This window comes from Castanea sativa, chromosome 11 (assembly GCF_040712315.1).
Source record: "Castanea sativa cultivar Marrone di Chiusa Pesio chromosome 11, ASM4071231v1".
NCBI classification, from domain to species: domain Eukaryota; kingdom Viridiplantae; phylum Streptophyta; class Magnoliopsida; order Fagales; family Fagaceae; genus Castanea; species Castanea sativa.
In genome coordinates this window covers 68,611,803-68,755,981 of record NC_134023.1, presented here as the reverse complement: position 1 = coordinate 68,755,981, position 144,179 = coordinate 68,611,803, and the positions used below count along the sequence as shown (strand labels likewise).

At 35.9% G+C, this 144,179-nt stretch overlaps 4 protein-coding genes and 3 pseudogenes across 4 annotated transcripts; 6 read left to right on the top strand and 1 right to left on the bottom strand.

The window, feature by feature from the left end:
* The window catches only part of LOC142615383 (cytochrome P450 705A1-like), a 4,311-nt pseudogene extending 3,619 nt beyond the window's left edge, over nt 1-692 (top strand).
* A 25,901-nt stretch (nt 693-26,593) lies between these two features.
* On the bottom strand, nt 26,594-28,593 carry LOC142617035 (protein FAR1-RELATED SEQUENCE 5-like; annotated as a pseudogene).
* Nucleotides 28,594-45,489: 16,896 nt separating this feature from the next.
* Nucleotides 45,490-55,985, top strand: LOC142615466 (cytochrome P450 705A22-like). Its single transcript, XM_075788205.1, has 2 exons — nt 45,490-46,525; nt 55,067-55,985. Exons 1-2 carry the CDS (start codon nt 45,602-45,604, stop codon nt 55,721-55,723), a joined length of 1,581 nt encoding a protein of 526 aa, XP_075644320.1. The 5' UTR covers nt 45,490-45,601; the 3' UTR covers nt 55,724-55,985.
* Nucleotides 55,986-63,191: 7,206 nt separating this feature from the next.
* On the top strand, nt 63,192-66,851 carry LOC142615545 (cytochrome P450 705A22-like). The gene is made up of 2 exons (XM_075788285.1): nt 63,192-64,108; nt 66,043-66,851. Exons 1-2 carry the CDS (start codon nt 63,218-63,220, stop codon nt 66,691-66,693), a joined length of 1,542 nt encoding a protein of 513 aa, XP_075644400.1. The 5' UTR covers nt 63,192-63,217; the 3' UTR covers nt 66,694-66,851.
* Nucleotides 66,852-71,984: 5,133 nt separating this feature from the next.
* LOC142617034 (cytochrome P450 705A22-like) lies at nt 71,985-76,244 on the top strand (annotated as a pseudogene).
* A 39,069-nt stretch (nt 76,245-115,313) lies between these two features.
* LOC142617033 (uncharacterized) lies at nt 115,314-116,144 on the top strand. The gene has a single exon (XM_075789736.1). It carries the CDS (start codon nt 115,314-115,316, stop codon nt 116,142-116,144), a length of 831 nt encoding a protein of 276 aa, XP_075645851.1.
* Nucleotides 116,145-116,389: 245 nt separating this feature from the next.
* Nucleotides 116,390-120,928, top strand: LOC142617032 (uncharacterized). The gene is made up of 5 exons (XM_075789735.1): nt 116,390-116,784; nt 116,906-118,170; nt 118,450-118,826; nt 118,998-120,396; nt 120,486-120,928. Exons 1-5 carry the CDS (start codon nt 116,390-116,392, stop codon nt 120,926-120,928), a joined length of 3,879 nt encoding a protein of 1,292 aa, XP_075645850.1.
* The last annotated feature ends 23,251 nt before the right edge of the window (nt 120,929-144,179 follow it).

The window sequence follows — 144,179 nt, the reverse complement described above, 5'->3', positions numbered from 1 at the left end:
AAATTAGTGATTTATCTGCAATAGGTTCAACTCTTATTATGTATCTCTCATCTGCTTACATGTTGCACTTTTACTGGGATCTTTTTGTCGCAAGTACTGGTACCTCATCGAAGGTCATTCTGTATTCAACAAGGTTAGAGAGGAAATAAATTTGATCTATGGTAGTACTAGACTAGTCAAGGAATCAGATGTTGAGAATCTCCCCTACTTGCAAGCAGTTGTAAAAGAAACACTACGACTATATCCACCATTGCCTATGACAACAAGAAAAAGCCGTCAAAGTTGCAAACAAGGAGGCTTTGAAATACCCCAAGAAACCATGGTGTTAATCAATCTATATGCCATAAATAGAGATCCAGATTTATGGAACAATCCAAATGAGTTCCAGCCAGAGAGGTTTTTGGTTTCCTCAGAAAAACAAGAAAGTATGAAATATAAACAAGATGAAACTTTTAGTTTTCTTTCTTTTGGAGCAGGGAGGAGAGCTTGCCCTGGTTCAAAGTTAGGGTTGAGTAGCACAAATAGCAGTTGCAACCATGGTTCAATGTTTCGATTGGAAAGTGGTTGGAGATGGAGAAGCGGCTGAGGCTAAGGTTAATACTGAAGTTAAAAAAGGCGCTTTTATTCATATGGCTCATCCACTTAAATGCCTTCCGGTTGTTAAGTTCAATACATTTGATTGTGTGATGTGAGATTGTTTACTTCTAAAATAATGCATTACGCATGTATTTCATTTTACACTATTTGCTACTTGTACAAGCACTGAAGCACATGCAATAATATATATATATATATATATATATATATATATATATATATATATATTTTAATGTAATTCTCTGATCAATATTGTACGACTGGTGGAAAATAAACTTTGTTTTTATTCGATATAGTTTATGGAATATTACAATACTTAGAAATTTTTTAGTTGGATGAGAATTTTGACAAATCAATCTTTGAATTATATTATTTTTGAATATTCTCCATGCTAGGCAAAATTTTATGGCAATCAAATTTCAATAGCCTTTTCATCAATTATTTGTTTAAATTATATTTTATGTAGTTAAAAATAATACATAAATTAAAGATGAGTTAATTGATCGAATGATAAATAATATCTTATTAGCATGCATGTTAAAATCATATAGAACATGAAATATTTAACAATGAGTTTTCTAGAATATAAATTCAAGATCAGTAGAAATGTGTTCATAAAAAAATGATGTACTTATATATATATATAGTCATTTACCTCTAACAAGTAGCAAGAAGTGAGATAGGAGTTGTTGCTATGAGTAGAATTTATTTGTATATATACTTGGTTTCCTATGCTTTACCTATTAATATATATATATATATATATATATATATATATATATATATATATATAGATGACTTATAAATTTGAACTTTTTTAGTTATATGATTATGTCTTTTATGATTTATTATATTGGACTCTTTGTTTTCTACAATAAATTAACTCATTTGGCACAAAAATTTAAAAATTTAGATTACATAGGACACATAACACAAAATTAAACTCTAATTGAAATTTAATTTTTATACTAAATTAACTCACTTGACACAAAAATTTAAAGTTTAGATTAGATGAGACATATGACGCAAAATTAGACTTTAATTGAATTCCAATTTGAAATTTAATTGAACTTTCTCTCTACTTTACCTATTATTATATATATAAATTAATTTACTTGACACAAAGATTAAAAAATTTAAGTAGACACATGGCACAAGCTTAAGTGAATAATTATGGTGTAGTTCCAACATAAATTTAGACACATGACGCAAAATTGGATTATAATTTCAAATTCTAATTCAATTTTCTCTAAGATTTGCCTATTAATATATATATATATATATATATATATATATATATATATATATATATAGATATATAGATATATAGATGACTATAAATTTGAATTTTTATTAGTTATATGATTATGTCTTTTATGGTTTATTATATTAGACTTCTCATTTTCTACACTAAATTAACTAATTTGATACAAAAATTTAAAAATTTAGATTAAATAGGACACGTGGCACAAAATTAAACTCTAATTGAAATTCAATTTTTACACTAAATTAACTCATTTGGCACAAAAATCTAAAGTTTAAATTAGATAAGATACATGGTGCAAAATTAGATTTTAATTTAATTCTAATTTGAAATTTAATTAGACTTCCTCTCTGCTTTACCTATTATAATATATATAGATTTAAAGTTAGGACATCAAGCCCTATAAGTTAGGGTGTTAGATGGATTTTTTTTTTTTTTTTCTGCATAGGTTAAAAGTGTTACATGTTAAAACTATAATTAGATTATTTTTTTTCCTAGAAACCATAGCGTTACTATACTTAGTTATTAATTTAAAGTTTTTTTTTTGTTTCGTTTATATGGGTATAGCCGAATGGACATGCTAACTGAGAGTGAGAGATACAACATTTGAATTAAATCAACACTGAAAAAATGATTTAGATATGAAAGTAACATTCACAAAAATATTGGATGTACTAAATATCAAGTCAAAGAGTGGTCTTATTATATATGTAGATTTGGTGTTACTTGATAAGAATGTAAGTTTTAATGCAATTGACGTTTATGTTTGTGGATAGGGTCCCTTGATCCCGTAGGCTCGGGCTCAGCAGGTAAAGTGTCATTATGGTTACATCCAGGTCGAAAACGCCAACTCAGGTCACTCCTTTCTACCCATTTTTTCATTCATCAAAACAATGTTTGTGGATACGGTTTTGTCTCTTGTCTTATTTTATTTTCTTAGTTTTTTTTTTTCTAAAATTAATATTAAATTATGAAAAATAACTTTATTCATGCAAGTATTAGAAAAAAAATTATTGATAATTTATAGATATTAGTCAAGAATGGTAAATAAATAAAATCCTCAAGTTTCTAAGAGCATCTCCGGATAGGCTTTTTAAAGCCAATTATACAGAGTAAACACACAAAAAAAAAAAACCCTCCAACAGCCTCTCCATCTCCAAATCCTTTTCCTCTATTAAAAAAAATACTTGGAGTAAAATATTATTTATTTCTCTCTCTTCCTTTTCTCTTTTTTCTATTTCTTTGCTCTTTCCCGCCTCTCTTCCCTTTCTCTTTTCTCTGTTTCATTGCTCTCTCTCGCTTCTCATCAGAGAACAAATGGAAGCAGCCCTCCTCTCACAAAAGCAACATAGCTCTCTCTCACAAAACCCCTAAACCGTGGTTTGCTCAACCACTTGTGAGGAAGAATAGAGATTGAGAACATCAACTCAACAACGAAAATCAATACGTACACAAAATTTTATTTTATGGGTTTTTCTTAGTGTTTGAATTTATTGGTTCTATGAGTTGAAGATTTGGAGGTTTTGAATGATTAGCTATTTTCCTCACTGCTATCTGGGTTAAGGTTTAGGGTTAGGGTTTCTAGGTTCTTTATCTCTCTATCAAATTGTTTAAAACAATGATTGAATAAATTGTTTTGTCGTTCAATCCCTTGATCATTAATAGAAAAATGAATTTTTCTTTAACTATGATTCTAACTAGATTATTTTGAATCTATGTCATAAACAAATGTTGATCTAGAGTGATTAGAGTTGTTCTTTTCTAGAAAACTCCAATGGAGAAGAAAATTTTTCCATTGGGAATATGGTTGTGTATGGGAAGATGGTAGAGGAAAAGCTAGATGAGGAGGAGTGGGAAATGATGGAAGAGGAAATTTTAGAAGACAGTGGTGGAATTGGAAATGAAAAACAGATCTATGTACGTATGTGTTGAAGCTATCTGGGAATTTGCGTATTACTTGATGCACTCCATGAAGTTGAGCGATCTCTTATCATGCTCGTGCATTTGCAGTGCTAATCTGACTAACGAATTTACCAACACTACTACTAGGTGCTCCAATTGCCTTTCCAAAGGAGAATTAGAATATAAGACAGAATTGAAGCAAGTGGAGATTCTGACTGGTGACAGTATCCCAATTTTCATTGGTTGGGTTGCAGGGCATTCGACTCCAAAATCATTCTTGCCGGTGGTTGTAAACACATGGCAGGTATACATGGGCCAGTTCCTAGCCGAAGCCTTTATGTTTATGAGACAGATTCAAATATCAATTCTGAACCATGATTTAAAGACCAAGGAGACTCCAATGGGTTTTTCAAGTATTTTCAACAAGCAAAGGTGGACCCAATCTTGGTCAAGGCAAATGGAAAGCTCTATGCACTTGCTGGAGCTCCCTTACATGAGTAGGAAGGACTATCTTTCGAGGTGTTCAACCCCGAGACCATGGCATGGTGATCCTTAGACTCCCCTCACTACAACGGAAACATTGACCCTTTTCTCTTTTGGAGCAATAAGCTCACCCCATTTATCTCTCATGCATTTTCAAGCAGTAACAATAGGATTTTCATTTCAAACTTTGACACTGCTCTGCTTTGCTTTGACTTCAATACCCATGAATGGAAGAGGTCTAATTTGTTAGTTGAATTGCCAAATGAAGATGAAGAAGTTCCTAACTTGAACAGTTCTGTACCTCTTCCCTTCTTTGGCAAAGCTGAAGTTCTTGAGGTGTCTCCTTTTGAGACCGTACTTCAAGGAATGAATATAGAAGGTACTTTAATTGCCAAATGGGTTAATTCTTTTACTTGCACCTACTGTCTTAGTAAGAGTTGTCGTTCCATGTGTCTCCTGAATTTTGTGGTAGCCGTCCTAATCTGGTCCATTTAGGGAACTAGCTAAATTCCCACATTATTAGTTTTCTCCAATATTTCAATAATTTTTATAAAGAATATTGTAGTTTAATTGGTTGGCATTCAATTTCTAATAGAGACATTTATAATTCAGTTCCCTCAACTATTGATGTTTAAAATAAATTTCAATAAATTTCCTTGTAAAAATTATAAGCTTTAGTTATTTTATAAACAAAATAGAAAGACACTAAGAGTAGTGTAGTGATTTGATCACACTATATATATGTGTTCACTAATTGAAAATTACCTGATATAATGGTTAATATAGATAAGCATGATTCATGCTTACTAAAAAAATGCATATATACTTGTAACATTCTTATAAAGAATATTGTAGTTTAATTTGTTGGCATTCAACTTTCAATAGAGACATTTATAATTCAGATTCCTCAACTATTGATGGGTAAAATAATTTCAATAAATTTCCTTGTAAAAATTATAAGCTTTAGTTATTTTATGGCCAAAATAGAAAGACACTAAGAGTAGTGTAGTGATTTTATCACACTATATATATGTGTTCACTAATTGAAAATTACATGATATAATGGTTAATATAGATAAGCATGATTCATGCCTACTAAAAAATGCATATATACTTTTTTTTTGTAACATTCTTGATTGTGTGTTACTAATTTTCCCCCTTTTTGTTGGGCATCACATCAATTGTTGCATAATACAATGTTTCACTTGTTTCTCACATTTAAAAAAAAAAAAAAATCTTTCTCAGATGATTCTAAGAAAAAATGATACTCCCTCCGTCCCAATTTGTTTGTCCTCGATTTTATTTTAGGATGTCCCAAAATATTGTCCAGTTTTCAAAAATAAAAGTCATTAATGAACTAAAGTTCCTATTATACACCTACTTTATTTTCAAAATTATTTGAAAAGAAACTTAACAAATATTTAAAAAATCAATCTAATTGGGACACCTTTTTAGTTGCCTTCTTAAGAATAACTCTTTTTTTAAAAAAAAAAACTAATAAATTTATTTAAGGAAATGATATTCCCTTAAAAAGTTTGACTTTTCAAATAGGACAAACAAATTAAAAGGAAGTATTAAAATTTCATTATGCTATAACAAAATAAGTATATTTATTCTATTACACACACTTATGTGTGTGTGTGTGTGTGTGTGTGTGTGTGAGAGAGAGAGAGAGAGAGAGAGGAGTTAGGAAGTTTAAAGGATTAGCAACTTGTTTTTCTTTTGAGGATCAAAAGGATTAGCAACTAAACATAAGTAAGAAATGTCATATTCTAAATTTATTATTATTATTTCAACTAATAATTATCTCTTTTATAAATTTTATAAAAAATAATCATATAAATTCATTTAATATATATAATTAATACACAGTTATAGATAATTAATATATGCATTTAGATATTTATGGAAGATGGTTTTGGATAATTTTGTACATATATTATAAAGAAAAAGTAAACTAAATTAGAGTAAATAAACATATACATTTTGAGATATTAAAAATTAATTTAGTAGTTTCACTAGATATTTGTAGCCTTCTCAAAGTAAGATTAATTTTTTTTAAAACCATGAAACCAAAGATAAATGCAAAAAAGTAACGGGACCATGAAAATCAATTGATTTTTGTTGTGTTCACATATTTCATATCATAAAATCACTACAAGAAAAAATACATAATACAACAAGTATTATGGCAACGAAAAAAATAATAGAGGTAATATATATACTATTGCATCTCTAGGCTGTTTTTTGTTGTAATAGTAACTTAAATTTATTACATCAATATGAGATTGTAGCAATAGTTATTATATTACATCGAAATGTGTTGTTGTAATATGTAACTCTTATTATGCATTAAGATATGTTGTTGCAATTTCTCAAAAATAGAAGAAGAAGAAGATATGTTGTTGCAATTTGTAATCTTTTATTTCACATCGAACTATATTGTTAGTATAGTTCCTAGATATGATTTTTGAATTGCAAAACAGTTTAATGAAAAAATTATTATTTAAGAAAATGATTTATTTATTTTTAAATTTTTTGATAAAAAAATCAACTTATTGCAATGAGATTTTTTCAACCTATTGCCTCAGAGTTTATTACAATGGATTGCATCGACTTTTTTGTCATTGCTATAACATCTATTGCGACAAAATTTTCAAAATAAATCATTGCAATACGTGGAACTTATTGCAACGAAAATCTAGTGTTGCATAAACCTATTGCCTCAAAGTTTATTACAATGGATTGCATCGACTTTTTTTTCATTGCAATAACACCTATTGCGACGAGATTTTCAAAATAAATCATTGCAATATGTGGAACTTATTGCAACGAAAATCTAGTGTTGCAAAAACCTATTGCCTCAGAATTTATTACAACAGCTTGCATCGACCTTTTTATCATTGTAATAACACCTATTACAATGACATTAGTGGTTATTGCAACGACTTATTTTGTTGTATTTAATCTTTTTTCTTGTGGGGAATGAAAGTATGTCCAACTCTCTCACTGTCTTCTACTCATCAATAATGTAACATTAAGACATGATGTGGGCAAGTGTATATGCATGCATTTTATAGACGATTTAAAATTAAATTATGGTAGAATATGACTTTGCATTACGCACCAAATATTTTCTCTCCTTGTACACCCAAAGTAAAAACCATCCAGCTAAATTACCCAAACCTAAATCACATTTATGCCCTTAATTAAAAAAAAAATTATAACCGTAGGGGTTTCAGTGTCTTGATGGTAGTGGGCAGCTAGTATAACAGAGGTAGTGACCTCTTAGATTCCTCTTTCTCTCCCTTTCAAATATTTTGTCAGTCTCAGGTCTTTTATTTTGGTAATATATAGTGAAACAATGCGTTTTATTTAACAAACCATAACATTTTGTGTCTTTCTATCTCTTTTCAAGGCCTTATCTGGCTAGTTATTACTATTAGTCATTAATTATTATTTTAAATACTAAAACAATGGGTATGCTAAAAGACATGAAAAATAGAAAAATGTGTGGTGTAAGTTTAATTAACTAATTGATTCTCAAAAAAAAAAGTTTAATCAATTAATGAGACATTAATGAGATAACAGTAAAGTAAGTTGATGTGGACTTTTGGATAACACTAAAAAAATCTTAATGAAAGAGGTAAAACAAAAAGAAAAAAAAAGAAGCTAAATGGAAAATTAGAGCTTCACTTGGCAGGACTTCATGCACTCTCGCATGAGTTCTCTGCTTTATATATATATATATATATATATATATATATATTGAATATTGATTGGAAATTCTTTCTTGTTATGGTTCCTTTCATCCTATGCAATTTTGATAAGGATACTGTTGAGACTCAGGATGACAGTATGATTACTACCAAGGGGAAGATGCTTATTTTTGTAGCCACCTTTCAGCTTTCATGGAAAGAACAAAAGAAGTCTATTGTCAAACACATTGTAAACGATCCTAATTCACGGTCGTTTTGTGATGCATTAGAGGTGTTGTTGGGGTTTGAGTTGGAGTTGGATATTAAAACTGAATTAAAATGCTGTGAAGTTAAAGAATTTGCATTTAGTTTCAAACTTCTTTCAACTCGGATATTTGAGTGTGATAGGTCAGCACCCAACGTTGAGACTAAGGGGGACGCCATCAGTTGTTTTGTGCTATAGTAACTATAAGTATAATAGAATCCTGCCCTAGGTTCCATTGCATAATTTGATTTGATTTTGCATAAAAGGAATTCTTCCTAATGTTAAATAGTACAATGAAGTTACAATGTTTCTGCTATGTTTAAAAAATGACACTGTTTCTATTAAATGTGGACGGTTTCCAATCAAGATACTAAAAGCTGTTGTTTTTAGCCCATCAAACTTTGCTTAATAAAATATTTCAACTACCCTTGCACTTTAATTCTATGTTCCTCTTCATCTTAATTACTTTATAATCCATTGCTTATCTCCATTTGTGCTGCAGAGAACATACAAAGGCTAGTTTCGCATAAAAGTTGAAGAGCAGCAGTATTGCCACCTACCATAGTTGCTATTAGCTAGAATACTTTCTGGACTCAAACTTGAAGTTTCATCATGGTGAAATACTTTCAGAGGAAGATATTTTCTTGAACCTTTTAAAGCTTTTAGCCTGAATAACTAGGCATCTGAGCTACTTAGCACGTACTTCTGATCCATGTGGGAAGTTAAGCTTTAGCTGTAAACTTTACTATGATTAGTTGATTACCACTACCAGTTATAATTGAATATTTCACAGGGATGATGAACACTCTTGGTTGTCATGTGCTTGCAATCTTGGAAATACAATGGCCTAGATTCCTCGACTAAACTTGGATGATTAATGCACGAATGCAATTCTTCTTGGATATCTTCAATCTTTGATTTTCGTTCTTTGTCTTTGGTTTTTTGAAATGTGACAAAAACATGTGAGATTTTGCAAAGCAAAGGCGGTGTGCCATGCCAAATTTTTGGGTTTGAAATGTGAGAAACAGTGCTCTATTTACTTATCAAAAAGAAATAGGCAAGAGTTCTCTTCCATAATATTCTGCTTTCATAGATGCTACTTTTTTTCTTCCTTTCTTAAATTGTAGTTGTAAAGACACAATTCAAATTCCCAATCTACAACTGAAAGGAAAAGGGGCTTGAAAGGCCTTTTTACAATAAATTTGTACAGAGTGGGCTTGTAATCTAGATTTCAAGGATGGTTTAAATAACAAAGAAAAGAAACGGGCTCTGGTCACAATGGCACGAAATAAAGAGTTATTTGTAAGAGAATGAATGAAAGCTTTTCCTCGGACACAATCCGAGGATAGTTTATAATATTGCTTCCTAAGGTTGATTACAACTATAGATCGTTAGATTATCATATACTATTGTCTTTTTTTTCAAAAGAAAAAGCCTCTCTTCTCCCGAAGGTCTTTCCCCTTATTTATACTTCCTCTTCTTCTCTTTATCATCTTCCACCTCATGGTTGTAACATTGGCTTTGGATACTTGTCCCATCCATTTTTCCCTGAAGTCCGTTGGGGTCGGGGACCAAGTTCCAAACCTCATGATCAGGTCCCATCTTTCCATTAATGCGGTCAAGATATCAATTACGTAGTTTTTAATGGGTGGGCGATGGTAGCAGCCTTTACCTTAGATATTCTACCGCTCTTTCTATTGTCCTCCACGTGTGCCGTGTCTTCTCGTAGTCATAGGATTTTTGATAACATAGCCCGGGGACATTAACCTCTCTTCCTATGACCTCGACTTAAATAGCCGAGGACAAATCCATTCCTCGGACATAATTGGTCACTCGTTTATCACCTCTTCACCTGGTATTTTCTTTATGAGATACATTCACGTACTCCTAGATCATTTGATGTCCTCAGATTTGGGTTTTTAGCCCAAAAGACTTTGTTGGGCCATCCTTTGTAAATTACTGGGCCCAATGTCCCTACAGTAGTGATTCAATGCATAGCCAGATTTTATATTCAGAAATCAAGATAATATACATGATAATTTCTCCTCTTTTTTTTTTTTTTTACTGGAATGGTGAACAATAATTTCAATAACTTTAATACTACAAAAAAGTATTTAGTTTTAATTTTATTAATTTATTTATTTATTTTTGTAGTGTGTGCCAAATTGCATGTATAATTTCTCAATGTTTGTAATACGCTGGGGGTATATTAGGTCTTGCTTTAAGGAATTGAGGTTGATGTCAACTGTCAAATGAGCATGAAGAGATGTCTCATTGGTAGAATCTCTGCATACATCTACGCCAACTAAAATTTTATTATTTGCTCAGTATTTTTAGTATTTGTCTACTTTTAAATTTTGAATACAACTATTTGGATGCAACTTCTTATTGGTGTTGATTATAGCTTTATAATTCCCTTCATAGATGTAAATGATCATATGTCCTTTTACTCGATTCTCAAAAAAAAAAAAAAAAACCTTTTACTCTTTTGTAGCATTTCATGTATAACTTTCTTAGTCTTTTCTTTTTCTTCTATTAAATTTGTTTTATGCTACAAAAGAATTTATACATTTTTCAATGTGTTAGAAATACTGAATTTAATAGTATTGTATTTTTCACTGAAACAATATACATGAGTGCTTTTATATAGGACGCATATGAGTGCAGTACAAGTAAGAGTGTAGTACAATGTGTGCTATACAAGTAAGTAATTTAGTTGAGGCCAAGCCCACAATACTAAACACATATTAACACAATTTATAAGCAAATTCTTCCTTTAGTTAATTTTTTTTTTCAAATTTGAATAAATGCATGCCCTGTTATTTCAAATTCGTAAGAAGTTTCCTTCTAATCCTACACATTTATAAATAAATTGAAAAAAATAGTTTAGAATTCTATTATTAGGTAACATGAATCAAAGCTATCTTAGCTTACACAAAGCATATAACTCAGACAATAAATCAACTACTAGAGCTTCTAGCTTCTTTCAAAGAATGAACAAACTATTAACACATGGCAGTGTGGCTTGATAGGTCCATGCCTTTAAGGAGTTTCGTTCTAATGCAGCACATGTATAAAGTAAAACACAGGTAGATTGGCTTTGATTTTCTTTCAAGTTCAAGAAGCATTATGTGTCACTTAAAAAGTTGCTAAACAATCAACTCATAGGAAGACAATGACTACAGTCTATATGGGTGTGGGTGAATGTGGGCGTAAAAATAAATATACATCAAGAGATAATTTCATATCAGCATAGCCCAATAATTTCACTTTAGAGAGTTATGATGGCATCAGCAGCCTTGATCTACTTTTCACAAACCTATATTAGAATCATCAAAATTTATTTTTCTTTGTTCTCTTATTGCTATGCCCTTTTGCCGGAGCAATTTGGTGGGTTTTCTGAGCTTAGATTTATGAAAAGTAGCTAATGTGAGAGATGCAACAGTTTCAAGTCTCAACCAACACTTAATTTTTAAATAATTAGGCCAGATCTACTCACCTTGGTCCTCTTCATGCTAGAAAAGCAAAGCAAATATGAAAAGTTCATTACCACTGACAAGTATGCAGTCAGCAAGATATACAGGAATAGAGATTACATACACTTTGACCAGTGGACGGGATATAATAACAAGCATTTGCAAATCTTCATCTTCATTTGTATTCCATACTTGCAATGATGATTGTAAATAAAGTAGTAGTAGTAATAGTGATAACATGTCACAGGATGATCTTCAAAAAATGTCAACAGCACTATGAGTCTATGACCTATCCTGGTATCCATAATAGCACTCATTAAATTGCAGTTTAATAGCTGCACCGAGGCATCCCACAAGCAATAAAGCACAATAGATAGCATCTATTTAATACAGGGATTCAGAGCATCCTCCAAATTGTTCTTTGAACCCCACATTAACTAACATCTTCTGAATTATATTATTAGATAGCATCTTCTAATGCCAGTAGAAAACATAAAACATAGAATTGTTTACCTAGTGAGCATCGTTAACAAGGATAATGTGCTATTAGAATATATTTTAAACTCTTGACGCTTCCAGGGCACTTCTCATGTAAACCTAATGCAAGATACAGAGTGCCATTTCCCTTTAGGATAATAAGAACATCTTCGCAGGAATGCCTGTGAGACATGATCCTGGTGCAAATGTTTGAAGCCATACCTCAACCTGCGAGAACCCAAAACTTGCATTAGATAATGCAAGAAAACAGATGTGTGACATATTTACCTTGCCTTTTACAAAGATTATTGCCAAAGCTAATTCAAGCCAAAGCAAGGGATACACATAATCTAGAAAATGTTTTTTTTGGGGGGGGGGGGGGGGGCTTCAAAAAAACAAAAAAGACGGGGGTTATTATTATATAAAATTCAATATTATTACTTTAAGATGATTAGGATGCAAAGCACATTATGTCAGTCCAGCAATAAAATTTTCTCTGGAATTTTGTTGAGAAAAATCCAATGGGAAATATGAAAGAAAACAAACAAAAACAAAGAGATGGATTCAATGATGGGTGGAAGAAACAGAATGATATATACCTCAATGACAAATTTTAACACTCTTAGAGCATCTCCAGTAGACTCTCCAAATTTTTGTACTGTTTGGAGAATGAACAGTGACATTTAGCTATTACCTATTCACTTTTTCAAATACACTTTTCAACAGATTATCTATCACATTCTCTATCTCATTTAAATATTATTTCTTTATTCATTCTTTATTCTTTTATTAACAACTACACATCTTCCAACATTTTTTTTATCCAATATCTAATTATTATAATAGAAAAAAACATTTGAAGAATGAATAGTAGCCCATCAGATTTGATGAGCTACTATTCATTAGCAAAAAAAAAAAAAAAAATTCATGTACAGAGAATCCATTGGAGACCATTTTTATGGTCTCATTCTCCATTGCCTAGAAATACTACAAATTTCATTATACAAGTCTTACAATTTGATGGGTTAATGGCAAGAAGCAATTTAAATGCCCATTTATTATCTTATTATAGTGCCATCTGATTGTTGCTAGTGTAAGTAGTTTTTGTAGTAAAATTTGTGATTTCCAAAGAAATTACCTTTTAAGTGAATGGATAATGCTAGCAGAAAAACTTGTAGTAATCTTATTATTGCTCAAATGATTTTTTTTTTTTTTTTGAGAATCTTCTCAAATGAATTAATCATATGAAAAGGTACACACAGCCCTTAGTTCCTACCATTATCTTTAAGTACAGGCAAATGAAGGCTGGTGTGGACTCTTTTTATAAAGGATGAGGCAACCTGTGGTGAAGATAGAGCCAAAACTCACAATAAATTCAAATGAAATGGTGTAAATGCCCCACTTAGAACTAAAAAAAAAAAAAAAAAAAACTTAGTTTTGATAATAAAATATATGAAGTAAACAATGTTCTATTAAATTGTGAACTCACATTACAAATATCACATGGCATATTGCAAAAGAGAGTACAAAAACATAATTCAGTAATTAAATGCAATGCTTATTGTGCAATTTTTAAATAACTTGCAATTGTACAAAATAATTTGAATATATTCAACAGCTTAAGTCCTACTACCTATTCAATCTAACACGTCTCTATGCCGTTGAAATTGTTGAGCTGCAAATCACTTTATGTCTCCATGTTGTATAAATCTTTTTTCCAAACAATGCATAGATTTTTGGATATTATAATTGTTTCTTTCAATTCTCCTACTGGGCTTAACACTGATGCATCTTGATACTGAGATGTTCTTTCCAATCAGTGAAGAGATATAACAAGATCAGTCTGATTAATGAACTCGATCAACTCATTCTGATGAATGAGAATAGATTTTTTGGATAGGCTTTAATAGACTAGGAATGAATGGTCAATCCTTGAGATGCATCCCTCAAAAATCCTGAAGTGGCAAACTTTGCCAATCTGTTCGCCTATGCACAAGTCAGAACCAAGGCAAAATGAGAAATATTAACAAGAATAGTCAAAAGATGATAAAATTTCATTTCTAAATAATCAAACAAAGTGAACAACTATACACACAATATTTCAAGAATAATAAGTGCCAACAAAAATTTTGAACCATGTTATGAACTTTAGCTTGTAAACAATTAAACCTCCAGTTGGAAAAGAACATTTAATTGTGAATCTTGAGATTTATTGTCATTCTTTAATCTTTGGTCAGAAGATGAATTAGATTTATTCAGCCAACTCAATTTGGCTTCACCAGTAAAATATAAAAGTTATATATGAAAGAATAAGTGCATACCCTAAATCAGTAATGACAATGCAGACATTATCTTTTGATCATCGGTCCTACAGGGCATATGCATTTTTAGGTCATTATAACTTCCCAAGTAAAATACCTAACCAATCTGTGTAAATTAAAAAAAAATGATCATTTAATTTATTACCAGAACTAGTTGAGCCAGTGCTTCACAAATCACAAGCTAGCTAAAATCAGAAAAAGAGGAAAGTTAACACTACCCATATGTTTAAAATATAAATGAAAAGAAAAGAATATGCAATTTATACTGGCTTTAAGGTTATATGGGACCAATTTACTAAGTACTAACACTACACCTGAACAACTCCATGCCATCGAAGTTGAATTCTAACAAAAGCAACAGCATCTAAGTTGAAAAGCAACAGCAAAAATGTTAAGCAACTGCAAACCAGCCAAGAAAGACCACAATTTAAAGGATTGTCAAATTCATTATCGATAAGAGAGACTACAATTCAAAAATATAATCTTTTAAGTCTTGAAGACATCAATGGGATTGAGCCATCTGTGACCACTTTCCTTAGAGATCAAAGATAGAATCAAAGCCATGGAAAAGATGTTAGCAACTGCTATAACTTGTAGGTCATACATATTAATAGAACTTCGACATGTTTGATCTCCCACATTCTCATAGAAATAGGGTATTTAAATGAAGCACAAGGAAACTTATGCCTTTATTTTCAGCACACATTTATTTCTATAATCATCAAGGAAACATTCTTCTCATTATCTTGGTGATCAATCTGGAAAATTACTTTAAGTTGTAATTTATGCTCCCTTTTGATCTATACAAATATCCTGTGTAATATATATTACTTGGTGAAGCCAGATGACATTTTACATTGTTCCATCTTACCCCAAGAAAAGATTAAATTGTTCTTCTAAAAGGCATCAACAGTTACCAGGAATGAGCTATTGAGTGGATGTGATTTTATCACCATAGAATAAAATGTCATAACAAAACAAGATATCCAAACTTCACCACTCAAAATTATTTTTTCTAGTAACATTGAACACCATTTTAATTATTTGGGGAGTTTTTCACATCTGATAGGGATAACTATAATTTTTATTTTTGCATTGAACATAAAATATGTAACCACTTTAATAATCAAATCACTAAGATTTTAAAAGGAGTTAATACAAACAATTGAAATTAACAGCAAGGCTTTTGTCTTGTTCCTAAAATACATCACACCAAGCACAAAATACGTGATGTTGTTGGTAGACAATCCTAGTCCCTTCATATCAGATAGAACTTCCATAGCCTTTTGCAATTGATCCCCATCACCTGCAATGAAGTTTCACTATGTGATTTCTAGAAAATCCTCACCATACTCACAATTTGAATATCACAAACCCAGCAACTAGAATTGAAAACCCAAATCAAAACAAACCAAAGCAGTAATAACACAGACTCAATAACAAAAATTGATACCCAAATCATAATCAACAAAGAAAAACTCTACCAAACCTCAAAATAACACAAACCCAGCAACTAAAATTGAAAACCTATAATGAGATTTAGCCAATACATACCAATGAATTTTCTTAGTGCTAGCCAATCTACGAAAAGTTGAAAACAGAGTGTGTCTGTTGATTCAGAGAGTTGGATTCATCTATTTGATCCAATTTGAGTGAGAGAGAAGGAAAGAAAGAGCGAATGAGAAGAACAAATAGGGAGAGAGAGAATAATAGGAGTGTATGAGAAAGATAGAAACAAGGGAAAGAAAAAGAAAGAACGGAGCATTAAATGGCAGTTTCACTGTTAAGTAAGTGGACATGTGTTTAAATTTTAAAAGGAGTACCTAAAATACTGTACTTAAGATACTATATCTAAGTTTTGCCCATAAGTTATATATGAGTGATGTGGTTTAATATATAAGAATGATATTATGAATCACTACATAATAAGTTGAATCAGGAAAGTTTGTTTAACATAAATGTTATTTCTCCCTCCCATCTTTTGGTAGTAATTTCTTGAGCATCAATTTTTAGGAGCGAGCCTCTCATAGGTTTGTAAGTTTTGGAGGCACTTCTTACTGACAATATGTAAGAAGCACATTTTTATCAAATTGGCATAAGGGATACATTTTACTCTTAAGAAAAAAAAAAAAAATTTATCTGTTGAGGTTTCATATCATTGAGTTTCCGTGTGCTTATAAATGGAGTGAATTATATTTTTACTGATGCCACCTTCTTGTTTCAAATTATGTGTAAGCTAAGTTGGTGTTCCCAGTAAAAATGATGCAAATTGAGGAAACTCTAGAGATTTTTTCCGACCTTTATGGCTATGATGTCATCATTTCCCACGTGCTACGTGACAACGAAATTCGCAGATATCATGAACTTAGTTTATGCATTACGTAATCTCTTCCAATAATAGTAGACCTTGTTTGGTTTATTGTTGTGGCTAAAATGGAATTTCCTCGTGTATATAATAGTATGAGATTAAATTTAATAAGGATGGGGTGTAACCCTTTGGTTTACACTAGCCAATAAGTACATGCCACATCAGATTTTTACTTAAACTCATAGTAAAATCAATACATCCTACTTCATCTAATAATATCTCAACAAACAAATAATCAAAACCTATTTCACGTTTCCCTAAAATCTCATATCACTTTTCAGCTCATGCGCCTCTAGCCCATCCTCGCTCGGACCAACGTTTGCTGCCACACTACCTCATCGGACCTCCGTTTGTCGCTGCTCTATCTCACCGGACCTCCGTCCGCCGCCGTATTACCTCGTCGGACCTAGGTGATTTGTTCTTATTCTCAAAATTTTTTGGGTTTTGCAATATGTAGATTGATTTGGCCGTTGCTAGATTTTGATATCTTTGCAGTTTGGGTATGTTGCTCTTTGGAAATAAGGACAGATATGGGTTTGATCCTAGCAGGGACAATTTTTATTTTTATTTTTGGTTCATGCTATTTTGGTTTTCCAACTTCATTATTTGAGTTCTTCCATTCTTTGGTTGCATTGAGGCATATATGGAAATTCAAATTGATAGACATAGGTTAAGGATTGACCTCTTGAGAAACTGCTTACAAGTTGTTTGTCAAACTGCCTGACAGAAATATTTTTGTGACACGAAGACTTTGAAAGTGTATTTTTGGGATTAAACCTACAATATATTTTCTGGTTTAATATCAGTAAAAAAATAGGCTAGTAAAGAAACCAAATTTCTTAAATTATTAAGATGACAATGAGCATGCCTATTACCACACTTGTCTAGCTAGTTGAGCAGCTTATCCTATTGTGAGTCTTTTATGGAGCTTAGTTTAAGAGTATTTAGGACAAGGACTCAATATAGTTGGCCACGACTGGCCTCAAGTTTATTGATTAATTGGAGCTGTTGGTTAGGATCCAAAGTTGAAGGATTGGCCATATAATCTTTCCAAACTCATTGAAAAGTTGTACTAGCATTTTTAGCATGTGCAATGATCTCTTTGTTAATTATAACATCATGTTTATTGTGGGTAATGCAATAGAGTTATATGTTGATAACTAACAGAGGTTGAAAATTCTAGAAAATTTTCCTTTCATCCCTTGTCCTTGGAAACCCAAATTCTATGGATAAGTAATATAGAATACATTATTTTTTATTTTCCCACTCAACAATATGTGGCTCATTCTGTTTTAATTTTTTGGTAATTCAGGTAATTTTATGAAAAACACACAAAGAGTCTAAAGATTCATGTCAGGACATTACACTCTTTGTTACAACTCACCAACCAATCTAATGAACACGACTCAAAGGAGGCAATACCAAACAAGGGAGAGACTACAAGCAGAGACAAACTTGATCACTACTTAGATTAAGACAAAACAGTTGTGGTTGAGCAGGGTGTTCAAATGAACCTTGCCATTGTTGTTTGTTCTGAACATCCAAGAAGAAGAATGCAATTAAGAACAGCCCTTTGAATGAGAATCTTGATACTATTAAAGGCGGTGTCAATAGTGTTAAGGATCTACGTTTATTACAATCTTGTGTGGCCTCCTTGTTGTATATTTCATTTTAGATTGCTCCCTTGTATGAGTAATGAAAAATTATGTTGCTAAAAAAATCAATGAAAATTTCTACTGAATTGTTGAAAAATTATGTTGGAAATTTCCAGTGAAACTAAATTGTTGACTATGTCGGAATGCTTAAACCAATAAGACAGTCTACTGAATTTTCAATCTTAAAGGCGCTACATATGCTAAGATCTTGTCTTGCATTTTGTGATTCTTCCCTTGGGAAATCAGCATATACATTAATTAGCATTCTGGCAAAGTAAAGAAATTAATGTTTGGTTGTGTTTCCATTTCAGTTTTCACACCAGCGGTTGGCGAGAGAAGTATAGCAACACTACATTCCTTCTTTACCGTTTGGTTTTGATCTTAGTTGTTGCCTTAATTTTCAGGAAGGTGTAATATAAAATCTGTCACAATTGAATACAATGCAACTTTAGAACTTTGAATACATCTCAAAAAGCTTTTAATACATGTCTTCCATGTAATATAAAACCTATCACAATTTTTCTAAAAGTTTCGATCTAAAATGCATTCATGTGAAATAAAACCAATCAAATTCAAAATATCGGAAGCCGATTCTCTCCACCACAATCAAAACAATATGTAACCAAAAACCGTTGTTAGGTAATCCATTTTCTTTGAACAAAATCTTGTCTATACTTCACTTCTCTTGGAATTGTTGGTGAGAAGATCTTCGTAATCAGTTTCTTTGTATACAATACTATTGTATTAGGACTACTTTAACTTTTTTCTCACGCAAGGTGAGTTTTTTCTCTCACGCAAGGTGAGCTTTCTCTTACTCCGCCGTCCGATACAAGACACGGTAGTTTTCTCTTCGAGATTATTTTCTCGAGTGGGAGGACGGGCCCATATGGATTCTCGATTTCATAGAACAACCGCAATGGATCAAACTAACAATAGAGGAAGGTGAAATCATCAAGGTCGACCGAACCAAAGGGAAAAAATCATTGAGGAATGTTCACTCGCCTTTTTGGGAGGTTCCTAACTACAAAACCAATCAATTGGAGAGTGTCAAAAAATCTACTACGGAATACTTGGAAGTTTGGTTCGGACCTAAGGATTATTGATGTTGGCGATGACCTTGTCCAATTCAAGTTTACTATGGAAAGCCAAGTGCAGTGGGTATTAAACAATGGGCCATGGAGTTTCGATAACTCGCTTCTATTACCGAGGCGATGGGAGCGAGGAATGACAGCAAACAAGGTTACTTTCACTCACCGCCCTTTGTAGGTGCAGGTGTGGGGACCGCCTTTTGATCTTTTCGGCGAGGATGTAGGGCAAGAGATTAGTAGGGGTCTCGGGAAGGGTAGTGGAAGTTGACCGGAAGGGTTCTAACTCCGATCAAGCTCGGTTCCTTCGAATTCGAGTGGAGATCCCTTTGGATAAACCGCTTCGGCGTGGTAGTCGATTATGAACCCAAAAGGAGATGTCATGTGGGTGGCTTTTAGGTATGAACGGATGGTGAGTTTCTGTTTCAAGTGTGGAAGGATTAGACATGAAGCTAAACATTGTGAGAAGCCGTGTGATGAAGAGGAGCAAGAGTATCGGTATGGGGAGTGGTTAAGGGCCGGGTTTCGGAAGCCGAACAACCACAAAGAAACAGATACAACCAGCAACCGGGGAGGGAGGAGGCGCACAAAGCACGCCATGAAAGTAGGAAAACACCGCAATCAATGTGACAACCAAGGGACTCGGGTAGCAGGTGTCCGGGGATCCCGAAATTGAAGGAACTGATATGGAAATAATTAATGCGAATGAAGGGGGAAAGGCGTTACGTATGGACACGTTTCTTGCTCTATGATAACCGAAACTTAGCAAACGTATATGGAATTAAGTAAGGAGACAAATAAGGAAGGGGAGGTAATTCAAATAGGAATAAATGACAAAAAATCCAAGATTTTGGGGTAGCAATTATTTTGTGTGCCGATCATTGAAGTGGGGACCAGCCAACATCCAAAAACACAGGAGTTACATCTCACTAATCGTGCACGTGATGCAAGAATCGGGGACAAAGGAAAAGCAAAGAGCAGAAACAAAACCTAATGCAGCAAGGTGGAAAAGATTGGAAAGGAAGAAGGCAGGTACGAAAAAAGGGAGGAGAGGGTGGTAGCAAAAGTGGGAAGGAAGAGGGAGTATCTAAACCATAACCAAGACACAGAAGCAATGGGGAAAAGTGAAAATAAGAAGAAAAAATTCAGGATGCCATTCCAAACATGGTTTCAACGGCGGAGGCTACTTCCCAGCCCCGCCAAGAACAATGATTATCATAAGCTAGAACTGCCGGGGGCTTGGGAACCAACGTGCAGTGAATGCCCTCTCTCACTTGGTGGGGGAAAAAGCTCCCAAAGTTTTGTTTCTTATGGAGACAAAACAAACCGTTGAGGAAATGAGACGTTTTCAGAATGACTTACACTTTGATTCTATGCTGGTTGTTCCATGTCTGGGGAGAAAGGGTGGCTTGGCAATGTTATGGAAGGCGGATGTGGAATTGCATATACAAACATACACCCAGAATCACATTGATGCTCTAATCCTCACAAATCCAACATCTCCATGGCACATCACGGGGTTTTATGGGAAACCAGAAGAACATCTCAAGCATGAAACGTGGACTTCATTAAAACATCTAAGCACACAAAATTCAGCACCATGGTTGTGTATCGGAGATTATAATGAGATTTTTTCATCTAAGGAAAAAGAAGGCCGCCTACCTAGACTAGAGCATCTTATGCAAAATTTTAGAAGTACGTTGTTGTATTGTGGTTTAATTGATATGGGTTTTACAGGAAATATGTTCACATGGGAAAATGGATGAGAGGGAGAAGAGTTTGTGCAAGAAATACTTGATCGAGCATGTGCAACATTGGAGTGGCGTGAACTTTTCCCTCATAGCAGGGTAACACACCTCACCGCCTCATATTCAGACCATGTGCCAATCTTGCTCAACACCCAGGTGGAGAGACACACAAGGCAGCCTAGAAAGATCCCAAAGCGATTTGAAGAGAAGTGGGTGACCCACCCACAATGTGAGGAAATAGTCCAACAAGCTTGGAAAAATATGCAAGCCATGGGTAGCCCCATGTATGTCCTTTTTGAAAAAATCAAGCATTGCCGAAGGTCTTGGTTGATTGGAGCAGAATTGCATTTGGTTACTCCAAAAATATAATAAGGGAGAAACACCAATTATTACAAGAGCTTGCAAGAAATAATGTGGCCAAAAATTTGCATGAGATCCGAAGAGTGAAGGAGGAGATAAATTCCATGCTATACAATGAGGAATTGCATTGGTGCCAACGATCAAGATCCATATGGTTGAAGGCGGGGGACAAAAACACTAAGTTCTTTCACCAAAGAGCTAGCCAAAGGAGAAGAAAAAAAAATAATATTTTGGGTGTGTTTGATGGAGGAGGGCAGTGGCATGAAACTGAGGAGGGTACATCAAGAGTGGCTGAGGAATATTTCCAAGAACTATTCACAACATCAAACCCATCCACAATTGAACCAGTGGTGGAGAAGGTGGATAGGGTGGTCACACCATTGATGAACCAGCATTTGCTCCAACCTTATACAGCAGAAGAGGTAAAGCAAGCACTATTTCAGATGCACCCTTCAAAGTCCCCGGGACCTGATGGTATGTCCCCCTTTTTTTTCTAAAAATTTTGGCATGTGGTAAGGGGTGATGTTACAAATGCAGTGTTGTCTTTTTTACATTCAGGTCATTTGTTGCATAAAATCAATTATACCCATATTGTTCTAATCCCAAAAAAGAATGAACCCATGTATATGGCTGATTTTCGCCCTATAAGCTTGGAGAATGTAATTTCTAGGATTGTTTCAAAGGTTATGGCGAATAGGTTAAAATTTATTTTGCCTAATGTAATATATGATAATCAAAGTGCCTTTGTGCCTGGAAGGCAAATCATTGATAACACATCTGTAGCTTTTGAGATTCTACACAAGATGCGAAATAAAAGAACTGGAAAAAAGGGGTAGATGGCGGTGAAGCTAGACATTAATAAAGCTTATGACTAGGTGGAGTGGAATTTTCTTCGTCAAATGATGATTAGGTTGGGATTTGATGAAAGGTGGGTCGAACTGGCCATGGAAATAGTGAGAACAGCCACGTACTCAATTTTGATTAATGGGGAGCCGAAGGATTTTGTCTAGCCATCAAGAGGTATAAACCAAGGAGATCCGCTCTCACCATACCTATTCCTATTGTGTGCAGAAGGGTTATCAGGAATGATGAAGAAGGCATCAGAAACTAGGCAATTACATGGAGTGTTATCTTGTACAGGAGGGTTTGTGTATCTCATCTCCTCTTTGCAGACGACTGCTTGTTATTCTATGAAGCATCAATGGAGGAGTGTCATCGATTCCTAGACATATTGGGTAGATATGAGGCTGCCTCAGGTTAAGTAATTAATAGACAAAAGACATCACTATTTTTTAGTAGAAATACTAAACCGGAGGTGAAAGATGCTATAAAGAATTTTTTGGGTGCAAAGATTATGAATGACTGTGAGAAATATCTTGGGCTACCAATGATGGGGGCGGGGGGAAATCAAAGGTAGCTACTTTTAAAGAGCTGCAGGAACGAATAACCAAGAGAGTTATGAGGTGGAAGGAAAAATTCATATCAAAAGCCGGGAGGGAGATTTTGATCAAGACAATTGCCCAAGCCATTCCTACCTACTCAATGAGTATTTTCAAGATTCCAAAAGTAGTGGGGGACTCAATAAACTCAACCTTGGCAAAATATTATTGGGGACAAACAAAGGACGAAAGGAAAATACACTGGATAAATTGGAAGAAGTTGTGTACACAAAAAGAAAAGGGAGGTATGGGGTTCTGAGATATACATGCTTTTAACTTAGCTATGCTAGCAAAGCAAGCATGGCGTTTGCTGCACCACACGCACTCCCTATTTTACCGTGTTTATAAGGCAAGGTATTTTCCAAACTGCTCTTTTTTGGAGGTTGAATTGGGTCATAAACCATCTTTTGTTTGGAGGAGTCTCATTGCTGCTAGGGAAGTTGTTGTAAGAGGATCAAGGTGGAAAGTAGGTGATGGAAGCCAGATTTTGGTTTCATCTTCAAACTGGCTACCACACAGACCCGTTTTCAGTGGGGATGTGGACCACACGCTAAGGGTGGCTGACCTTATTAACAGGGATACTTGGTAGTGGGATAGGAGGAAGATAGAGGACAATTTTGCACCAAGGACTACACTGGATATCCTGGCAATCCCTCCTTGTCGCAACCGAACCAGGGACAGCCTCGTGTGGAAGGAAAACAGCAAGCACGAATTCATGGTGAAAACAGCGTACAAGGTGGCTATGCGACTTCAACAACAAATAGATATTGAGCACTCACAGGCACAAGAAGATAGAAAATGGTGGAAGATGATTTGGGCAATGAATGTACCACCAAAGGTGAAATCTTTCATGTGGAGGGCGTGCTCAAATATACTACCTACACGGGTAAATCTTCGGCGAAGGAAGGTACATGTGGATGAGAGATGTGAGCTGTGTTGTCAACAACCAGAAACATGCGCCCACTTGTTGTGGGAATGTCCATTTGCTAGAAATGTATGGGCAATGGTGAGGGGAAGAGTGCAAAAGAGCAGCAATGAGGTTCAGGATTTCTTCCATCTGTTTCGAATGCTGGGGAGGAAACTAACAAAAGAAGAAATGGAGAAATGGGCGACCCTGTCGTGGGCAATTTAGAATGCAAGAAACAAGCTATACTTTGAGAAAATTCAGACACACCCCAAGGTAATCATGGAGGGAGCGCTAGCGATATTAGAGAATTACCAAAGGCTATCTGCTATTCAAGATGTGGTCTGATACACAAGGTTCGGCCTGACCGTGCCAACCTCTGTTTGTATTATGGGAAAACAGGGGAGCTTCTTTTGAGGTTATGGCATATTGTGGGGAAGAAGTTTTTAGTTTGTGTGTTCCCTGTTAGTATTTGTGCCCTTAAATCCTATTGTATGATGCTATGTATGATATTATGTATGACATGATGTATGACATGATGTATGACTTAATATTGTGTTTGATAAAATTATTTTATTATTATCCAAAATAATGGTAACATGAATATGGGACATTATCATATAGTCTATGAGATGCATTGTATGTGATTTATGTGAATAGTCACAGAAGATGTAAATCACAAGTTCTTTGTAAACTCAGAATTTATAGTTCGTAGTCGGTGATGAAATTGGGCATTTCATCTGCGAAGACTATAACGTGTCAACTAAGATGATTTGTCTTGATCATGGAAGTGGAAACTTCTAGTTGATATGTTGATATGTTTTAAGAGTTAAGACATATTGAACAGGACCGCTGTGAGATTTATTATTCTCCTAACGACTGTCAAATGAATAATAAATCTCACGACTTCTATTTGCATGAACTCTCAATCCTGAGAGAATAATGGACATGATCATGAAGTGTAGGTTGCTTTGATATATCAGAAGTGAGATCTGAAGTGACAGTCAAAACCTCAGTATGTTGGGCAGCCACATTTAGTGTTGATGGAACATATATTCTCAAGATGGAATTCATAGTCTCTTGATAGAAATATAAAATATTCCCTTGAGATAAGTTTAATGGTTTCAGTTATTCAGAGAGTTAGGCCTAACCACTTTAGTAAGAAATTACTAAAGTATATATATTTATGAAATTGGATTTCATAAATATATAATGAATAACTTTAAAGAATTAAACCGGGTACTCAAGGATAAGATATAGTAATTTACAAAGTGGCAGTCTACATTTATGACTTTGTGTTACTACGAATATTTTATAAAGGGGTTACGTGTATAATAAAGTCTTGGGATATAATTTATTAATAAGGCCTAGAGTGCAATTATATTTATATAGTGGTATTAAATATAATTAATGGTAACTTTGGACTTGTCAAGAGTTGACGGAAAAGCCCAAGGCCCATTGGAGCTAGTGTCTTATTGGTCCCTTTTGGTCCCACTCCAAGCCACACACTAAAGCCCAATTGGAAAGGCCCAATAGGCCAACCCAATTAGATAATCAGTTAGTTATAAAGGAAGAAACATACATAATTTTTCTTAGAAGAGATTAGAAAAGAAAAAGAAACGGTGTGTGAGAGAGTGTGTGACACACTTTCATTCTCCCTTGAAAACTGATTGAGAGACCACACATCTTGGGCGTAAAGTGGAATTGGAGTGAAGATTAAAAGTGTTCCCAAGTGCTTCTAATCTTTGTTTTGAATTTCTCCACACCAAGGTATGCTATCTTGTTCTTAAATTCTGAAATTCATGTAGTGCACGTTATCAATCATGAATGAAATAGATCCTAGTTCGTTGCTTCCGCTGTGGGTTTTGTATGAGATACAAAACCAGAATTTTTCCTTCATTCCCTACTCTCTTTTTGTATACATGATTTATTCTATCAATCAATAAAATTCTATCGGTTTATCTAGAAAAAAAAAAAGGAATTGTTGGTGAGTGACATCTAACAATCCTGTGTAAAAGAAAGTATAACCAAATTAAAAACATATTAGAATGAACACAATTAAAAAGAAAAAGAAGAAAAGAAGAAGATAATCTATACTTTTGTGATAATCAAACAATAAATGGTTATACCATAAAAGATGAAGAGTGGGCACCTTGAGGCATAGAAGTTGACGTTGTAGGAGGATACCGCATAGATGGCAAAGAGTCCTAAGGATGTTTAACAAATAAAAGGAATGAATAAATATTGATTATAAAATCCAGTTGAAAAAATATATTAATAATAAAATCAAATACATTTTGTACATGTACAGAACTGATGGATGGATAAGTTCTTCTAACATGGCCCGTTTCCTTGCAAATGCTGCATTTTCTTTTCTTTGTTGGTTGGTTTTCTTTTGTTTTAAAGATTTAGGTCTTCCCTTAGATAGAACATACAGAGGGTCTTGTAAAGCACCTGGAAGATTTGATAATACTTGGTTGTTTAGTATAGTATAATCAGAACTTACTAAATCATCAACATTATGCATGGCTAGAAGCTCCACATGAACCTTTCATAGAGCTAGGTCAAGATGTTCATATTTCTTCATTGACTATGACCTTACTTCTGCAACTTCCAAAAAATGAAGCAATAAACTATTTCTCATCAAAGCGGAAGAAATTCATGGCTCCACCTATATGACATCACCAGATATGTCATGTATAATATTATTCTTGGCCTTGATTGTCCATCTTTCTAAAATATAATATGGAGGAAGAAAGTCCACAAGAGATTTTTTCACAAAAACGGTTAGGATGTGCCTACAAAGAATTCCAACAAATTCAAACATATGGCATGTACAAATAGTTTTTTTCTTAGAAATTTCAAATAACACTTCATAAATTGGACTTTCTTTCCCATGAGGTGCCACTTTATATATTTTCTTCACTCCTTCTTCACGATATTTGGATGCCTTGTATTTTTTACTACAAAATAACTCTTCTTGAAATTTTATAAACATCTTTCTTGTATAAACTTTTGCCGCCTCTCCTTCCATCTTGTAACATGTTTTCAAAATTGGCATTGAAGTTTTTGTCTTTACATCTAGCTGTTTCTCTTTTAGATAACGCGCATTTAAGGATTTCTCATATTGACGCACAAAGTCACTTATCATTGTACTTGAACAAACATAACCTTTAAAGAATTTATTCATGCTTTCACTCCTTTAAGTTGTAGACATCCCAGCACAAAATCTCCTACGTAAATAAGCTGGAATCCATTTTTCACGCCGCATATAATGATTTATCAGCCAATCGTTATCCCCCAACCCATACTTCTCTACAAGCTCACTCCATTCTAACTCAAACACTTCAATAGTGATTGTATCATGAATGCAATGGTGAAATTCTCCTTGAAAAAGTGGATATTTATTATAGATATGAGCCAATTTTTCTGGAACTTTCTGTAAAATATACCACATACATAATCTATGAATTGTATTCGATAATATCTCTGCAATTGCCTTGCCGATAGCCTTGTCATCATCTATGATAATTGTAGAAGGAGCACATCCAAGCATTGCCTCAAGCCAATTCTTCAACAACCATGTATAAGATTCTTCTATTTCATTCACAAGCAGAGCACATCCAAACATGACAGATTGGAGATGGTGGTTAACCCCAATAAAAGGAACAAAAGGCATCCTATAGCAAATTTTTAAGTAAGTAGCATCAAAAGTAATGACATCTCCAAAATGTTTGTATGCAATGCTTGACCTAGCATTTGCCCAAAAGCAATTTCCCATGCGCCCTTGTTCATCAACTTGAATTGCATATACAAAACCTAGATTTTTTAATTGACACTCAGTAAAATGGCTATACATTCTTTGTGCATCTCCATCTTGAAGTAATTTTCTTCTTTACTGCCTAAATAATTTTGAACATCAACTGCAAGACAACCAACATTATAGTCACTACAAGATTCGTTACTCAACACTGACATTATCTTCCTCATAGGTACACTTGACTCATTGAGTGTATCTATAAAAAAAATTTGGGCACGCGATATCACTCTATGTCCACGAAGCAAACTTGTACTCTTAGGAGTAAGAAGTTCATGATTATGATTGTCCAGAAACTTAGTTACAATCCGTGCTTCTTCTTATTTCTTTGAACTCATCATTGCTTTGCATCCCACTCTAGTTTTTGCAGGTTTTGGACCTTTTCTTTATTTATTTTCATGACTTTTATGACGAAATCCTTCCCTCCAACAAACATATTCCACTCCAACCAATGATTTATCTTCTTTGGATGACCGTTTATGATTTATTCGAATGCTAAAACCCTTTCGCCTTGCATATGCTTTATAACATGCATGAGCATCTTCTGAGTCATCGAATACCATATCAAGACATGGTTCCAAAGGCCATGTAGATGCAAAAGATTGATTCAAATCATTTGTAGGCAAGTATACATCATTTTGATCTTCTACTATTTCCGGTTCAATAGGCACCAAGTCTTCTACCAAATCATCACAAAGAGAGATTATTTCAGGTTCTTCATTGCTCACACTCATATTTTCAATTTGGGTAAATATTTATTTTCAATGTAACCTAGGAAAAAATAAAAGAGAAGAAAAATTCATAAGAACAATTGAAGAGACATTCAAGATTTGTTCAATTACAAAATGAAAATCTAAAACATAATAAACTTTCCCAATTTCGGCAACCAGTTTTATTACAAAACCAGAATCTAATTGGAAACTTTTAGGCTCATAATAAAATTATCAAAGCTGACTTGGTCCCTTACAAGAGGCACTCTTATTCAATGTACATATCAAAACTAACTTAATCCCTTACAAACTGATTAATGCTACTGGACACTTACTTGTTTCTGATTCATTTGTTACTTTACATGGTTGTAACTAATACTATTTCTTGGTACAAACTGATACTAATTGAATTACATCATTAAGCCTATTCAATTACACATTGGAAATTCATATTGATGAAGCTAGACACTTAAATGCTGTTGATGCATTTGTTACTTCATCAGATACTTTCTACGTTAAAGAGACAAATAACAAAAAGAGAATAAAATAAGGATGGGTCCACATCGTGGCCAACTATCTTGAGTCCATGTTTTAAATACTTTTAATCTAAGCTCCATAAAAGACTCATGGGAGGATAAGCTGCTCAACTAGGTAGACAAGTTTGGTAAGAGGCATGCTCATTGTCATCTCCACAATTTAAGAAATTTGGCTTCTTTACTAGCCTTTTTTTTTTACTGATATTAAACCAGAAAATATATTGCAGGTTTAATCCTTAACCTATGTCTATCAATTTGAATTTCCGTATATGCCTCAACGCAGCCAAAGAATGGAAGAACTCAAATAATGAAGTTGGAAAACCAAAATAGCATGAACCAATATATATATATATATATCGTCCCTACTAGGATCAAATCCATATCTGTCTTTATTTCAAAAGAGCAACATACCCAAACCGCAAAGATATCAAAATATAGCAACGGCCAAATCAATCTAAATATTGCAAAACCCAAAAAAATTTGAGAATAAGAACAAATCACCTAGGTCCACGCGAGGTAGTGTGGCGGCGGACAGAGGTCCGGCGAGATAGCGCAACGACAAACGGAGGTTCGGTGAGGTAGTGTGGCGGCAAACGTTGGTCAAGGCAAGGATGGGCTGGAGACGCATGAGCTGAAAAGTGATATAAGATTTTAGGGAAACATGAAATAGGTTTTGAGTATTTGTTTGTTGAGATGTTATTAGGTGAAGTAGGATGTATTGATTTTACTATGAGTTTAAGTAAAAATCTGATGTGGTATGTACTTATTGGCTAGTGTAAACCAAAGGGTTTACACCCCTTCCTTATTAAATTTAATCTCATAATAATATTAGCCTCATCACACACGCTTCGTGCATGCAATGAGACTTTGATGTAAGATGAAATCAACTATTTAATTTTGGTGTTTTTATTAAAATTCATTATTTTAGGTTCAGGTTATTTATTTCCTTACTTTTAGGTGCTTTTAAAGCTTTTTAGGTAAATTTTGGTTCTTGTTATGGTTAGGTGTTAATTAAATAGGCATCTAAGTTTGTAAACATTTTTTAAAAAACAATTATTGATATTAATAAAAATTCATACTTTTGTCTATTGTTTTTCTAGTGGATTACAGAACTCTTTTTCCTTGTGGATTCAAGGAATCCTCGTAGATTTGAGGTTATTTTCAAAAGCAAATGTGTTTTATTTCTTAACGTTTTTGCATCCCGCATCAAACTTTTTTTTTTTATAGGTTTAGTATCGCATTTCTATTCAATCATCTCTTTTAGTGCACTAAAAATTTGTTGTAAATTTGATAATAGTATATAGATAATAAAGCATGTATGTGCTAGTGCTTCATTTTATTTTACTATTATTTTTTAATATATTTGGATTTAAATCTATAATATATGCTTTTATTATGATGGTTCTTTATCATCATCTCAAAACATCAATTGATTTTTTGTGAAAGTAAGATTGGAAATGAAGGTCTTAGAGGATTCATGTTAGCCATAGTGCAGTCTTAGCCAAATTTGACTTAAAAATCTCAATTTTATTAGTTTAACAAACACACATCAATGTCAGCTTCAATACTTACTTCTCTGTTTTATTAAATCACTATTTTTTTTCTCTCCCATATATATAATTTTGGGTAAATTTCACAAACACACCTTAAGGTTTGGGTTAATACTTAGACGGTGTTGTGAGCCGTTAGTTACTTTTTACCTTTCTTCTCTGTCTCACCTCTCATCTCTCTTTTTTTCTCTTCTCTTCCAATGACTCTCTCACATTTCTCTCTAATTTCTACTTTCTTTCTTTCTTTCTCCTACACGATGGCGTCTTGGTGTGGGTATCATGATTTCTCCTCTCTCCCTTCGTGTTTGTAGTGGTGTTTTCATGGTGGGTTCACTTTGCAGATTTCTCTTCTCTCTTCGCCTTTGCAGTGATGATGTAGTAGTGTATTCGCAGTGGTTTGAGTTTTAGTTAGGATTAGTGTTAGAGGATTTCGGATTTGTTGTGCGTTGGCTTTGGAGGTTTATGGGGTTTTGGTTCTGTGGGTTTTATTTTGAATACTAGTTCTAGATTTGGTTTTGGTTTGAATCATTTATTCTGGGTTTTGGTCTGAATCATTAGGGGTTTTGGTTTGAATCACTGATTATGAGTTTATTGGTGGTGGATGGTTACAAAGTTCTGGGTTTGTGTACTGATGTCGATGCCACTGTTTTGTTGATGGGTTTGTGGCTTTTGCTGATGGTCTGTGGTCAGTCTGTGGATTGTGGTTCTGGGTTCGTGGATTTTACTGATGGTTGGTCGTCGGTGGTCGTTGATTGTTGGGTTTCATTCAATTTTTTTTTCTTTTTTTTTTGTTCTATTAGAAAAGCCGTGTTCTTCATTTTTTTTTTTGTTAATCTTCTTCTAATTTGAATCAGAGAAAGCTAGAAAAGGAAGAGAGATGGTCAGGGAAAAGGATGAGAGAGTAGAATATCTAACGGCGTTACAAGCCATTTGGGGTTAGGGACTGAGATAGTTATGTCTAATTGTTTAATTGGGCCTAGAAGAGGGCAATGGCGATGGGGAAAATGAGAAGTTATGTCTTGCACCAATAATATGTTTCCTCTCTCTCATAATTGGTGGAGAGTGGGACTCACCAATTATGAGAGAGAAAAAATATATACCTAGTGAAGGGTATTTTTTTTTTTGTGGAGGAAAGAGTTTCATGAATCGTTGTTAGGACATGCAAGTCACATCAAACCATTCCAAAGCATTGAAGAAAGAGTTTGACTAGGGACAACAAAATTTACACAAAAAATTGTAAACCACTCTCACATTTCATTTTATATGAAATACACTACAATACAAAAGCTAGCTGTGAGAGTGCACAGACTACTGTGTAATTTTGGTTGCAATGCATGAAATTATTTATATTGTGAGTGTATACATCCACAAATAATGAAGGCCAAAAATTGTTAGAGACCTTGTCATTGTTAATCTAGCACTTTACACACCATACAAATACTTTGCTTTATCATAAACATCCATGTCCAGACTTTCCTCATGCTCACACTTACCTATCTAAAAAGAAAAATATGTTGGAGAACTTCAAATAGGACTATGCTTCAATCAAAATGTGACAAGTTTTTCATAGTAATACCTGACAAATAGCTACATAAGCTTCAGTTAACCTTGAGTTCAATATGAATAAATTAATTGCTAGACAAAATTTTGACAAGTTCAAGCATGCAAATTAGTGATTAATCTGCAATTTGTTCAACTCTTATTATATGTCTCCCTCATCAACTCAAATGTTGCACTTTTACCAGGATATTTTTGTCCGAAATACTAGTACCTTATCGGAGATCATTCTATGGACAAACTGTATGCCACAATGAGAGATCCAGATTTATGGAGCAATCCAAATGAGTTCCAGCCAGAGAGGTTTTTGGTTTCCTCTGAAAAAGAATAAAGTTGAAATATAAACAAGATGAAACATTTAGTATTCTTTCTTTTGGGGCAGGAAGGAGAGCTTGCCCCGGTTCAAATTTAGGGTTGAGTATGGCACATATAGCAGTTGCAACATTGGTTTAAGGTTTCGATTGGAAGGTAGTTGGTGATGGAGAAGAGGCTAAGGCTATGGTTAATACTGAAGTTACAAAAGGCGCTTTTATTCACATGGCTAGCTCATCCACTTAAATGCCTTCCGATTGTTAAATTCAACCCATTTGATTCTGCGATGTGTGTTTGTTTACTTCAAAAATATTTTCTAATTCAAAAAAAAAAGTACAAGCATATGCAGTAATATATATATATATATATATATATATATATATATATATATATATATATATATATATATATTCTTTTTATGTAATTTTATGTTCAGTATTGTACTCCTGGTGGAAAATAAACCTTGTCTTTATTAGATCAAGTTTATTTGTAAAGGCAAGTTAGTTTTAGGGAATTTAATGTGTGTGAAGAAAATGTAAGGAGTCGAACAAATTTAATTTAATTTAATCAATAAATTAAAAATAAAAAGTGTTAATATATATTGAATTCCATGACAAGGGTCTCTTCTCTTGTTACCTTTCAAGTTTCAACAGCTTCCTGAGTTTCAGTTAGCTCAACTAGTAATGTCTCTGATAATTGAATAAGAGATTTAGGATTTAATTCCTATCTACACTGAAAACTAATTAATGTCTTGGTTTGAATTTTGATAATAAAGAACTATTATCAAGAGTACCATAGGTTCAAACTCTCTTAAAAAAAGTTTCAACAGCTACGTTGAGCTTAATATCAACTTTAGTCGTGTTTTATTTTATATTGTATATTTAAAAAAAAAAATTTAACAGTTTTAACGCATATAACACGTGTCAAAACAAATATAGCACACGTGCATAACTTGTTAGAAAGTTCAATTTATTAGTTGCTAAGGCCTCTAACGGCTAGTTGGTTATCTCTCTCTAACTACTATAAAGAGAGCTCCCATACTATATCTCATTTAAGTTGCTAGCTGTGTTAATCAATTACATACTAGTGATTTTTATTCTCTGTTTTCTTATTGAAATTTTTCATGGTATCAGAGCCTACGATCATGGCTCCCACAACCACAAAATCTGAATCAACCACCACTAACTCTTACCCCTCTGTGTTCTCTATGATTGTTGGAATCAATAATGCTTGAGAGGTCTGGAATACTCTAGAGCAATGATTCACATTAGCATCAAGAGCAAACATATTGAATATGAAATTGGAGTTTCAAAGTATCAGGTAAGGATATGATACAATCAATGGCTTTCTATAGCGAATCAAAACAGCAAGAGATCGTCTATTTGCTGTTGGAGTAGCAATTGATAATGAAGAATTGCTATGCATTATACTCAAGAGGGTTGCCCAACTAGTATGCCCAAAAGTGGACATTAATTGCATGAAATCATTGAAATATCACTGGGATAAGATTTCAATGAGATCTGGTTAGGTTGGGATAACCCAACTAGGTCCATCATATCTATTATAGAAATGGCCACAACTCGGCCCAATTTCTTTAAAACGACCTAGGAGTTTATTTCTCTAACAAGCTTAAGGCCTGCCTCACTATAAATCTATGTCCAATCACAAACACAACTAAACCCATCAGAATTCTTAAGCCCAACCCAGTTACACTAACCTAAACTAAGCCCACATACCAACTTTCCATATTAACATTGACAAACCCTAACTTCCAACAACTACATGAACACCGCTTTCAACTTCAAACAATTACATAACATCCCTAAAACTTCCAACAATAGCACAAATCCCCCATAATTTTCTAAAATTACCATAAGAACTGCCATAACTTACCAAAATACCCCTATAAACCCTCATAAATTATTAAGATACCCCAAAATACACAGGAATTACCAAAATACTTTCGAAGTAGGAAACAAAAAAAGAGATAATTAGTCTATCTATATAAGAGGAGATTATATGAAAAATCTAGCCGATTCTTTCCTTTCCTTGGGTTTATGGTCATTCATCGGGAGGTTTGAGTTTAATCCAAGAAAGAAGGTTCAATATTCATAAATCAAGCACCTCTTTTACATAAGAAAATGGAGGCGGGCTTGGGTATAATCTTACTAAACCAATTCCACATGAAAAGAGGACTGGACAATTGCCCTCTTGAGTAATGGGAAGCGGGCTAATCCCCGAAAATGCTCATTCCTTTGTTGTTGGGGCTTACAATTCACCTTCTGACACAACTTTTTGATGATCGCCAAAGTTATGTCATCTTGATTCCGACTTCCTTTATGTTGTCAAGGATCTACACACGCACAATGTCATAGCTATAGGGCGCTGCCCGTAGCCTATCCATATATGCTTTAGACCTTGATTTTCCTCTGATTTATTTGTGTGGCTTCCTCATAACAAAGAGCTCCTTGATCTTGGGCACCTAAGGGCTTTTATAGGTCTTCTTGTTGGCTTTTACATGTATTTTGCATAAACAAAGAGAGAATATTAAATTGCTGTTTGGATTACCAAATTATTTGGATTGAAGTTTTTTTTTTATTTCTTTTTTTTCTTGGTCTCCGTGACATTATAATATATAGTACAATATTACTATTCTAATAGTTTACAACAAAAGTTACAGAACTGATACTATAACAATATATATATATATATATATATATATATATATATATATATATATATATATGAAGTTAAAAATGCATGATTTAAAAAAAAAAAAAAAAAAAAAAAACCAAAACTTCACAAGGCCCAAAAGTAAAGTAAGCCCACAGCCACAAGTCATATGTCCACCCACGATAAAACAAAAACCACGCATCACATCTTCACAGTTTGCATTAGGAGGAAAAACAGATAGGAAAGAGTGAAAGACTGAAACTACCTCAGGTCCTCAGACGTGATCAGATAGGAGGAGAAGTAAAGCCACCAACAGAAGGGATTTTAGAGTAGTGAACAGTCCACAGTGGAGTGCAAGAGAGAGAAAGAGAAAGTATGGGCAAATTTTAGATTTCATATTTTTTATTTGTTTTTATTTATGATTATTTTGTGAGTAATATTTTTAGAATAGATTTGTATTTTATCTGGTTAAATTTTGGTTTGTCTAGAGGTCAATGATATTATTTTTTAGACAACTGATTTTGCTTAAACAAAAGAATTTCCTCCTTATTTTTTGGTCAAAAGAAGGTAAAATTTTTTGGGGTTTCATTTAGAGCCGATTTTTTTTTTCCTGATTAGCCCTTTTTTTTCAAAACTTTGGGCCCCCCTTTCACTCGGAGGCTTTAGAAAATTGCCTAATTAGCTTAGTAGAACGTAGGGGTGGCAAAATTTGACACGACCCGCAAACCCGACACGACACGACACGAAATTAGCAGGTTATGGGTTGAGGCTTAACGGGTTCGTGTCATATTCGGGTTGACACGACTAACCCATTTAATAAATGGGTTGGGTTAGTGTTGAACACATAGAACCTGTTTGACTCGTCTGACCCGTTTAATTAAATGATATTTTACCAATATACCCTTCAAACTCTAGGTATATAAACTTATTAGTTGTTGTGATTTATTTTCTTTGACATATTGGGATTGATTATTTGTGATATTGGGATATGCTTTAATTTTGAATGATTATTTGTGATGCAGTTACTCGTTAGTTCTGAATTTTATATTAAAAATATTTATTTGTTTGTTTTTTCATTAATTTTTATTTTTCATTTTGATAAAATCTGATAAACAGGTCGACACGACTGACCCGTTTAATAAATGGGTCGTGTTAGGGTTGAGAAATCTTGACCCGTTTAATAAACAGGTCGGGTTAGTGTTGACCTATGTAGTCGAATACTCATGACTTGACACGACACGAACCCGACACGCGAACACGAATTGCCACCCCTAAGTAGAAGGGCCTACCTGGTTCACACACGGCCACGAAAACACATGAATAAAAGAAAGAAAGAAATAAATAAATAAAAAATCTCAAGCGAGCTATGGTAAGGGGACCTCAAACAGTTTTGTATTTCAATACATGCAGAGGACAAGATACTACTTAATTTCCTCACACACAGCTAAGGTATAATCAAAACACTTTTGTTAAACATTCTGGTTAATTAACATGTTCTTTAAAATTTAACATTTCCAATTTTACGTACATCTCATATTCAAGACAATTTTGGCTGAATAAATATAACACTCCTTATTAAGTGACAAAGACAAATGACCCTGTTCCTGTGGGTTGGGACTTGGGACCAAACCATCTCACTTTTTACGGCAATATTGAAAATGTTGATTGCAATGCAACAGTTAGAAAAATCCAAGACAATTCGATCTGGAAGGTACTACTATATTTTGTCTGAGATTCGACCCTACTTAAAAGCACGCAAGAGTCCAACTATCATGTGAAGCAATTAAAGAAAGTAGTGCGAATATGAGACAAACCCAAACCAATCATCCATGTACTTTTAAGGAAAAAATTTTATGCCTAATAAAATTTTTTCAATTTTTCAATTTTCAATAATTTTTTTTAAAAATAATTTAGAGCATTCGTATCAAAGATGTAAAAAATTATTTTAAGCACCAAACCACAAAAAACCCTCTGCATCAATGATGCTAAATCTAAAATTTATTAGCACCTTGCTATAGTAAGTGCTACTACTAGCAGCTAGGGATGGACTCAGATGGGTCCAAGGGGGCCCGAGCCCCCTACCTCAACAAAAAAAAAAAAAAAAAAAAATATATATATATATATATATATATATATATATATATATATATATATATATATATATATATATATAGTAGGTAAATTTTCAGTATAAAAAAAAAAAAATTATACTTGGCCCTCTTTACTTTGTAGCGTAGGTCCCCTTCAAAATTATGTACCATTAACCAAGCCCATGTAAATTTTTAAAAAAATAAATGCAAATCCAAATTTTATTAAGAAAAAAGAAAAAAAAAACAAATGAAAAAAGAAAAAGAAAAATAGAGAGTAGTCAAGACAGAAACTAAAGATCTGTTTGGATACTGCTTATTTTGTTGAAAACTGAAAACTTATTGCTGAAAACACTGTAGCAAAATAGTTTTTATTGTTGAAAATATTGTTCAAGCGTTTTTCATCACTTAGTTGGTCTATGAACAGTGCCATAGGACCAGCCAAGTGAAATGCAAACGCATGCAAAATGCCACTCTGCCGCTACGCAAACGCACACTAAGTTTGCCCAAGTTTCGACTCATTCAAGAAGGCAAAATACAATTACGTGAAAAAAATGAAGAAATTGACCAGAACGAACAAAGCAGGTCGAGATGGGTCTCGCGTGGTGGAGTGAACTGTGGAGGCTGGAGCAACAAAGTTGGGTTAAGCAGATTGAGCAATTGGCAGGAAGATGGGTCTCGCGTGGTAGTGTGGGCGTGAGTGCCTCTCAGTCTATCTTGCAGGAATTAATTTAGTGTACATTTGCATAGCGGTAGAGTGGCGTTTTGCGTGCGTTTGCATGTCACTTGGCTGGTCTCATGGCACTGTTCATGGCCAGCCAAGTGATGAAAAATGTGTGAATAGTATTTTTAGGAATAAAAAATAATTTGCTACAGTGTTTTCAGCAAAATAAGTGGTATCCAAACAAACCTTTACTATTTACTTATGGCATTCTTTGATCTTTGTCTTACTGTAGCACGGAGGACGTGAAGAAGAAGATGCTGAGAAGGAGAACAGAGGAGTGCTCAGATTCACGGTCGAATGATGAAGACTAAAAGTAGAGAAAAGAGACTATGAGGAAGAATTAATTTGAGATCCTGACATTGCTTCCTTGGTGAGAGACAGTGAGGAAGAAATTTGGTTGTGAAAATAGAAAAAAGAGATCTGATGGTAAAAGTAAAACACGTGTTAAGCAATGGAGAGATGAAGGAAACTTCATACTTAAGAAATAATCCTATATTCTTCTTTATTTACAAGATTGACATGAGCAAATAGTAAATTAAAAATCTTATATAAAATGTGTATAAGATTATAAATAAATATTTTTTTAAATCCCACCTTATTTAAGATTTTTTTTTTTAAATGAAATGAAATTCATTATTTTATATAAAAGTAACAATTATTTTATATATATATATATATATATATATACACACACTTGAGAATCTCCAAACACCCATGCAATAATAGAGACAAGTAATAGAAAGAGGAACATTGATTCAACTTTCAAGGAATAAAAATGGTAAAGTTAGGAAAATTGCTTATTGGTAGTGCATAATAAATTCATAGTGTCAAGTTTTATTTTCATAGATAATGTATTAAAAAACAAAAGTGTTTTATGTTTTTTTTTTTTTGATAGATAATTACATTTTAATATATTAAGAAAAAATAATTTTGTATATTTCTTTTAGTTAATAATTTGTTAATAATATATGGATGCGCATTTGAAGTTTTTTTTTTTTGGCGCTTATCTCCACCTCTCCTAATTGAAATCTTGGTCCGTCCTTGCTAGCAGCTTACAATAGCAAGGTGCTAATATTTTTTATTAATTTCTTTCATTTTCTCTCTCTGACCGTCCCTCTCATCACTTCTCTATTCTCTGTCCTCTCTCACCACTCTCTTCTCTCATCTCCTTCTCTCATGGCTGAAGAAGCCAAAGCCGCCAACGACACTGAAGCCAAAAGCTGCCAAATCTTTCATCTCTCTCCTGATCTGCCTCCATGATTTGTGGTGGTTGTGGGTTTTGTGGGTTTGGTGGGTATGTGATGGAGGTTGTGGGTTTTGTGGGATGTGATGTGGGTGTTATTCTAGTAATGTTGTTTAAATGTTGAGAAAATACGTATTGTGTTGTTTAAACAACAAAAACTGTTATTCAAACAACATAAAACCTCTATATATATTGTAATTTTAGAAAATATAGACACGAGTGAACTTCGACACGATAATTATTAAGAACAAAACAATTTCCTCTTGATTGAAATCCAATGCTACTCCTTCCTCTTCTTTGTATATCTCTTCACAGCCCTCTCAATAAGATGCATTCTCAACAAACCCACCAAGCCAACTACGAGTCTTCACCTTCCTCTTCTTTGTATCTCTTATCACAACCCTTCTAATCCGATCCATTCTTAACAAACTCTCTGTTGCATTTGAAATATTCAAATCCCGTGACCTTGCCTTTGCTTCTAGGCCTATTGTTATTTTTATTTTTTTTTTGTTAATTTTATTTTTTCATATGTGAAAAAATTTGGGTCATATTTATTTGAACTGTCAAAAACTAAACTAGTAAGACTAGGCTTCATAGTTGTAGTCAAACCTATATTTTACTCAACCATATTTGAAGAAATACTATATCCATAGCACCTCTCAACCACATTTAACCCAAATTCCTGTGTACTAGTACAACATGAATCTGATCTTGGAAGTTTTTCAGTACTCTTGTCACTTGGACTTTGACACATTATGCTCCTTTTTTTAATGTATTTTTTTTTTTTAAATCTAAAATCTTAACTCACTTAAATCAGAATTTGACATGGCACAAGATCACCTCAAAAATAATAAAACAAGCCACTACTCAAACTCACAATCTCAGAATCACAAGATAACATGACACAAAGACTTCATACCAAAAAGTCCTCTTGAATGATGAGTTATCCACCATCTTTTTATGCGCAACAACTGCTTGGTGCAAATATTTTAATGGTAAAGGAACCTTACCTCACAAAACAACAACAATATGATCAGAAAATATTTCAATGATAAGCCTCACCTCACATTTCACAAAGTCGATACTGAATAAAACAAGTAAACAACAACGTAAACAAATATTTTGATCATAGACGATACTTCATAAGCCAATAAGCCACTACTATAATTTGAAGAAAAAAAAAAATAAAAAAAAAAAATCCTATGTACTAGTACAACACAAATTTGATCATGAAGGATTTTTAGTACCCTAGAGTCTAGACATGTATGGACTTTGGCACGTTATCCTCTTATCTTTTATTTTTTTAATATATTTTTTTTAAGTCTCGATCCCGATTCATTTAAACCCGAATTTGGCATGGTACAAGATCACCTAAAAAATAATAGAACAAACCATTACTCAACCCACAATCTCAAACTCACGAGATAATGGGATACAAAGACTTCTAATAATTAAACTCCTAAATAGGAGATAATATCTTATATGTCCACTGCATATAAGATTTTTGCCGTGGATAGTAAGTTATTATCCATCCTTTTATGGACAAAAATTAGGTGCAAATATTTTAATGGTAAAGTAATCTTACCTCACAAAACAACAATGTGCACAGAAAATAATTCAATGATAAGCCTCACCTACATTTCATAAAGTCAATACCAAACAAAACAAGTAAACAACAAATATTTTAATCATAAAAGATACCTCATAAGCTAAAAAGCCACTACTATAGTTTGCAAACAAAACAATAAAAACAAAATTCTTGTGTACTAGTACAACTCAAATCTGATATAGGAAGATTTTTTTTTTTTTTTACAAGATAGAATTCTACTCTAACCTAATGTAATGGACTTTAATACATTATCCTCTCATTTTTTAATATTTTTTTTAAGTCACAATTCTAGGACTTACTTAAATCCAAATTTGACATAGTCCAGGTCAACCAAAAAATAATGGAACAAGCTACTACTCAAACTTACAATCTCATATTCACATGATAATGGGACACGAAGACTTTCTATTAACAATTAACTCCCTGAATAGTATGGTTTTGAAACCCAGACCGTTTAATAAGAGATTCAAAGTTTTTAAGATTAGACCAGAGTTAAACTGAAGTCGAACCATAATGACGTCATAATTAATTTAATAATTATTTAAATTATAAATAAATATATTAAATTAGTAAAAATTGAAAAATTTCCTTATTTCAATTCAAATTTTTGTTTGGTTCAAGTTTTCGGGTGCATATCTTATTTCTTAAAGCCAAATTTTCAATGACATGGTGGTGCCCACGCACAATCCCTTTTAGAATGCCATTTTTCTTCCCTGCCTATGATTTCTCTCTCCTCATTCCGTTTCATTTTTTGTCCCTTGCTTCTTCACTTTTGTCCCTTGTTCTCTTTCATTTTGTTAGGCAACTTTTTGTAAAAATTTCAAGTTCACTGATGATAAAATTTTTTGATTTTGGGATCCCATTTTAAGCTTTTTTTGGTCCATTTTTCAATTTGGATTTTATATGGCCATGGGTTTTGCCTATTTTGGGATTAATGTGATTATGGGTTTTATTTTTTCTTGGTGTGGGTCATTGGTATTGTGGTAGGTGTTGGGATGTTCTTTTCATGGAGAGGGAGAGAGAGGCTACTGTGATTGAGAGTTATTTCAACTGGAGGTTGAGAAGGGTACCAAGATATAGCACTAGTGTGGGTTTATGAATTTTTTTTTTACTTTTTTGTAAGGAAGGGATAATTAGGGATGGCAATGGGGTGGGGCGGGGCCAAAGGATGGGGTCTTCATCCCCGCCCCGCAAGGTTTTGTCTTGCCCCATCCCCGCCCCGCCCCGCATAACAGGGAAAACTTTCTCACCCCATCCCCGCCCCTTAGGGCCCTGCGAAGCCCCGCCCCACCCTGTAAAACTTTACTTTTTGTTAATTTTTCCTACAACTAGTATAATTTTTTTGATGAAACTTATTTCATTAATAAAAATATGGTTGAAATTACAACTAAATTTATCCCATCAAATCAATTTTTAGAAAAAATTGAATAATATATCCAATTGTATAACAAGACAATCATAAATAAAAAATTAAAAAAATCTCATAGTATAATACATAACAAAATAAAAGCAGAGAACCACATTGAGTAGAATAAAATAAGCTAATATTGATATGTTTGTTTAATATAGAGGGTTTTAGAGTATAAAAAATTTATAATTATAACACTTAGCAACATGGGGCGGGGCGGGGATGTGGAGGGGTGGGGCGGGTCTAAAGAGTCTAAACCCATCCCCGCCTCGCCCCGTGGCACAGGGCTAAAATCTTGCCCCATCCCCGCCCCACCACCTTTGCGGGGTGGGAAAAACCGGCACGGGATAAACCGGGGAGGGGTGGGTGAAGCGGGGTGGGGAAAAATTGTCATCCCTAGGAAGGGTGGTCTAAGTGGACATAAGCATATATATTGGAATGTGATTTCGCAAGATTTGAGGGGCTATTTCATTTTCATTCTTTTAACTGGTAGGCATGTTTGCATTTATTAGTAATTTGGATGGTGAATGTATACTGCTAGACCAATTTTTTTTAACTTCTCCACTGATTATTAGCTTCGGCTGTGCAGTTGTTGTTCTTCAAATGCAGAGGAGGAAAAAATGTAGAGGGTGAGAGAGAGGATGAAGGTGAAAAAAAGGTTTATGTTAAAGACTGGGTGTGGTTTCAAATTTTGGAGTAATGAGAATGAGAAGGAAGAAAAAGAGAGGGAGCCATTGGGAGATGTGGTTGTGGTTCTGACTAGATGGAGATAGGTCCTGATGTGGGTCCCACACAAATGCAAATATTTACAAGAATACTACACTAACTCAATTTTCATAACTTGAAAACTTCAAACAGTTTTTCCCAATTTCAGTGAATCAAACTCAAAATTTTGAGTTTTAAGAGCATCCATAGCAGTCGAGTTATAAATTTAGCTTTTTAGCTCTACAAAAAGTTACTTTATCTATTTTACCTACTCACTTTACAAAATATGCTGCAAGAGTGGATCTATTTTCGCTTTCAACACAATAAAATAATATATCTACTACAATAAAAAAAAAATATTAACTACAATAAAATAATATATCTATTATAATAAACAACAATCACAACCACCTGTAACTGTTACCGCCGCCACCACCGACTCTTCCACCACCACCGCAATCACTACCGCCACCACTGCCACTGCCGCTGCCGCAATTGCTACTGTAGCTCAAACCTAAACTCAAATACTACTTTTTTTTTTATTCCCACTCTCATTAAAATAATATATATTTCTTTCTTTTTTTTTTTTTTTCTTTTTACTCAGCCCCCAGCCATTTCTGTTTCACCCTTATTCTCTCCTTCTCAAAGCTCTCACACTCTCACCTCTCGCTCATCCTCAAACTCACCGATTCATCCATCATCCTCACCAATCATCCTCCTTATCCATCATCCTCACCGATTCATCATCCTCCTCACCGCCGCCACCAAAGCTCACACACCATCGTCGCTACTCATGCACCATCACATAAAAGCTCACACATCATTGCCGACCCACACACCATTGCCGACCCGATTCATCCTCCTCCTCACCTATCTTCGAAGCCCAGCTCCTTTCATCCATCATCCTTCGTCGATGGATTTTTCATTTGGGTTTGTGTGTGTTTGCATATGGGTCTCAATTTGATTTCTTTACTGATGTGTGTGTGTTTGCATATGATCATGTAAATCAAAATTATAATTAATTGTTTAGCTGTTTTGTGTTGCTTTGGTTTGAGTGTTGTGAAATTTCTGTTTGAGAGAGTGGGTCAGTGACGTTGAGAGAGTTTGAGAGCTTGGGACGGTGTGGGTCTGAAGCTGAGAGAGTTGATCGGCTGGTGGATCGGTGACGTCGAGCTTCGGTGGCGGCGATGTTGATGACGAGTCAATCTGGAGGCGGTAAACAGAGGGAGGAGACCGGAGTTGAGAGAATGAGCTTGAGCTTTAGATGATGAGATGAGAGTGAATGAGAGAGAGAGAGACATGGTGATAAAAGAACGAAAAAAAAAGGAGCAAGTGGTATTATTTTAATCTTAAGCTGGAATAATTTTTTTTTTTTTTTTTTTTTTTTTTTTTTTTTTTTATAGCTTTGAGCTACAGTGCACATGTATAGATACATGTGCACTATAACTCAAAGCTAAAAAAAAAATACCTATACATCCACTGCTGGAAGGTAATTTCTTATGTTTTGGTGGAGCTAAAATAGCTATATAACTATTTAGCTCCACTGCTGCAAATGCTCTAAGTTATGAAAATTGAAAACAAAACCTTAGCCAAACATAATTTCTTGATGAGATGGGGGCCCACTGATTTTGAGAATTAAGTGATGAAAATTAAGATTGAGCTAGAGTCTGTTTGGGATCCGTTTATTTTACTGAAAACTAAAAACACTATAGCAAAATAATTTTTAAATGTGTGAATAGTGCCGTGGGACCTATTTTTAATGAAAAAGTTGCTGAAAAAAGAGGTTTGTAGATCCCGTGAATAGTACACAGGACCCACTGATGTGACACATTCAGTGCAAACTTTGTTGGTCAAAGAGGTAGTGGGTCCCCACTGACAAACAACACTCATGTTCAAAAACCGTTCTCAACAAAAATAAAAAAAGGAAAACACACAAAATTAATCCAAATGCAAAAACGTAGGGAGAAAAAACGCATGCCAAATGCACATCGGCAAAAACATCCTCTAAATACTTCAAGGGGCCAAAAATGCAGAAACAACATTGGCAAAAATGAAAAATGCAAAGAGAGAAAGAGAGCAAGCGAGACAGAGAATAAAAATAGAAAGATGGCTGTGTGATCTCATCTAATAGCATCTCACGTGGTTTAAGTTTCAATTTTCAATTTTCAGTTTTTAGCAAAATAAACAATATCTCTAAGTGTCCGTTTGAGAACAACTTATTTATTTGAAACTAAAAACTATTTGTTGAAAATACTAGAGATAAAGTTAAAAGATAGCTAAAATAGTGAGATCCATAAACAGTACTAAAAAGTGCAATGTGACTCATAAATAATAGTAAAAATAAGTTGAATATTAACCAAACGCAACCTAAGTGCAAATATTTTAATAGTATAGTGACGTAACCTCACAAAACAACGACAATGTGCAGAGCAAAAAATTCAATGATAAGCCTCAGCTCACATTTCACAATGTCAATACCTACCAAAACAAGTAAACAACAATCAACACTGTAAACAATTAATATTTTAATAATAAAAGATAACTCATATGCTAAAAAGCCACTGCTGTAATTTTTAAAAAATAAAAATAAACAATAACGTATTCAAAAGTGTTCAAAATAATCTAGCCATGGTTACCACCATTTGTGATATCCAATGCTATTCCTTCCTCTTCTTTGTATCTCTCATCACAACCTTCCTAATCCGAACCATTCTCAGCAAACCCACCAAGGTAACCACGAATTCTCACCTTCTTCCTAGCCCACCAGCCCTCCCAATCATTGGTCATCTCCACCTTCTTGGTCCATCCTTATACAAATCCCTCCACAACCTATCTACCAAATATGGCCCTCTTCTCTATCTCCGCTTTGGTGCATCACACTGCCTAGTTGTTTCTTCAGCCTCTGTTGCTTCTGAAATATTCAAATCCCAAGACCTTGCCTTTGCTTCTAGGCCTAGATTTGCCTTTTCTGACAAGTTACCCTATGGAACTTCAGGGTTTGTCACTGCTCCATATGGTGATTACTGGAGGTTCATGAAGAAACTTTGTGTGACTGAACTTCTTGGCACAAAACAGCTTGAGCGTTCCCTCTTTGTTCGGCGTGAAGAAAAAGAGAGGTTGTTGAAGAGAATGTTGGAGAGTGCAAGGAAGAAAGAGGATGTTAATGTGGGTGTTGAGGTGATGAAGTTCACAAACACTGTGACTTGCAGGATAGCGATGAGTACTAGTTGTTTGGAGCAAGAAGGAGAGGCAGAAAAGATTAGAGATCTAGTGATGGAGTCCTTTAAGCTGGCTGCAAAGATATGCTTTGGGGATGTGTTGGGGCCTTTCAAGAAATTGGGGTTTTGGGTGTTTGGGAAACAGGCTTTGGATTTGACTAGGAGGTATGATGAGTTATTGGAGAGGGTGTTGAAGGATCATGAAGTGAGAAGGTGCAAAAATGAAGGCGAGAGAGAAGATAAAAAGGATTTGATGGATATACTCTTGGATATTTTTCATGATGAGAAGGCTGACGTTAAGATTACAAGAACCCATATCAAGGCCTTCTTTGCGGTAAAGTTTCTCCTTCTTACTTCTCAATCTCTTTATTTTACATTATTTGAATATTTTTTTTAATATGAGATATAAATTTTACTAGCTTAATTTAAGAGTCTAAGTGAGTAATGAAGACTTGAATTTTGATTCTTGCTCTCCCCTCGTCCCATCATCTTTCAAGATAGACTAAAAGTGCATTTGTATTGGCTTAATTAATTTTATCCCTCACTTTTTCTAATTACAACTGTATTCTTAATTTTTATCCCTCACTTTTTCCATACCAACTTATTTTTTGCTTGCCGTTTCAGTGGTTCCAGGCTTAACATTCACACATATATTATACTACTAGCATACTGCTACTATTAATTGGGTGCTTTTTTTTCTTTTTTCTTTTTTTAATCAAGGTGCAGTGCCATTTTTAACTTCTTAAATGTTTTTCTTTTTTTGGGACACAATAAGTTCTTAACTGTTAGCTCATCTTAATAGGGTTTTTATTTTATACAAGATATAATTTTTACTCTAGTCTAATCTAAGTGTATGTGTGTAAAACTCTTTCTTAGAGACTTGGACCCCGGTCATTGTTCCCTACACCGTGCAAGCACTTATACTTGTAGAGTGACCACCGTACTAAAGGTGCGCGGTGGTGCTCATCTTAATAGGTTTTGATTAGGGGTCTTGTGGCACTATTTGCAATAAAGGCCAAAAACGTGGCACTCCCACTCTGTGGCTTTGTGCTGCAAAATGCAAATATGGGAAGGTTGAAGTATCACGAGCAATCCACCTCAAGCTGAAAGAATCATCAATAGTCACCTTCAGTTTTTTAAGTCTCTCTTTCTCTCCGTGTTCATAGTTGTAAAATCATCAAATTCAACTCAACAAAGTTGTGCCCTACCTTCTTTAATTACACTAAAATTATTTATAATTAATTTGAAATTCAATTTTTTTTTAGTAATTTCGTATTTCACATAAATAATTAAATAATTATTGAAAAAGTCATTTTCCATCTTGTACAAAAGTTTTATTCTGACAAGCTATATTGTTCAAAATGCACGTTTCATCATGTTCTACCCTTTTATAAAAAAAATTAAAAATTAAAAATGCAAGTATCATATTACTACCTTTTATAATTAAAAATAAATAAAAATTTCATAAATACTAAGTTGTATCCAGTCAAATAACACAAGAAAAAAACAATTAAGTATTGTCATCAAATATATATAACTATATATGTGACAATACCTTAATTGCTTAAACTATTAGCCCAGTATCAAATCGAAATATAATAATATGGGTTCCAGCTAATTCAACTAGTAACAAGATAGTTGAATAAGAGATTTAGGATTCAATTCCCGCCTATACCAAAAATTGATTGGTGTCTTGATTTAATGATAAAAAACTATTATCAGGAACAGAAGTCGTAGTTATAGGTTGAAACGATTTTTTTTTTTTTTTAAATCTAAATATAATAATATAATAATATAAATTGAAGTGCTGGAAAGTGGAAAGTAGAAACCACTGTTACCACTCAAATCACAACCACATTTATGTGAAGAAAATCATAACCACTCATTTATGTAAAAGAAACCCACACTGATTGGTAAAATAATATTATTTAAAACTAGATATATTTTATAAAACATTCAAAAAGACCATAGGAAGACCAAATGAGATATTACGGTGGGGGCTCATTGTTTACTAGTGGCAAATTTCAATTTTTCACGGGAGTTTGTTGTAGGCTTGCAGCTAAAAGCCTGATCATTCGTTGGAGTTCTTTGCATCAAAATTATCCTTAATTGGTTTTCATGATCATGAACCACAATTGTAAGATTTGAGGAGGCCAAAATTGTAAGATTCAATGGGTTTTGCCCTCCCTGGCTCTACCCCTGGCTGCATGTAGTGGTAAAAGAGAACAAAATTCACTCCAGCCAAAAATTGCATTTTGGCCAAAATTACCTAAAATTGACTTGAATGCTCGAAACAGGCTGAAATGAACTAGAATTTGAGCTAAGGTGGGAAAGAGTGTATTCCTGTTCTAGTTTGCATACTAGTACTAGAAATTCCATCTGTGGCTAGAATGGAACAAAATTAATAGCATTTTTAAAAAACTTTTAGGAATTTAGTAAATCAATAAACATTAAATGTCATTGTAACTTTTTTTCATTTGTGATAAAAAAAGAAAAATCTATATAATATTTAAAAGATAAAGTGTAACATTTATTATTTCTATACTCATGTTAAGTCACATCAGCATAGCATTTCAATCCATTTTTGTCTATTTCAGTTTGTTTGGTCCATTTAGTTCACATTGACCATTTTTGTGCACTTATTTAAGAATGAAAAAAGACAAGTTTAAATTAAGAAAATCCAAATTTATTAAAAAAAATATATATAGATTTCAAACTCATTCTAAATTTTATTAAATTTTGCAATTGACAAAACTTAGATACAATTCTTTATTTACTGTTCATTAGCTAGGTTTCCTCTTAAAAATCTGCCATTTGTCTGAGTGAATAACTAAACAAACGGTGTTTTAGCACCGTTCTTTTCTTTTCTTCTTTATTTTCTTGAGCCTATGAGAAAAGTTAGATGACTTGACTGCAGATCTCTCAAACTTCTCCCAAGCAACATCAAAAAATAAAACCTGGCTTTAAAAGGACAAGGCTGTATTGATCTTCTCCATAACTCCCATTATTTTTATTAGAAGACTAGTTGATCTGTTCATACTTTGTATGTTAGATAGATGGCCTTTTAAATAATAAAAAGATAGCAACAGAAAAGGTTTATCTCTAAGCTAGTTTGAAGCGAAACCCTTCAAATTCTTCTTATTTCTTTTTATTGGATGCAAATTTTGAAAATGTAACTGTTGAATTGCATGTTCTTTATGTTTTTAATATGCATGTCACAGGTTTTTCAAATTAAATGTTATTTACTATTCAATCAACAAAATTATTTTTTTTGCATAATTTTAGACTCTAAAAACTTGAAATTTAAACATATGATTGATGAGATAGATATTGGTCTTTGATCTTTTTGAAATTTTGCAAGTATAGAGGATATAATAAGAATATTCAATCTAACGGTTATATTTTTAAAATTCACACCTAATGAAAAGATATAGTAAAACTGTGAAAATTTGTCTGCAAATTAGTTTGGAGAAATCCTCGTAAGTTTGGAACAAATAGCCATTAGAATAGTAATAGCAGCTCCATTGCACTAATTCCCAATAACACAAATTAGATAAAGAGAAGGGCAAAACTACCCCCTCGCCCCCCCCCCCCCCCCCCCAATCAAAACCTGCTACTAGTCTACTACAAGCCTACAACTCAACCCAAACCCAATCCTCTACATGCTACAACCACGTCTATAATCTCCTTCGCCTCATTGTTCTCTCCTGGTTAGACCCAAGCGATTGTGTGAAAGAAATCAGATATGAAGCCAATGGATTTTCTCAGAGAGCAAAGAAAAAAAATACAACAATAGGAAGTTACAGTACTTTAATGGTTTTTCTTTAGTTATTCAATTAGACAGATGTCAGATTTTTAAAAGGGAAAGCTATGGAACAATGTATAAGGAACTGTATCTAAGTTTTACCCTTTTGCAATTTTAATTTCAATTTTGTTCGGCATATATTTAATGAATCTGAACTTATTTCAAATTCATCTATTTATTTATTTTATTTTGCTTAAAAAGAGACAACTTAACATTACTTATTATTAAGTTCTAAAACACTCTTAAATCATATTCAAACCTTAAAGCCACTATATTTAGGGTGTGTCTGGATACTGCTTATTTTGCTGAAAACTAAAAACATTATAACAAAATAATTTTTAAATGTGTAAATAGTATCGTGAGACCCATTTTTGATGAAAAAGTTGTTGAAAAAAGAAGTTTGTGGGTCTCGTGAATAGTGCACGAGACCTACTGACAACACATTCTTGTGAAATATTTGTTGGTCAAAAAGGTAGTAGATCCCGTGCACAATGCACAGGACCCACTGACAGTACCATGTCCCATGTGAAACATAGGTCTCAATAAAAAAAATAAAAATAAAAGGAAAACGCAAACGCAACATGGAGAAACGTAATCCAAACGCATACTTAGTCCTGATGCTTGACATATATTAACTAATGTTAATTTATAAATACTTGTTGAACATTGTATAATTATGTCTACCAATCACTATTACTCAATGTTATGATTTTCATTTTAGAGGCCATTTCATATTGGTTACTAAAACATAATTTTTCAGTACAAATTAATACTTGTGTGTGTGTTTGTCTATATATACATATATCTGAAACGAAAATCATAACATTGATTAATAGTGATTGGTAGACATAATTATACAATGTTCAACAAACATTTATAAATTATTAGTTAATATATGTTAAGCATCAGGGCTAAATATGCGTTTGGATTGCGTTTCTCCATGTTGCGTTTGCGTTTTTCCTTTATTTTTTTATTTTTTTATTGAGATCCGAGTTTCATGTGGGACACGGCACTATTAGTGGGTCTTGTGCATTGTGCATGAGACCCACTACCTTTTTGACCTGCAAATATTTCAAAGGAATGTGTCTGTTAGTGGGTCCCGTGCAATGTTTACGGGACCCACAACCCTCTTTTTTCAACAATTTTTTCATTAAATCATAACATTGTGTAATAGTGATTGGTAGACATAATTATACAATGTTCAACAAACATTTATAAATTATTAGTTAATATATGTTAAGCATCAGGACTAAATATGCGTTTGGATTGCGTTTCTCCATGTTGCGTTTGCGTTTTTCCTTTATTTTTTAATTTTTTATTGAGATCCGTGTTTCACGTGGGACACGGTACTATTAGTTGGTCCTATGCATTGTGCATGAGACCCACTACATTTTTGACCTGCAAATATTTCAAAGACATGTGTTTGTCAGTGGGTCCCGTGCAATGTTTACGGGACCCAAAAATCTCTTTTTTCAACAATTTTTTCATTAAATCATAACATTGTGTAATAGTGATTGGTAGACATAATTATACAATGTTCAACAAATATTTATAAAATTATTAGTTAATCTATGTCAAGCATAAGGACTAAGTATGCATTTGGATTGCGTTTCTCCATGTTGCGTTTGCGTTTTCCCTTTATTTATTTTTTATTGAGACCCATGTTTCACGTGGGACATGATACTATTAGTGGGTTCTGTGCACTGTGCACGAGACCCACTACCTTTTTTACTTGCAAATATTTCACAGGAATGTGTTTGTCAGTGGGTCCCATGCAATGTTCATGGGACCCACAAACTTCTTTTTTCAACAATTTTTTCATTAAATCATAACATTGTGTAATAGTGATTGGTAGACATAATTATACAATGTTCAACAAACATTTATAAATTATTAGTTAATATATGTTAAGCATCAAGACTAAATATGCGTTTGGATTGTGTTTCTCCATGTTGCGTTTGCATTTTTCCTTTTTTTTTTTTTTTTTATTGAGATCCGAGTTTCACGTGGGACACGGTACTATTAGTGGGTCCTGTGCACTGTGCATGAGACCCACTACCGTTTTGACCTGCAAATATTTCATAAGAATGTGTTTGTCAGTGGGTCCCGTGCATTGTTCACGGGACTTACAAACCTCTTTTTTCAACAACTTTTTCATTAAATCATAACATTGTGTAATAGTGATTGGTAAACATAATTATACAATGTTAAACAAATATTTATAAATTATTAGTTAATCTATGTCAAGCATCAGGACTAAGTATGCATTTGGATTGCGTTTCTCCATATTACGTTTGCGTTTTCCCTTTATTTATTTTTTATTGAGACCCGCGTTTCACGTGGGACACGATACTATTAGTGGGTCCTGTGCACTGTGCACGAGACCCACTACCTTTTTGACCTGCAAATAGTTCACAGGAATGTGTTTGTCAATGGGTCCCATGCACTCTTCACGAGACCTACAAACCTCTTTTTTCAATAACTTTTTCATTAAAAATGGGTCCCACGACACTATTCACACATTTGAAAATTATTTTGCTACAATGCCTTTAGTTTTTAGCAATAAATAAATGTTTTTAAACGAGACCCATAAACCTCTTTTTTCAACAACTTTTTCATTAAAAATAGGTCTCACGATACTATTCACACATTTAAAAATTATTTTGCTATAATATCTTTAGTTTTCAGCAATAAATAAATATATATATATATATATATATATATATATATATAATAAGCACGTAAAGAGAGGGACTGATTTGGTAGATAGTTACTTAGCATTTATATAATATTTCAAAATTTAAAAGTGTTTTAGGCCTAATGTGATTTTTTTTTTTTTAAGTTCGCAACCACAAGTCGACAGGTACCCAAGTGAATGACCTTTCAAATCGCACATTTTCTATTTAGTTTTATCTTTTCTCTCATCAGACATCAATCTTCTCAAATCTCACATGTTCTATTCAGTTCAAATCTCACAATTTCAGTATTTCACAGTCATTTGGTTGCAATCAACAGTCACTAAGGGATCTTAGCAAAACCACAGTACTCTTCTCCTCTTTTAATCTCTGTTCTTGTTGTCATCTTCATCTAAGTAAAAATGCCTAATAATATATTATATTCAACCTTTAAATAATTATACCGACCCAATAAAAAAAAGTGAAAAATTGCAATACTTGTATGTATTTGCTAAGTATTAGTCAAAACCAAGATCATTTTGCAAGCTTGATGCATATGGTGTTTGAATATTTTCTCAGATTAATAATTTATCCTAAATTATCAATATAAAATCAACGAAAACTCAATATTTTTTTTAGTCAAATGCAATAATTTTCTTAGCATAATATGCTTGAACTTAAAACTGAGCAATTTTGAGTTGCTAGATTGTGAAAAGCAATTTAATTTATTTTTTTAAATCTCCAATACTAACGCAATTGAAATTATGAACAATTTCCAAAGTGCAATTGACCTACCAACTTCCAATCTAATAATTGAAAATATGTTCAAGTAAAATGGTTTTTACTAATTTAGCTAATTTGAATCCATACAATACTCCAAATTTAAGTTGTATAAATAATATTATTAATTTTTCCTTTCTCATAGTCCATTAAAGGTTGATTTTTTTTTTATTTTTTTATTATTCAATAGTTGGGTGAGGGGGAGGGGGTATTTGAACTTTGAATGTCTTTGTTAAAAATATTAAGAAATGCAAACTAGTTGGAGTAATTAATTTAAGATGTATAAATAAGAGTAATAGACTAGCCCTTGTATGGAATTTTCCTTCAAAGATTGTTTTACATTTAATTAGAGATGTAGTAGGAATGGAAAATGTAAACAAGGGCAGACCAAGGGATTTTGGGGTCTGAGGAGATTTTTAAATTGAGGCTTTTTATATACTTAAATTTAATTAAATAATATTCTTTTCTGTTCTATCTAAGTTGTTTAGATTAAAAAAATTTTATTTTTTTAATGAATTTCTTCTTCATATGTGAGTTGTTCATCTAAAACCTTTATAACTCCTTTTTTGAAAATTATTTTATCTATTATTGAGATTCTCAATTTTTTTTATTATATTGTGTACATTGTTAATAACAAATTATTTAAAGAACCCTTTTGAGACTTGATTAATTTTTCACAAATTTTTTTTTTGTTAACAACTAATATATATATATATATATATATATATATATATATATGAAGCTATAAAGATTATAAATAAAAAATAAAAAAAACAAAGAAATGAGTGGACAATGGTCCACCTATACTTTGCTAATTCCACCCTCCTCTCTTTTGTCTTTGATAAGCAATTGAATAATGTTATATCCACAATAATTTCACAACAAATATTAGGTAGTAATTTGTTATTGGTTATATAATTTAGGTCCACCACTAACATTACTTTTTTTATTCCTATAAATAACATATTATCACATAAGATTTTCTTTTGTGAAAATGTTGAATATTAGGTAGTAATCTGTTATTGGTTATATAATTTGAGCTCACCACTAACATCATTTTTTTTTTCTTTTTTTCTTTTCCTATAGATAACATATTATCACCTAAGAAGTTTTTTTTTTTTTTTTTTATGAAAATGTTGTGGATGTAACGTTACTCTAAAAAATTTCTTTTGAATAATGCTAGAGATACAAAAATTTCATACTATTCCTAAATTAACGTAGCAAAAAATTTAAATTAGAGATTGTAGTGAGCTCATGTGTGAGTTGACTTGTTAATTTAGGAATGCTGTGAAGTTATTGTAACATTTTGTTGTGTCTATTTCATTACTATTTTTTTTTTATTACTAATATTTGGGGCCTAATAATACTTTTATAGATATAGAAATATCACTATATATTAGTTAGAATTTCGAGGCTTTGTTGCACTTGGATAAGTATATAAAACTTATGCTTATTAGCGAAAGTTCAGTTAAAAACAAGTTTAACTTCTAATAGAGTGGCTGGTTAGAGATGCCACAGTTATTGAAAAATATACATAAAGTCAAATCAATTTCAGAATAAATGATTTCTTCAAGACTCCCAATTTGACCATAATTGAATTTTGCTGTTATGCCAGGATCTCTTCATTGCAGGCACTGGCACCTCAGCAGAGTCAATGCAGTGGGCAATAGCTTTGCTCATTAATCATCCTAGTGTCTTCAACAAGGTTAGAGAGGAAATAGAATCAATTGTGGGAAAGACTAGACTAGTTGAAGAGTCAGATATCCCAAATCTCCCTTACTTGCAAGCAGTTGTAAAGGAAACACTAAGACTATACCCACCAGGCCCTGTCATTACAAGAGAATGCCGCCAAAATTGCAAAATCAATGGCTATGATATACCAGAAAAAACTACAGTGGCAATCAATGTTTATGCCATTATGAGGGATCCAGACTCATGGGATGATCCTAACGAGTTCCACCCGGAAAGGTTTTTGGCTTCACTCGATGAGCAAGAGAAATTAGACCAATGTCAAATTGAAGGAAAGGGACAAACCTTCAACTTTGTACCATTTGGGGCAGGAAGGAGAGGGTGTCCAGGAACAGCATTGGCATTTAGTATGATACATACCGCAGTTGCTGCATTGGTTCAATGCTTTGATTTGAAGGTTAGTGGAGAAGAATATGGAACTAAGGTTGATATGCAACCTGGACCAGGCATGTCTTTGAGCATGGCTCGCCGACTTATAGTTCGTCCTATTGTTCGCTTCAATCCATTTACTGCTTCTATATAATCAAATAAGCATAAGCAATTGCCCATGTTATGGTATGTATGTCCAATAAACTAGGCATTTGGTTCTTTGCTCAACATCGTATCTGCAACTATCTTTCTATGTCAAGCACCAGTTGGTGATGTAGGTCATTAAATTTGTATAATGTGATGCTTTAATATTATGATGTGTTTCTAAATAACATGTTTCCTCGTGGAACGTTGTTCTGGACATGGAGAGGTTGATGTTCATCATGATATAGAATTATTATCAACTCTTTAGATTCTCAATAACATTAATATATACCTACTTTGGCTTCGCTACTCAAAGTGAAACAAAAAGAATTCTTTGTGTCTTGACTTTATGGTAAAGAGAAAATTATATGGGTTGTATGACATAGATTTCAAATCTTATTAAATTTGTAGTCTCAAGTGATGAAAACATTTTACTTTCTCATTTTGCAAGTTGACATTCTTTATGTAGCATGCACATAAATAATATAATTCATTAATCCAAATGACTAACCCATAAATCAAAATTTTAAATTGTTAAACAGTGGTAAGCTTAATCATTTAATCAATACTGTATTAATTGATGTCAACCGTCCAGCACTACAACTAACAAAATCTTATATTTTGCATGGACAATTTAGTACAACTTATTTGGCCAAACTTCCATCATAGAGAAGCAAATGAAAGACTTTCATTAAAATAACCTGAGTTAAAAAGTACACTCAAATTAATTTTATTAAGAAAATTGACATCCCATTGATAACTTTGCTTCCAGCCCAAAGTCCCAAGGATATCTTCTTTTTTTTTTTTTTATATTAAAAAATAATAAATCTTTTTAGTTGAATAAGATACAAACGAGAGAGAGAAGAGCTACAAAAGGCTTCCTGGGTCCAGTTAATTTACATGTATCAGGAAGAAAACTCATGTTGGGATTGAAGAGATGGATTTGGGCCCAGAAGCAACTTTCAAAGTAACCCAGACAAGCCCATGGGCCAAACCATTGGCCTGGCTAGAAGTGTTGAAAACAATCCAAATTACAAAAAAAATTCAGCTTCTCATTAATTTAAAAAAAAAGATACCAAAAGTTTTCAATCAACTTCCTGGCATTATTTTCTCAAAAAAACTTCCTGGCATTATTGAGAGAAACGTATCAATTGCTAACTATTTAATGGTCAAATTTTCAAATTGTTGTATTTTACCCAGAACACATGAACCCAATTTTTTTTTTTATATATGTAAATTATCATTTTGATCATTAACTTTTACATTGTATGGCAATTTAGTTCCTAACGTTTTAAATGTATTATAAAAAATGTTAATGTAACTAACAGCCAAAATAAAAATTATTTTTATGCCATAGTACTATCACATCAGCAAAAATGCATGAAATTTAAAATAAATAAAAAGTGACACTAAAAGAAATAACACAAATTTTTATTTGTTAGGTAGAAGAAAAGAATGTTGTTTTATTTATTAGTTTTTTGTGGGAAGAAATAAGAGACAAAATATTGCATTTCTAATTTAAGATATGTTAATATATATATATATATATATATATATATATATATATATATATATATTTATAGACACACACACATACACACTCACACCAAAAGGTTCCTATTGAAATGTCATAACCCTTCATATTGGATATACCAAAAAGTGTCTATTAACCGAAAAATTGTCTATTGAATGAAATGCGCCTATTGACTGAAAAGTGTTTATTGACCGAAAATGTGCCTATTGAATGAAAATGTATTTATTGGTCGAAAATGTGCCTATTGAATGAAAAGTATTTATTGACCAAAAACATGCATATTGAAAAATGAAAAGGCACAACTGTTCGGCGATTTTAAATGTATTCGTGGCATTAATTTATACAGCCATGTGGCGTGATGAGCAGTGGAATGGTTTTTAAATGTATACATGGCATTAACTAGTCGCTAACCCGTGCAATGCACATGAATAGTTACTGGATGGTTTCAGGAAAAAAAAAACAATGTTTTATTTATTAGTTTTTTGTGAAAAGAAATAAGAGACTTAATGTTTCTAGAGCCGACTCAACTATAGATGCAACTGATGCAATTACCTAAGGCTCCTAAATAAAAGAAGTCCTCCACTTGTGAAAATGAAGAATTATATATATATATATATATATATATATATATATATATAATATTTATCTATATATTTTACTTAAAAAAAAATTTTAATCATTTTATTAGTCAATAGAATGCATTAAAAGCCCCATTGTATCTTAAAATAGAAAAGATTAAAAAGGCCCATTGTATTACTGTTTCAAATTTATTTTTTAATTTGCACACTACCACTATACACATAGTTGACATCAATGACAGGATATCACACTAGCGCACAGGTACTGCACAAAGGCCATAGCCACACCACAGCTCATAGCTGGCTAGCTGGCCCCACACACACTTACCCACGGCCCACACTAAATCTCAATGTATACTTATAGCATAGGCACACACCCACTACATTTTACACCTATCTTTTATACTATTACTTTTTACATTATCAATTATTATAAGTCATCACATCAATTAATCATTCGATGCATATTATATCAACCTATTTATATTATAGTGATACTAATTTATTGTACTTAATTATGTAAATAGATAAAAAATACTCTAATTAATGTACTTAATTATTTAAAAAGGCTAGATTCTTTCCAAATGCATGTATTGCTTAAAGAATATTACTAGCAATACCTGTTACGATTGCATCTACAGAAAGCAGTTTTTCAAAACTAAAATTAATAAAATCTTATTTAAAATTTACTATGTCACAAGAAAAATTAATTAGATTAGTCATATTATTAATTGAAAAAAAAAATTAAAGGCTTAAATACAAAAACTTAATTAGTAATTTTCCATGTCAAAAAGCAAGAAAAATAGATTTTAAATAAAAAAATCAATAAATATTATTTAACTAATATCTAAATATATAAAAAGGCACGCTTAAATTTTTGCCTAAAGCCCCCAAAGTTGTTGAGTCGAGCCTGAATGTTGCGCCTTAAGTTTAGTTTGTATTGTATGTGTGTGTGTGTGTGTGTATATATATATATATATATATATATATATATATATAAAAGATTGGTTGTAATATACATACATACATACATACAAGTGCCTATTGAAAGAAAATGTGTTTATCAACCGAAAATATGCCTATTGAACGAAAAATGTGCCTATTGATTGCAAATGTGCCTATATATAACAAAAATGTGCTTATTGAATGAAAAAGTGCCTATTGACAAAAAATGTGTCTATTGAATTAAAAGGTGTTTATTGACCAAAAAAAGTGCCTATTGAATGAAAAAGGTGTCTGTTTAACGGTCATAGTCCTTTGGGTATAAATAAGGATTCATATTAATTTGGTAACTTCTTCTCTTTCATCTTTTTTAGAAACACATGAAATTTGTGGATTTTCTCAAAAATTGCTATTTGTAAGTCGTTTTTATTTATTTTTTGTTAAATAGTGAAAAGGTCCAGGAATCAAGCTACATCAACAATAGCAACAATTATATAGAACAAATTCTTCATTTGGTAACTTCTTCTCAGTTTGTTTCTCTGTCATATTTCTTGAAAACACAAGAAACCTGGGGATTTTCTCCAAAATTACTATTTGTTAGTCTTTTTTTTTTCGTTAAATAGTGAAAAGGTCCAAGAATCAAGCCACACCAATGATAGCAACAATAATACTGAACGGTTTCTTTACATGCCTTACAAATGCTATTTTTCTCAGATTTCTTATTCTCTTCGCTATGCCTTACCAATGTTTTTCTTCTCAATGACTTTTTTTTTTAATATATACATCTTATGTGAAACAGTAAGTAGATATTGAAACTTAACTGGCAAAATGAGAAGATACAATTGTTCGGTATTTTTAAATGTACGCGTGACATAATTATAATCACATAGCGCAATAGGGAATGATCAACAAAAAGCCATACATTTTGCTTTTACATTATATAAAAATATAGATATAGATGTCTAATCGTACAAATATGTTTCTACAAGATAAAGATAAAATGGAATATGGAATCAAGCCTAAGCTACAATAGCAATGATAAGAGTTACCCTCTTGGGCTCTTTAGATGGTGATGGGCTACTTCCCTCCGGTCCTCTTTCTATTTCAGTAAAATTATCCTTATTTACCCTTTTTTTTATTATAACAAAAAGTTGTATAAGAGTTATCCATAAGTTAAGGAAAATGTCATGTACACAATATTTTCACAACAATTTTTATGTGGCGGGTTGTTATTGGTGGGTAAAAAAGTAATTATAGTGGTGAGTTTAAATTAGAACTTGTAATAACTTATCACATAAGATTTGTTATGAAATTATTGTAAACATAGCATTTCACCTTACTCATGGAAATTCCTAGCCCACTTCTAGCTGACTTAAAAATTAATTAAGAATTAATTTCCAGTACTTTACTTTATCTCCAAAATAAGTTAAGAATTAATTAAGAGGCTTACATACTCCAAATTAGCATTAGTTAGAGCACTAGCATCTAGGGATGCAAAACAAACCTATTTTACATCCTCAAATACAACTTTATCTATGTTAACAACTCATTTTACAATACATCCAACATCCTAGTTCTTACTTTTATATACAACCCAGTAAAATAATACAAACTATCAACTAAAATAATATAAACACTACTTTATCTAATGAGAGAAGGAGAGAGGGAAAAGTGACAAGAAAAATAATAATAGAAAAGCCAAGTGATTGTTGTAGTGAGGTTGTATGTATACATTCTTACTCTAGCTGGGTTGCAAATATTTTTAAATATAGCAACCCTACTAGAGCTTGTTTTTATGGAATTGGTGGGTAAAATAGCAACGTGGGGGGTTTTATACCATCGAATGCTAATGCTCAATGAGGAGTGGGCTACGACTGTGAATTTATTGTCCCTCGCCATAGTTTTTTTTAGATGAAGTATCTGTTTGTATTCAGATTATTGCGTTCACATTTTGTTGAAAATGCGTTTCAGCCTTTTTTTTTTTTTCCTTGGACAGTGCCTCTTGCACTGTTAATTGTCCATGAATAGTGTATTTAGGCTTATGAACAGTGCAAAGCTGGCGTTTCACGCCTTTTTTTTTTAGCCATGATATTTTACTTTTGAGCATACCAGTGGGTCATGTGCACTGTTCACGGACCCACAAACTTCATTTTTAGCAACTTTTTCATTAAAAATGGGTCACACAATACTATTCACACATTTAAAAATTATTTTGCTATAGTGTTTATAGTTTTCAATTTTCATCTGTACCCAAACGAACCCGAAAGGAAAAAAAATTAGAGTAATTATCAATATGATATAAGAAAAATATACATGTGTGGAAAATCCCTGCCAAAACACAGACTAATTCAATATCCATGATCTAAAACTTCAGCAAAACACAAAGTAATCCAATACCCATGTCCTAAAACTTCAGCAAACTAGCTTTTTCATATAAGAATTATTGAGAGAGAAGTACAGGGTACTCGTAGTGATTAGATCAGAAGAAGGAAAATAAGACTTTGAGAGAGAGAGAGAGAGAGAGATTTGTTGGTGGCTTTTATTTGAGTTTTTTGTTGTTGTTGTTGTTGGTTTTTTTTTTTTTTTTTTTTTTTTTTAATGAACGAAAAAGGATAAGGGTGATTAATGTGACAATCCTACTTGGGCGTAACCATCGTAGCACCCTACCCACTGGGTTTAGAGCTATGCTGAGGTGCAGGAAGACCACGGTGAGTCATAGCTTCCGAACCCCCACAAAGCACACTAGTAGGTTTTATTTGAGTTTGTTGATAGTTGCCAGCAATAGCGCATGGTACATCGCATAGCAATAATAAATGATGGCTAGGTAATATGGTTTGTGGATGAGAGTTCCCACTCTACATGTTTTATTGGGTTTGAACTCCTATAGTTATTACTAATGGTTTAGGGGGGGGGGGGATAAATTATAAATTGTGCATTTGCATAGTTTATGGGTTAAGCGTAAAATAGTCATAATTTAAGGAGTAAAATATAATTTTTCCTGAAATTTTAAATTAATATAAAATAGACAATAATGATGATGTTTTTTATTATGTAATATCCTTAACTGACTGTATAGGAGGATTAGTTGAATTTATATAACTCTAAGGTTGATAGAGAATACTACAAGCTATGGTCACCATGACTAATAACCAATACTACACGGTTTGCTTCCTCCGCTTGTTCCTCACAACTCTTTTGTTTCAATTTATTTTTAACAAGCTTCTTAAGCTTAAAACCCGCTGGATTTGGAGCCATGCTAGCGTGCAGGGAGACCACAGTTAGTCATAGCTTCCCAGCCCTACAAAAGATAATAGTAGGTTTTATTTGAGTTTGTTGATAGTTGCAAGCAATAGCACATGGTACATGGCATATCAATAATATATGATGGCTATGTAATATGGTTTGTGGATGGGAGTTCCCATTCTACATGTTTTAGATATAATTTTTCCTGAAATGTTTAATTAATATAAAATAGACAAACTAAAATTAAATAAAAATTTATTATAATAATGATGTTTTTTATTATGTAATATCCTTAACTGACTGTATAGGAGGAATAGTTGAATTATATATAGGGCAAAACTTAGATACAGTATCTTAGGTGCAGTACCTTAGGTTTCCCTCTTAAATTTAAGTCATGTGTATAAAATCTACAGCTCAGCAAACGGTGTTACAAGGAATTGCTGTCGCTTTTTTTTTCTTTTCTTTTCTTGTACTTTTTCTCATATTTTCCCTCACATGCGTGAAAACCAAATAACTTCAAACATTTTCACCCTTATTTTTCCAAGAAACAAATAGATTTCAAACAAAATTTTTGGCTAAAACTCAACAAATTTCTAGCAAAACCCTTCACAACCATGCCTTGCATTGATTCCGGCCACCATGTGTGGAGGCAGAGTGATTTCCGTTGATCTGGGTTCACTTTATCAATCCATGGCCTGAATTTTTTGTTAATGGTCTCGCCCCTTATTTCCTATGATTAGTTAATCAATAATGAGAAGAAACTTTGTTGAGAGAGGAACTGTGGATTGCCACTGCTGGGTAAGTAATAAAGAGGCGAGGGTTTGAATAAAAAGCCAAAGAAATATTAATCTTCAATTGGTGGGGCAAATCTGAAATCTTAAAATACCAAAGAATAAAAAGCCAAAGAAATGTTAAAAACCTGATCATGTGTTTGAAGGAGGAGACTTAGTTGAAGAAGTTTGGTGGGGGCAGATCTGAAATCTGAAATCTGAAACTGATGTTCTCCACTTCTCCGTAGCAGGCCAGTCAAAAAAAAAAAAAAAAAAAGCAAACAGAGCATTATGTTTTAATGCCGGTTTGCTGAGCTGTAGTTTTTATACAAATGGCATAAATTTAAGAGAGGAACTTAAAGTACTGCACTTAAGGTACTGTACTTAAGTTTTATCCTTATATATAACTGTAAGGTTGATAGAGAATACTACAAGCTATGGTCACCATGACTGATAACCAATACTACTTGGTTTGCTTCCTCCTCTTGTTCCTCACAACTCTTTTGTATCAATTTATTTTCAACAAGCCTCTCAAGAAACTCCCTCCAAGCCCACCAACTTTACCAGTTATTGGTCATCTCCACCTCATTGGGCCATCAATTCACAGATCCTTGCAAAAGCTCTCCACCCAATATGGCCCTATTTTCAATCTCCGCATTGGTTTCGCTCAATTCATTGTGGTTTCATCGGCCTCAGTGAGCACTGAAATATTTAAAACTCATGATCTTTCTTTCGCGGATCACCAAGAGTTTGCTTTCTCAGAGAAGATACCGTACGGAAACTCTGGATTTTTCACTGCACCATATGGTGATTATTGGCGGTTCGTCAAGAAATTGTGCAACACGGAACTTCTTTCAACTGGTCATCTTGAAAGGTCTCGGGCGGTTCGTGAGAAAGAACTTGCACGTTTTTTGCAAAACGTTTTTGAGAGTGCCAAGCGGAAAGAGGTTGTTGATTTGGGTGTTGAGCTTATGAAGCTAACAAATAATATGTTGTGTACGATGACGGCAAGCACAAGTTGTTCAGAGAAAGGTGATGAAGCTGAAAGGATTAGAAAGATAATGAAAGACATCTTTACGGTTGGTTCAAAGGTATTTTTTGGAAATATTTTGGGACCCTTTGGTATATTGGGTTTCTGGTTGTTTGGAAAGCAAGCCATAACAGAACAGTTAAAGATTGATGAGATCTTGGAAGGGATGTTGAAGGAGCATGAAGATCAGATTGGGAAGAAAGACACTCAAGATTTTATTGATATATTATTGAAGGTGTATCGAGATGGCAAGGCTGAGGTCAAAATGACCAGAAGCAATATCAAGGCTTTTTTATCGGTAAGTTTTTTCTTATTTTTATTTTTTCTTTAGGCCTTCAATTAACGGCTGGTTCCCTTTCTTAGTTTATAGAAACAACAAATTGAAAGGTAAAAAAATTCTATTAGGCCGTGCTTTAATTTACACTGTTTTAATTCAATCCATTAACCTTGGAAATTGTCAAATTGGCCTAAAAAGGAGAAAAAAAATAGAGTTCCAAAACCATGACTCATTGGAGATAGCGCGCGCGCGCGCACACACACATATATATATATATATATATATATATATAGATATAGACACGTGTGACATTGAAGAAATGTAGTTTTACTAAGGACACCAAGTTTTACAAAAAAAAAAAAAAAAAAAATTGCACACCACTCATATTTCAGTTTACTTGAAATACGCTATAATATAAAACTTGTGAGAGGGCGTGGAGTTTTTTTGTGCAATTTGAGTGTGTTTGTGTGTGTATATTGTGAGTAAATGTGTCAAATTTTACCCAAATCCATTAACTCAACTATGACCCACCTTATTTGCGTATGTCTTGACCCCTAATTAAACACTTGGGTTAAATGGGTTTTAATAGATAAATCCACTAAGTACCCACTAAACCATGTAAAATTTCATACGTTAAAAAGAAAATAAAAGATAAATCCCTAAGTTAACCCAGCAACCAAGTGAACCAACCTAGTTGCTAGACATCCTCTGTTCTTTTTTCTCATTGATTTTCTTGGGGCTTCTTTTTCACATTTCCTTAGCTGAATTTCATGGAAATTTTTTGATTACCCCTTGATTCAGTTGAGAAAGAAGAGAAAAATTAGTTTAGAAAATTTTGGTTAAGTTAAGAGATAGAGGATTCTCTAGAAGAAGAGCACATTTTGCTCAACAATTGGTTGATATTTTCTTGTAATTGGTTCATGGGCGAAGCCTTCTCAATCTTTTCAAGAGGTTCTGAATTTTTTATATTCTTTTATTTTATTTTATTATTGACATGTTTTGTTTTAGAGAAAATGTGGTGAGAAAATTGTGAAACTTTGTCAGATCTGAGAAAACATATCAAAATAAAGCCTACTCTAAATTTAACTTGAGTATTTGAGTGATTTTCACTCTTAAATTGGAATTGTGTGTAAGATTGAAGTCAAAAAGTGAATTTTATTTTGTTTTTTTATCAGTTTTCTTAGAAACCCATCTGTGTGTGAAGTTTACTTTTGTTTTATAGTGGATATATCAGTTTTCTCAAAAACAACTGTGGGTATTTTGGAATTTTTTTTTTCTCAGGTTTTTTGGAAACCAAAACATGTGCGTGTTTAGGTAATAATTCTTTCTAGTGAAATATGTTTTGGTAATTTAGAAGTTTTTGTTATTTGTAAGTAAATATATAAATCTAATAATGAGTTATATGGGTGGGTTGAGTCCCGCCCAAATTATAATGGGTTAGTTGGGTAATGAATATTTAATTTATATTTATATGAGTTACAAATGGATAAATGGGTGATTGAGTACTTGACTTATTTATGACCCAACCCAAAAGCTACCTAACATGCCCAAATATTGACACCCCTAATTGTGAGTGTGTACATCCACAGATAATGAAGGCCAAAAATTGTTAGAGACCCTGTACTTGTTAATCCAACACCTTGCATACCATATAAGTACTTTCCTTTATCACAAACATCCATATCAAGACTTTCCTTATGCCTGCACTTACCTATCTAAAAAGAAAAATATGTTAGAGAACTTCTAGTAGGACTATGCTTCAAAGAAACTGTGACAAATTTTTCATAGTAATACATGACAAACAGTTTATATAAGTAATCTCTAGTTCAGTATGAATTAAATTAATTGCAAGAAAAAATTTTAACAACTTCAAGCATACAAATTAGTGATTTATCTACATTGGGTTCAAATCTTACTATGTTCTCTCATCTACTCAAATGTTGCACTTTTACTAGGATCTTTTTATTGGAAGTACTGGTACCACATCGGAGGTCATTCTGTGGACAATAACTGAGCTAATCAACCATCCTTCTGTATTCAACAAGGTTGAAGAGGAGATAAATTCAGTGGTTGGTAGTACTAGACTAGTTGACGAATCAAATGTTGAGAATCTCCCCTACTTGCAAGCAGTTGTGAAAGAAACACTACGACTATATCCACCATTGCCTGTGACAACAAGAAAATGTCGTCAAAATTGCGAAATTGGAGGCTTTGAAATACCCCAAGAAACCGTGGTGTTAATCAATCTGTATGTCATAATGAGAGATCCAGAATTATGGGACAATCCAAATGAGTTCCAACCAGAGAGATTTTTGGTTTCCTCTGAAAAACAAGAGAGTATGAAATATAAACACAATGAAACCTTTTCTTTTCTTCCTTTTGGGGCAGGGAGGAGAGCTTGCCCTGGTTCAAAGTTAGGATTGAGTATGGTACATATGGCAGTTGCAACCATGGTTCAATGTTTCAATTGGGAAGTGGTTGGAGATGGAGGAGAGAATAAGGCTAAGGTTAATACTGAAGTTTCAAAAGGCGCTTTTATTCACAAGGCTCATCCACTTAAGTGCCTTCCAATTGTTAAATTCAACCCATTTGATTGTGTGATGTGAGTTCGTTTACTTCTAAAGTAGTGCATGTACTTCCCTTCACACAATCTGCTACTTAAAAATAAGTGCAAGCACATGCAGTAAAATAAATGCTTTTTATGTAAGTCTATGATCAATATTGTACTACTGGTTGAAAATAAACCTTGCTTTTATTAGATAAAGTCTATTTGTAAAGGGAAGTTATTTTTTAACAGTTTAATGTGTGTGAAGAACGTATAGAAATGCAACCATGACATACATGTTAAGAACATATAGAACATATAATTCAATTATATGATTTTTAAAATATAAATTCAATAAAAAGTTATTGAGTGATGTAATATTTATTAGAGTTATATCAAGTGTAACTTGAATCCAATTTATATATATATATATATATATATATATATATATATATATATATACATAGAGAGAGAGAGAGAGAGAGAGAGAGAGAGAGAGAGAGAGAGAGAGAGAGAGAGAGAGAGTGTAATTTAGGTGACTCATGCAGGGTTGCCTTGAAGGCTGGTCTATAAATTGAAGACTAGCACAAAGTGCAAATGCATTAATAGAAAAATGGTGTACTTATATATATAGTCATTTTTCACTTTTTGTAGCGTTTTAATACTTAGTAATATATTAAAATAAATAAATTTGACAATATAAATGTAAAGGCATGTGAGTTAATATGGAAGATACGAAGTTTTTTTTAGAAGAAGAAGATAAGTCAACAACTAATTCAGCCTTTTCCTTATGTCTTTTTGATATCTAATAATAACAACATGGGAAAAGTCAAGAAAAACCCCATTTTGTGTGCTCACTAAAACCTTTAAAAATGTTAGGATCATATTCTTTTATAGTTAGCATATTCTGTGACAAAACACACTTTACTTGTTGTTAGGTTCTAAAAGTTTAGAACAATTGGTAAATCGTTAGCACAAACTTGTCTAAATATGTTCAAGTTGATATAGGTCAAGATTGAAGAACATACAAACTGCAGAAAGAAGAATTCAAAATCTGCCTAGTTCAACCGATTGAGAAAAAGACTCGAGAATTTTAAGTTCGGCCCATTAGCCCAAACCTATCCATTTGAAGCTCAAAATGTGATCTGCTTGCTATACTATTTAAAGGACATTATAAGCTAACCTTAGTTTGGTTTTTGGAGAGAGAAGAGTGCATCTTGTGCCTCAAATTGTAGATTTAGGGTTTTTGTACCCAAAGCTCTCTCATAACTTTTACCAGTAACATTCCTGAAAGAAACTCAAGATTTAGTGTCGTAGAAGTTGCTGTCATCACTAGTCATCAAAGGTGCTAGAGATCTAAACCTGCAAGGGTGGTCTTGGAGTCACAAAATGAAGAGTTTGTGTTGCAAAACCTTTGAGTGGAGTCTCAAAGTCATAAGCGTGGGAGCTTGTGCTTCAGCAAGTTCATGAGAGAAGAGTTTGTGGATTTGGAGCTGCACGTGGTCGTGTGAGAAAGCTACTACTGAAGGTAGCAATAGATTTATGGTTAAATCTATTGTAAAAACTTCAATTCTCTATTAGTGAATTTGTTTACCTTGAAGATAACTAGGTCAAATCCTTCATTGGTTTTTACCTTGAGATAGTTCATTTCATTGTTTTCCTGAGTGATCATATCATTGTGTTTTTTATTTTTTTGCGTGGCATGATATGATATTTTACTATTTAACCTAGATCTCATAATTAATCTAAGTAACTACTTGGCTAATTCACTAGGGTTAAGCAATCTTTTTGAAGGGGTCTAAACAAACAAACATTTGTATTTGGGTAGATCTAAGTGGATTCAAGAATATCATAAAGTATTTTAAAGAAGTTTTTCAAGTGGTAGTATTAAAGACATAAAGACATGAATACTATACAAAGAAACAAGTGGTAAAAGCTGAAAACAGGTATCTCGACACTTGACTCGATACACCTATCTATTGAGAATTAATGAGGCATGACACCTCTTAATACCTCTCGATCTATTGAGCATAGTAGATCTTGAATTCTCAAATTTGATATTCGGCCCAAGATGACTTGGCTTTTCTAGGGTTTTGTTATCTAACCTAGTAGATGATATAAAAACTTTACTTTACTATTGTCATTAAACATAGAGACTCACACAGAGAATCTACGTACTTCCTATGAAGTTACTGCACTCTTATGCACCTTATGGTTTTGTAATTAAGTTGACTTCAATTTTACAAGTGTGTGAAGAAATTTGCATCCAACAATAAACTTCAAGTTGTTGGGAGTGAGATATGGATTGGAGATTCGTGCAAAGGAGTTAGTCATAGATTGAAAATTTGAGCAATTGAAGAAGTCTCTCCAAGATCAAGTTTAATTGGAAATTAACGCAAGGGTTCAATTGTAGATTAGTATTTTTGGATAGTCAGGATAGTGGTAAGATTTTTTATATATACTTATAACTACTTATTCTTGATTAGTGGATTCTTTGAAGTGGTGACCTAAACTTCACCTAGTGTGGTTATTGCATTGTGAGGGTTTTCCCTATTAGTCAACAAATCACTGTGTCAAATTTAATTTATGCTGCACTCTCTATTAGATTTGTGATTTGTTTGTGCATTCATGTTATTTGCATAAAATTTGAATAATTAATCAACTTAGTAATTAAATTAATTAACTGGGGTCAATCTATAGCCCAACCAAAAAGTTTTATTGATTAATTAAGGAGAAGGTAGAATGAGATTAGAAAATAAGAAAACACACAAAAATGTGACTTACTAGTAGGGCTATAAATGAACCAAGCTATTCCTAAACAACTCGGGCTTGATTTGATAAAAAGCTCGTTCATGTTTTTTTGTTTATAAACAAGCCAAGCTTAAGCTTTCGTTTTAGGCTTGTTTAATAAACGAGTCAAGCCCGAGTAAAAAATATTGTTAACGAACAGGCTTGTGAACACCAAGACTCGATACAAAAGTAACAAAATAAGTTGAGCATAGACTTATTTATGAGTTTGGTAATAAAATTAATATGAGCTTGACAAGTAAACTCATATCCTTCTAACATTTTAATTAATTATAAGTTGAGACCATTCATCCAAACCAAATAGGTTAGATAATAAACTTGATATAGGCTTGATAATATACTTGTGTTGGATCTCAAGCTCAAAAACATGATATTGAGCTTAAGTTTTGGCTTAATATAGAGCTCGAGCTTGGCTTGGCTTGACTAATGGCCCCAACATATCCCCAATGCATACCTTTTCAAGAATCTCAAAGGCCTCCTTTACTAACTCTCTAATCCTCACAGCTTCATCACTTTCATCTGAACATCTCATGCTCATCATCATGCACGTAATATTGTTTGTAAGCTTCATTGGCTCAGCACCCATATCAACAACCTGTTTTTTCTTAGCACATTCAAACACTACGTAGAAACAATGCAATTTCTTCTTGTCGTACACCATGTGACTCTTCAATCTTTTGGATTGAGAGAAGTTCGGTCATCCAAAGTTTTCTGACGAATCGCCAATAATCAACATAGGGTGCCATGAAAAATCCATAGTTTCCGTATGGTAATTTATCAACGAAAGTGAAATGCGGCTGATATGCAAAAGCGAGGTCATTGGTTTTAAATATTTTGGTGGCCATGGAAGATGTTGAAACAAGAAGGCACCTAGAAGCACCAATGCAGAGATATAGGAGAGGGCCATATTTGGTCGAGAGGTTGTGCAAGGATTTGTACAAGGTTGGACCAAGAAGGTGAAGATGACCAATGATTGGGAGAGATGGTGGGCTTGGAGGGAGGTTGAGAGGGTTCTTTCTGGTGAGGGGTTTCTTGAATAAGGACTTGACTAGGAGAGTCAAGAAGAACCAAAGGACCAAGCACATGGCATAGTATTGGTTATTAGTAATGATAATATGTTTCTCAGTTTATTGCTATACAAGTAACATGTGTATAATTGAATAGAGTTTACTGCTAAATCAGTTTGGAAAATATCTTCTCCCACCCATTACGTGTCAACTCAATTGAATATCGATATGTACTTTTAGTCATATAACTTATTTAATAATCGTAGGTTCCAATTAACTTGACTCGTAAAATCTTTTATAGTTAAATAAGAGATTTGAGATTCAATTACTGTCTACACCAAAAATTAAATTGATGTTTTGATTTAATGATAAAGAGTAAAATTACAAAAGCGGATGACATAAATTAACTCTATAAATAAAAAAAAAAAATAGTAATATAACTTGTTTAAATGATTTAATGAATCATATTATTTAATATACCTAAATCCGGAGAAATAATTAGCTTTATCCCCACTCTATCAAAAACATTAGCTTTATCCCCACTATATACCTTGAAATGGTTGACTTACGTATCTTCCAAATGAATTTATGTAAGCTGGGTTGATACCTGGACACTAATTATATGCACGTTTCAAAAGCTTCTTGTAATTGTATACTTAAATAGTTTGGTGGAAAGCCTCCAAAATTAAATTTCACTAAATGATAAAAGAACTTTATTATTCAATGTCTAATCGTACAAATATGTCTTTACAAAACAAAGATAAAATGGAATAAAAAATCGATCCTAATAAGCTACAATATTGAATAGCTATTATAAGAGTTACCCTCTTGGGCTCTTTGGATATATGGTGATGAGCTAGTTTTCTCAACAAAATTATTCTTATTTACCCAAAAAAAAACTATATAAGAGTTATACAGAAGCTAAGAGAAAAATCATGTACACAACATTTTTATAACAAATTTTAATTGACAGATTGTTACTAATGGGCAAAAAATTAATTTTAGTGGTTTATTTAAATTACCAATTACAACTTATTACCTAGAATTTGTTATATAAATATTGTAAACGTAACAGTTCGATCATTGTACACATGGAAATTCCTAGCTCACTTCTAGCTGACTTAAGAATTAATTAATTCCTAGCACTTCACCTTACCTCCAAAATAATTTAAGAATTAATTAATACGCTTACGTACTCCAAATTAGCACTAGTTAGCCCACTAACGAGAAGTGGTCTAGGACTGAATTTATTGGCACTTGGTGTGTTATGGCCATAGTTATTATTAATATGATATGTGGTATGGATATGTACGAGAAAACAATGTATTTACTCAAAAAAAGAAAAGAAAAAAGAAAGCAACGTATTTACTCCGTACCATATTTTTGGTTCAAACTATTGAAGTCCTTTGTAATGATATATTAGTTTGAGGTAAAAAATAAGTTGGGCTTCTAAAATTGTAATGATTGGCCCATCCAAATAATTTAAGCCCAACTTCACTGTTGGTTTGTATTTTTTTTTTTCGTTTGAAATCTTGCAATGTACGGTCAATCCTACCAGGCGTGCTCCCTCCTCTTGTTCCTCTCAACTACTTTGTTTTACTATATTTTCAACAAGCATAAAACCCATCCCAAACTCCCTCCAAGCCCACCAAGTTTACCAGTTATTGGTCATCTCCACTTTGTTTGGCCATCATTATACAAATCCTTGCAAAACCTCTCCACCCAATATAGCCTTATTTTCAATTTCCGCCTTGGTTTCTCTCAGTGCACTGTGGTTACATCAGCCTCAGTGGGCACTGAATTTAAAACTCATGATCTTTCTTTCGCAGAACATTCAAGGACAGGTTTCTCAGAGAAAACTCCGTATGGAGGCTCTGGATTTTTCAGTGTCCCATATGGTGATTATTGGCGGTTCATCAAGAAATTGTGCTTGACGGAACTTCTTTCACCTAAACAGCTTGAAAGGTCCTGGGCGGCTCGAGATAAAGAACTTGCACGTTTTTCGCAAAATGTTCTCGAGAGTGCTAAGCGGAAAGAGTTTGTTGATTTGGGTGTTGAGCTTATGAAGCTAACAAATAATATGCTGTGTAAGATGGCGGCAAGCACAAGTTGTTCAGAGAAAGGTGATGAAGCTGAAAGGATTAGAGAGATGATGAAAGACATCTCTAGTGTTGGTTCAAAGACATTTTTTGGAAATATGTTGGGACGCTTTGGTTTTTTGGCTTTCTGGTTGTTTGGAAAGCAAGTCATAAGTATAGAACTAAGGATTGATGAGCTCTTGGAAAGGATGTTGAAGGAGCATGAAGATCAGATTGGGAAGAAAGACACTCAAGATTTTATGGATATATTATTGAAGGTGTATCAAGATGACAAGGCTGAGGTCAAAATGACTAGAATCAATCTCAAGGCTTTATTAACTGTAAGTGTTTTTTTTTTTTTTTTGGCTTCCTGCTTTAGGCCTTCAATTAATTATCGGCTGGTTTCCTTTCTTGGCTTATAGAAACAACAAACATTGAAAGTCCAGATAGGTATGAAACAATTTTTTTTTTTTTTTTTTCATTCATTGTCTTGATCAATTACCATCAATATAATACATCTCTTTATATACTTTAAAAAAAAAAAACCCTTTTCTTGTGTGGACTTAAACTTCCCATTAATGAGTGAATTCAATGCACAAAATTTTAACTTGAAGGCAAAGAGGAACATAGTTTGAACTGCTATTTTAAAAACAGACTGGACCGGTCTGTTCAACCTGTTCAATCGAGAATCAAACACCAATTTGGTCTGACAAAATCTCCCAAAACCAATATAAAACTGGTCAAAACTGAAAACCAAAACTAAAACCAATTCTTTGACCATACCAGTGTTAAAACCACGATTTGAACTTTTGGTCACTTATTTTAATATATACCATGATATATTATCACTTACCCTGATAAATTATCAATTTGATCAATGTTATAAATACTGATTTCTAAAAAAAATGTTATAAATATTTCTCCCTATTTTGGATTAGCCAAGTGAATTCAATATTTCGGTATTGTGCTGGTGTATCATATCTATCTATCAATCTAATCATCAATAGAGATAGATAGATACAAAAAAGGAGGTTTTATCCTCATAGTTTAAGAGTGGCTACAAACTAAACTTTACATTTTCAAAACTTTCAATTAAATCCTACATTTTAAAACGGTTTTGTTAACAGGTGCAGGCCAGCACCTGTTAATGAACCAGCCCCAGGTCCCACCTGCATAGAAAATTGTCAAAAAATTACATTTCAGCTTTGGTTTGTGTAAACGTGTACTTTGGTTTGTTTAGAAATTATAGGACAAAAATGCCCCTTTAACACATCTTTAACACATTTAGGGCCATTTCACTTTTTATTTTCCACTCAATTTCACTTTATTCATATTTTACTCTTCATTTTCTTTCACTTTACTAATATCAAACTCACTTTCATTGACTTTATCATTATCAAACCCACTTCAAAAAAAAAAAAAAAAAAAAAAAAAAAGGGATGAAGAAAAGTTCAAATGTTCAATGAAGGATTAAAAAATTATTTTGCAAGGTATAATAATTTTATTTTATAAAATTCATATTTATTTTAAATATATTTGAATATGAGGTTCTTTTTTTTTTTTTTTCATTTATACTAAATATATGATGTGGATTGTTTTAATTTTATTTTAATGTATCACACATAGATTACAATTTTCCTATGCTCACAGAGACGCACAGAAAAATTATGATGTTTTAGTAGATACATACTGACGGCAAAGTAAAATATGTGGTGGTCAATATTTTTATTTTTGTTGTGAACCAAAGCCTAGAAAGCTGGCTTCAAAGAGACATTCAAAACCATTTATGAATTTCTGTTAAAGTTGCCACCACTGACTTATCTATTAATGCTTTAATTGAGTGTAGCTTTATTTGTATCATGTTTTTCATTTCATTTATCCTAATGTGGATTGTTTTAATTTTGTTTTTATGTAGCACAAATTGATGACAATTTAGTTGCAAGTGAGACTCATCAACTTGTTCCATTGAATTACTTTGACTAAATGAACTACCTAAAGAAGGTACTATTATTATTATTATTTTTTTATTTGTAATCCATATTTCATTTAACGTATAATATGATATTGATTTTTTTTTTTAATTCTTGTTTTAATATAGCACAAATTGATGACATTGCATGCATGTGGTTATTAATCACATGTTCCCAGGGATGGAGCTAGATATGGAGTTTGGGGGATAGCTTTATCATTGGTTATCTATAGCAATTCTGGGATGCGTGCGTTTGCTATTGTGTAAGGACAAAATTATTTTAGTTTTACTATTCGTAATTTTTGTAGTTAAGGTAATTTTTTGGGCTTGTATATTTAGTAAGATTTTAGATTTATAATTTTTTTTAAATGAGAAAAATGCTAGATTTACAATTTTTTTATAGAAATTGTTGATGTAGTGAGCTATTATTGGTAAGTAAAAGAAGATTGTGTAAGTAGTGAGACAGATGTGAACCAATATGAATTTTTTCCTTAACAATTTGTAAAAATATTGTAAAAAAGTTTGTAACTGTGCATTGTTCTTAAAAGAATTAATAATATTGTTAAGGGGGGGAAAAGTATACTTTTATAGAACAAAATTGTTAAAATTAAAAAAAGTTTGTAATTATAGCGTTACACTAATATTTAAAAAAAGAAAAGTCCACTTACTCTCACAGCTTTTGTATTGTAGTGTATTTCAAGTAAAATTAGATGTGAGAGTGGTGTGCAATTTTTTGTGTAAAACTTGGTGTCCTTAGTAAAATCCTTTCTTCAATGTCTTTCAAATGGTCTCTCTCTCTCTCTCTCTCTCTCTCTCTCTCTCTCTCTCTCTCTACTTTGCTTTATCACAAACATCCTTGTCAAGACTTTTCTTATGCTCACACTGACCTATCTAAAGGCAAAATATGTTGGAGAACTTTAAATGGAACTATGCTTCAATGAAACTGTGACAAGTTTTTCGTGGTAATACATGACAAATGGTTTATATAAGCTTCTGTTAACCTTGAGTCCGTTATGAATTAAATTAATTGCAAGAAAATTTTTGATAAGTTCAAGCATGCAAATTAGTGATTTATCTGCAATAGGTTCAACTCTTATTATGTATCTCTCATCTGCTTACATGTTGCACTTTTACTAGGATCTTTTTGTCGAAAGTACTGGTACCTCATCGAAGGTCATTCTGTATTCAACAAGGTTAGAGAGGAAATAAATTTGATCGATGGTAGTACTAGACTAGTCAAGGAATCAGATGTTGAGAATCTCCCCTACTTGCAAGCAGTTGTAAAAGAAACACTATGACTATATCCACCATTGCCTATGACAACAAGAAAAAGCCGTCAAAGGCAAACTAGGAGGCTTTGAAATACCCCAAGAAACCATGGTGTTAATCAATCTATATGCCATAAATAGAGATCCAGATTTATGGAACAATCCAAATGAGTTCCAGCCAGAGAGGTTTTTGGTTTCCTCAGAAAAACAAGAAAGTATGAAATATAAACAAGATGAAACTTTTAGTTTTCTTTCTTTTGGAGCAGGGAGGAGAGCTTGCCCTGGTTCAAAGTTAGGGTTGAGTAGCACAAATAGCAGTTGCAACCATGGTTCAATGTTTCGATTGGAAAGTGGTTGGAGATGGAGAAGAGGCTAAGGCTAAGGTTAATACTGAAGTTAAAAAAGGCGCTTTTATTCATATGGCTCATCCACTTAAATGCCTTCCCGTTGTTAAGTTCAATACATTTGATTGTGCGATGTGAGATTGTTTACTTCTAAAATAATGCATTACGCATGTATTTCATTTTACACTATTTGCTACTTGTACAAGCACTGAAGCACATGCAATAATATATATATATATATATATATATATATATATATATATATATATATGTTTTTTTTAATGTAATTCTCTGATCAATATTGTACTACCGGTGGAAAATAAACTTTGTTTTTGTTCGATATAGTTTATGGAATATTACAATACTTAGATATTTTTTAGTTTTATGAGAATTTTGACAAATCAATCTTTGAATTATATTATTTTTGAATATTCTCTATGCTAGGCAAAATTTTATGGAAATTAAATTTCAATAGCCTTTTCATCAATTATTTGTTTAAATTATATTTTATGTAGTTAAAAATAATACATAAAAGATGAGTTAATTAATTGAATGATAAATAATATCTGATTAACATGCATGTTAAAATCATATAGAATATGAAATATTTAACAATGAGTTTTCTAGAATATAAATTCAAGATCAGTAGAAATGTGTTCATAAAAAAATGATGTACTTATATATATAGTCATTTACCTCTAACAAGTAGCAAGAAGTGAGATAGGAGTTGTTGCTATGAGTAGAATTTATTTGTATATATACTTGGTTTCCTATGATTAATCCTTTGCTTATAAAAGAGAAATATTTCATCTACAATATTTTTATAATAATTATAAAACAAATCCTGATTGGCAAATTGTTAATAGTTATTACCTATGGTCCTACAGTCCCCCAAAACACGTTAGCACCGTTCTGCATGTGACATGGTTAATACAATCTCTCTGTCTCTCTCTTGTCTCTCTGTTCATTTTCTTCATTGAAAGGACTTTCCATATCACAAGTGAAGAAATCATAGTGCTTTCCGGCGAGTCAAGATTAATTGCTTGTTACTAGTCACTATGATAGCATGGGTGGGGAGCGAACTAACGGACCTAACTGTAATTGGCCTCAATCTGTCTTTTTTCTTTTTGTTTACGGAAACCCATTGGGTATCATTTTGTTTCCATTTGATGACTGGTTTTTATTGTTAAGTAATGCTATGGTTAAAAATTATGATAGAATAAAAGTTGAATTGAATTAAAAGTATAGATGCTTATGTCAATGACAACGTAGTGGGATCCATTAATTAACGCAATAGTTTGCTAATAATGGACTTCGACTTTTTCCTTATACAGCATGTCATGATGAGAATAGGAAATAGAGAGTCCAGCCAACCAAGTTGTTTATGAACCGCGGTCAAGCTCACTTCGTGAAAAAATATTTGTTTTTGTTTGTTTTGTTTAATAAACAAGTCAAATTCAAGTTCATCTCTAAACTCAATTATTAAACAAGCCAAACTTAAACATAATGTGAACAAGTTCACAAACATGAGGGATCAAATTAATTATATAATGCTATATTTTTATATAAATAGTTTTCTAAAAATATATTTATATAGACTAGAAATTGATTTGTATAAGTTTCTGATGGGACTGACGAAGTAAAGCACGGACGAGATCGCCTCCATAGGCGAACCTGACCGATTATCCGCATCACTGACGAGGATGTTAAGACCATTCAATGCTACTAATAATGTCCCGGACGGTTACAAGACTAGCTGGACGAACCATTGGAAACGTATTAAATACCATTACTCAGCTGGAGACGTTATCAAGAAAGACATTAACACCACAACGGCTAGAATCCAGAGGGATATATAAAGCCCTCCCAACACCAATGCAAGGTACATACATAGTCACAAGATATGCTAAGCTATTTTTGGTTTTTATTATTATAAATCTTCTTCCACACTAACTTTGGCATCGAAGGCGTTGTGTCAGGCACCACACTGGTGACCATTTGAGTGAGCTCTTGCTTTCGTTGTGACGTCGGAGTGTGACCGGCCCAATCTGGACGAACTCATAACGACTGACGAACTTTTGCTTCATCAGTTTGGCGTCGTTTGTGGGAACGGCATTCTCATACTACGGTTCGAAAAACACAGCTCCTACCAACTTCGATATCCAGATGGAATCCAACCAAGATTCAGCGGCCTTGGCTCAGCAAGTTCAAGCTCTTGCGGCCACTGTCAAAGAACTCACCAGACAGAATCAGGAAATGAGATAAAGGCTATAGCATAAGGAAAACCGATCAAGAGCTGTCCAAGAGGATGAAGGGGACAGCCACGGGAGAAGTGACCGACGAAGGACCATTACTCCAGAGGAACAACATTCTGATCTCCTTTAAGAAATGAGAAAGGAGATGGACGAATTAAGAAATGCCATCAAGGAGAAGACGGATCGGAGCCTAGATAGAATGGTCAGGGTAGCAAATTCTCTCTTTACCATGGCAGTCTTAGAACGACCAGTACCAGGAAAGTTTCGGTTGCCTCAACTTGAGCCTTTTGACAGGCTTATGGATCCCCAAGATCACCTTAATACCTTCAAGACGACACTGGGCCTTCAACAGCCCCCTGATGAAATAATGTGTTGTTCCTTCCCTACTACACTGAGGGGAGCTAGAAGAGAGTGGTTCACGAGATTGCCCACTTCATCCATTGATAGCTTCGAGCAGTTAAGTAGCGCCTTTCTGCGCCATTTCGTTGGATGGCAACGTCCTAAGAGACTAGCGGATTACCTACTCACTATTAAGCAAGGGGAGAGGGAGACCTTATGGTCATACGTGAAACACTTCACTCGAGAGACCTTAGAAGTGGACGACACAGACAATAAGGTATAGCTGACGACATTTAAAGCAGGGCTTAGGTCCAGAGAATTCGTCGTCTCGCTGGCAAAGAATCCGCCTCGGACGATGGTAGAGATGCTCCTGAATGCCCAAAAGTATATGAATGCCGAGGACGCACTGGCAGCCATTGTGGACGAGGAAAGGCCGAAAAAGGAGGGAAGGAAGGAAGCCGAACGTAGGGGGTAAAAGAGGGAGCGCCCAGGCCGTCGAGGAAGTGACGTAGATAAACAAAAAGACGAAAAAGCTCTACAAACGGTAAAATTCAACCCTTTAATTATGCCTATTGACAAAATTTTGACATAGATTCAGGATCAACATTACCTTCAGTGGCTGAGACTTTTACATTCGTCCCCTAACGTGCGTGACAAGAACAAATACTGCCGATTCCACAATGATCATGGCCATTACATGAAGGATTGCCGAGACCTGAAAGGACAGATAAAGGAGTTGATACAGAAAGGAAAACTGCAGAAGTATGTGAAGAAGGGGGAGTCCAGCAGGTTCAGAGACGGCAACAAGAGCCAGCGCGAATCCTCGTCCAAGAATGAGATCCATCCATCCCAACCACCATAGGATGTAATCGGGGAGATAAGTACGATCGCAAGAGGGCCATTCACGGGGGGATCATACAAGTCCCTCAAGAAAACATGCTAGAGACAAGTAAATAACGTCCATATGGAACCCCAATTGAAGCAGAGACGGACAAATCGGGATATGTTTTTCAACGAAGAGGATGCTCGGGGAGTAAGGCAGCCACATAATGACCCCTGGTTATAATGCTCACAATCGAAGGGTTCAACACCAAGAGGATCCTTGTAGACAACGGCAGCTCCGTAGACATCATGTACTTACCGGCCTTCCAACAGTTGAAACTAGATCTTGGGAGATTGCGCTCGTTTGACTCCCCCCTTGTCAGCTTCAACGGGGACAGGGTATACCTCAAGGGCATAGTGACGCTAAAAGTCACAATAGGGACTTACCCGAAGCAGCTGACCCGTCAATTGGACTTCCTGGTGGTAGATTTTTCCTCCTCATATAATGTAATCATTGGGAGACCCACGTTTAATAAGTGGAAGGCGGCTACGTCCACCTACTGTCTAAAGGTGAAATTCCCAACTGAGGACGGTGTCGGCGAGGTGAAAGGGGATTAGGTCTTGGCCAGGGAATGCTACTAGGCTATACTGGCTGCGAAGGAAAACTACACGTGGACAATTGAGGAGGAAAAAGAGGACGAAGTAGAAGCTTTGGAAGAAGTGGAACTCATCGAGGGGGAGGCTGCTAAGGTGATGAGGATAGGAACAACCTTAAGCCCCGAGATGAGGACGAAACTCGTCCAATTCCTCAAGGAAAACTTGGATGTCTTTGCATGGAGTCACGAGGATATGCCTGGCATATCACGCCAGGTAATCTAGCACGAGTTGAATGTGGATCCCGGGAAAAAGCCTATCCAATAAAGACGATGAGTCTTTGCCCCCGAACAAAGCCAAGCGATCACCGACAAAGTTAACAAGTTGTTGCAAGCAGGCTTCATTCGGGAGGCTTATTATCCCAAGTGGCTGGCCAAGGTCATGCTGGTGAAAAAAAGTGAATGGAAAATGGAGAATGTGTGTGGATTTCACGGACCTAAATAAGGCTTGCCCAAAGGACATTTCCCCCTGCCTAGGATAGACCAGCTGGTAGATTGTACGGCTGGACATAAGCTACTAACGTTCATGGATGTTTTTCAAGATACAACCATATAAAAATGGCTGAGGAAGATCAGGAAAAAACCGCTTTCATCATCACAAGCCAAGGGCTCTACTGCTATAAGGTGATGCCCTTTGGATTGAAGAACGTAGGGGCAAAATACCAAAGATTAGTCAACAAGATGTTCAGCAAGCAGATTGGCAGAAACATGGAGGTGTATGTGGACGATATGCTCATCAAGAGCAAAAAGGAATTGACGCACTTGGACCATTTGGAAGAGACGTTTGATATCCTCAGAAAATATCAGATGAAGCTGAATCCTAGTAAGTGTGTTTTCAGGGTAGCCTTAGGAAAATTCTTAGGGTTTATGGTGTCCTAGAGAGGGATAGAAGCAAATCCGGAGAAGTACAAGCAATACTCAACATGATATCGCCGAAGACCGTCAAAGAAGTCCAGAAGCTCACAGGGAGGATTGCTGCACTCAATAGGTTCGTCTCTAAAGCAACGGACAAATGCTTACCCTTTTTCAAGACATTGAAGCAAGCTTTTTCCTGGACTGACGAATGCGAAGCAGCGTTTCAAAAGCTCAAACGTTACCTGAGCAATCCACCCCTCCTAAGTCCATCGAAGGAAGGAGAAAACCTTTATTTATACCTGGCTGCATCAGCCACGGTCGTTAGAGCGACCCTGATTCGAGAGGAAGATAAGAAGCAGCTTCCAGTTTACTACATCAGTTAAGCCCTCCAGGGAGCAGAAGCCAAGTATCCCAAGATTGAGAAGATTGCATTCGCTTTAATAGTGGCTTCACAGAAGTTGCGACCGTACTTCGAAGCACATCCTATCCTGGTAATGACGGACCAACCAATCAGGAAATCCATGAACAAACCTGAGGCATCAAGGAGAATGGTCTAGTGGGCAATCGATCTCAGCCAGTTCGACATCGAGTACCATCCCAGAACAGCCATCAAGGTGCAAGCTCTAGCAGATTTCATTGCTGAGTTCACCTTTCCAGAAGATGACAACCGTGGTGATGAGGCGGAACAGTGGATGATCCAGACTGATGGCTTATCAGCCCAAAAAAGGGGGGAGTAAGGGTCATCATAAACACCCCCGATGGAGAAAAACTCAGATATGGAGTCCAACTAAAATTTCCGGTAACCAACAACGATGCCGAGAACGAAGGAATGCTGGCGGGATTGAGACTTGGGAAAGCACTTGGGGCTAAGAACCTGCTCATCCAGAGCGACTTGAAATTGGCAATAGGGCAGATTAGGGAAGAGTATGAGGCAAAAGAGGAGAGAATTTAGAAGTACCTCAAGCTGACGAAACATCTAGCCTGGGAGTTCGATAAGTTGGACTTCGTTCGGATCCCAAGAGACTAGAATATGGCGGCAGATGAGATAGCGAAGATGGCCTCGTCAGAAGAAAAATCGACGAATGGGGAATTACTCATGGAGATTCAAAAATGCCCCAGCATCGAAGAAGTCCCAATATTTTCCATCCAGAGCATAAATAGCTAGATGGCACTGATCGTGTCGTTTCTCCAAGATGGGCACTTGCCTTGCGACGCCTTAGAGGCCAGGAGGATCAAAACGAAAGCGGCTAGATTTACAATTTTGAATGACACCTTATACAAAAGGGGCTTCTCCATGCCCTACTTGAAGTGTGTCAACGAAGAAGAAGCCAAGTACATCATTTGAGAAGTCCACGAAGGAATTTGTGGAGACCATGTTGGGCCTACATCTCTAGTAAGCAAAGTTATTCGAACAGGATATTTCTGGCCAACCATACAGGTAGACGCAGCGGAGCTCGTCGAGAGGTGCGATAAGTGCCAGAGGTTCAGGAATGTCCAGAGGCTGCCGGTAGAGAAACTGACGATGATAGCCTCCCCGTGGCCATTCGCACAATGGGGGATTGATATCGTCGGCCCATTAGCCCTAGGAAAAGGACAAGTAAGGTTCCTGCTTGTTACTATTGATTACTTCACAAAATGGGTCGAAGCATAGGCAATAGGAACTATCACAAAGGCACGGATCCGTAGCTTCGTATGGAAGAATATAATTTGCAGGTTCGAGATTCTAAGATTGATTATATCAGATAACAGACGTCAGTTCGACAGCCAAGGATTCAAAGACTTTTGCTCGGGACTAGGCATCAGGAACCAATTCTCGTCCCTAGGACACCCACAGGTGAACGGATAGACGGAAGTGACTAACTAGACACTGCTCAAAATTATCAAAGCCCGATCGGACAAGGCGAAAGGCACCTAACCCGAAGAATTGCCCAATGTCTTGTGGGCCTACAGAACAACGGCAAGAACCCCAACGGGAGAGACACCTTTCAGGCTCACTTATGGCACTGAAGCGGTAATCCCAGTCGAGGTGGGAGTGGCCAGCATCAGGCGAGAAGTATTCCATGAGAAAGACAACGACGACCAACTTTGAATCAATCTGGACTGCCTAGACGAAATAAGAGACAAGGCCTCCAGCAAGACGGTGAGGTACCAGCAGAAGATGACCGAGTACTACAACAAGAGGGTTAAGCTCAGACGACTTGAAATTTCGCCCAAGGAAAGCTCGGTCCTACATAGGAAGGACCTTACAGAGTCGCCCACTACTCCCGGCAAGGCAACTATCATTTGGAAACCCTAGACAGGCAGAGGCTCCCACAACCCTGGAACATTGAGCACTTGAAGAAATACCATCAACAAATGTAATACAGAAATGTACTCATTCCTGAAAATTAATGAAATAAAGATTCAAATAATGTCTTCATACAGGTCTCATCAGTAGTAAATCCTGGAAACCCAATATGGCAAAGCAATAAGATTTCGCCTAGACGGATGTACATTGCCAATGAAGCCAAGAGATTTTCCCGGAAACCCAATATGGCAAAGCAATAAGATTTCGCCTGGATGGATGTACATTGCCAACGAAGCCAAGAGATTTTTCCGGAAACCCAGTATGGCTAAGGAATAAGATTCCACCTAGACGGATGTACATTGCCCATGAAGCCTAGATATTGTCTTGGAAGCCTCTAAGAAAAAGCCTAAGTGATAAGATTCTGCCTAGTCAAATGTACATTACTAACGAAGGCGAAAAAGAAAAGAAAAAGCCTAAGTAATAAGATTCCGCCTAGACGGACGTACATTAATAACGAAGGTGAAAAGATTAAAAAAAAAAAAAAAGATAGCTAAAGTAATGAGACTTCGCCTAGACGAATGTGCATTACTGATTGAGCCAAAAGATAAGATCCAACCTTGACGGATACAAGTTGCTAACGGGTCAGAGAGGTTGACAAGTCTTGAAGCACATACAGACACAACATATGTAAGTAAATACGATGTTATAAAAGCCCAAAAACCAATGGCAATTACCTTTGTTTTTACATCTAAAAGCCCATAAACACTGGGCTAAAGATATTCTTATCAAAAAGTAAGTTGAAAATGTTCTAGAATTTGAGCCTAAAACATGGTAGGCATCTGGAAAAAAAAAAAGAAAAAAAAAAGGAAATTTTGAACAAGTAACAGGTTCAAGCGTTCGGGATAGCATCGTCGTCAGCAAGGGCACCAAGGGCATGAGCTTCGACGACTGGGACATCAACGGCAGGAATGTCGCCGGGAGCGTCAGTAGTCGTTGCTTGAGCAGCCTCGTCAGCAGAGATCTCCTTGTCCACTTCCTCCATGTCCAGCGTCTCCAAATCTATTCCAGAAGGGTGCTTAATGCAATATCTCCTCAAAAGCTCGAACCCCTTGAAATACCAGCTGAAGAGCACAGAGTTGTACTCCTCAGTCTGTTGGAAACCCTCAATAGCCCTGGAGGTGATGACCTTGATCTTCTTCTTAGCAGTTGCAAGCTGCTCGTCCTTCCCCAAAACCAGCTGCTGCTCGACCTTAAGCTCGTCATTCAATTTCTTGACCTCCTCCCTGGCATGATGAACATCCTCCATCGAAGCTATCAAATCCTTTTTCAGCTTCGAGTTCTCCATCTCTAGGACCTTAATCCGAGAGAGCAAGGACTCAACCTTAGCCCCCTGAGCAAGGTACTCCGAGGAAAGATGAATGGTCTCCCCCTACACTTTAAAAAAAAAAAAAAAAAAAAAAAAAAAAAAAAAAAGAAAAAAAAAAAAAAGAAGAAGGAAACACACAAAGGACTTTTACCTTAGTACACCTATATATAATAAAAAAGATAACTTAGCACGAGCGGGTTACCTGGATAAGCTTATGGAGATGACGACCCATCAGCTCATTTGGAGGCAAACCCGAGAACACCTTCAGGTCCTTCGCGGTCACGACCCCATAAGCCCCATCCGTCGCCAACTTCTCGTCATCCCAAATAGTGGATGAACAAGCAGCATCCTTCCCCCTATCAGATGTGCGAGGCCTTTCTGAAGCAGGGGTCGGGATCTCTTCAACCGAGGTGGCAGGAGATGCCGTCCTTGTCGTCTCGGTGCCTGAAATCACTAGAGTAGCCGAGGCAGTTGCAGTGATGGAGGAAACCTTCCCTTTGACATGGACTACCTTTTTTCCAATATTGGACAGCAGTTCATCTTTCTTAGACCGCATCTTCTCGTACATACCTTTGTTAAATTTCGTCGTCATTTCTGCAAAGAAGGAAACACTTATAAAAGAGCAAAGGAACCGAATATAGATATGGGGACCAAGACTGACGAACTCAATGCTTACTCTTCTTTCCTTCAATGTCAAGGCTCCGCAGAACGTAGAGGGATGGGTCAAGGCCAAGATTGTAAAAAGCAAACGTCCGCAGATCTACTAGATCGTCCCAGTTTTCAATGGTCTGGGAGTATTCAATGGCACTTTCAACACATTCCTTATACCTGCTTTTGAGCTTAGGCCTCCTTTTAACTGCACAGGAATCAAAGAGGTTAATGACGATAACAACGGATTCAACAAAGGTAAAAAAGACAAGAAAGGATACTGACGCACCTAAAGTCGGGGTTCCCCACCGACGAAGCAATCTGGGGATACCACCCCAATCTTGGCTAGAGGGGGTCTCAAAATCGTCCCCGGACACAAAGACAAATCTGGACTTCCAGTACCTGAAGGACGAAGGTAAACCCTTGACGATCCTAGTTCTTCTCTCCCAAGGTACTAACTCATAATACCCATACTCTTTGGACTCTTTCAAACGATACAAATAGACAAGCTCACTCACCTTGATCATCTTCCCGTTAGCGGCCAACCATATTTCCATACAATTGACCACTATTCTCTATGAATTGGGCATAAGTTGCCCAGAAGCGATACCCAGATAAGCTAAAAGCTCCATCACAAAGGGATGGACAAGAAGCCTAAGTCCACAAGTGAAAGCGGCCTCATAGAAGCACACTTCACCTGGAAAAACTGACAAGCCCTCTCCTCGTCGGTAGGCCGACGAACACGAACCCATTCCGAAAATTGAAACCTATCCCTAAACCTACCCACGGCATCAGCGTCCAACCCACACGCCTCCACAAGGGCGTGAAAAGCCCTAACCTCTCTAAGGGTTGACGCGGTCGTATCCCCCTCCATGGGGTCGTCGCTAGACGACAACCCAGTCTCGAGATCACTAGACCTAACCTCAGACATTGACCTTTGCTCTCTCACTAAACCCTCGAACCAGTCAACTGATTGACGAAGCAACGGAAACAATTCGCCCAAGACAACGCCTAAGCTGTTACCCTCAAAAATGAAATTCTCAAGGTTTGGAAAAACACCTAAGGACCCCCCTAAGCGAGCAAAAAGAAAGGAAATTGAAGGGGAAGCTACTCTAACTTCAAAATTACTAACCATGGACACCCAAGAAAAATACAAGAAAATAGGAAAGTGCTAAGGTCCCCCAAAAAACCAAGAAACAGAGGCCAAAAAGAAAAGAAAAAGAAATCAGATGTTTGCGAAAAGAAAAGGAAGGAATAGGAAGAAGGAAAAGGAGAAGAACATAACTTAGAGAAGAAAAGCGAGAAGCCCAACACCAAGCACGCACTAGCTCAAAGGAAAGTGACAGAGAAAAACTACGTGAAAAAACGCTCAAAGAAATAACTGAAAACTTGGAGAAAATGAAAAGTAAAGTAGGAGAAGAGAAGTTTAAAAATCCAAAAAAGAAAAACCGAAAATTGGCAGGAAACCCAAGGGTCATACAATGAGGACATAAGCCCTCTCTAACTGTATCATGCCACGTGGCCACGACCAGCATAACGCTGCCACTACGCATTCAATGTAGCGCGAAATCCCAAAGGTCGCCCATAAAAAAAAACCCTTTCACCTTCCACGGTTGACAAGACACGTCTTGACGACCATGGAACCCGGGGGGCAGCTGATGGGACTGACGAAGTAAAGCACGGACGAGATCACCTCCACAGACGAACCTAACCGATTATCCGTATCACTGACGAGGATGTTAAGACCATTCAATGCTGCCAATAATGGCCCGGACGACTACAAGACCAGCTGGACGAACCGTTGGAAACATATTGAATCCCATTACTCAGCTAGAGACGTTATCAAGAAAGACATTAACACCACAACAACTAGAATCCAGAGAGATATATAAAGCCCTCCCAGCAGCAATGCAAGGTACATACATAGTCACAAGATATGCTGAGCTATTTTTGGTTTTTATTATTATAAATCTTCTTCCACACTAACTTTGGCATCGGAGGCGTTGTGGCAGGCACCACACCGGTGACCATTTGAGTGAACTCTTGTTTCCGTCGTGACGCCGGAGTGTGACCGGCCCAATCTGGACAAACTCATAACGACTAACGAACTTTTGCTTCATCAGTTTCTAAATTAATTTATATAATATAAAATTATTATTTGTAATTTATTCAAAAAGTAAAATATCCATTTGTAGTAAAAATTGATTTGTGAAAGGATAAAAATTTTAGTCAAAGTTTTAATATATATATATATATATATATATATATATATATATATAAATTATAAGCTAACCAAGTTGCTCGTGAACAACCTCGAGCTTGATATACTAGTAAATGAACCAAGTTTGAAAATGTAATCTTGTTAGTGATAAGCTCAAGCTCAGGTCATATTCAAAATAAAATTAAATGATCAAACTTGAACTTTTAATACATAGATCAGGTCATTTACAACCCTAATTAACGGAGCCCACTACGTTGTCATTGAAACAAACTTGTTTTTTTACGGGACATCTAAATGCTATTTTAGTTACATAACTTATTAAGTTATATAACTATTTTACACAATTCAACTATTTAGAAATCCATGCAATATAGAATAAACTTCAACAAAATATGAATTTTTTTATTTTTAAATATATATTTTAATAATTATGGTAAAATTAATAAACATCTATGATTGTATTTGCCATTTGAAGAAAATATTACATAATTAATAAGATTCTAATAAAGGGTTTAAATATAAAATAAGAACTAAAATTAATTAAGAATTATTATAATAATGATTTTTTAATGCAATATCCTTATCTAATTGTATGGAATGAGGTGGTGGTGGTGGTGGTGTTTGGTTGGTTTGGTGTTTTAGTGATGGGTGGTTGGTTCGTTGGTGGCTCGTGTTTCAATGTGAGTTTGCTTATTATAGAGAAAGACAAAGAAATAGGAAAAGAGAGACCAGTATATATATATATATATATATATATATATATATATATATATATATTGTAGTTTATATATATTTTTTAATATGTGAATGCTCTATGAATGATACTATAAGTGCACAATTTGTACTCGGACCCAAAAACAAGTGATGGGCTCAGGCCCAAAGAGCCTTATACAATGAAATTTGTAGAGTATGAATTTAAAACTTAGGTTTGGAATGTTGGAAGTTAATCAACAGGCTAAAATGCTACAGTCTATGCAAGTGATAGATGAATGTGACTGAAAAACCCTCTTCGGACGTAAGGCGAAGACAATTTGTATAGCTTTTCTTTCTCTAAGCAAAAGATTACAATTTTTAGTTTCCAAAAAAAAAAAAACCCTCTCTTCTTTCCTCTCTCATCTCCTTATATCCTTCTTTTTCTTTCCTGTTTTATCCACGTGTAACACAAATCTTCCTCCTAGATACTTGTCCCATCCACCACCTTCTTAAAGTCTTCAAATAATAGCTGGAAGGCTGAATTCTACTGTTCAGAGGTTATTTTTCCATTAATGCGGCCAGGGAGGTAGATGTAGGCTTTTAATGTGGTGGTAGCAGCTTTTTCCTCAAATATTTCTCACACGTTCCTTTTTCTAAAGGATGCTTGGATCACACCTTTACCGCACAGATCTTCTAGAATTCTGCCTCTAAACTGTTTAGCAAGTCCCAGGGCCTTTGTTGGGCCTGTCCGAGAAGATACTCTTCATCGGACAACTCCTCGGACCATTATAGTGCGGACTGACCTGTCGGCCTAGAGACCTTGATTGAACAGACTTGTACCAACTAATCAGGCCCAAAGTTCAAACGTTTATTTAAGTACTTTTACCCCCCACAGATACTATAAATTACTATATAATGAGTTAAAGGCATGGGCAGCATTACATTAAGGCCAAGGGGTTATCCTGACCTAGCCCAAACAAATTATATATAAATTTTTTTCTTAATTATTAATTATGACCCCCTAAAATAAAATTTTAAACACCCTAATCCAAAATTTGTTTGAACCCAATTGAAACAAACATGAAGGTTGAATATGATCTTCATAATTTTACTTTTACAATATTTTTACAATAATATGTGATAAGTTGTAACTGCTTTTTATCTGGACCCATAATTGACAATATTTTTTTTTATCTACTATTAACAATTGGTCACCTAGATTTTGTTGTGGAATTTTTTTGAAAGCATCATGTCAGTTCCAAAAAAATTTCTCATTCATTTTAAAAAAATTTGAATATTCTCTTCAAGGTTCTAGCATACTTTACAATTGATAGTAGAATGAAGATGTTTTTCCTTGCACTTTTCTTCTTCATTAACAAAAAAATTACATCACTATTACAACCAACAAATCTATATCTATATCTGTAATTTTTTCCTTAATCTCTCTATCTCGTTTTCTCCCTTCTATTTTTTCTTAGTTTTTCTTTCTATCTCCAATTCCAAGAGAGTGATTATGTCTATGTGTATGGTTAAGAAGTCACTCACTTCAAAAGAAAAAACTTATATCAATTACTATTTTTTTTTTCTTAGTTTTACATTTACTCCTAGTCCAACTCCTAAGTGTGTTACTAGTCTTCTCCTTCTTTATCATATATTTTTATATAATTGATATTACATATAAATACAATAAGTTATATTAATTTGACAAAAATGTATGATTAATAATTAAATTATATTAGTTTATGCATTCAATAGTTGTTATCTTACCTATTTTATAATGTTTTTAGACTATCGTATAATATAGTTGTATTGTATAATAAATTGAACTTAGAATATTATTATAGATTATTGTATGTAATATGGAATTTGTATATATAGAAGAAAAAAGAATTAATCATTTTATTTTTTACTTGCACCCCATGATAAATGTCAAATTCCTAGCATTGTCATTGCTAACCCTCTTAGAAAAAAAAATCCTAGAACCACCATTGGTTAAAGGGGATTTTTTTTTCAAATTCATTTGAAGGAAAAGTTTTTTTAACATCAAATGTTCCCCCCCCCCCTCCCCTTTATTTGGCAGTAATTTCTCCGATATCAACTTTGTACGATTGAAATTCGGTGCAATTACTCATTTTCTCTGTCACAAAAAATTATTTATCACTTTACTTTTGTAACTTGTTTTAAAACTTTTTTATTTATTTTTTTTTATGGGACTAAACTTTTTTATTTAATAGGTGAGATTCATAGTTATTTCGTAGAATTTTTTAGGATCCTCAAACAGGTTCATAAGTTTTGCAGGTACTTTCTGCAATCGTGCTGACAATATTTAAGAGGCACATTAATGGAATGGGCGCAAGAGTAAGAGACACATTTTCCTATGAAGTCTTTTGGAGTTTGGACCAAACTTATTCGAGTAATTACAAATATTTTTACAATTTTGTCACAATTTTTCTATATATCAATTTGTGAATGGGAAAATTATAGACCTATATAAGTTTTTTATTTTATTTTCAACCCTCACGAATCGTCATATAGCAATATCGTGAAAAAGTTTGTAACTTTAAACTTACTAAACTTATTCAGGTTTGTCTAAATACCATTTATTGTTAAAAACTAAAAAGTAAAAATACTATAGTAGAATAATTTTTAAATATTTAAATAGTGTCGTGTGATTCAGTTTTAAAGTTATTTTTGCAAAAAAGCAAAATCTAGTTACGAAATTGGTTGTAGTTTAAGGTTACAACTTTACTTAATATTTTTTTTATTGAAAGTAAATTTTGAAAATTCTACCATTGAATTATATCTTCATCTTATATCATCCATGCTTGAAATTTTTTTTTAAAATTAAAAATTAATAGTTATGTCATCAATAAATTTTTTAAATTACTAGTTTTTGTAGTTTAAAATTATGCATAAAATATAAACTTATAGATCATATAGTATATAATATGTAATTGACATAAAATTTGACATGTATATTAAAAATGTAAAAATGTATAATTTAACTGTTAAATTTTTAAAATATAAATACTTATTTTATTAAATAAAGTCAAAATTTTAAATTATAACTAATTTTTAAAAAAACATGGAAAAAAATGGTAATTGTCGATTCCCTTCCAATTTTGTTTGAACAGACGGAGAAAAAGACTTGAGGCTTGGCTGTGCATCAGTCCGCGTGTACCTCATATTTGACACGCAAATCTGGATAAAAGCTTCATTTTTTTCTTACGCGTTAATTTGGATATATACGCTTCAATGAAAACCAGTTATTCTGCGCACTTAAAAAAACAAAAAAAACAGAACACTCAAGCGGTACGTATACTTGATTTGACCCAACATTGACAAAGGCTGATCCACGTCCACCAGGTATCCAAACGGGATACTTGTTTTGACCCAACATTGACAAAGGGTGATCCCCGTCCACCAAAAAAATTTATAAGTAATAAGTAATAGTTGTCGCAAAAAGACATGGTAAAGAAAGAAAGAAAGGGAAATTTATTAGAACTTTTGGAGTATATTAAAAAGTGTTTCTGTCAGTACAGTTCAGTTTGAAACTTTGAATACTCAGAAGTACAGATCAGGCGATCGATCTCACCTTCTTTGTAGGGCCAATGACGATAATGAATAGAACTGGTAAATGGTTCCCATGTTTCTCATCTATACGAAGATTGTATGACAAGCACATTTACTTCTCAAAGGCTGCACTATTCATTTTTGGTAAGTGTTTTTTTTTCTTAAAATAAGCTCTGCGTTAGTCTTAAGTTCATTTTTCAGTCACAAACAGAACTTAATTTATTTTCTTCGATTGATTTACAGGTTTAGTTTTTAGCCATAGCTTGGTCAATTATGGAGTGGTGAAACTCTTAATTTATTACCTCACAAATGAATGGCCCAAGCAAGATCTTGCAAAAGCTACAGCAATTATGAATCTCCTCGGTGGTGTATCGACCGTATCAGAAGTTATGGTTGCTCATTTAGCTGATTCGTATTACGGGCGTTTCAATATGATTGTCATCTGCGCCGTAACCTATATTATGGTGAGTCTTTGTCCTGCTCTTATATAAGGTCAGATGAGGAAACTGTCAAGAATATGTATAACAGTGTTTGGAGTAATTTTTAGTACTTCCGGATTATAGAGGATGGTACTCTCTCTTCTCACATTCATGGTGAGGTTTGTTCATTAAACTTATGGTAGGGTCTTTTATGAATGTGAGAAGAGGGAGTATCATTTCACTATACTCTAGGACTACTTAAAAATTTTTCCTATTTAGGAGAGCAATTTTAAAAAAAAATTTATTTTAAAAAGAGAGGAAATTTGGGTAGGACGATACAAAATTGTGATTTCGTTGTTTGGAAATTTATGTGAGAGTGCATAAAAGCATAGACGGGAATACCTATTGCCCTTTTTTTTTTTTCTTTTTCTTCAAAGCCCAAATCTATTATTATTTTTCCAAATTGGGGAGGATAGGAGGAAGTAATGGAATGGAATTCATGAAATTTTAAACAAAATATTCATAATACCCTTTTATTTTATACAAACTTTCCGTGATACTAACTTCTTATTTCCCCTACTTTCCTCTTGATATCTCATTATAATTTTCTTTTACTAATTGTTGTTGCTTGGCCTCCAATGAGCTATAGTTTTAAGCCATAATCATTATCAAAAATTTTAAGGTATTTTAATTATTTTAGAAATTTCAATAGTATTTCAATTAAATTAAAGGTGTTATTGCATTTGGAATTTTCAAAAAGCATTTCAATTATATTAAAGGTTTTTAGATGTACGCTTTTAGATTTAAAAATCCATTAAGTGGGGCCTAAGAAAATAAATATAAATGGACCTTTTAGATTTAAATATTGATTAAATAAATTTATTTAATACTAACAGAATTAAGGTTAATTTGATTTTTTTTTTTTGGTTGAATTTGATGAATTAATACTAACCAAGCTAAGTTAATTTCATATAGAAAAATCAAATATCATGGTTCAAGTATGAAATTAAAAAAAAATAATGAAAATTTACTATTCTAAGGACCAAAAATCATGCACAAGCCCAACAGTGTTTACGTTTAATAATTCAAGGCCCAAAATAATGAATTTGTAGAGAAGGTACCAACAATAAAGTTCATAGCGCTCTGATTATATGCCTTAATCACCTCACTTTTCATGACCCCCCTCTCTTTGCTTCCACCTCTCTTATTTATAACCATTGCCCTTGTTATCTCAGCCCTTCATCTCTCACCTAATCAACCTCATTTACTGACACTTGTCCATTCCCTTGTAGTTGGTAATGGAGAGAAGCTCTTGTTCTGTGTCTTGTACTGTTCAGGTCACTTCCACATTAATGCAATCGATAAAGTTGGTACTTTCTATTTAATGCGGCCAGAAAGCTTGGTGCAGAACATTCAATGCAGCGTTCATAGTTATCTATCTCAACCCAGATATTTGCAATATATCCAATACATCACCAATATATCTTTCGTATTTTTCCGGAACATCCCACTTCATCCTCGGGCTCTTGACTGTTACTCTACTCTACTCCTTATGCTTCACAATATGTCCTCAGGTCTTCGGGTCTTTTTTCTTTAAGTCTTCGAGTCCTTGGGTCCTCACAATAGCCCTTTATGAGCGGGAAAATTACCGCGCCTTTTTACCCTTATAAAAGCAAGATTTGAGTAATAGTGATTGGTAGACATAATTATATAATGTTCAACAAATATTTATAAATTAACATTAGTTAATATATGTCAAGCATCAGGACTAAATATGCGTTTGGATTGCGTGTCTCCGTGTTGCGTTTGCGTTTTCCCTTTATTTATTTATTTATTTTTTATTGAGATCTGCATTTCACGTGGGACACGGTACTCTCAGTGGGTCTTGTGCATTGTGTACGAGACCCACTACCTTTTTGACTTGCAAATATTTCACTGGAATGTGTTTGTCAATGGGTCTCGTGCACTGTTCACGGGACCCACAAACCTCTTTTTTCAATAACTTTTTTATTAAAATAGGTCCCACAGCACTATTCACACATTCAAACCCAAGTTTCCAAACACAACCTTTAAGAAACAGTATTTCGTGTTTCATACATGTCAAAAGTTAGTGTGCAATCCTTGCACAGGGTAGAGCTTCAAAATTTTGAAAAATGAACAAACCATCCAAAAAAATAGAAAAGCAACATTATGAAATTTCTTAAAAATATACCAAGGTCATTTGCAATTATGGGTAGAGTAGATTGTCATTTGCAAACAATTCTCTCACAAAATAGATTGTCGGGTTTAGTCATCCAATCTCTCATATGATCACACCAAAAAACATTTTTCTCTCCTTCAACAACGAAATCAAAATTAGGAATTTGATGTTAACTTTCCTTTATTGTTCATTGCCTTATCCAAGGTAAATTCAAATTTTTGTTTAAAAAATAATAAGTTTTCTATCCTTTTTTTTTCCGTTAAATTTTATACTTGAAAATGATTTTTTATTTTTATTTTGTAAGAAGATCAATCTTGATATTTAGATGTTCTATATATAAAATTAATCTCTATTTAGTTAGTATTAATTCCTCAAATTATGTGTTAAATCCATTTTTGATTAGGTGGTTGACAATGTTGGGTGATTTTATCATTAAGTGATATCGCAATAGTTTGTTTGGCAATTAGATTCTATTGTTCTACACACTACAAGAATTTTAGTCTTTTGCGACCAATGTTTTAGCGATGACCAAAAAGTCGTCACTATTAGGCATACATTAGCGACGATAATAAATGTTCATCGCAAATAAGTGTATTGTAGCGACAACACTAAGGTAGTCGCTAATAAGTTGTCGCTAATGCCATTGAGGGAATTTTATTTACTTTTGAAAAATGGAGGGAAACTTTTAGCAACGATAATAAATTTTGTTGTAACGACATTTACATCGCTAAAATAAGGTTTATTTTAACGACGATATCTATCGTCATTAATAATCATCTTTAGTGACGACTTTATGTTTCATCACAGATATGTGGCCAAAAATATATAATAAGTAAATTATATATATGCTTTATTTATCAGCAATGACACATTAGTGGTCGCTATTAGAAGGCTATTTGCGAGGACACAACATGTCATCGCAAATATATCTACCTAAATATTATGGAGGGTAAAATTTTCACTCTCAAAAAGTGGGGAAGCAGATTATATATTAGCAACGAATTAGGTTGTCGCTATAAGGGATCTTTTAATGAAGACAAATATTGTCGTCACTAATATGTGTCTAAAACAATTTTGATATAATATGATTTTTTTTATATCAAATCCTCCATATGCGTCTTAAAATATTTAAAATGACATAAATTCCTTTAAAATATTTGAAATGATAAAAATACCATTAACCTCTTCAAAATGACCAAAATACCCCCAAACTTATATAATGACCAAAATACACTTAAAACCTCTAAAGTAACTTAAAACTTTCAAATCCGTTTAAAAAAAGAAGAAAAAAATGAGACAACGGAGGGCTTGCTACTTCAAAATACTCTCAAATCATAATATTACCCATTTGAAACTTGAAATCGATAAAATAATAAAAATTGAGAAAGTTCCGATTCCACTCAAAATAGTAACTAATTCTCATAGTTATCAAAATGTGAATCGTATCGTAGATCAATTTTTGATTTTTCTGTATCATGTGTCATAAGAAAGGTATTAGTCAATATTTACCAAACTAATAAGTTCATTATAAATATATGAAAGGTATATTCATTATAAATTCATAATATATTCAACTAATAACCAATTCAATAATCAATTATGTAATAATATTTACCAAAAGTAAGTATATAAATCAAATTAAAATATATTTATAACATACTTATTCAAATTAATTAAAATCAAAAGTTGTAATACATGATATATGAGCAAAAATTATAAAATTTGTCATCATTTTGCCTAATCAACTTTATCTAAGTTAATATTAACATGATGTTCATCATCTTTCAAAATTATTTCTTCATTAACATTTTCTAACAACTACTCTAATACCCAATAATCCAATGAAAACCTTCCCGCTGAACCTAATTTCACAAAGTCTAGTGGTCTTGAGACCATTTATTAAGTTTGACTGGGTTTAACCAACTTTAACTAAACTTTGACTTTGCCTTTCTCTAAATCCAGCAGTTTGATTGTGACCATAATTTGCTAGAATTATTGTTCCATTACACTCTTCAAATCCAATGGTTAGATTTCAAATATAAGGATGACGCATGATGGACATACGTTATATACCTTTATGACTATGTTCTCTCAATCTAATCATCCAATTGTTTTCAAATTTCACCAACACCAATATGTCACCATACTCTTCAATCCCAATGATCAAGATTCTAATATGAATTTCACAAAGTCTAGTGGTCTCGAGACCATTTATTAAGTTTGACCAAGTTTGACTAACTTTAACTAAACTTTGACCGCGCCTTTCTCTAAATCCAGCCATTTGATTGTGACCATAATTTATTAGTATTATCATTTCATTACACTCTTCAAATCCAACAGTTATATTTCAAATCTAAGGACGGCGCATGATGGTCATATGTTATGTACCTTTATGACTATGTTTTCTCAATCTAATCATTCAATTGTTCTTAAATTTCACCAACACCAATATGTCACCATACTCTTTAATTCTAATGATCAAGATTCGAATATGAATCTCACAAAGTCTAGTGGTCTCAGGACCATCTATTAAGTTTGACCGGTTTGACCAACTTTAACTCAACTTTGACTGCGCATTTCTCTAAATCCAGCCGTTTGATTATGACCATAATTTACTAGAATTATCTTTTCATTACACTCTTCGAATCCAACGGTTAAATTTCAAATCTAAGGATGTCGCATGATGGTCATATGTTATGTACCTTTATGGCTATGTTCGCTCAATCTGACCATCTAATTGTTCTCAAATTTCATCAATACTAATATGTGACCATACTCTTCAATCCCAATGATCAAGATTCAAATATGAATTTCACAAAATCTAGTGGTCTCGGGACCATTTATTAAGTTTTACTAGGTTTGACCAACTTTAACTATACTTTGACCGCGCCTTTCTCTAAATTCAGGCATTTAATTATGACCATAATTTACTAGTATTGTCCTTTCATTACACTCTTCAAATCCAACGGTTAGATTTCAAATCTAAGGATGATGCGTGATGGTCATATGTTATGTCCCTTTATGGCTATGTTCTCTCAATTTGATCATCCAATTGTTCTCAAATTTCACCAACACCAATATGTCACAATACTCTTTAATCCCAATGATCAAGATTTAAATATGAATTTCACAAAATCTAGTGGTCTCGGGACCATCTATTAAGTTTGACTGGGTTTGACCAACTTTAACTCAACTTTGACTGCTCCTTTCTCTAAATCCAGCCGTTTGATTGTGACCATAATTTACTAGAATTATCCTTTTATTACACTCTTCGAATCCAATGGTTAAATTTTAAATCTAAGGATGGCGCATGATGGTCGTATGTTATGTACCTTTATGACTATGTTCTCTCAATCTGACCATCCAATTGTTCTAAAATTTCACCAACACCAATATATCACCATACTCTTTAATCCCAATGATCAAGATTTGAATATGAAATTTACAAAGTCTAGTGGTCTTGGGACCATCTATTAAGTTTGATCGGGTTTGACCAACATTAACTAAACTTTGACCGTGCCTTTCTCTAAATCCAACCATTTGATTGTGACCATGATTTACTAGAATTAACCTTTCATTATGATATTTAAATCCAACCGTTAGATTTCAAATCTCAGGATGGCGCGTGATGGACATGTGTTATGTACCTTTATGGTTATGTTCTCTCAATCTGATTATCCAATTGTTCTAAAATTTCACCAACATTTTTACAACAAATTCTAAGTGATAGGTTATTACTAGTTGTGTACCTTTACGGTTATGTTCTCTCAATCTGATTATCCAATTGTTCTAAAATTTCACCAACATTTTTACATCAAATTCTAAGTGGTAGGTTATTACTAATTGTTATTGTTGGGGTAAAAAAGTAACGTTAGTGTTAGGTTCAAATTTGAACTAATAACAACTAACCACCTATGATCTGATGTGAAAATGTTGTGAATGTAACACTTTTCATTAAAAAAATGTGTGTTTTTTTTATTGTCTTTGAAAACTTGAAATACATACTAGGATTAGAATAAATTAATTTAGTTTCTATACGTAGAACTTTTCATAAAAAAATGTGTCTTTTTGTTGTCTTTGATCTGTTTCAAAATTCCTGCTATTTTTAAATAAAACAAATTATATAATTATAATATTAATGAAACTCATAGTATATATATATTATTTGAATTTTTATAAATTTAATTTTTTTTTTTTGTAAAAATCCATATAAAATGTTATGCATCTTTATAAATGATAATAGTAACTAGTTAGTTTATACTTAGCAAAAAAGTAACCAGTTAGTTTATATCTAATCCAATGAACTTATAAGTTATATGTGTAATTAAAAAAAAAAAAAGTGAAAGAAAAGACCTTGAGACAAGACAAGACCACATTAAAAAAGAAATGGTACAAAATGATTAAAAAATTAAAAATTTGTGGATGGAAATATTTTATAAGTTATAAAAATAAAAAAATAAAGTAAAGAATTTATCATTGTATTTTACTGGGTAGTGGGAGTGTGGGACTGGTGGTATCTTTTTTTTTTTAGGAACTGGTGGTGTCTTCTATTGATTTCAAATTTCCACTTCTCTAACCCATCACGTGAGGACCAAAAGCAAATGTTAGAGGTATCATTTTTATTTTCCTCGTTATGTACAATAGTTTATAACTTTATATTAATATTAATATTTTTTTAAAAAAATTATTATTAAAAAAATGTTATATCGGTAACATTTTTACAATACTTACACAATAAATTGTAAATAATAAGTTGATATAAGCTGTTATTGGTAAACCAAAAAGTAATTTTAATTCTAGATTTAAATTAAAACTAATAACAACTAGACACTTATAATTTGTTATGAAAATATTGTGAATTTATCACTTCTTTTATTATTATAGTTTTAAGATTCATATACTATTCATATAGTTTGAAGAACTTTTGTGCTTTGACTTTCACGTTTCTTTTTCTTTTCTTTTTTTTCTCCTCCACACCTTTCCCTTATCTCTTCTTCACTTTTCTTTTTTGTTTTGTTGTCTGAACTCTTGTTTCACTTTACTTTGTTTCTTTTCATCTCTTCGTCTACTCCTCTAAAGCTCTCTTCACTTTCCTATTTTCTTTTTCTTTTTTTCTTTTTTCTTTTCTTCTCTTCGTCTACTCCTCCACTGAAGCTCTCTTCACTTTTTTTTTCTTTTTTCTTTTTTTCTCTTCGTCTACTCCACTGAAGCTCTCTTCACTTTCCTTTTTTCTTTTTTCTTTTCTTCTCTTCGTCTACTCCAGAGCATTCAAGAAGCTCTCTCTTTCTTTCTCTCTCTCACAGAAACAAATTCTCTCTCATACACGCATAAGATCACGGGCAGAGAAGTTGAGATCGGCGTTCTACATGTTTTTTTTTTTGTTTTGGTTTGATTAGTTTTATTTTATTGTTCAGATTTCATTAGACTTACAAGAATGATTGTTTTTGTGTTTCAAATCTTTCGATTGGGATCTGCAAAGTGCGAAGGCAAAAAGTTGCTAATTTGTTATCTTTGTCGGCAATGACTCCTCGTAGCAAAGTGATGATAGCTAGGATGATTGTAATTATTAGATGGTTTTTATTGTATCAAGAAAAAAAAATGTAATGATAGTTTTTTTTTTTAATTAAAACTCGAATAGTGTAAAACACTATAACTTGTTTAGACGCCTGATTTTAATTATGTCTTGATTAATTTTATGCTTAACACACTTAATGCGGAATATATGCGATTAGCAAATTAATCAATTGAAGCATTAAATAATTTCATAGATGAACAAATAAGTATAATGCTAAAATGGAAAGGACAGTGGGTAAAGGATAGCAAACCCAAGATAACACGATGATGTGTTATCAAAGAGGAAACCGAAGAACTCAGCGAAAAACTTTTCCATGGCCCTCCAAGCCAAAATGATTCACTAGTAAATAAATTGGAATACAAGGATACCAAAAAGACCCTCCATGTCTAATCTACCTAAAGTACTTGAGCCTTCCAAGTTCTAGTTACCAACAGACTTCTCAGAGTCTTGTTTTCACTAGCTTCTCAGATTCTGCAATACTGCCTGATTGCATCCACCATGCCTCACTCGCTTATTTTGGCAAATACCCAATGTTTCCCAAACTCCAAAACACTCTTTACACTCTGAATAGGTGTGGGTTGTGTTTGAACACAAATCTCCTCTCAACATATAACAATGGGAGAGGGGAGGAGAAGAGATTACATAGATTTCTCTCTTGAGGATGAGTAGCCCTCTCTAACATAGTGAATATTGTAGAAACCTTTCTAGGGTTTTCTTCTGAATGGTATCCTTACAATTTTGTGGGTAATAAGAGTATATATAGTATGGGTGAAGGGTATAAGAGTTACCCTAGCCGTCAATGCATCTCTCGAAAAAACACACTGATTCTTCAACTTTTGGCATGTGCTCCTCATGTGACCTTCAACTGTCTTGATCAAATCTTCATCACTTAAAACTAAACCCATTACAATTAAATCTTACAAAATACCAGGAAATAAATTAATGAAATTACAACGCTTCTTTTCATAGAATAAAGTTAACATAAATGCTATGTAAAAAACCATAACTTAACATTCATAATTTGATGATAAATTGTGTTGGGTATTTATCACTGTAGGGACATTGGGCCCAGTAATTTACAAAGGATGGCCCAAAAAAATCTCTTGGGCTAAAAACCCAATCCGAGGACATCAAATGATCTAGGAGTACATGAATGTACCTCGTAAAGAAAATGTTAGGTAAATATGTGATAACGTGTGAACAATTATGTCCAAGGAAAGCTTTGTCCTCGGATATTAAAGCCGAGGTCATAGGAAGAGAGGTTTAGTATCCTCAGGCTACGTTATAGAAAATCCTATGGCTATGGAAAGACACGGTACACGTGGAGGACAATAGAAAGAGCAGTGGAATATCTAAGGTAAAGTTGCTACCACCGCCCACACATTAAAAACTCTGCAATTGATATACTGACTACATTAATGGAGAAATGGGACTTGAGCATGAGGTTTGGAACTTGGTCCCTAATCCTAGAGGACTTCAGGGAAATTTGATGGGACAAGTATCTAAAACTAGCGTTATAACCATGAGGTGAAAGATGATAAGGGGAGGAAGAGGAAGTATAAATAAGATAAAAGACTTTCGGAAGAAAAGGAGGCTTTTTCTTTGAAAGGAGAAAGAATAGTATATGATAATCTGACGATCCATAATTGTAATTAACCTTGAGAAGCAATATTATAAACTATCCTCGAATTGTGTCCGAGGAGGAGCTTTCATTCATATTCTTACAGTTAACTCCTTGTTTGTGCCATTGGGCCTGAGGCCCGTTCTTTCTTTGTTGTTTAAACCACCCTTGAAATCTAGATTTCAAGCCCACTCTCTACAAATTTATTGTAAAAGGCCTTTCAAGCCCATTCCCTTTTGATTGTGGATCGGAGGTTCGAATTGTGTCCTTACAATCACCTTCACTGCTTCACATATGAGCTCATTATATAGAATCACTTTTATTATGTATCAATTACAAAATATGAATTAAATTATTATTAAAAAAATCAAAATTTTGTGTTTTTAGAATTTTTTTTTTAAAGGAAATCGAAGATTGGAAAGCCTAGCCAAACTTGGGATATAAAGTTTTCATTTACTCCCACATCTTCGTCTACACATTTTTGAGAGGTTCTTAACCTAAACACTTATCTCATCCATTCTCAGTGTTGAGAGAAGTTTTGGTGCTTATGTGAAGCATTGGAAGAAGCCATTGAGTGGTAGATACAATTAGGCGGAATTGTGGAATCCAAATAACTAGTGAAGACAAGACTCCTAGAAGTCCGTTGGTAGCAGGAGTTTGGAGGGCTCAAGTACATTGGGTAGATTAGACTTGGAGGGTCTTTTTGATATTCGTGTACTCTAACTTATTTACTAGAAGATCAATTCCGACTTGGAGGGCCACGAAGAGGTTTTTTTGCTGAGTACTTCAATTTTCTCTTCGATAACATATCTTGATGTTATCTTGTGTTTGCATTTCTCTTCTTTTACTCTTTGTACTTTACATTTATCACTTATTATACTTGCTTTTCACTGAGAGTACTGTTCTGGTTTATTGCGCTTGATTTACTCTTGTTCTGCACTTAGATATGTAAAAGTAAAAACAATTAAGTCATAATTTAAAAATTAGGAGTCTAAACAAGTATTAATGTTTTTTACACTAATTGAACTTTCACTTGTAAATACAAATTTTTTGATGTCACGTTGTGAATAATGTAGAATAAAAATAATATATACATACATATATATATATTATTGATATGTATAAGAGTGATTTTATACTTGTCAGAAATTATGAAATAAATTGTAAAAGTTGTTGTGGACTAACATTGTTGTTTCGAATTTATGATAACATTTTGTCACATGCTTTTTTAAGTAAATTTTGGAATTATGAATTTTACTTGGTGAAAAACAAAATCTGGTTCAAAAAGTAGAGCAAGTGTGAAAAGATAGAAAAATGAAAGACTTCATTACAAAAATGCATTTTGCATCACAAAATGTCACTTTATTAATTTTACATAACCACTTTTACAACACATCTTACATTTCATTCTTTATTTTGTACTACATCATACTAAAATAATTTTTTCTTTTAATACCCACTAGCTTGCACCTCTTTTACTCATATGAGAGGGAGAGATGTGAATAAAAAAAAAACACTAAAAATGCTAAAGGCTGATTCTACAATAATATGTAAATTTACATCTTACTATAACATATTGTTAAGTTTGGATGCAAAATGCATGACTGCATGAAAAAATAATTTTAGTTATATAAATTACTACAAAATAAATTTTTACTAGAATAATTTTATCTTTTAGTAATTATTAGGTCAATGGGTCAATTATAAATAATACAAAAATCAATTAGACACTAACCCAAGCCCAAAAACTTTATTTCCTATCGGATCTTTCTTCTCTCTCTTTCTCCTCACCATTCGTTTCACGCTTTCTGCTTTCCTCTTTTTCTTCTTTTTTTACTTTTTATTTTTATTTTTATGAGAACTTCTCATCTTTCTCTTTATCTTTTCTTTTGCTTTTGTACTTTTTTCCTCTTGTTTTTTCCCCACCTCCACTTCACACTTCACACTTCACACTTTCAATTCATACTTTCTAGCTAGGTTCCTTAATGTCTTCGTCTGCATTTTTATTTTTTCTCCTCTTTTCGTCAAACTCAATAGTCAGTATCTCCAACATCAGCCCCCATAAATCGCTCACCCAGTCCGGCAGTCCCTGCCACCACACCTCTTCCATCAATCAATAGATTTCAGCCGTTCTCAAAAAAAAAAAATTTGATTAGTTTAACGTGTTTTTTTCCCGAAATGGCCGGTACACTCGGGAACTGTCCAGTATTTGAAGCGAAACGGGTATGTTTCAGTACCTGAGTACTGGTACAGTAAATTTCAGCCGTGCTGGCCAGTATGGTACGAAATCAACTCCACTGGTTTTGTGTGAATGGTATTATCTATGATGTGGGATGAAAACACTCAAACCACCCAAACCGTCCGTGGACGGTCATCACCTCGGTAGCCGTCCAGAAGTTATCCTCAGGACGAGGGTAACGAACAAGGACGTCCAGAGGGTGATAGCGAAGCTACATCCCTCGTCCGTAGGGTGCGCACAGCTTACCCTGAGAGGACTCGTCCACATGAAGATCCATGGACTAGGATTTTACACTTGGAATCAGCAGGTGCACTCGACGAAGGAAATTCAGGACGAGGGTACCACACTTGGGAGAATCTCCAAATATAATGTGACAATCCCTTATCCCACGCATAACGGTCATGTATCCGTTGTGAAATAGAAATGTAACTCCTGGACGGTTATGGCAGTTACGTTTGAGCCTCGAATCCAGGAGAGGTTCCCATTTCGATAACCGTCTATGAAGGCACTATATAAAGACTGATTCAGACAAGGCAAAGGTATGTTCAGTTTTTACTCAAGGAAAGTTGGAACTCAGATTACTTAGAGGGAAAACTAACTTTACCATCGGAGGATCTTTGGCCGGCAGCCCCGGTCGCCTTTAATACGCTTTTCTTTCTTTTTCAGGCCGTAGAAAGAACCAGTAGTCCTTTCAAGTCCGAAGCATCCAGCCTACTGATTTTCTTGGCATCATCAGTTGGCGCCGTCTGTAGGAAGAGTAAACTTGTTATTCTATCCCAGACAAAAGGTTGAATGGTTCGAACAAGATCAAGGGCTACCAGCCCAGGCCACCAGGAGAGTAGGGATGCTTCCAGCAATCCCCTTCGTGATCGCGATCGGCACATAATGCAACCGCCTTCTATGCAGCACATACAATCCATGGCGGCTGCTATGGCAGAACTGACGCGTCAGAACCAGGAATTGAATAAGGAGATCAACTTCAGGAGGCAGCGTCAAGGACACATGGAGGGAAGGGTCCCAAGTCAAGAAGGAGGAGGGGAGAATGTAGAGTCCGAAGATCAAACAAGGGGTACCGCTTCAAGAAGGGTGCCGCACTTGGAAAAAGAAATGGACCAGATGAGAAAAGCCATGGATGAAATGAGGGAAAACATGAGGCGAGCAAACCCAGTAGATGATATGGTCCACCGAACGGACTCCCCTTTTACAGCCCCCATCAACAGTCACCCTCTACCCCCGAAGTTCAAAATGCCTTCTCTAGACTCGTACGATGGAAATCGCGACCCCTGCGATCACATTGCAACTTTCAAGACAACCATGCACCTGCAGGGGGTCCCAGACGAGATCATGTGCAGAGCTTTTCCCACCACACTCAAGGGACCAGCGCGAGTGTGGTTCAGCAAGATTCCCCCAAACTCAGTGGGATCATTTGAAGAACTGAGTAAGCTATTTGTCAACAACTTCATTGGAGGACAGCGTCACAAGCGATCCTCCTCTAGCCTACTGACCATAGAGCAAGGGGACAATGAGAGTTTGCGATCTTTTATCACCCGGTTTAACAGAGAAGCCTTAACGGTGGACGAGATGGATGACAAGCTATTACTGGCCGCTTTCCACAATGGGGTCAATTCTGACTTGTTTATTCATAAGCTCTACGAGCAGGAACCCCAGACTATGGCCGAGCTTGTCCATTCGGCCCAGAATTTTATGAATGCTGAAGACGCCATCATAGCCAAGAAAAGAAAAAGGGCAGAGCGCTCGGAGCTGGGCCACCATCGCTACCAGGACTAGGGACCTCGTCCGAAGAAAGTTCGGGCAGACGAGAGAAAAGATAAGGATGGTAAGAAGGCTAGTTCCTCCGCAAGGAATCAGCAATACACGCCCCTGACTATGCCGTTAGAGCAGGTTCTTATGCAGATCAAGGATGATCCGTCCCTGAAGTGGCCAGACAAAATGAAGGGAGACCCCAACAAGCGTAATAGGAGCAAATACTGCCGTTTTCATAGGGACCACGGGCATGATACAGACGAGTGCTTTGACTTGAAGCAACAGATAGAAAATCTCATTAGACAGGGGAAATTGAGGAACTTCCTTGGACGGGACCAGAGAGATGAGAAAATGAAGGCCAAGGTGGAAGAATCATCACGCCCCCCACTAGGAGAAATAAGGGTAATCATAGGAGGAAGCTCGACGGCGCAGTCGTCCAAATCAAGGAAGACATACCTGAGGGTGGTGCAGAACATCCAACAGTCTGGACGACCTCCTAGGACGAGGGAGGTAGACCAACAGGCTGTTACTTTCACGGACGAGGAGGCAGGACGAATCCACCATCCACACGATGACGCGATAGTCATCACCCTACTCATCTCTGACTACACGACCAGGAGGGTATTGATAGACAATGGCGGCTGCGGACATTCTCTACTACCCCGCGTTCCAACAAATGAAGCTAGGACGAGATCGGCTTCGACCAGTGAACTCGCCGCTGGTGGGATTCGGAGGAATGAAGGTGCAACCTGTGGGCACCATCATGTTGCCAGTGGTCGTCGGGACGTATCCGCAGCAGATAACCAAAGAGGTGAATTTCCTTGTTGTTGATTGTGCATCGTCATACAATGCAATTATTGGAAGGCCAACTTTGAACAGCTGGAAAGCGGTAACCTCTACCTACCACCTGTCCATTAAATTCCCGACCGAGCACGGAGTAGGCCAGGTACAAGGAGACCAGTTGGCTGCCAGAGAATGCTACTTAGCCATGTTGGCCATGGACGAGCATATGCAGACGATGAGTATAGACGAAAAAAGGGTCGTGGCTGAGCCCACTGAAGCATTAGAGGACGTCCCTTTGGACGATGACCAGCCCGAGAAGTCTACCAGAGTTGGGGCGAGCATGGAAGAGGGGGCAAAGCATGCTTTGATCCGGTTTCTGAAGAAAAACCTTGATGTCTTCGCATGGAGTCATGAGGACATGCCTGGCATTGATCCAAACGTCATTACCCACAGCCTGAACGTGTGTCCCTATTCGAAACCAGTGCGTCAGAAGAGAAAAGTTTTTGCTCCCGAGCGAGATAATGCCGTTAAGGAAGAGGTGCAGAAGTTGGTCGCCGCGAAGTTTATCCGAGAAGTTCATTACCCAGACTGGTTGGCGAACGTAGTCATGGTCAGAAAAGCCAATGGCAAGTGGCGGATGTGCGTGGACTTCACTGATCTCAACAAAGCTTGCCCCAAGGATAGCTACCCATTGCCGCACATTGACCAGTTAGTGGACTCAACGACAGGTCACAGGATACTTAGCTTCATGGACGCTTTCTCAGGGTACAACCAGATTAAGATGAATGAAGCAGATCAGAAGAAAACCTCGTTCGTCACAAGCCAAGGGTTGTATTGCTACAAGGTTATGCCTTTCGGTTTGAAGAAAGCAGGGGCGACCTACCAAAGACTGGTTAATCATATGTTTCGTCCTCAAATCGGGAGAAATGTGGAGGTTTATGTGGACGACATGCTGGTGAAGAGCCAGGACGAGGATAAACATATTGACGACCTTCAAGAGACTTTTGATACGTTACAACGGTACCACATGAAGTTAAATCCGAGCAAGTGTGCTTTCGGAGTTTCGTCAGGTAAGTTCTTGGGGTTTATGGTGTCGCACAGGGGAATTGAGGCGAATCCGGATAAAATCCAGGCGATACTGAACATGGAGCCACCGAGAAATATCAAAGAAGTCCAGTCTCTTACTGGACGAGTCGCCGCCCTCAACAGGTTTGTATCAAAAGCTACTGACAAATGTTTACCTTTCTTTAAAGTCCTTAGGAAGGCTTTTGAATGGACGGACGAGTGTCAAAAGGCCTTCCAAGACCTGAAGGCGTATCTGATGACGGCCCCATTGTTGAGTCCGTCTGTACCTGGGGAAGAGTTGTACTTGTACTTGGCAGTGTCCCCACACGCAGTAAGCTCAGCGTTGGTCAGAGAAGAGGGGAGAGTCCAAAGGCCGGTTTATTACACAAGCCACGCGATGAGAGGGGCAGAAGGACGATACCCGATGATGGAGAAACTAGCCTTCGCATTAGTCACGGCTTCCAGGAAGCTGAGACATTATTTTCAGGCACACGTCATCAACGTCCTGACAGACCATCCCATAAAAAAGGCGATGAGCAGGTTGGAAGCTGCTGGACGGCTGGTACAATGGGCCGTTGAGCTCAGCGAGTTCGATGTCAGGTACCTCCCGAGGAGCACAATAAAAGCGCAAGCGTTGGTAGATTTCATTGCAGAATTTACCCCAAGTCAGGACGACCTGAACAAGGACGAAGGAAATGAAATGTGGGTGGTAAATGTAGACGGATCGTCCACAATGTATGCAGGAGGGATTGGAATTGTACTGAAGTCCCCTGAGGGTGACAAGCTGGAGTATGCGGCCCGTCTGCAGTATCCAACTACCAACAACGAGGCTGAGTATGAGGCTCTACTCAAGGGGTTGGAATTGGCCAAGTCCTTTGGGGTGGAGTCGTTAACAATCAAAGGTGACTCTCAACTGGTCATCAACCAAGTAAATGGGATGTGTGATGTTAAGGAGGATCGAATGAAGAAGTACCTTAACAAAGTGAAACGCCTTGCCCGAAAATTTTCAGCCATAAGTTTTATTCAACTTCCCAGGGAGGAGAATGTAGAAGCAGACGCCTTGGCAAAAGCCGCCTCGGCAGGGGTCATAGACGAGTTCGACGACATCCAGTACATGCCGAGTATAGACATCCCTGACATACAGTAGATAGGAGGAGGAGAGAATTGGATGAGTCCGATAATAATTTACCTCAAGGATGGGAGGCTTCCAGAGGACAAGGATGAGGCGAGAAAGTTGAGGGTCAGGTCGGCCAAGTATGTCCTCATTAATGAAGTGTTGTACAAGCGAGGCTTTTCCCAACCCTACTTAAGATGCTTGGCTCCTGACGAGTCAAACTATGTTCTAAGGGAAGTTCATGAAGGATCGTGTGGAAATCATTCAGGGGCAAGGTCCCTTGTCCATAAGGTCATCCGTGCCGGCTACTATTGGCCAACAATGCAGGCAGGCGCTAAAGCCTATGTCAAGGTATGTGACCAATGCCAGCGTTATAGCAACGTACCTAGACAGCCGTCAGAGTACCAGACCCCAATGACGGCCCCATGGCCCTTTGCACAGTGGGGCCTGGATATCCTGGGTCCTTTCCCCGTAGGAATCCGGCAGATGAAATTTCTGGTGGTTGGAATAGATTACTTTACCAAGTGGGTAGAAGCCGAGCCTCTTGCAGCAATCACTCAGCAGAACGTGAAAAATTTCGTATGGAAGAACATCCTATGCAGGTTCGGAGTACCCAGGGTATTAGTATCTGACAACGGGCGTCAATTTGACAACGCACCCTTCAGGGACTTCTGCAATCATTTTGGAATTAAGAATCACTACTCTTCACCCTCCCATCCACAAGCAAATGGGCAAGCAGAAGTAGCAAACCGATCCCTGCTGAAAATCATCAAAACTCGGCTTGAGGGGGCAAAAGGGATATGGCCAGACGAGCTACCGGGTGTTCTTTGGGCCTATAGGACGACCGCACGAACTCCAACAGGAGAGACCCCGTTCAAACTAGCCTATGGGAGTGAAGCTGTCATACCAGCGGAGGTCCACATGGCGAGTCACCGAGTGATGGAGTACCAGGAGAAAGACAACGGGGAACAACTTCGCCTTGACCTCGATCTTATCGATGAGGTAAGAATGGATGCGGAACAACGGACATCAAGGTACAAAAATCTCATGGCCAGACAGCATGACGCCATGGTGAAACCCAGACGGTTCGGTGTGGGGGACCTTGTCCTTAAAAGGGTCTCCTTGGCGACCAGGAACCCAGCTCATGGAAAACTGGGACCCAATTGGGAAGGACCCTACAGGGTGATCAACTGCAAAAGGCAAGGGTCCTACTACCTGGAAGCCCTAGACAGGCGGAAGTTAGAGCATCCTTGGAACGTGGAACATCTGCGAAGGTACTATCAGTGATGAGCGGGGACAAGGGAAGTCAGTGGCAAAATTACAGTTGTGATTTGCGTGTTTGCTTATGTTTACTTGTGCTTTTACTACTATTATGGTGTGTTATGAATAAAAGTGCACTAGTTCTTAAACTTTTGCACTACTTACAGACTAGCTTATGAAAGACGATGTTATGTACTTGATATCTTAATAAGGCACTAGCTTGTAAGCGTGTGCCAAGTTTGTGAACAATGTTCATGTAATAATATGGTTTGGATTTCTTATGTACTTGAATTCCAGTTTCCTTGATAATATCCACGGACGAGGCAAAATCCTTAGACAAATAAAATCTCAGGACGAAGGCAAACTCGTCTAAGACTTCCTTTTAAAAAAAAAAGGGATAAAGCAAGAAAAATGCTAAGGCCTTCTCGTCCAAAGCTTTCCTTTAAAAAAAAAAAAAGGATAAAGCAAGAGAAAGAAGCCAAGAACTGCTCGTCCAGATCTTTCCTTCAAAAAAGAATAAAGCAAAAGGCCAAGGCCCACTCGTCTAAGGAAGAAAAGTAAGTCTTAAGATATAACATTCCATAGACGAGCACTCGTCAAGACGAGAAAGCATAAACATTATAAACTGCTTTCGAGAAGGCGAATAATAATTGCCTAAAGGACAGGCTAAAGTAATGCAGTCATCATCAGTCCTAAGTGGGTCATCCATAAAAAGATTGTAGACGGTCATTCAACACTTAGAGTATAGTTTAAAGGACAATGACATAAATGATAAACAAACAAAGAAGATATTCTTTGACTTGAAAAGGGTAGACGGCCACTGTCCAAAAACCCTTATAAAATAAACAGTAAAATACATTGTTCATAAGCTCGTCTATAACACTCTAGACGAGGAAATTGTACTTAAAAAAAAAAAACATTTCAAATTCTCAAATACATTTTAAATAAAAAAAGAAGAAAGAGAAAAGAAGAAAGCTAAACAACAATAACAACTTCAAGAGGAAGGGGCATCAACGTTGGGGTCGTCCTGAGCCGGCCTGGTGGAAGCGTCGTCCTCGATGTTGACATCGTCTGAGCCTGTGTGGACGAGGGAACTTGTAGCAGCAGCAAGGTTGAGTTTAATGATGCTAAAGTCAACTTCAGGAAAGTTGTCCATAGCATTCATTCTAAAGTCCTCAAACCCTGCTGCGTAGTTTGTATCCATCAGGTCAGTGAACTCTTTGGACGCTTTGAATTCTTCCACTGCCTCATCTTTAGCCTTCTTCAAAAGTAGATTCAGCTCGTCGTTCTCCTTCTGAAGAAGTTCAAGACGCTCGTCTTTCCTGGCAGTGTCAGATTTCAGCTCCCCCACCAAAGCCTTGAACTCCTCAGCCTCGTCCTTGGCCTTGTTCGCCACCTCTGCCCACGTCCTGCAGTCGTTTTTGACCTCTTCTATTCTTTTCTCCAGGAGGACCCTCGTCCTGTCCATCTCTGTGGCCTGCCTGGACGCAGCTATGAACTTGGACATTGCCTACATAGAAGAATAGGAAGTTTAGATGATAGAAGTAATATTGGGAAAACATGGACAAATCAGGACGAGGCAAAGATGGTTACCTTGAAGAGATCGTGGACGCCAGAGTGCTCGAACTCTTTCAAGGACATGTCGTAGCACGCAGCTACGTCCTCGCCCTTCACAGCCTCTTGGAATCGTTCCCAAGCCAGGTCCTCGTTCTCTAATAAATTAGTAGAAGTCCTTCGAGGAGGCTGGGACGAGTCAGGAGCAGGAGACTTGGACGGAGTGGCACTGAGAGGCGTGGACGAATCTACATCAACGACCAGGACGGGTGGCTGAGGAGGAAGTTCAGTCCTAACGGTTTCAGTCCTGGACGGCCCGGACTTAGCTTTCTTGCCCCGACGACTTGGCAAGCTAGCCAAGTCCACATGCTTGGACAGGCTTTTTCTTTTCTCTCCAGAGGCAGGACGAGGCTCAGGTCTAGCTACCTCGTCGACAACTTCCTTCCCCTTGTTTCCCTTCATGGTTGCCATTCCTAAATAAAAAAAAAAAAAAAATAATAATAAATAAATATACAAGTAATCATAAACAAAAATGAAAAGTGCATATCTTAAGAGGAGCACTCATGTCTACGGGTAGTTAACTCGTGTGCTAAAGCTTCGACGGACGGTTCAAGGCCGAGTCCCCACTTGTGTAGACGCTTAAGGGTCACTAACGAGTGGAAGTCTCGTTCAGGATGTAGACGGGCCCTGTGGACGCGGTCACGATGGAACTTGCTCAAAGAGGGTCGTCCAACGGCTGGAAAGGGAAGAAAGAAATTAAGGTCAGACCATCGTCCAAACAGAAAGTATAATATAAAAGAAACAAAAAAGAAGAACGTGACATACCTTCTAGACGAAGGTTCCCTATGTCTCCAGTATAAGGAGCAAATGAATCTCTACCAATCTCAACGGGATGCCCCGCCCAGAAACCAGAGACGAAGAAAAACTCCGTCTTCCAGTTTCTGTCAGACGAGGGCAAAGACTTAATCAGTCTACAGTCATTGCCCCTGGCTGTGAACTGATGGAAGCCTCGAGATTGATTTATCTCGGAGGGTTTATAGCAGTACAAGAACTCGTCCACGGTAATAGGACGGTCCCCGTCAAACACCTCCATCCATAAGACTTGCATGGAGACAACTAGTCTCCATGCGTTGGGGTTAAGCTGACACACTCCCAAGCCCAACCTAGTTAGTAATTCCCTAGCAAAGGCATTCAAAGGGAGTCTAAGCCCCCCTAACAAATAGGCTTCATAAACACCTATTCCAAAACGAGGCTGGCAACACCACTCACCTCGGACAGCTAGCCTAGGGTTTAGATCATCAGGAATTTGAAACCAAGTCCTAAGGGAATCTAACCTTCTCTCGTCCGTCCTGGAAGGAACCTCTAGAGCACAACTATATACGGTTTCCTGTTCATCTAAAGGGGAGGACGACGGGGAGCTCGTCGAGGTGTCAGCCCCAGAGGTTGTCCTCGTCCTGATACTCTCTTGAAGAGTTTCTACAGGGATTCCAGGAACACCAGATGTATATTCCTCAGTTGTGTGACCACTACTACTACTGACGTTACTAGAGGTGTCATAACTAGAGTCGTCGTGATACTCGTCTATGGCCCTGACCACACTGTCGCTAGACGAGCAGGAGGCCATTGAAAACGTCCTAACACTTAACAAGGAAAACTAAAGTGAGTATAGAAAGATTACCTGGCTCTAGACGAGGGACACTAAGGACGCTGAGGATATTCTTAGACGAAGCGACAGACGAGAGTGTCAAAGCGGAAAATTTGAAAAAGTGAGAGGGGCATGAGAGAGAAACCACTATTTATAAGCAGAAAAGTCTCGGTAACCGCAACGACAGACCTAATTATAAGGTGACACGTGGCGCGTGCCTCGGAGGAGTAAACCGGTTGACTAACCTCCTATGGATGTGCGACACGTGGTGCGTTTTAAGATCTATTGATACATCGTATAACTCCTGGACGAGGGGCAACTGATGTGGGATGAAAACACTCAAACCACCCAAACCGTCCGTGGACGGTCATCACCTCGGCAGCCGTCCAGAAGTTATCCTCAGGACAAGGGTAACGAACAAGGACGTCCAGAGGGTGATAGCGAAGCTACATCCCTCGTCCGTGGGGTGCGCACAGCTTACCCTGAGAGGACTCGTCCACATGAAGATCCATGGACTAGGATTTTACACTTGGAATCAGCAGGTGCACTCGACGAAGGAAATTCAGGACGAGGGTACCACACTTGGGAGAATCTCCGAATATAATGTGACAATCCCTTATCCCACGCATAACGGTCATGTATCCGTTGTGAAATAGAAATGTAACTCCTGGACGGTTATGGCAGTTACGTTTGAGCCTCGAATCCAGGAGAGGTTCCCATTTCGATAACCGTCTATGAAGGCACTATATAAAGACTGATTCAGACAAGGCAAAGGTATGTTCAGTTTTTACTCAAGGAAAGTTGGAACTCAGATTACTTAGAGGGAAAACTAACTTTACCATCGGAGGATCTTTGGCCGGCAGCCCCGGTCGCCTTTGATACGCTTTTCTTTCTTTTTCAGGCCGTAGAAAGAACCAGTAGTCCTTTCAAGTCCGAAGCATCCAGCCTACTGATTTTCTTGGCATCATCAATCTATAATGTATTTTGATGGTTTTGCATAACCCACTGCGAATGATCTTAGTTTTCAGCATTTTATTTTCTCCTTCCTGTGATCAGTACGGTTAAGTGTCAGTGGCTTTTGTAAGAGCTCCATCACATTCTTTGTAAACAAAAAATATCGGTTCTCAGTCACACCCATGATTACAATAAAAGATATTTCGAATCACATTCTTAGTAGATGGTGCCGACTACTTTTCAACCCTATATGCAAATGGTATTACAAGTACGCTTTCTTCTCAAAGGCTGCCCTATGCATTTCAGGTAATAATTTCTGAAGATAAGCTTTGACTAGCTCTTAATTAAGTTTATTTTGTCAAACACAATAACACCAAGAAAACTTTGTTGCAGAGCAATTGTAGCTAATTGATTTTTGTTTCTATTAAATTTCTTCAATGATTTTCCAGGTTTAGTTTTCAGCCATAGCTTGGTCGAATTTTCAGTGATGAAACTCTTAAAGGACTACCTCTCATTTACTTGGAGCAAGCAACATCTTGCAAAAGTGACAGCAATTATTAATCTTCAAGACGGTGTATCGGTCGTATCAGCAGTTATTGTTGCTCATTTTGCAGATTCTTGTGTAGGTCATTTCAATATGATTCTCCTCTCCACCTTAACCTATATTACGGCAAGTTTTTGATTAGAGTATATTATGTATTTGGTTAGGTTGTGTTAATTTGGTCATAGACTTTTCAAACGTATTGCTTTATTCTTTAATCTTTTATTATTGTGTCAAAATTGTCCTTATAAAAGTTAACGGCTAAAATATAATATTATTTTTATGCCAAATTGTTATGCAAGCTTTTAAAACATTCCATTTACACATATTAGGCTGAAATTTGAAAATTAAATATATAATTTTTTAGAAGATAAAAAACTAAATCATTAATCAAATCTGAAAGAAAACGGAATGGTCAAGGCTCTGTGTCGTGCTTCCTACATTAGCTTCTGTTTTTATTTTTTGGATAGAAAAGATAGATATATATTAAGAAGAGAAAAACCATACAAAGACAGCGCCAGGCTGGTTTCCACTGACCCGGACCTACAAACTTAACATTCAACAGGAGAACTTAAACGGAAAAGAAAATAAAGTGTACAACGGGGGTGCTCTCATGTCCTGGGCATGTGGTAGCAGTGGTTGTCCTGTATTCTTACAGGAGTTTTAGTGATCTCCACGCGTGAGGTCAGGTTCTTGGTAGTGAGGCTGTCTTGTAGTCTTGGTGGAGTGTTACTCGCTGTAGTGCGTGAGAAGGAAATCAAATGGCTGAAGAACTGGAGATGTGGAGTAAACTAACATTTACAGAAGAGGAAGACGAAGGCATAGAACTAGGAAGCAGTTGTACAAAGGCTGTGAAAGCTGTGGGAAAAAATTGCATTCTCATGAAGATACTGACCAGGAGGAGCATAAATCTTGACACATTGAGGAAAAACTTGAGAATGCTTTGGAAGCCTAATAGAGGACTCCAAGTCTCGGATATAGGGGAAGATCTTTTCCTGGCGGAGTTTGGGGATGGGAAGGACAAACAAAAGGTCCTCGAGATGTCCCCATGGAGTTTTGAAAAACAATTGATTGTCATGAAGGAGTTTGAGGGGGATCTCGTTCCAAAAGACATTGAAATGAAGCAATCTCCTTTCTGGGTTCAGATTTTCAATCTTCCTCTCAAGAGCAGAACAAAGGATACGGGATGGGCAATAGGGTCGAAGCTTGGTGAGGTGCTGGAAGTAGATGTCTCGGACTCAGGTGTTCAATGGGGGAGATGCCTGAGGGTTCGTGTGAGTATTGATGTCACAAAAAAGCTTATCCGGGGGAAGAAAATAAACATTGAAGGGGGAGAGAGTAGGTGGATAAACTTTAAGTATGAAAGGTTACCAAATTTTTGTTACAGGTGTGGATTGCTTGAACATGCCATTAAAGAATGTCCGGAAGGGCCTTTGGTAAATGGAGTTGTGGAGGAAGGGAGCTTGCAGTATGGGGCATGGCTGAGGGGAGATCCGTGGCAGAGATTTGAAGGAGATACGGTAAAAGCAAGTCAGGGGAGAGGTCAGGCAAACCGGCGAAACCATACCGAGCTGGAAGCAGTGATGATTTGAGAGGCCAGAAAGGTGATTGGCACAAAACAGGGGAAGGGCGGAGAGCAGGTGATGTCACAATCAGGCGTGAAACTCAAGGCACCGGGGGAGGAGTTCCCAAAGCCTGACAGTCGGTGTGAGGGGGGGGGGGGAGTGCCTTGCATGAATCAAGAAAGGTCAATGTGAGACCTGAGAAAGTGGGGGGAAAGGAAGCTAGTTTAGGTGATGAGGGCCTAAGGTGTCCAACAGTCCAATCTGACACGGAGATGGCTATGCAGTGGGATAAGTCAGATGAGGACAAGACAGAGCCACTATTCAAATTTAAGTTGGCGCCAAACAAAAGTCCCACCCAACCCGGAATGGAGAAGGAGATGCCCAGGCCCGAAATAGGCCCAATGGCGATGAGATTTGACCAAAATTTGGGCTGGGTTGCAGAAAAAGTGGGCCCAGCTTCAAAGCATTGGAAGAGGCTAGCAAGGGAAACTAAGTCAGATACCACAAAAAATACAAGCCCAGCAAAACGCAAAAGGGAGGGCCCAACACCATTGACAGAATTAGATCCAAATGCAAAGGAGCTGAAACATATAAGGGGGAAAGACAAACAGCAGGTTGAGACAGAACATGCAAACAATATGGATGGCGGTGAGGCGGTGGCTGCGAGGCAGCACCGCCGAGCTCAATGACTCTCTTAGCTTGGAACTGCCGGGGTTTAGGGTCAAACCTGGCGGTTCGGATTCTCACCGATGAGGTGAAGGCTACTGACCCAACGTTGGTCTTTTTAGCAAAAACAAAGGCCGGCGTAAATCGGATAAAAGAGTCCAACGAAAGCTTGAGTACTCTCAGGGGATTATTGTTCCTAGTGATGGAAGAAGTGGCGGTTTGGCGTTATTGTGGAAGGAAGGTACCAGGATTGATTTTAAGAGTTGTTCGAATTCGCACATCGATGTGGTTGTACGCGAATCTCTGTCCTCTGAGCCACGGCGAGCCACAGGCTTCTATGGACACCTGGACACCAACAAAAGGTATATTCCATGGCAATTACTTGATTCACTACATTCTCAATGCAATATGCCTTGGGTAGTTATGGGCGACTTTAATGAAATAATTTTTTTTGATGAGAAATTGGGTGGCGCTGAATGTGAGGCAAAACAAATGGTGGCGTTCAGGGAGTGTTTGAACAGGTGCGGACTAGTTGATCTCGGATTTACTGGGCAAAAATACACATGGTGCAACGGACGTTTTGGGGGAGAAAGAACTAAGCTTAGACTTGATAGGGTTGTAGCTAATGAAGATTGGATGCTGAGATTCCCGGATGCCAGAGTATTCCACTCTTCAATGTCAATATCGGACCACTGCCTCATTAAACTAAGTCTGAAAAGGAAACAGAATAGGCGGCCACAAAAGAAGAGATTTATGTTTGAAGCTATGTGGATCAGAGATACCAGATATCGTGAGGTGGTGGAAGAGGCTTGGGAAGCTGGTGGGAATTCGGATAGTGTTCAACTTATGGATAGGTTGAAATATTGCAAGGAAATGCTAAAGAGTTGGAACTGGAGAGAGTTTGGCAATGTGAACCAAATAATAAAACAAAAGAGAGAACTGCTTCACCGGCTTGAGTCTATGAACAGCCTCCATGAAAAGGCAGAAGAAGTTCAGCAACTGAAATTGGAGATAAATAAAGTTCTGACCAGGGAGGAAATAATGTGGAACCAGAGGTCTAGAGCTATGTGGATGAAATGGGGAGACCAAAATACAAAATTCTTTCATGCCACGGCGAGCCAAAGGCGTAAAAGAAACAGTATTATAGGGTTGTTAGATTCGGGTGGAAGATGGCAGGAAGACCCAAGGAACATTGAGGGCATCGTTTTGGAGTATTTTGGTTCCATTTTCAAATCAAACGAGCCAGCAAACTTTGAAGCAAGCCTAAGTGCTATTCATCCCAAAGTGACCCCAGCCATGAATTCAATACTAACAGCTAACTTCAGAGCGGAAGAGGTATGGAATGTGCTTCAACAAATGCACCCAAATAAGTCTCCAGGCCCAGATGGTATGTCCCCAATTTTTTATCAAACATATTGGGATGTCGTTGGAACAAATGTCATCAATTGTGTGTTGAATACTCTTAATACTGAGGTGATGCCTCCTGGCTTGAATGAAACTTATATTTGTCTTATTCCAAAAGTTAAGTCTCCACAAAAAATTACTAAATTTCGCCTTATTAGTTTGTGTAATGTAAGCTATAAGATAATTTCCAAGGTGCTTGCAAATCGGCTAAAGAGAATTCTCGCCGATGTTATTAATGAATCTTAAAGTGCTTTTTTTCCAGGGAGGCAAATTACAAATAATGTACTTGTGGCTTTTGAAACAATGCACTGCATTAACAGGAGAAGGAAAGGCAAGGAGGCTCTGATGGCTTTAAAGCTCGACATGAGTAAAGCATATGATAGGGTGGAATGGCGATACCTGGAGGTGATTATGCGAAGATTGGGGTTTAATGAGAGATTGATTTCTTTGGTGATGATGTGTAATAGCACAGTTTCCTACTCAGTGTTAATGAATGGGGAAGCCAAAGGAAACATTGTTCCATCAAGGGGGCTTAGGCAAGGAGATCCAATATCCCCTTATTTGTTCTTGTTGTGTGCTGAGGGATTGTCTGCAATGCTAAGAAAGGAGGAAGAGAAAGGAAATATTCGGGGAATCTCTGTTTGTCGTGGGGCGCCCCAAATTTCTCACCTTTTCTTCGCCAATGATAGCATTGTTTTTTTATAGAGCATCGATGGAGGAGGGTAGAAGAATCCTTAAAGTTTTGGAGGATTATGAGGCAGAGTCGGGGCAACAATTAAATAAGGATAAAACTTCTTTATTTTCAGCAAGAACACAAAGAGAGAGGTTCAAGAACAAATAAAGTTGATCTTTGGGACTCAAATCATCCAACATCATGAGAGGTACCTTGGCTTGCCCCCTCTAGTGGGGAAGGGGAAAAGGAAAGCTTTTAATCGCATTAAGGACCAAGTGGGCAAGAAGATTGCGGGGTGGAAGGGGAAATTACTCTCAAGTGCTGGTAGGGAGATCTTAATCAAAGCCGTGGCTCAAGCCACTCCCACGTACACGATGAGTTACTTCAAGTTGCCGGATTCGCTTTGTAAGGAATTAAATGCAATGTTGAGCAGATTTTGGTGGGGGCAGAAAGATAAGGAGAGAAAAATGCCATGGATAGCATGGGAGAAGCTTAGTGTTCCAAAAGAAGAGGGGGGCATGGGCTTTAGAGACTTGAGAGCTTTCAATCTTGCTCTCCTAGCAAAACAAGGATGGAGAATCCAACAACATCCTCATTCTTTGCTGCACAGGGTATTCAAAGCAAGATACTTTGCGGATAGACCTTTCAAGGAGGTTGTGCTAGGAAGGAGGCCCTCATATGCTTGGCGTAGCATTCTTGTAGCCAAGGATGTTGTGGTTTTGGGGTCTAGGTGGGTTGTGGGAAATGGTGAAAAAATTGATATCTGGGAGGATAAGTGGTTGCCCAGCCCGGATTCCTTCAAGGTCGTCAGCCCGAAGATCCCTCTTGAGTCAAGCAAAGTTGCCTGGTTGCTGGATAGGGAGAAGAGGTCATGTAATGTGAGCAAAGTAAGAAGGTCCTTCCTCCCCCATGAAGCTGAAACTATTCTAGGGATTTCCATCAGTCCTCGCTGGCTGAATGACTCCTTAATTTGGGCTTGGACAACTAATGGGAGGTTCTCGGTGAAGAGTACAAACAAGGTTGCCCAAAAATGCTTGAAGGAGAGGTGTCTCAAAGTGGATGCTGGGGGTGTGTCGGAAAACCATAAGATGAGATCCCTTTGGAACTTAATTTGGAAGTTAGAATGCCCCAACAAAATCAAGCAATTCATGTGGAGATCGTGTAGGGACATCCTCCCAACAAAGCAATGTCTAAAAGCGAAAGGAATTAACATTGAGGTTGGCTGTGGGCTTTGTGGGATGGGTGAATCAGCAGGGCATGTATTGTGGGGGTGCAAGTTTGCTGAGGAGGTCTGGGGTAATTCAAGGCTCAAGCTGCCAGCAATACCCAACCAGCCTCAAGAGTTCCTAGACATATTATGGGAAATTAAAGAGAGGAAACTAGTCATTGATTGGGATACTTTTGCAGCCATGGCTTGGAGCCTTTGGAACCTCAGAAATGCACTTAAGCATGGAGGTTTGCGTAAGGATGCAGGCATAATTACAAAAGAAGTATCAGAATATGTAAAGGAGTTTAAGCAGAAAAATCACAGCCCAAGTAAGCCTTCAATTCCTCCTAAGTCTTACTGGTCTCCCCCTAGGTGTGGTTGGTATAAAATAAATGTGGATGGGGCTGTTTTTATGGAGTCCAAAAGCTGCGGGGTGGGGGTGGTCATAAGAATGAAGGGGGGCTGATGATGGGAGCTATGAGCAAACGGGTGGAGCTACCTCTGAAGGCCTTGGAAACAGAGGCAAGGGCAATGCAAGAAGGGGTTCAGCTAGCATGGGAGCTGGGGTTGAGGGAGAGCATAATTGAAGGAGACGCCCAAGTTGTTATCAAAGCCTTGCTAAATCCTGAGTCTTGCCCGTGGTCTATCCAGAAAATAATTGAGGGCTGTTTGCAAAGCCTTAGCTGTTTTAAGGCGTCGACTACATCCCATGTTAGTAGAAAAGGAAATGTAGCAGCTCATGTGATGGCTAGGATGGCCAAATCTATTATGGATTGTAAAATATGGGTAGAAGATACCCCGCCCATTATTGTTGACCAAGTGCTCAAAGATGTAACAAATTTGTATCATGTTTTGGTCTAATGAAATTCTATCCAGATTTCTAATAATAATAATAATAATAATAATAATAATAATAATAAAGTGTACAATGGGCCTCCTACTGAGTAGACAGCACTAGCAGGTGCTCAGCTAAGTGACATGCTACTAGCCAAACGTTGATACTCGTCCAGTAACGAGACTGCTCCTTTAAGAATAGCATGCGGCGGAGTTTGAGCTGCTTCAAAGTGGAGTCGGTTTTGTGCATTCCAAATTGACCACGCCACCATTGCCCACGTCTCAAGATCCTTCCTACTCAGTTTCTCCACCAAGATCCGGGCTAAGGTGAGGAAATTTTGAGCTGAGGAATCAAACTTCTAGAGCTTCCCCCTAACAAGTGCCCAAACATTTCGTGCTAAGGGGCACTGCCAAAGGATGTGGATAACAGTCTCATCATGCACTCCATAGATCGTGCACTTAGGATCAATGTGAACCTTCCTTCAGTGGAGGTTTGCTCAAGTTGGTAGGATGTCTGAGATAGCCCGCCATACAAAATTACGCACCTTAGGAGGGATGGGTAGCTTCCATAGCCTATTCCATAACCATTTGTTGTCCCGTGCTCTGGAGTGTTCTGCATTCAGCTTCCGACGTATTCGAAGAGCTACCTGGTACGTTGTACACACCGAGAAGGTCTGTGACTTATTCTCATTCCACACTAGCTTTTCCCGGCTGTCCAAACTCCCCAACCATATCCTCAACACTTTGTCCCTTGATGGTGGTAAAAACCAGGTGTTGACCTTTCCCCGGTCCCATTGCCTGGTGTGCAAACTATAAAGTCCCTCACCTTCAGCGACATGTCGCACCCTCATGAAAAGTCGGGGGGTGAGGGAGCCACCTATGGCTCTTAATACCGGTTGTGCCACCATCTCCAATACTCCATATTGAACCTTCCCTAAGCACGTCCCTTGCACTGAGAAGGTTGCGCCAGACATAAGAGGGGTTGCTTCCCAATTCTGCCTCCATGAAGGAGCAAGTGGGAAAATACCTAGCTTTGTATACTCAGGCTTTAATTTTTGGTAGATGAATTCCAACTCTAAGATAATCACAAGAAACAAGAAAACCTAGTATAGGACTATCAATAAAATTATAAATGAAGATAATTAAAATAGCAACCCAGCCATTTTATCTCTGTTTAATAGCAGAGAAGACATAAAAAATAGGGGACCTTGGCATCATAATGTATTTCCACGCTTCAAAGAAAGATCTTAGTTGTATATAAAAAAAAGTAATATGTCCATAACATTTTCACAACACTTTTGCAACAAATCATAGGTTGTAAGTTGTTATTGGTTTTAATTTAAACCTATTACTGAAATTACTTTTTTGCTCACCAATAACAACCCGTAACAACTTACAATTTATAACTTGTTGTGAAAGTATTATGAAAATGTTGTGAACATAGCATTTTTTATAAAGAAAACAACACCAACATGCATGGTTGTGTATCCATGTGATATTTAGATTTGAAACCCTAGTGAAATTAAATCCAAATGGGAGATTCAGATAAGATAAAAATTTGAAAAGAAAAAAAATTAGAAATTAAGAAAAGCAAACCTCTATAGGCTGCAATAAACTATGATTCTGTTCAAAGAAGAAGGTGGAAGAGTTTTGGCTTGCTTTATGAGCAAAGACCTTTGTCGAATATGGAAGTTTCAAGAGATGTGGAGACTTGGACTAGCCGACATAAAGTCGGTGTGGATTTGGGTGGGTGGTTGTCACAGGACAGGTAGAGATCTAGAGATTCCAACGGTGGGAGAAAGGGAGAATCTATCAAATGGGTTTTCAAATTTTTAGTAACAGATTTGGTGTTTGAACTTTAAGAAATGGTTGTATATTTAATTTTTCAACCTAATATTCGATGTGTAAATGGAGTTGTTTTATAGCTGATGTGGCAATACATGTGATAGTCCATGTGGTATGAAAATAATATTTTATTTGGTTGTTAGCCACTTCAATATTTTCTAGCCTCCATTTAACGACACAGACCTTTTTGACACAATACCAAAACGTTAAGAACTAAAACTCATTAGCCTAATTAATTGAGCTAATTAAGACCCCCAAAATCAAATCAAGGCTAAATTAATTTTATGCATAACACAATAAAAGCAAAACATATGTGATTAGCGATTAATCAACTAAAACCACAAGCTAAAGCATGGGCATACATAATTGATAAGCAATATGTACTCAAGTAGTAAGGGAGAAGAAAATGCAAACAAAAGATAACATACGATGTGTTATCGAAGAGAAAAACTAGAGAACTAAGTGGAAAACTCTTTGCCACCGACAAGCTGAAATGATCCACTAGCAAATCAATTGGAGTACATGAATATACAAAGACCCTCCAAACCTAAGCTACCCAAAGTACTTGAGCCCTTCGATCTCCAACTACCAAAAGACTTCACAAAGTCTTGTCTTCGCTAGCTTTTCAAATCCCACAATTAAGCCCAGTTGCACCTACCAAATATTGGTATGAACCCAATGCTTCCCAATTGCTCCAAAACAGCTCTCTACATTCAGAATGTGTGCGGATTGTGTTTGGGATAAGATCCTCCTGTGGGTATGGAATTTGGAGAGGGAAGAGAGTAGAGTAAACTAAAATAACTATGTAGTGGATTGATGGATGACAATCACTAACTCTCAAATGATGTATCTATAGTTTTGTCTCAGAAAATCTTCTTACAATTTATTGGGTAATAAGGGTATATATATTGTGGGTGAAATAGAGGAAGAGCCACAAGGAAATGAGGTGTCAAAGTGGCTGGAGACTCACTGGGGGGTTTACCTACTTGCAAGCCAGTCACTAGCCACCTTGGCATAACATAATTTCAAATCTCACGTGTGCAACTCACATGCCTTCTAGCGACTTGATCCAATTGCCAGCTAGTCGTCAGAGCTCCTGTCTTGAGCAATCCGTCATCAACTTGAATTCTAAACCTAGTACAATAAACCCGACATAAATATAGGTAAATAATTAAAAGAATTACAACCAAACTGGCATGGAATTGAAGCCAACAAAACTATTATGAAAAATCACAACTTAACAATGACTAAACTGATTCGTTCGAAAGGTTAAGAACTAAATTGATACACAATGTAATAGTTAAGGACCAAATATATAATTCAGAGAACTTTTGGTGGTGGCCATGGAAGAAGGAAACATAAGCTTAGAGAAGAAAGCTAAAGCGAGCTTTACAATGGAGAGGACTTTTGAGTTTTAAGTGCTATGATTTTGTGTCGTAAGATGTATTGAACTCAATCCTTAACGAGGGTAATCGCTTTTGAAAAGTTTAATACATGTAAAAACCTTTTGTACATGTAGCTACTAGTAGGAAATGACTTTGAACCTTTTGCTGTATAAAATTGCAAATAAACTACTGAGACAATATCTAAATTTGGAACATTTGGTGGCGCATTGCTTGGTTTTTAGGCGCAGTCACTGTGTTTTTCGCGACTCTACCTTCATGGGCAGTAACTTTCTTGGTTTCCATCCTGGTTATGGGTGCAAGTTTTTGGATATTTTGGATTGGCTTCTTCTATTACGATCAACATGACCTAGTGCAGACCCCCCTTAATATTTGTTATAGAGTCTTTATGACAGCTATATCCAAACGGCATCTTAGCTACCCTTCTACACCAAATGAGTTTCACGGGAACCTTACTGGTGGAATACTTTTGTCGCCAGAAGTTCGATTTTTCAGGTCGGGTGCTCTCTCTCTCTCTCTCTCTCTCTCTCTCTTAGTGGGTAAAATGTTGAATGCAGGTGGTTAGATAAAGCTGCTATAAAGAGTTCGGAAGAAGAAAGTCATGGGATGTTTTGCACAGTTGAAGAAGTGAGTGCCGTAAAGCGCCTATTGACAATGATGCCTATGTGGGCAAACTTTGTTGCCTATTGCTTAATTAAATCCACCAGCAACACTTTCTTTATTGAACAAAGTAACAACCTTAAAATGGGTGATGGTATAATTGTATTGTGTCTCCTGCAGTCCTTAGTAAGCTTCTGTGTACAAATACTGTTTGAACATAAGAAAGTAAGACAAAAATGTGGTCCACTTGTGAAAATTGGTGCTGGGATGGTTTTTTCTATCGCATGTTGTATTGCAGCTTGTCTAGTGGAGATCCGTAGATTGTATTTAATAAAGGAAGAGGGAATTGATCCTGATGCAGTCGACCCAGAAGAACAGACTATTTCCATGACTGTCTACAGCTTACTTCCACAATTTCTTTTGTTTGCACTAATGGAATCACTTGCGGGAAATGGGCTGGAGGAATTCGTGGATGATCACATCCCTGATTCAATGAGGAGATACGGGCCTCTGTTTAATGAATGTGCATTGATTTTTGGATATTTCTTGAGCATACCATTACTTCTACTATTTAGAAGCTGGTTCGGCGATACCATAAACAGGAGTCACCTACAAAGGTATTATCTATTTTTAGCAATACTAAATTCCATTTTCTTTGGCATTTATGTGTATCTTTCACCCAAGTATGCTCGCATGGAAGTAATTCTATCGGAGACGAAGGATATGGAATTACTTGAATTGGAAAATGGTGCCAGAGACCAAATAGAATTCAAGCCTACTAAAAGCTCCTCTTCCACCCGATGGAAAAGGTTGGTTAATGTAACAACTGCATATCGCCGCTTTTACTCGCCTTTAGCAACTGTAAAGGGTATGCAATCAACAACAGCAGTACAGTTCCATGAGTCTATGGAGGAGGAACTCCCTTTGCGGTGCCATTATCCATCTACTGAAGATGGTGCCAGAGGCCAAATTGAATTCAAGCCTACTAAAAGCTCCTCTTCCACCCGATGGAAAAGGTTGGTTAATGTAACCACTGCCACTCGCCACTTTTACTCGGCTTTAGCAACTGTAAAGGGTATGCAATCAACAAAAGTACAGTACCATGAGTCTATGGAGGAGGAACTCCCTTTGCAGTCCCATCATCCATCTACCGAAGATGGTGCCAGAGACCAAAGTAAATTCAAGCCTACTAAAAGCTCCTCTTCCACCCGATGGAAATGGTTGATTAATGTAACCACGGCCACTCACCGGTTTTACTCGCCTTTAGCAACTGTAAAGGGTATGCAATCAACAACAGCAGTACAATACCATGAGTTTATGGAGGAGGAACTCCCTTTGCGGTCCCATTATCCATCTACTGAAGATGAGGAGTTAGTCCCAGATGATGAGCCAGGTAGCCTACAAGTCTCATTAGCGGAAGCTGAGATAGTCCCCGATGATTAGCCAATTAGCCTACTGAATTTATACGATCTTGTGTATATTTGCATATTTCATGTGATCAAAGCCTCATAGACCATAGCAGTGTAGTAGAGTAAACCCCCCTTCCCCAAAAAAATATTATCGTAATCTGATGTAAAATTTCTTAGAAATGTTGATGTTGTTGTAAAAGTTTCTGTATAAAAATTAAAGCTTTCATTAGTTTTGAACTTGTTGAATTTAGAATGGCATTTTAAATCTCTCAAATTTTTTTTTATTTTATATAAATTATATATGTATAATATTGTACAAAGAGGACTTATATATAAAGTTAAATGCATCTAGTTGTTAAAATATCGATTGTCACGAAAGTTTAAACTATTAAGATATGATAAATTTAATCATTTAGAGCATAGCATCCACATAAGTAAAACTAAAAATTTTAACATTTAACACCTTAAAAAGCTACTTTATTTATTTTAACACACAATTTCACAACACACCCTACATCTATGGTTTTATTTTTACCATAAGCCAAACACTATTCATTTTATTATTATTTTTTTCTGACTTCCTCTCTCTTCCTCTCTGCCACTAAACCCAACTAGGTGATAAAGAAATAATTTCTTTTATACCTTCTTGCTAGTCTTGGCAGTTCACTGTAGCAAGAAGGCAAAAACATTTGCCTTTGGCTACACCAATATTAGACTTTTTAGACTCAACCCGTCCCGCCCCGCGTTGATAAGGGTTTAATTGTAGATTTTTTATATTTTAAAACCCTACGATTTAAACAAACACATCATCAACTTATTTTATTCAACCCTATAAGATTTTCTGTCTCTTTTTTTTTTTTTTGTTTTTTTACCTCTAGCCAAGTTGGAAATAAGGTACCAATTTTATTATTTTCTTTTATCTTTATTATAAGCAAATTATATACTATTGAATCATTTTTTTTGTATTATGATATTTTTGTTTTTGATGTGATATTGTCTTGTTAAACACTTTAATAATTTTATTCAATTTTTGCTAAAAGTTAGTTTGATTTGATGGGATAAATTTATTTGTAATTTCAAATATATTTTTATTAATAAAACAGGTTTTATTAAAAACAAATATAATAGTTATGGACAAATTAACAAAAAGTAGAGTTTTATGGGGTGAGGTAGGGCGGGGCTTCGCAGGCCCCTAAGGGGCGGGGATGAAGCAATAAAATTTTCTCTATCATGCAGGGCGGGGGAGAAGACCCCATCCTTCGGACCTACTTCGTCCCATTGAAGGGGGAAAAAAGGGAGCTATAATTCCCATGATCAAATGGGAAAAAACTAAAAACAATAAATTAATTTTTTATGAGCATGACAATTGGTTACTCTTATAAAATTCATTCGAAAAGAAAAGAGGAAATAAATACAACTTGAATGGGTCTTACTCATTTTCTTTAGGAATAGCAATCAATTGATTTTTTTTTTTTGATAATCAAAAGGGGGGGCGGGGGCGACGATATGTGGCTTACTCTAGGGCGTAACCTAATAGAGGCACCCCTTCGCTAAGGAATGTTGGATTGAGCCATAGCTACTATGATTGGAGTGCCACAAACCTCACCCTAGCACCCTAAGAGAGCCAGCAGATGAGGCGTAATGCATGCTAGGAACCCACCCCCCACATGGTACCCGCCATGACTCGAATGAGGGATCTCATGCATGCACGCGGGATCTCACACCATTGGGCCACCCCTCCTGGGGCCAATTGATCTTATTCAAGTGGAAAAATAAAAGAAAAAACTAACAATGAATGTGGAAAGTGACAAATTTCCCATAAACCTATTAGGCAATTCAAAAGCCCTTTATTCAGATTTGCTATTATACCACCACATAGGTTTTGATTACTTTTTATTTTTATTTTTAAATTTTATCACATTAACTATACAACTTAACGGCTACAAATACAATTTTTACCAAAATATTGTACAAGACCTTCTCCTTTTCTCCAACCTTTCTCTTAACACCTATTTATTATGTATGTTCTCTTTGAATCTATTGTAACTAACAAGCTTAGTATTTATGATGGAAAGTTTTTTATTTTTCACTGCATTTTTGTTTTTGATCTCCACTATCAAAGGTACTCTCTCTATCGCTCATTACGATTTTTCTATAATCATGTTCTTCGAGTTGTTTTAATGCTTTGTGTTTTATAGATTACTTTCTTTGTACATATGTGAAAATTCAAGTTGAACAATCATTTAAAATTTTCATTGCATTTTTCTTTTTGATCTCTCTCTCTCTCTCTCTCTCTCTCTCTCTCTCTCTCTCTCTCTCTCTCTCTCACATTTTGATCTACAATCTTGATCTTTGATTTTTTCTAATGCTTCGTGTTTTATAAATTATTTTCTTTGAATATGAAAATTTAGGTTGACCGATCATTTTGGAGTTAAAGATCTCAAAATTTACACATTCTCAAAATTATTTGTAACTTACCAATAATAATAGGATCATCAGTTTTCACTACCATGACTTTACACATAATTGAACCTAAATGTAACTTATAATTGAAAATACATGTAATAAAAATAGCTTGGGCAGAGACATCATTTGTTTAGTTTTAGTTTATACTCACTTGAAAAAAAATCCTATTCCAACCACTATATATATTCTCACTTGTATGCTAATGTAGTATTCAAGGTCAAATTGAAGGTTCGAGTTCCACTCTTACTTAAAGGACCAAATGTCATTTTTATCAATTTTAAGAAATAGAGATAATAAATATATTAGTTTTATTTATTTCAATTTATACTCACCTGAAATGGACCAAATTAGACCAAAGTGGACCAAACAGACTGAAGCGAATTGAAATAGACCAAATCGAACCGAATGAACTGACTTGAACCATACGGACCAACATGGGTGTTTATCAATTTATACTCACCTTAAATATGACATATAGTTCTCTAAGTAGGAGCGAAAATAGACTCTTCAACCTGACCATGAATACTACATTAGCATATAAATATGAATACAATGGTGGAATATGATTTCTTTTTTGGGTGAATATAATTTTTTTTTTTTGAGGAGGGGGTGAATATAAACTAAAAATAAATAAAGATGTTTTTTTTTTTTTTTTTTCCTTTGGTTATAAGATATGATCATTATATCATAATATAATTATATAATATTATTCTATCAGATAGCATGACAAGGATATTTTAGTGTTTACAAATACACTTTTCATTTTGAATATTCTTCTCATCATCTTTTATTTTATAAATTTGTTATTTTCTCTCATGCTCTTTCCCGATTTGTGTCTGTGAGGACCCGAGGACCCGAAGACTTAAAGACCCGAAGACATACTGTGAAGCATAAGGAATAAAGGAGAGTAAAAGTCAAGAGCCCGAGGATGAAGTGGGATGGTTCGGAAAAGTACGAAAGGTAGATTGGTGATGTATGAGATATATTGCAAATATCTGGGTTGGGATAGGTAACTATGAACGTTGCATTGAATGTTCTGCACTAAGTTTTCTGGCCGCATTGAATAGGGAGTACCAGTTTTATTCGTTGCATTAATGTGAAAATGACCTGAACAGTACAAGGCACAGAGCAAGAGCTTTTCTCCATTACCGACTACAAGGGAATGGACAAGCGTCAGTAAATGAGGTTGATTAGGTGAGAGATGTAGGGCTGAGATAACAAGGGCAAGGAGTATAAATAAGAAAGGAGGGGCAGGAGAGTGGTCATGAAAAGGGAGGTGACTAAGGCATATAATCAAAACGCCATGAACTTTGTTGTTGATACCTTCTCTACAAATTTATTGTTTTGAACCTTGAATGATTAAACGTTAATATTGTTGGGCTTGTGCATGATTTTTGGTCCTTACAATGTCCATGGGACAATAAATGATCTGCAAGTATATCTTCTCTTGGGACCAATATATATATATACACACACATATATACACACACATACACACACATTGTAATTCACAATGAATATCAATATTCCTCAACCTATTGAATATTAAAATACCAAAATACGCGCAACGGAAGTTAGTTGACTTTTTTATTTTATTTTTTAGACTCAAGTGAGTTGGCTTTTAAGGTTTTTTATTTTTATTTTTTATGTTTATTTGTTTGAGAAGAGAGTTAGGTTTTAAGTTAGGAGATACCGGATCTGGAACTGATTTTCTATGGTAAAAAATTATCACGATCATAATTTTTTTTTATATTATATATCGTTATCTTAATTTAGTTGCCATTTGATTCTTAGAATACTATTATGAATAATTTAGTAGCCACGTGATTCTTAAAATGATAATATTAATAATTTAGTAGCCTTCTTAAAATGATGCCATTATTAATTTACTAGCCATGTGATCTTTTATATATATATATATATATATATATATACACACATACACACACATTGTAATTCACAATGAATATCAATATTCCTCAACCTATTGAATATTAAAATACCAAAATACGCGCAACGGAAGTTAGTTGGCTTTTTTATTTTATTTTTTAGACTCAAGTGAGTTGGCTTTTAAGGTTTTTTATTTTTATTTTTTATGTTTATTTGTTTGAGAAGAGAGTTAGGTTTTAAGTTAGGAGATACCGGATCTGGAACTGATTTTCTATGGTAAAAAATTATCACGATCATAATTTTTTTTTTTATATTATATATCGTTATCTTAATTTAGTTGCCATTTGATTCTTAGAATACTATTATGAATAATTTAGTAGCCACGTGATTCTTAAAATGATAATATTAATAATTTAGTAGCTTTCTTAAAATGATGCCATTATTAATTTACTAGCCATGTGATCTTATATATATATATATATATATATATATATATATATATTATTTAAAATCAAACACTCGTACGCACAAACAAACCACAAATTCTACTGAAAAGCAAAAAACATTTAAGAGAAGGCGGAATAAATTATGCTACATACTAATCGCCTGGTAAATTATTAGCTACTCCTGGAGTATCATAAATGCATACTCCTTCCTCTCGTAAAAAATGGTAGGTTTTACCATGAATTTAATTAGTGGAATCAACCATCCATGTGAGAGGAGAGAGTATAAATTTATGGTATTCTGAAAGTACACAATAATTTTCCCTAAGGCCTAAGCTAATTTTGTGCTAGATACCATTTTAATTTGGCTAGGAAAACAAAATATTGATGTACTGTTTCAGAATTACTTCTATACATGTTTGTATTTATTTCTATAAATATGAATTTATTAAATTTTATATTTATCAACTTAAAATTTAAAATTTACATATTTTATAAACCTAAATATTAGTCCAATTACATTAATTCAATATATTAATTTAAATAACATATTTTTTTAACATGTTTTTTTTTTCAAATGTTTTTATTATATTGACGAAAACGTCACTACTGACGGAAACATCGAAATATCCCTAGTATATTCTCGTCATCACATGCGGTATAAGGAAAAAGTCAAAGTCCATCATTAGCAAACTATCACATTTTTTTTTTTGACTGAAAGCAAACTATCACATTAATTAATGGAGTCCACTACGCTCTCATTGGAACAAACTCATGGTTTTTTTTTTTTTTTGGTTGGGTGTCGATGTTCGACCCAACTCGTGAACATGACACGAACTCAATACGAGTTTTTGCGGGTTATGGTTAGGCCTTAGCGAATTTGAGTCATAAATGAGTTGACCCAAAAATGACACAAAAATAAATAGGTTATAAGCGGGTCAATCCGCGTTACTCGCAATAGACACATTTGACACGTTAATATATTTGTGTCAATCCGAAATGACCCATTTAACACCACCTATTTAACTCTTATACAAATAAATATTCATTTTCTTTTAGATTTGTGAAATACCTTTTATATCCAACCTATATTTTAAACTTAAAAAGAAAAGTAAATAATTACAAAAACTTACAAGGGATATAATTGGAAATTGAAACTTTACAAACCCTAAATCTCTAAAACTTCTTATATTTTTGTAAAAAACTTATTTCTAGATGGATGTGTGCGCACCCAGATACATCTATTGGGCCTAAGAGGTATTTGGGCTCACAATCTATTTGTATGGTGGGCTTTTGAATTTTCTACCATGGGTGATGCTGTGCTTGGTTGGCCCAATTCTGTTGCTTTTCCTTACTCTAGTACCTTCCTTCTTTTTTCCCAGGTGATGACTCTATCGCTCTACAACTCCTCACCCTAGAATTGCCAACCCTTTCACCTAAATTTCCTTTGCCTATTTATAGAACAAGATAGTGGGATTGGCACGATCGCTTTCCTGGTCAATGGAGGGAGCGATCCAATATTGTTACTCTTGAGTGGGTGCTTTAAATGCAAATGAGATAAAATGAAAATCGCATTGGAACTAGTTCTACCGTTGGGTTTGTTGCTCGGCCGAGATGTTTCCTAGGTAGTGGAAGGGAGGTCCAATATCGTTGCTCCTGAGTGGGTGTTTGGTAGTGGGTAGAGGGTGATAGTGGCATTGGAACCAGCTCCACCGTTGGGTCTGTTGCTCGGCTGAGATGTTCCCGAGGTGAAAACGTGCTTTCTAAGCTATGGCTGTTCGGGGATCCTAATCATTGGGGATGATGAAACCGACCATGTCATAAATGTCTTCATCCCTAGATTTCTGGGTTTCGAAGAGCACCTAAGCTTGTCCAAAATGAGCCTGTGCATTTGGCCGGCACTAGATTCCACATTGTGGCGTTACCATAAAGGGCTTTCATAACCATCTGGGCTTTGAAGAGGGGGATGCTCGCACAATAGCCCCCCCTTGATTCACACTCGACGCTCTGCGTTTGAATCAAGGACCCGGGTAGGATCATGACAGCAGCCTCCTGAGCATGCCGAGCGTCTCTGTAGTGCAGCCGGGGTGATTAATGTGGATCTCTTAAAAGTAGCGCCGTGTCAAATCATCACATCAATAACTGCGACCCGTTGGATGACGATTCGTCTGACGGTTTGTAAATCGCGCTACATGTGTGGGGAGGTTGTTCAGAAAAACTATGAGGGGTCTTTTCCCGCTCTTCGCTCCATTAAATGCCCCAATCTCTATATATAGTCATCCTTTGGTCTTCATTTCACTTTCTGCATCTTTTCACTCTCAATATTTTCTCTGCTGAGCCTCCCACCTCTGCGTCTAAACACTCCTCCAGCTTCTCACTCCTTAGAGCCCGAAGTAAGTTTTCTTAGTCTCTCTCTTTTTTCAATTCTTCTTCGTTTCATACTCTAAGAATGGGTTATTCTCATCTTCTCACCCCTAGAGCTGCCTTGGCTAGTTTTAGAGAGACCCTTGATGTCCCAGAGACCCTCTCATAATAGGCACCCTAGGATTTTACGGTCTGTGCCCCTACCAGTTTCCCCTGAACTTTTATAGAGTCGTTAGTTATGTTAGCCGGTTGAATCAGATGTTTGGGTTGCAACTAAATCATCACGACATCAATTTTATGTATAAATTGTGTGGCAATTTTTTGAGTGGCTATTACTTGAAAACTAGAGATATGCGAGTCCAGCTTATCTCTTGCTTGCCTGACTCCAATAAAAACTCAGCTAACGAATTTGTTCAAGTACTTGGCAACTGGCTAGCCGGCAAGCTACTCTGCCCGCTCTCGCCACATAATGTTGGTCGGTATCGAGAACCTTTGACTAACATGACCATGCATCTTTTCATTATTTGAGCACTTAACTGATCCGTCTATTTTCGAATTTGCTGCAGAGTCAAAAAGGTTTCTGCCGGACTCCCGAGTCATACACGCTCGGGATCTTAACTTTGTTTTGAGGTCAGAGATTTTTGTGAACGACGACGGGCAACTTCGGACGTCTCATCTGATCCTTGGCGTTAACCCAGTCTACAACACTTGGCAAAACTTCAGCCAGGCGCTTTTGGTAGACAGTCCGCTCCTATCATACATAGACGTCCAGTACAAAAAGTTCCTTCCTCTCGCGCTAACCACCGGCGAAGCTTGAGAACTCGGTCCCCATTATACAACCGCAAATGACATTGCTCCAGTAAGGGACAAGTCTGCCGAGCGAGTATCCCAAAATCGAAGAAGACACGAAGCAATCGAACAGCCAGAGAAAGTTGCCCCAATAGTCGAGGAAAGAGCGACTGAACCAGCAGGTACTTCGGGAACTAAATCCGACCTCAGGGGAGAAACGGTGAAGTGTAGGGAGATGATCCTTGCTAGGTTCATACCTGATGCCGGACCTATGGCCCTATCTCAACTTCCTCAAGGAACTGTACAAGCTCCTCTTGTGGGTGAAAACAGGAAAAGGAAAAGAGTAGCCGAGAAGACCGCCTCGGCCCAAGGCGGCACCCCACCGAAGACCCCGCCCCACACGCGGGGTGGGTCAAGGATCCAAAAGACTCTGGTCGTCACTCCACCAGCAGCTCAGGTCGGGACGAACGTGGCGTTTTCCTCTCAGCCCGAGGTTGGTTGGCAGCCTGCTTTTTTGTTGGGTGATTAGCCTTTACCGGCGACGGCTAGTGTTCGGATGTGGGATAAGGGCGAAAGTTTGGTGAAAGGGCTCATGCTACCTGAGGACGCCCATTATTTTTCGAAAGGGGATGACGAGACGCTCGTTAGGCGGCTACAATGGCATACTATTGCTGTAGTTTCTTATCCCCTTCATTGCACCCGTTTGAATGGATAGCTTTCTTCCCAACCTCACTTTTCATCACTGTTCTTTTTCTAGGCCGCGCAGTTGACAGGCGTTATGGATGAACGGCTGAAGGATGCAACCGAGGCCATTGAGCGGGAGAAGGCGCTAAAGGCCGTTGCTGAGGCTACTGCCGCGGAGAAAAAGGAGGCAGTCGTGGCATCTGAGAGGAAAGCCATTGACACTAAGAAAGCCTGAAGAAATACCAAAGGCAAGCTGTCCTTCCTGGAGACCAAATTAGCTGAGACAGAGCTCAGGCTAGCGAAGGCAGACAGCCTGAACCTTACCAACGCCGATCAAATTGCAAACTTGAAGGAATCCCTGGAAACTTCTGAGGACAAGTGGTATAACGCGAGTTTCTCGGAGGCTGAAAAATCTATGGAACTGATAGTTCACCAGGCTTGGTGCCACGGATTCGGGGAAGGGTGGTTTGCGGCCTTGAAGGCAATGGGGGTGCCCGAGGACTCCCTACTGTGGAATCCAGCTCAAATTCCTGATCCGGCCACTCCGCCCGTTCAGAGTCAAGCAGATGCTACGGACGAGGAAGATACTCCGAGCATGAGGGATCTTGCGCGGGAAATTGATGCTCATGCAGAGGTTGCTGACGTGGAGGTCACAAGCAACATCCGTACAGAGGCCGAGACAACTCCAGATCAGACCCCTCAAATAGCTATGCCGGGCAATGACGGGTCTGGGCAACCACCCCCCTCGCAACATCCTTTAGACCCAGCTGTTTAACAGTTTGATTTTTCCTTTCTTTTCAATTGGTTTGATGAGCTCACGTTGCTGGGTTGTGGCGGCGGAACAATTTCTTTACCTCTGGCTTTTAATTAATGTTTGTTCAGATAAAATGTGTTTTTTACTGTTTCTCGTTTGACAATTGCCGATTTTATGAGATCAGGATCAACCTGCTCATCATACCTTACTTTCTCACTACCGGAGGCCGGAAGCAGCCTTTCTGCCCCTAAGGTACCCCAGCTTGGGACATTAACTGTTTTTCCCGAGGATTAGTACATGTTTTTTTGGAGTATCATTTAAGGTTTCTGCTTGCTCGGTGATAGGAATCGAACCGAGGGTAGGCTTCTGTACTTAGAGTGTAATTTAAGGTTTCCACCTGTTCGGTGATAGGGATCGAACCGAGGATAGGTTTCTGTCCTTAGGTGAAAATAGTTTGAGGTTTCAGGTTTCTGTCCTTAGCGTGAAAATAGTTTAAGGTTTCCACCTGCTCGGTGATAAAGATCGAGCCGAGGACAACTTTCTGTCCTTAGCGTGAAGATAGTTTAAGGTTTCCACCTCCTCGGTGATAAGGATCGAACCGAGGACAGGTTTCTGTCCTTAGCGTGAAAATAGTTTAAGGTTTTTACCTGCTCGGTGATAAAGATCGAACCGAGGATAGGTTTCTGTCCTTAGCGTGAATGGACCGTCTTTCCCCTCGCGACTCTTTATACTTCTTGCCCGACTGTAGTATCCCAGATGAATGTTTCTTGCCCGGCAATAATAATATGATAGTGATGTGCGCACCCAGATACGTCTATTGGGCCTAAGAGGTATTTGAGTTCACAATCTATTTGTATGGTGGGGTTTTGGATTTCCTACCATGGGTGATGTTGTGCTCGGTTGGCCCTATTTTGTAGCTTTTCCTTACTCTAGTACCTTCCTTCTTTTTTCCCAAGTGATGACTCTATCGCTCTACAACTCCTCACCCCAGAATTGCCAACCCCTTCACCTAAATTTCCTTTGCCTATTTATAGAACAAGATAGTGGGATTGGCACGATCGCTTTCCTGGTTAATGGAGGGAGCAGTCCAATGTTGGTACTCTTGAGTGGGTGCTTTAAATGCGAATGAGATAAAATGAAAATGGCATTGTAACTAGTTCCACCATTGGGTCTGTCTTTCCAGTGTAGGAGTTGAATGGAGGCCTTGTGAACTTGCTCGACATAGGTGCGCCCTCAATGTCTCTTGAGAATGGAAACCGAGCGGCTTGGCATAACACTCAGCTTAGAGCATCCATGGCCACATTTCATGGTCGCCCTCATCTGGGGAAGTTGACTTATGGTCATCATACTCCCGTGAACGCTCGCAGCGTCGACAAGACCCAAACTGATGGGATCCTGCCGCATGGTGATTCCCCACACTGGCTGACCTTTCCCTCTGTTCCTCATGGTCCCTTCTCCTGCGTCTAACCCGCGCTTGCAATTCCAAATCCCTCATCGCCCTACGTAGGCGCTCGAGTTATTGGTCCCTCTGTTCAAGCTCCCTATCCCTTCTGCCAAGGCAACTGCGGCCCAAGGCATCAGACATTGTCCGGAAGGTTTGGTACGATCCTTCTCCGAGCCCAGATTCTTCTACTCCCTCATGTCTTTTGTCTTCCTGCCTCTTTTGCTTCCTCTCTCGCCATGTAGATCCCCGCGACGACTCTCTAGAGCCGTTCTCTGTGTGACTTCCGTGTCTACTTCCAGACATTCTCCCGCGCACACATAGACAGTTCCACAGCTACGTAGGATTCCCCATAGACGGCGCCAATTGTGCGCACCCAAATACCTCTTAGGCCCAATAGACGTATCTGGGTGTGCACAGGATGTTATATGTTTATTGAACTATATTATTTAAATGTGGGTTGAAGACGTTAAATGTATGCACTACTTTTGGAATGTAATATATATATATATATATATATATATATATATATATATATATATATATATATATATATATATATTTCTAAATAGATGTTATATTTAATATTAAGCAAGTTGAAATGGGTTATGTCACATTCGTGTCAACCCAACTCTACTCATTTATAAAGCGTGTTAAGTGGGTTGGGTCAGGTCAACTTGTCTTATTAACAGGTCGGGTTAGAGTTGAAGGATCATGACACGATTATTAAATAGGTCGGGTTCGGGTTGAGTCATTTACTCGAATACCCTTATCTTGACACGACACGAACCTAACACGCTAACCCGAATTGACACCTCTTGTTTTTTATTTTTTTGGACATTCATATGTTATTTTAATTGCATAACTTATTCAGTTATGTTACTAATTTAAATACTTTAACTACTTAAAAATTTGTGCAATATAGAAGAAAAAAAAATTTAACAAATATAATTTTTTTAAATTTTTTATTAGAATATAAATTTTAATAATTATGGTTAATATTAGTAAACATTTATTATGATTGTATTTATATATGAAATTATATACTGTACCATTTAAAGAAAATATTACTATGACATAGTAAGATCCTAATAAAGGGTTTAAATACAAAAACTTAAATGAAATTAAATAAAGTGTTTAAATATAAAAAATTAAATTAAATTAAATAAAGGGTTTAAATATAAGATAAAAACTGTAATTAATTAATTTTTTTATTATAATATTTCATATCTGCAATATCCTTAACCAATTAATTGTATAGAATGATTAGTTGAATTAACTCTTTTTACTCTTTTATAATATATTTTTTATGAATGACATCAAACATATTTTTCTTTGAACAAAGTTTAGCACCAAACCATTTTGTTGTTATCTTCTCCAATCCACTATATAATGGTAAAATCTGTGATGGTTGAATAAGAGATCTGAGATTCAATCTCTACCTACACCAAAAATTGAAACTGTTTGGTATCTTGGTTTGATAATAAAGAGTTATCATCATGATTGAACGCCATAGGTTGAAACTCTCTAGAAAATACATATATAATGATTTATAAGATTATCTATAACATGACGTATTAGAAAAGTCATGTGACTAAAACTACACATGAATGGTCTCTTTAATCACCATATTGTGGGTTGGAGGAAGGGACCATATTTAAATTTGAGTCAAGCTTTTTCCTTCCCCTAGATCCAAGAATAGCTATCATGTAAAATTTTGAGAGCTCAACAGCTTATATGAAAAATATTATGAAATCAACTAAAAACCAAATATCTTTGGTTTTATATAGTTTATATATGAGTTAGGTGGTTTAATACATAAGAATGATATTATAAATTACTATATAATAAATTGAACAATATTTCTCCAAATTCGTTTGCAGGAAAGTTTGTTTACCATAAATGTTATTTCCTCCTAGTCTCTTTTGGTATTAATTTCTCTAGCATTGATTTTTTTGAAGCAAGGCTCTCATAGGTTTGTAAGTTTTGCAGGTACATCTTACTACAATATGTAAGAGGCACACTTTTATGGAATTAATACACATAAGAGATACATTTTACTCATAAGAAAAAATAGAAAAATTAAAAAAAAAAATTTCTATTGAGGTTTCAGATCATCGTTAAGTTTCAGTGTGCTTATAAATGGAGTGAATTATGTTATTACCAATGTCACTTTCTTGTTGTTGATTATGTTTAGAAAGTTAAGTTGTTGTTCCAAGCTTCATGGTTGTGATGTCCTCGTTTTCCACATGCAGTTCATTTTTTATTTATTTATTTATGAGAATCTGCTAGGTGACAATGGAATTCCTAGATATCAAAACCTTAGTTTATGTGTGGGGGAGAGGAACATGGCCACCCAGTGGATTTTGAACCAAGGAAGAGATATCGTAGAGGCATTCCCAAAATAAGAATTAGGCCTCAACATCGAAAGCCCAAGTCCATGGAGTAGTAAGATGATCCGAGAAACACCTTACCGAGGAGTATATCTTGGTTCCTTTTTCTCGAGGAACACGAAGAAGATGATGCAAAACCCAATGTAACAATCACCTCCGCATTAATTAGGTGTTCCTCTCTAATGTTGGTCTTATTAAATGATGAATGACTAGCCTGACCAGTAGAGACATCCGAAATGTTTTATTTCATGATCAAAAGATGGCAGGAGAGATGTCTGATGGGACAAGCATCTCCTTTCATCCAACTAAGAGATGCATAGCTAGAAAGGAAGAAGGAGAAGAGGATAAAAGGAGGAGTTAACCAATAAAAGAGGGCATCGAGAAAAAAGAAGAAAAAGAAAAAGAAAAAGAAAAAGAGAGAGAATAGGTGAGAGCAAGAATCTGTAGGCATTCTTCATGTATTGTACCTCGGGAAATAAAGTTTGTAAATCAAATTTTCTTATTCAGCCATCTTTGTCCTTTAATTAGTTGTCTAATCTTCCCATTGTGTATTTTTCGTATGTACTTAAAAATTAGTTGTGTAGATCAAGAAGCTTTTTGTCTGTTTTGAGTTTTTTGACACCCACATTGATAAAGATCAATTGATCTTTAATGTTCCTTTACTTTTACTCTTGTAGTTCTTTGAGGGAACTAGGCCTCCAATAGTATCTCAAAGAGAACTAATCACTGTGTTATTCTTCAATGAATTCCATATTATAATCAGTTTAGTCTTATACTCTACTCCTAACTAACAGAGTACAACTACTGCTTAACTACTAACAGAGTACAACACATTACAGCTTAGTCACTCAACTAACCAAGTACAAGTTTCTAATACATGTCTTAACCAACTAACTAACTCTGTACCAGTATTCACTGCATAAGAATGCTACGGTAATGTATTGTACCAAAGCCTTAACATTGCCCCCCTCTTTAAAGCACCTTGCCCACAAGGTGTGGGAATTGGTGTTGCAAAACATGAAGAAGCTCCCAAGTAGCATCATCTGGTGAAGACCCTTCCCATTGGACAAGAACCTCTGTAGCATGGTTATGCCTTTTGAGCTGAACTTGCCTTTGTTGTAAGGTGGCCCTTGGTTCAGGAGAAAGCTGACCTTGATTATCCACCGGGGGCAGGGTAGGAATAGGAGAGATGTTTTGTCCCAACTTAGCCTTCAAACAAGACACATGGAACAAAGGATGCACACCTGTAGTAGGAGGCAAATCCAGCTTATAAGCAACATCACCCACTTTCTGCAGAATTTGAAAAGGACCAAAGAACTTAGGTGCCAGTTTCCCCACTTTGTGTAACCAAAGGGACTGCTGTTTAAAGGGTTGGAGCCTTAAAAATACCCAATCACCCACCTCTAAATGCCTTTCCTGCCTGTGTTTATCTACTTGAAGTTTGATCCTTTCTTGAGCCACCACCAAATTATGCTTGAGAAGGCTTAAAATCTGCTGCCTAAACGGTAAGTACTCATCTACAGCAGCTGCCTTAGTGAGTCCAGGAATGTAGTCTAACATCTTTGGAGGTTTAAAACCATATAAAGCTTTAAAGGGAGTCAACTTAGTAGCTGTATGGTAATTAGTATTAAACCAGAACTCAGCCAAGGGTAACCACTCCACCCACTGCCTTGGTTTATCCCCTGCAAAAGCTCTGAGATATTGCTCAAGACTCCTATTAACCACCTCAGTCTAACCATCAGATTGAGGGTGGTAAGCTGAGGACATTGCCAATTGCACTCCTTGCAACTTAAACAACTCCTCCCAAAACTGAGATGTAAACACAAGGTCCCTATCACTGACAATAGAAGTAGGCATTCCATGGAGCTTGAAAATTTGATTCATGAACAAAGTGGCCACCTTAGCTGCAGTATAAGGATGGGACAATGGAAGAAAATGAACATATTTCGTAAGTCTGTCCACCATAACCATCACCACATCTTGCTTGAAGGACTTAGGTAAACCCTTAACAAAATCCATACTTATGGAAGTCCAAGGTGTAGGAGGAATAGCTAAAGGTTGTAGTAACCCAGCTGGCTTACTTGTTTCATGCTTAATCCTTTGACAAAGGTCACACCCTTTGATATAATCCTTCAAGTCTTTCTTCATTCCCTTCCTAAACCAATCTCTTCTAGCCCTGTGAAATGTTTTCAAATATCCTAAATGCCCACCTAATGGACTACTATTCACTAAATCCATGATTTTAGCTTTCATACTGCAATTTGGACCCAAAAAAATTTGACCCTTATACAACAATAAGCCATTCTGCAAACTAAACTTACCAGCAGCATTTGGACTATGATGGAGTGTCTGCAGAATCTGTTGCACCTCGTCATCATCTCTATAACATGCCTTAAGCTCATAAATCCAAGCAGGAGTAGGAAAGGAAATAAGAAACAAGCTGCAGTGATTGTCAACTTGACTGTCAACCTGAGAATCAATGCAAAACAGACTGATACCTGAATCATCACACAAGGTAGGTTGTAGAGTATCCTCAGCAGTTTGCTGTTCATCAAAGACTTTCTCACATTTTCTAGATAAGGCATCAACTACCACATTATCTTTTCCTTGCTTGTAAGAAATGAGAAATGAGTAACCAAGTAGCTTTATAATCCATCTTTGCTGCATAGGAGTGCCAATTCTCTGCTCCAACAGATACTTCAAACTCTGATGATTTGTTTTGTAAGGTTGAAATTTATCAATCATTGTATTGGCTTTATTCCGTGCCAATTTGCTTGTAATTCAGCATTTAGAAACCTTGTATTTAGGTGGGATTCATGTAAGGGTAGTGTGTGAGAGAGTGTGAAGAAATGCTCAAGAATGTGCAGTGAAGCAGGGACTCATGGTTGGATCTCGCGGGTGGCTCACGGCTTGCAAGCCGCCAGATGATGCACACGATCGAAGTGTGCTGATAAGTTGAACAGTCATGCTAACTGGAGCACTACAGGACAAAAAGTCCAGTCTGGCCATTCTATTTACTCGCGGCTTGAACTCGCGACTCAGTCAAGTCGCGAAGACAAGTCACTAGCTAGCCCTATTTGGGAAAATATGACTCTTTGCATTCCTTTCTCACCTCAGTATAAATACCCCTTATACCCACGAAATGTAGAGAGCTTCCAGAGAGAATTTTGAGAGAGAAACCCTAGAGAAAAACAAAATTGACTCATCCATAATCTTCACATAGAGACTCTTCGAATTCCTCTACTTTCTTCCTCTCCATTGTTACATCCTTGAGAGGTATATTACCAAAACCTTTTCTCACCATACCCATATCTGTGAAAAGGATGTTTGGTGCTTTGGGAAGCAGTTAAGAAGGGACCAATTTCATATTGGTTGATGCTATGGGCTATAGCGGAACCCGGTAAGCTAAAGAAGAAATAGGTTCGGCGCAACCTCGTTGGAGTAGGAGCTTGGAGGGCTTAGGTACAATAGGTAGATTAAGCTTGGAGGGACTTCTGTTGTCCATGTATCCCAACTACATTCTTTAGTGGATTATTGACCACTTGGAGGGCGGCGGAGAGGTTTTACGCTGAGGGCTTCGGTTTCCTCTTCGAAAACACATCGCTGTGTTGTCCTTGTGTTTGCATCTCTCTTCTCTTAATTTTTTCCATTTAATTTCTGCTGTGGATGTGATTTTATTTAGTTTAGATTGTTTATCAATTCTGTTAAAAGCTTATGTTCATTTTCCGCACATACTTTGTTTGATATTAAGCTTGAATTGGTAATTTGTAATTTAGGGGTCTAAACGTTCAAAGGTATTTTACACTCTTTTTGAACTTTCAATTGGTATCAGAGCAGATACACTTGTTGTGGTTTAATTACCTAAGTGTGATCCTTGACCCCTTGTGTTATTTGCCATGGATAGTGCTTTGTATGCTTCTATGCATGTTTTGGATATTGATGAATGTAACATGCAACGTGCTTGTGAAAATGCCTCTATGAGTGATAATCCTCATGATTGTGATGCTATGTTACATGAATCCTTGGGTGTTGATGATATTCCTAACATTAAACTCTTTAGGAAAAAGGCTAAGAATTTTCATAAGGATTTGAGCAAGTTATTTTGTGAAAAGGATGATTTGATTGCTAAGCTCAATAAATCCAACAAATTGGTTGAAAAATATAAGAAACTTGCTGAAATTTCTCTTGAAAAGCTGAAAGAGTTTGAATGTTTGAATATGGACTTGGATGCTAAACTTGTTTTGTCTAACAAACTTGTTGAGGAGCTAAACTATAAAAATGAATCTCTTAAGATGCATGCCAAGTGTTTGATTGCTGAACCTATTGTTAAAAAGGATGAAAATATTTGTTGCAATCATGTTGTGGTACCCGATTTTGTGCCTAATGTGTGTTCTACCTCTAAGGGCAAATCGGTGTACATTCCTCCACACAAAAGAACATGTATTAAGGGTAGATTTCATGATGTTCATGCATTGTTTCACATTATTGTTCATAGTGTGCATGCTAGGTGTTTGATAAAATGCCTCTTAGGCATTTTTTCGCTTGTTTGGACTCCGATGAGTACTAAACTTTGGGGTTTTTCATATTTCCTCATTAGGAACATGTTTAGTTCATTGGTTGTGTATTTAACACACCTTGCCCCACATGTGCATTTTTCATGCATTGGTCAGGCATTGCACATATCCACCTCTTGCACACACCTTTGTTACCCTTATCATGCATTGGTCTATACCTTGTTTCTTCATCCTAGCATGTCATGTTTACCTTATGCTTTGTAGCATGCTGTTTTGTCTTTGG

Excerpts from the sequence above, each read along its gene's own strand:
- LOC142615545 (XM_075788285.1), top strand. The coding sequence starts at position 63,218 with ATGGTCACCATGACTGATAACCAATACTACTTGGTTTGCTTCCTCCTC. Across the intron at positions 64,109-66,042 it reads ATATCAAGGCTTTTTTATCG|GATCTTTTTATTGGAAGTAC; the intron begins GTAAGTTTTTTC and ends CACTTTTACTAG.
- LOC142615466 (XM_075788205.1), top strand. The coding sequence starts at position 45,602 with ATGGTTACCACCATTTGTGATATCCAATGCTATTCCTTCCTCTTCTTT. Across the intron at positions 46,526-55,066 it reads ATATCAAGGCCTTCTTTGCG|GATCTCTTCATTGCAGGCAC; the intron begins GTAAAGTTTCTC and ends CTGTTATGCCAG.
- LOC142617032 (XM_075789735.1), top strand. The coding sequence starts at position 116,390 with ATGGCTATGCAGTGGGATAAGTCAGATGAGGACAAGACAGAGCCACTA. Across the intron at positions 118,171-118,449 it reads TAAGTCTCCAGGCCCAGATG|GGAGGCAAATTACAAATAAT; the intron begins GTATGTCCCCAA and ends CTTTTTTTCCAG. Across the intron at positions 120,397-120,485 it reads GCAGAAAAATCACAGCCCAA|TCCAAAAGCTGCGGGGTGGG; the intron begins GTAAGCCTTCAA and ends GTTTTTATGGAG.
- LOC142617033 (XM_075789736.1), top strand. The coding sequence starts at position 115,314 with ATGGCTGAAGAACTGGAGATGTGGAGTAAACTAACATTTACAGAAGAG.